Source organism: Cryptomeria japonica, chromosome 7 (assembly GCF_030272615.1).
Source record: "Cryptomeria japonica chromosome 7, Sugi_1.0, whole genome shotgun sequence".
In the NCBI taxonomy this organism is placed as follows: domain Eukaryota; kingdom Viridiplantae; phylum Streptophyta; class Pinopsida; order Cupressales; family Cupressaceae; genus Cryptomeria; species Cryptomeria japonica.
In genome coordinates this window covers 281,898,431-282,042,609 of record NC_081411.1, presented here as the reverse complement: position 1 = coordinate 282,042,609, position 144,179 = coordinate 281,898,431, and positions in this window count along the sequence as shown.

The following is a 144,179-nucleotide window of genomic DNA, read 5'->3' as shown; positions in this document are numbered from 1 at the left end:
TAAAACTATCAGATTCTATTTTCACACTAAACATCATGATAGTTAATGTTGATATGATACTTTTGAAGGAACTAACTTGTAGTAGAACTTGACTATCAACTCACAGTTGAAGGATGATCATATACAACATGTTTAGCCTTACAACTCATAGAGGCAATGATCATGGAGTTGTAGTTGAGGAATGTTAAATGGTTCTTGCCACCTCGTATTGATGTTATTAATGAAGGTTAATTACAATAATGGAACATGTAAATATTTTGGAAACAATAGAATATGCTCATAAATCATGTTGCCATGTTCCTGCATGTTTCCAACTTTAATTGTTCTTCAATGATGCGAGAATTCAAAGATGATTGTGAAACTATCAACTCTATTTATTAGGAACTTATTATTTTTTATGGACGAATAAGTCTTCTCCCTAATATCATGGGGATTTGACATCTATTAGTAATTTGTTTACAGTTTGCAAATAATCCAACTGTTAAGATTTCATGTATAAATATTGGGTACTATTACAGTTGAAGCTAGTTGAGTTTTTACAAGTTACCAATTACTGGTCATTCATTAGATTTTGTTGTTAGTATCTTTCTCAACAAACAAGACCATTACTAGTTTATGTATCTCTTTTGAATTTGCAGTAAACTATGTATGTTGATAATGAATCTCTAATATCGATATCTGAGATTGCAACAACTCAAGTAAGGGTCATTTGAGGTACTATAATTCTCTTAGTAATTTAGATTATTGTTAATGGTAGTTTAGATTGTTGATTAACTGGTAGAATAAATTATTAAGATAATATATTTGAGTTAGGTCAATCTATTTAGCTAATAAAAACAAGTTCTAAGAATAATTTGTGTAATAAGTTGTAGCGTAGTTGATCCTAGTAGAAATAGTCACCCATAGAAACTACCTTGTCATTGAATAGGTGCCCATAGCAATTATTGTACAATCAAATTTACTTTTAGCATAGTTATACTTCTTGTTTAGTTTGTTGCTTTCAATATATTTCTTATACATAGTTGATAGAATACCTTAGGGTCTCCTTAGTTGTACATACAATGCCAACATCATCCAAGAAGATATTTTTCCCTAGTTGATAATTGAATGATCCCATCTGAGTTAATAGGTTACTTGGTAAGGGATCTATTAGTTCATTGAGCCAAATGCATGACTTTTTTGTAGCAATACATTACAATTAGAAGGAGTCAATCATTTTTGGCACCATTTTGGGGGATGGTACTAAGGTTTAGGATCTCAAATTTTAGATTTATTTATATATTGTTTGCTTTCATTAACTTTAGAATTTTTTAATCTTTTAGCATTAAGATTAGTATATTTTTAAAGATAAATTTTCACTAACAGAGTGCAATAAGATAGCCCTTATGCTCAACTTCCATTGCATACAACGATAGAGGAATGCCTTAGGAAGATTCCTTCGATTAACTTAGATTCAAGATTGTTTGTATCATCTTGCACCCTTCTTTACAATTCACAACCATGGATTTCAATAAACATCTCGTGAATTTCATATATGAAAAGTCTTTGATGTAAAAATAATTATTAGAATAAATTATATATAATTAGTAAAAAGTAATTATTAAGAGTTATTATATAAGTTTTAAAATATTTGTATCTATACAATACATAAATAATGTAGGTATTTTTTAAATTACATAATGTTTAAGATTTTTTAAAAGTTGTATATTTAATTGAATAGATATGAATGACATCATAAATGCCATTCAAGGAGGCAACATAATGTTAAATTCAACAATATACCTTTATTGTGATGTACGTAAATATTTATATGTCATTCCATCATTAATTAAGGTGACAAAATTTAAAAAAACAATAATTTATTTTTTGAAATGAATATTCCCAACATGAACCAATAGAGAGAAAGACAAATGACATTTTGTTAGTGTATTGACTTTTGTCTTTAGAATATATTTTTGCAATCTTGATTATTTCTTATTGAGATGGGCTTCCAAAAATATTTTAGTAGTTGTCCTAAGAATTATTAGGAGTGTTCATAAGTGGGTTGTCCCATAAATTTTGTAATAATATGTAAACTTAAAATTTTAACGTCCAAAATTTCAAAAAATAGTAGCCTAATGATTAACACCAATATTAAATCTACAACCATATAGCTAACTCTAAAAGAACACTTGTGTGAATTTAAAAAATTACAAATGAATGGCATTTAACAACAAAAGTTGAGGAAGTTAATGGAAGAAACTTTCAGATCCACTCCAAAAACACCTCTCAAAATCTAAAAGATAACTCTTATTTTCTTGCACGAAATTATAATTTATTCTATTACATACTCTCTTTTTATCCTAAAAACCCCTTCACTAAAATAATTGATAGACTTTTGAAAGTGCTTCTTTACTGCTACATTCATTGTGTATACTGTTTTGTTTCAATACCCTAATAAAAAGAGTTATAAAACACACAATATTTTGTGGAAATGAGTTCATGTCTTACGACGCACCAAAATAAGGCCAACCTTAGACAATACACACTAAGCAACATATTAAGTCTAGAGAGTGTTAGTCAACTCTAAGTGTTTAACACTTTTAAGCTTTAGAAATGTAATCTTAGTGTGACCATATACATTAAGCAACATATTAAGCCTAGAAAATGTCACACAATTTTGAGTTTTTACCACTTTTAAGCCCAAAAGTGTAAGCTTAGTACATGTGGTTTAAGTTGTTTCCCAAAGGGGATCCATTATGATGTAGGGGAAGAGCACTAGTTACCGTTCATGTTCCAATAACTGGTCACTCCTTACACACCCAACCCCCCAATTACTAACTTTAAAAAAATCAAAAAATAAATAACTAAAAGCTCATTAATAAATTACACATGTACCAATAGCCACTCACTTTTTAGTTTTTTGGGACCATAATTGGTCCATTTGTGCACTTTTATTGGTACCCATAGCACACAACTACTAGGGCATATGTGCATAAATATTGGTGATTTTAAGTGCATGGTTATTGGGGCGTTTTTAAGCAGATATCAGGTGATACTTTGAAAAGTGTACTTTTTGACCCTTGCACGCATAAGAGATCCCACAACATGCATCGTTACTACCTAGAAGCCAAAACAGTAGCTATAAGCAATTAAGTTGCATGCAGAGTCAACAAAAAAAAATCATCACAATCTGATGTACCGTTTAGAATCTGTGGTTGCACAAAATTAGCTATAACTACTACTAATAGACTTCCCCTATGAAAAACAAAATTTATTACACGAGTACGAAACTTTTCAATACGACTTCTTTATCTTCCACATAAATGCTCTAACTTTTTTCTTATTCAAACCTTCGTCGTCAGAGCTACAGTTGACAAAAACTGCAAAAATAACTCTCTAATAAATTGCACAGATTCGTGCAAAAAGTGTTAACAGTTCAAACAAACCAACGAACATGTCACTCTTAACTTTGAATATCTGTGTAAGACTTCTTTGATATTAAAAACTTTTGTGAAAGAAAATTCTTATTGAAAAGAAAGCACAAAGAGATTATCCAACTTACGATTCGTTTGGAAGAAGTTTAAAGAGATAATTAGATTTTGAGAGATGAATGTTGTCTAAAGTCTGGCATGCAAAATAAATGGGCGCAGAAAGATGTCTTTGTCGGTTTAAAAAAAAATGAGTGAGATGGAGAAATCATGTGCAGTTTCGTTGATAAAATTATAACTGGTGGGCCGCTGAATGACACTGAATTTGATATTTGTATTGTAAATTCAATAAATTTTAGTGACTATATTTGGGTGCGTGTGCAGGAGTATCATGCAAGAATTAATGGTGATACCAACTACAGTTCATATGCAGATGTCAGTTGATTTTGACCCAGCTTGAATTCACACCTTATTAGATGGAGAAGCTTTTCTCAGTTGATTTTGACCCAGCTTGAATTCACACCTTGTTAGGTTAATTTTGGGCCACATCTAATGACTTGCCTACGAGATACAACGTTCTCAGTTGTTTCTTTGTATATAGAATAAGTGCTTGATTTTTTCTTGCATTACAGACCTTCTACAATTTCTATCACTAGATTTTTTTTCTTGCAAGGTGATTTATTTTATCTAAATTATGTTTTATTCAATCCATTTCTTTTTTTTCTCCCTTTCTTATTGCTACTATAATATTTTTTTTTCCTTTTTTTTTAATGTAGTGCTTCCACCAACAATGCATATTCATTATGATCACTAGTTTTGAGGTTTCATTATTTTTGCTTAGTACATTATTTTAGATATATCCTCAATTATTGGAGGAATAAGATATTCTTATTTTTAATTTTTCTTTGTCAAAATTTATATTTTCCTTTCAATTTTTTTCTTAGAGTTTTCTCTTCATTTTTTCTTGATGCACTCTCTTTAAGTTCTATTTTTTTAGTTGTATTTTATGGATATGATATAAATCATTCATTTGTGCTTTGTGGTAGTGCATTCAATGTTCAGTGTGGCAATAGTGGTTCCAAAAAGGTTTTCAATTCTTTAAAAGAGGAAATTAAATGAAGTGACATGTTTATTGAAGATTGAAAATAAATTGGAAAAATTGATCATAGAATTAAAGTGAAGATACAAAAAGGAACATATAACCAAAAGAAAAAGAATGCCAATCACCGGATTATAGAACTTTAAGCATTTAAATCCTTATTACCGGACCACATAAACTTAATACTGGAATGCATAAACCAAATACCAGAATGACTGATAAAGCATTTAAACATAAACATAAATCACAGAACAGTTACCATCCATCCATAACACATGACACCAAGATTTGTACGTGGAAAACCCAATAAAGGGAAAAACCATAGTGGGAAGCCTACCCACAATCAGATAATACTTCTGCAGTAAGTATGTGATTACAATATGAGGGGCATGCACATGCAGGAAGGCCAATAGCCTAGAGCACATTGCTCATCACAAAAAGGAGCCTCACTGGCTACATAAACACCAGACTACAATCCGAAAAGAAGAGTGAACTACAAGTATGCCATCTCCTATGCCTTAGTACAGTTTCAGTTAAGCTCAATACTGAAGGCCTTAAACCTCTCTTACAAACCCAATTTGATCACCTATGATTGACCAAACCTTCTACATATGATTACAAAGAGATCTACAAAGAGATCTTAAATCATATTTATACCAACTCGGGACCTAAACAATTAGGTCGACCACCTGAAAGATAATACAATAAATTCATAACATAAACCCATAATCCAATGATCAACCAAGTCAACTTAGGACGGAAATAATGTAAACCAATCATTAAATCCTATCGGTAATGCATCAGGAACATCTTCCAACATGTTACAGAAACTGGTCCATAACCTAGATAACACCAAACCTAAAATAGGTCGCCATAAACCAAATCCAACATCACTGATGAACTATAACACAAACAAGATAACCAACAACATCCTAAAAGACATCTAGAAGCCACACTAACACCACTTATCACGTGCATCAAAAGATCTTCAACAAAGCTTTGTTGGTAAAACCCTTGTCGATGACCAAAAGGCTTACTAGAATAAATGATAGCTCTTGAGTGATCAAATCCTGAACCAACTAATCGTGATACACATCCAAATAGCCTAAATGATAGATCCAAACCAATTCCACAAACTAAAGCATACCAGATCCTACCGGATCAATATCGATAATCAACCACTCTACTGGAACCAATCAGAAACCAGTAAACAACCAAAACAACTGGTGTTGCCATCAATGCAACACATAATCAATTCCAAATTGCCAACAATCTCCCCCTTTGGCATTGATCCAGCAATACTAGATGTTAAAAACATCCAAGTGCCAAGAAATTCCAAACAGGTCTCCCCCAATAGAAGACATCCAACAATCTCCCACAAAATGATATAGCAATGAAGTTCTGAACCAAACTCACCCTTTGACTGATATTTTGTTAAGCTTTGTTTTTCACATATATCTCTCCCCCTTTGACATCAATGCCAAAGATCTAGCATAAAACATCAAAGAGAAATTATAAATCCTCTAAATCATACCGCTGACTACTCCCCCTGAGTAGTAGAACCACCACATCAATCCAGAATGAGTAATAACTCTGATAATACATACTAGACTGATGCCAATCAACATCACTGAGGTCTCTATCGAAGGGGCAGAATCCCCCAACCTGTCTCTGAAGTATTCAAATGATTCTTTAGGAAATGGTTTAGTGAAAATGTTTGCAATCTGCTCTTTAGTGTTCACATAAACTAGTATGACTTCATTTGCTTCCACCTTCTCCTTCAAAAAGTTATACTTGATAGATATGTGCTTTGTCTTAGAATGGAATACCAGATTCTTTGATATATCAATAGCAGTAGAGTTATCACAGTGAATAACTATCGGTTCATTACAATCCACCTTTATATCCTTCAACATTTGCTTTATCCATAGAACTTGTGTACAGTTAGTAGCAGAAACAACGTACTCAGCTTCAACAGTAGATAAAGAAGTGCATGACTAGTTCTTGTTGATCCATGATTACAGTAGATAAAGAAGTGCATGACTAGTTCTTGTTGATCCATGAATCAAGTTTCTTTCCAAGATAGAAAGCTCCACCGGATGTTCTCTTCCAGTCATCAACATCTCCAGCCCAATCTGCATCTGTATATGCACATAATGTAAAGTCATCATTTTTAGGATACCATAAACCATATTCAGTAGTTCCTTACAAATTCCTAAAAATCCTTTTCACCGCACTCTCATGATTTTCTCTTGGATCACTCTGATATCTTGATACAATAAAAATCACATTCATTATATCTGGTCTAGTCTGAGTCAAATATAACAAACCACCAATCATAGATTTGTACCTAGTAGGATTTACTGATGTAGATGCATCTTTCTTTGTGAATTTATCACTTGTAACCATAGGAGTACTAACCGATTTACAATTTTCCATACCAAATTTCTTCAACAGGTCTCTAGCATACTTAGTTTGATAGATGAAAATACCTTTATCAGTTTGAATAATCTACAAACCTAAGAAAAATCTCATCTCCCCCATCATAGACATCTCAAATTCAGTCTTCATATTGTTAGAGAATTTTGTACACAACTTATCTTCACCTCCAAAAATGATATCATCAACAAAAACCTCAATAATCAATATGTCATCATCAGTGATCTTATAATATAAATTACTGTCAGCATTACCTTTGGTGAAATCAAGCTTCAAAAGAAATTTATCCAGTCTTGCATACCAAGCTCTAGGGGCTTGTTTCAATCCATCTAAAGATTTCCTTAACCTACAAAACCATGTTGTTATCATCTGAAAGTGAAAATCCATCAGTTTTCTCAATATAAACTTCCTCTTCAAGATATCCATTCAAAAATACACACTTAACATTCATATGATAAACCTTGTAATTCTTATGAGCAGCATAAGCAAGACATAATCTCATAGCTTCAATCCTAGCTACTGGTGCAAATTTTTCATCATAATCAATTCCTTCCTTCTGAGAATATCTTTTACAAACCAATCTAGCTTTATTCCTCACAACTTGTCTATCCTCATTCAATGTATTCCTGAAAACCCATTTAGTTCCAATAACATTCTTATTTATAGGTCGGGGAACTAAAGTCCATGTGTTATTCTTTTCTATCTTATATAATTCTTCTTCCATAGCTTCAATTACTGATGTCGGTTCAACTTGAAAAATAAAACATACCTCATGACCTGCCAACCTTCTTCTTGTCATCACTCCTCTACTTTTGTCTCCAATGATTTGATCTTAAGAATGATTCAACCTTACATACCTAGGAGTCTTCTGATTTTTTGTTCCTCTGTCCTGATCTTCAATTACTATTGAATTTTCTAATACTAGCAGAGTAATTGGTTCAACATTTTATTATGGTATAGGTGCTATCGGTTCAGTTATGATCATTTCCACTACTAGTTCTCTCTCATAAGTTCTGATTTGACTTATGTTCTGCTCATCCACTTTGACATTTGTGCTCTCCATAATTCTCTGCAATCTTTTGTTATAACATCTATATGTTTTTCTTTCATTAGAATAACCAAGAAATATTCCGTCATCACATCTAGGATCAAACTTTCCAATGGAATCATCTGTTTTGTTATAGCATTTACTACCAAAGGTTCTAAAATACTTAACTGCCGGTGTATGACCAAACCATAACTCATAAGGTGTTTTAACGGTATCTCCTTTGATATGAACTTTGTTGAATGTGTATACCATTGTGCTTACAGGTGTGTTTGTGAAAAGTGGACTTGTATCTGTATCTGGAATACACAACACTTCAATTAAGTCATTACATGCATGGTTAGACAGATATAAACATGAATAATAAAACCATAACAAATCGACCAATTGCCTTCTAGTAGATGTGAGTTTAGATTGCTCTTAGATTACTAAGTTATCCAATGACTAGACAACACCTAAATGAAGGATTTTTAAATCTATATGAGCATGAATTATGCTAGATGAATGCAAGATTAATCTAACATGATTTAAGCAATAAATGAGCTAAGTGATTTAAACATGTATGAAATAACTAATGTGTGAATATCTAAATGCACAAATATCAATGAACCTAGAGCAAAAATAACATGATAACAATATATTCTCCAGGATTTCTTTTGAATGAGAGATGAGAGCTTGAATTTATAGATAATTCAAAAAGAAACCAAAGGCTGAGATCAAATGATGATGAGCGGTGAAGATTTTCCAAGAGGAAGCACAATCCAGGTGAATTGATGTGATTGGATTCTTTTCTCGGTTTTAAAGGAAATTGAACTAAAATTAAGATAAAATCAGAAAAAAAAAACTGATTTATTCTCTATTTCATTCAATTTTTATATTCAATTGTTTTAATTGCTTTCTCTGAGATTAGTTATCAATTTTTAATTTATTTTTCAAGATTATCTCCAATTGATTTCTTTTTCTCAATTTTTAATTCTTTCTTGATCAATTAATTCCTTTTTTGAAGATTTGTGCTCATAATTTCCAATTCCTCTTTCTTGATTTGTTTCCTTTTTTGAAGATTTATGGCAAATTGATTTATTTAATTAAATATGCTAGGATGTTTAATAAAATAAATAAGATAATTGTTTAAAAATGATTTACTTGGAATGATCTAATTAATTAAATAAATATTTAATTAATATTGAGTGATTGATTTGCCATGTGACATTGATGATTTAAGAAATTAATTGTGTGCTCAAGATTGATTTAATTGCCTTTGGTTAGGACCTTGGTGACGTTGTCGAGATTAGGGGCTCATGGCTTAGATGACCATTTTTAGGGTATTACATTTGCCCCTCTTTGAATTAATGTGTGAGCAGTGCGTTGGTTCAAAGAATAGTTGATGTCTAGGAGATACCAGTTCTGAACTTGATTGATCACAAACTAGATGAAAAGCGAGTTGTTTAGCTTGATTCAAAGCAACAAAGCTGAATGAAGTCTAATTAAAGCGATACTAATCCCGAACTTGATTGAACTTAGGAATGATAGAAAACAAAAGAAACTGAACTTGAACTTGATTGATCTAGACACAGTGAGTGAAGATAAAAATCGATCTTGAACTTGATTGATCAAGATACGATGAGCGAAGAATAAACTGTTCAGCTTGATTCAAAGCGATGAAACTGAACACCTGCTTCGATTGAGTGTGATCAAAGATACTCTTTAAACCCTTGATTGAGTTTAAATGAATAATTAGCTTGATGAAAAGCAATGAAACTGATTAATGTTAAGAGATTGATTCAGATAAAAGACAAATATCAACTTGATTTGAAGCGATGAAACTGATATGGCCCTTGGGATTGATTTGATTTAGATGATCAAGAAATCTCAACTTGATATAAAGCGATGAAGTTGAGATGCCCCTAGCAATGAGGTCTTATTTGATTTTCTTTAGTTGAAAACGATGTTTTGCTCGACTTTCGATGAAGATTTGAAAAAATTCTCGACATTTGAAGATGTAAGGTCATAAGGTCACGAGTATGCCTCCTCAGGAGCGAAATCGAAAGACAGTGAGGGTACATGATTATAGGCAATTTTGAGCGATGATAAGTTGTTTTGAGCACAAATTGATTCAGAGGAATTTTTGAAAATTTTGCGTTGATTGATAAGAAATTGAGCGCAAAGTTGATTTGTAGAAATTAAATTGAGATTCAGCGTTGATTCATGAGAAATTGAGCACAATGAAAGAAGAGAGAATGAGCCTTTGATGAAAAGCATTAAGTGGTCCATACTTTGTGAAATTGACTAGCAAGATGATCTCAAATTTCGATTTCGATCCTGAAAATGGAGTCAAAATGGGCAAATTAGCTAAGGGTACAATTTTCAAGACCATCAGAGCAAGTTAAAAAATTAGATTTTTGGCTATATATGGGACAAAAGGGTCATTTTCAATTTATTTTAACCCTCCAAAGTTTGAAAATTCAAAAAGCCTTATGTGAGAAAAATGGTGGTCCCTACTCATGAGCATCGATTCCAACATTAGAGATGACATAATTGATCACGACAATATGAGCCACCAGCAAGTGATCTATCTTAAGTCTGTTATTCATTCCAAATTTGAATTTTTATGTTGATCTTTCAAGTTTTTTGGTATGTTGAGTCGGGTTTTCTCATTTTGTCATGTGAGACAGGATCCTGTCTCATATGACAAACTGCTAAATTTTATTTTGTTGTTTCAAACCATTAGATTTGTTGTTCTAGGGCCACCCTTGTGTCATACAACAACCTTCTTGAAAGACCATTTTGTCATCTGGGGTCTAATCTTTTGTCATTTGGGAGTCTTTTGTCATACAAGGCTCAATCCTGACTTGTACGAGTTTCTGATCTTTTGTGTTTTGTCGTTTGGAAAACAATGAGCATTTTTGAAGGTCGAAACTTTAAATTTTGTTTTTGCAATTGACGTAGTTGGATTTGCATGATGTTTTACTCCTCTTGTAGGCTTATTTGGAATGTATTCTGATACTCCATTGTTTGATTTTGCACGTTCGATTGCCTCATGTGCTCTTCAGGTGTGTTTATCCACCTACCATGACTTTAGTTTGGCAGCTATCAGAGGTTGAGAAGGCTCATATTGACTTGTGCGGCTTGACACATTTGTTGAGATTACTCAATATCTGTGTGAATCATGGTATGCTCACAACATTGGTAGAGAGATTCCATTTTGAGAATAATACCTTTCACTTACCAGTTGGGGAGATGACTATCACTCTCGAGGATGTATATAGGATCTTCCATATCCCTTTTGCTGGGGATAAGGTGGATTATGATTCGGGACACCTTCCCGGATTATAGGCAGTGAGGCATGTCTTCAGGGATCCTGATGTCCTGACATGTTCCATTAGTTGGGACATCATAATGAGCAGGTACAGTGATGAGTTTCCTTGGCTTGCATCCTAGCAAGTTTTATGGGCTATTTTCTGATGCCGAATAGAGGTCAGCAGGGATTTCAGTGTGGATGGGGATGGATGTTGGAGAGATTGATGGAGACCCCTCAGAGGCTTGGCTGGGGTTCATGAATATTAGCCCACATATATCGTGAGATTCATGAGATAGTGTACAGGGAGGGAAAGAGCATGGCTGATGGTGTTTTTATCATATAGGTTTGGGCTTGGGAGCACCTGCCAGTTTGTCGGCCTATTGTTGATGATAGCAGAGAGCTTGGGAAGCCGGTTGTATATAGGTATGTCGGTTACATTACACAGCCCCATTTGGGCAAGATAGATTTTTGGTAGCAACAATTGGATGACCTGATAGCCATGGTATGGAGGCCTTACAGGGGCTTAGAGCCATGGGATGACTGGAGGCTAGTACACAGGGAACTTTTTGTTACTTGCCCTCTTATTGGCAGATTGCAGATGATAGTGGAGTGGTTTGTAGTATCACAAGTGATGAGGCAGTATGGTCGGCCTCAGGGGGTATCACAGGAGTTTACAGCATATGCCCAATATGCTGATGAGGAGAGAAAGGGATGGTCACTGAGGTTGTCCTATGCCTTGGCCATGTAGGAGCTGACTGGTCTACACAGACTGAGATGGGATTACTTGGGTGATATTGCAGATGCAGGGGTATTACCCCAGTATAGAGATTTTTTCCAACAGCATCCATTCCCTCATTTGATAGATCCGACTGAGTAGGCTCCTTGCATTAAGGAGGTTGAGGATGATGCCCCCACACAGGGCCAGAGAGAGGGACAGAGAGCTGAGGCTCCGAGGCAGACAGGTGGTGATCCAAATCCTAGTAGTAGAAGGGTTCCAGTTGATGTGGGACAACAGAGGGGTGAGGGTGGATCTCTTGGGGGTATAGGTGTGAGATTGGGCGGAGCTAAGGAGGAGCGAGCAGCTCCAAGATAGGTCCACCAGCGGCGAGAGGAGTAGGGTGGAGCTGGAGGTGGAGATGGGGTGGAGAGCCTATGAGAGAGTAGGGAACGAACGTTGGACAGTCGATGAGGGCACTTTTAGCAGAGCTGCAATCACAGTTGATAGTGGCTCAAACTCAGCTAGCAGAGCGACACCGGCAGCTTGCAAAGGTGAGGGTTGAGTGAGATCATCAGCTGGCTGAGCTGAGAGTAGAGCCCGATCGTCAGGTCATGGCGATGAGAGCAGAGCGAGACACCCTTCAGCAAGAGGTTTTGCATCAAACTAGCAGGACAACCTACTATGTTGTGGCATACAGCATGGCAGTTCCAGTTACACAACAGGTCATCCCTTATTCGTAGTATATGGCACGGTCTAAGGGAGCGCAGGCACCTCGTCAGGATCTTGGTCATCGGGCTCCTCCTCCTCCACCCGGTGATGAGGGAGAGGGTGCCAACTAGATATTTCTTTTTGTAGTAGTGATATTTTTTGTAGACACACCCATTGTTTTGTAGCCATATGACTCTTGCTTCAATGGGAGTTTGTACATGTCATTTGACATCATTTTGTACTCTGACTTTATACGATATATATATGAGATCTGATTTGACTTCATTATACTTGTGTTGATCCGATTTTTGAGATTCTTTCTATATGCTTTATTCTACATGTATGCATTTCTTTCTAGTAAGGATGTATGTAATGCAAATGATTATGAATGTCTATTTCTATTTCTTTTCATATGCAAATAAATGAATGTGAATGAGTAATGAGTAATACAATTTTTTAAATTTTTCTATGCAATAAGATGAATTCAAATGAATGATACTGAATGTATGAATCTATATAAGATGCTCATGTATGCAGCTAACATCTCAAAACACAAGTACTCGATCGGAGAAATGATGAAAAGAGACACCTGATGAATACTAAGAAGGGGGGGTGAATTAGTATGCCAAAAATATTTGCACTTAAACACTTTGCAAGACTAACAGTAAACCGGTAAAACAGTTTAGTAGACAAACCGGTTAGCACACATGTGAACCAAATAGCAAATAATGCATTCACCCACAAAAGCACAAACACCATAACACAAGAGATTTTGATGTGGAAACCCAAATGGGAAAAACCACAGTGACATGGAACTCACAAGTAACTATCTGTAGAATAGGAACCAGACCAGTTAAGATCAGATCGGTTAAGGTCTTACAATGTTCTTTACCAGAACAGATCCTGTTAGGAATCTCAATCTCTGTTAGGAGATAAGTCTGATTAAAGACTACCTTGCTAGAGGATTTTAGATTCACAGATGTGAACCACCTTGTTAGAGGATTTACAAGAGGCTTTTGGGCCTACCCGATTAAGGGCTACAGACTTGTCGAAGACTTTAGCAGGTGCTGCTTCCGATTTCTTTTTAGCCGGTGACCGCTTGGTCACTTTAGGACTAGTTGTAGTAACCGGTGCCGATGTTGAAGGCACTGCTTTTGCCTTCTTCACTGAAGGTTCTTTTCCTTTCTTTGCTAAGGGTTCCTCAACCGATGTTATCCTTTCTAGGTAGGTTTCGGTTCTCCTTGCCTTTGGATCAAGCGGTGAGGCAATAAGGGTAGAGGCATATCCTTCCAACATATCATTCATTACCTCATAGCCCATAGGCTCCACTTCCTCCTGTCTGGGCTCAATAGCCTCCATTATGCATTGATCCACTTTAATGGTGAAACATATATCATTTTCATATTTCTTGACAATATCACCTGATATTCTCATCCTCTAGCTCATTTTGCATCTGAACTCATCAAAGTACTTGTTCAGAACTTCAGGGTAACCGGTTCCAATTGCTTGAAGGCTTTCCTTGATTTTCTTGATTACCGTTTGGTCAACAGACCATTGGACATCACCTACTCCTGGAAAGTAGCCTTGGAAGTAAAAGAACAACCCAACTATTAGTTGTCCAAACTTGAACCTCAATGCATTATCATGTTTGATCAATTTAAGATTCAATAGGAGTTGCCTTTGCATACCGGTGCACAGGTCAAATGATGCATCCTCCTTGATCATCCGGTAAGTGGCATTTACCACTACAGCAGATACAGAGTTAAGTCTGCTAGCAGAGAACGTCTGGTAGCCTATCACCATGTAGGCATACTTGACTAGATCATCCTTGATTGAATTGATGGTCATACCTCATGAGTCGCTCACTGAACCGGTGAGCTTGGACATTTCAGTCTTGTTTACCGTCCTTAGGGTTGGCACTTCCCATGTATAGTAGAAACCGGTGACGACATGAATTGCTTGCGGTGTAATATCATGCATTCTTTCCAGGTACATCTTGTCACCATGAACTCTGCTCAGAATGATCCTAATGTGATCATCTGTGAATTCTTCCAAGAAATAAACAACATTGTGGAGCTTCTTCTTCTCCAAAATACTATACTCCAGTTTGATCTTTTTATCTTTTCCACAAAATAAACCTAGCTACGAGTGAATTTCTAGAGACCCTAGATCTTTGATTTTACAATCCATGTAATCTGAGATTCCCTCTTCTACTATCACAGCAACTGGAACTTGTGATAGGGCATTATATTTAGACTTGCATTGATAAGCTTACTGAATCGACAGATGCACTAGAGCTAGTATGGGATGCAGAAGCCATGATAGAAATTGAAAACTCAAAAAATACCTTTCGAAAATTGTGAATTTAGGGCTTTCAGATTAAGCTCCACCTCACACTTCGTCGGTTGCAGAATCACTGCTTTGCGTTCTTCACTTGACCGTTTGCAATTTGCTTTTGAATCTCCTTCGAGGTTTCTGAAATTTCTCTGAATCACAGCACAAATCACTTTGTCATCGCTCTGCACTTGAAAACCTTCTTTTCTTCGAGAACTGATAGTGAGAAATGATTTGAAAAATCCTTTTAAACATATTGCTCACCTACCGTAATAAATGCTCCACTATTAGGGCTTAAACCCTAATTTTCCTTTTACTATTTCTAGTCTTCTGCCGACTGATAGGTATCATTCACCGGTTAAGGAATTTTATTGGTGTAAACCGGGGGTTTGAAACATTTTGCTATTTGCTCCCCCTAATCTTTTCTGAAGCTTAGTTTGTCAGTTCCGTGATTTCCACACTAGGTGCAGAAACCGGTTCCTCTAGCAACATTGTTGGTTTCTTCTTCCAAGTCCTTTTCATATCTGCTTTAACAATTTCAACATCAATGTTTCCTTCCAGAGTGACCGGTATGTCATCCGATATGTTCTTTATTGATCTACAGAATCTGGCAATGTGACCCGATTTGTTGTAGTGATAGCAGTCCAATCCAGGTGCTCTCCAAGGTCCATTATTCATGTTGTCGTTCTTCCTTCTGCATGTTGCAGCAGTGTGACCATGACCATGACAAATCCAATAGTTTTCTCTCCATCCGGTTGCCAGTTGATAGCCACTGTTTCCTAACTGATGATTATAAGCATTAAACTGGTTGCAATTCCGGTTCACAAAAGGTTCAGGACCAACTCCTTGGGTCCTCTGAGGATATCTTCCAGTGTTATTCATAACAGACCTGCATTCAGATGCTCTATGCCCAAACTTGTTGCATGCATAACAGTTACCATTCAATTTATAGGATCTAGGCTTATCATTTAGAAAATAAGGAAAATTATTGTAAGCCTTACTCCTACACACATTGGCAGTATGTCCTTCTTTAAGACAGTTAAAGAAAACATGTTTAAACTTTTGCTTACCTTTATCCTTTGATACTGGTTGATTCTTTGATATTCCAGCATTTGTACCAGAGGTCTCACCTTCCTCATGACTGGAATAACCAAGTCCATCAGTATTCTTGACAGGTTTGGTAGATTCAAGCTTTTGCTTTAGCTTGATAGGACTCTTGTTGAACGTAGCAAGTATTTCCTTTGACTCAGAGAGTTCTTTGGAAATAGCAGCATTTGTTTCCATCAGGTTTTCATTCTCAAAGATGGCAATGTTCAGTTCTCCTTGCATGTCTTCCTTTTCCACTTTGCTCGCATGGAGTTGAGCAGTTAGGGCACTGATCTCTTGCTTCAGCTTGGAGTTTTCATGATCCTTGTCTTTGACCAGATCTTCAGCTTTTCTTCAGTTCTCAAGCTCTTGACATATTCGAATAGTTAGTCCTTCCAATTCTTTTCTCAGATTGGAATTGGATTCATTCAGCTTTTCTACTTCTTGAATCAGGGCTTCCAAGTCCACATCATCAGAAGAACTATTTTCAGATAGCTCCATCAGCTTTTCTGCATGTTCTCTCCTCTTTGCTTGAGACGCCTTGTATTTGACCATAAGATCATCATAGGCTTGCTCAGACTAAGTGAGCCAATGAGTAAGTTCCCTCAATGTGTATTCCCCCATATCTCTTTCCAAGTGGTTAAACTTATAGAAAGGTAGGCTCTTATACCAATTGATGAATACTAAGAGGGGGGGGTGAATTAGTATGCCAAAAATCTTTGCACTTAAACACTTTGCAAGACTAACAGTAAACCAATAAAACAGTTTAGTAGACAAACCGGTTAGCACACATGCGAACCAAATAGCAAATAATGCATTCACCCACAGAAGCACAAACACTATAACGCAAGAGATTTTGACGTGGAAACCCAAATGGGAAAAACCACGGTGAGATGGAACTCACAAGTAACTATCTATAGAATAGGAACCAGACCGGTTAAGGTCTTACAATGTTCTTTACCAGAATAGATCCTGTTAGAAATCTCAATCTATGTTAGGAGATAAGTCTGATTAAAGACTACCTTGCTAGAGGATTTTAGATTCACGGATGTGAACCACCTTGTTAGAGGATTTACAAGAGGCTTTTGGGCCTACCCGGTTAAGGGCTACGGACTTGTCAAAGATGTGAGTAATCAACAAGTGAGTGATCTAGCAAATAACACAGATTGCTTGGTTAGATCCTTGATAGCTCGTTCCTAATGCATTCCAGCATTACTTCAGTCTTCTATACATTCATACTCTCTCTGAATCCTCAACCACCTTAAACACTAGCAACAACATCAACAACAACAACAACCTAAAACCCTAGACATGATGTCCTTATAAAGGAATCTGATTTCATGTCGGTCCAATAGGATTACAATACAATTTCCTAAGTTCAAGGCATCTAGACGTATCTGGTAACATGACACAAAAAGCATCGTTAAAGTGTTGGCACCGTCAAACAATCGGTGGATGGTAACTCATCACAAAATGTCGGTTGGTAACTCATCACAGAGTATTACCAGTTCATACAAAATATCGGTTCAAGCAAAATGCTGGTTGCCAGTTTGACAAAATGAAGACTGGGAAATATGTGTTCTGCCACTTTGATCCTTCGTGCCACTTGAGACCCTCAAACTGCTTGGGGTCAACATACTGCTTCAAATCGATGATTACTTTCTACAAAACACCAATAGTCTAAGGACTATAATGCATCACACCGGTTGGAACAATTGTCGGTTGAGCATAACTCATAAATAAAAGTAGTTTCAATGCAAGTGTGTGCCCATCAATGACAATCACGACATAATCATCAAAAATGCCAATAACCACTTAGCGAAGAAATGATGATGTTTCCAACTCTCGTGCAGAAGATAACGAGATCATTGTTACCATACCAAAATCACTCTAAATTCACAAGATGCAGAATGAAATGCAAGATGATATGCAAAATGAAATGCAACCTAAACCTAGTCACTAGATTTTAAACAGCTTAATTGTCATCATTGAGCATTTTACAACCACAACAGGCAGATTAGAGTTCCTTGCTTTTCATGTACAATATTAATTATCTTGTCCGCAATGATCCTTTTTCCATTCATATCCTTGGACAGATTTCGTAGGGACCCGAATTGCATCATAAAGAAATTCCCTCAAAACAGACAAAGAAATGATATGGACCTCCCTGTAGCACTCAAATAAGCGGAGTTGAGGTATGTGTGGCGATTTCACCTTAATGTGAAGGCACTTATCACAGACACCCAACTGATTAGATTTTTTCAGATCATTGGCATCATTCCTACAAGCAGAAAACAAAGAAAATATTATGCCCCCAATCCTTGGTCCTCTTAGTCAAGATAGACTTCCTCGAGTTACTCAGAGGGATAATAATCAAAAACCAATATAAAAGACAACACACAAAGAAAATTTCATGCATATCTCAAACAATTTAGTGATTGTTTTTAGTTTTGTTGTTTTGCTTGTGTACTCAGTGATAAAACTCTTCAGTATTCAGGAGACAAGTGACTGACTCGGAGTGGACGACCGGGTATCACTAACATAAAGATGACTTGGTGGATACTGCTTAGGACATGTAATGTGCTCTGTTGATTAACCTAAGACTAGGACATTGATCAGTTTCAAGCCATGAGGGTTCCAACGAACTAGGATGTCACAAAAGTGATGAAAAGATATGTACAAACCAAAGCAAAGATGCAACACTTCAGTACAGGAGATAAGACTAACCTGGACAAAATCCAACAACCATACTAATCTATGTCATTGTTTTGATTTATGTGATCATTGATAGGAATGTTTGGTTTCAAAGAGTAAGTACCCCGTATAAGAACGATCTATCTAGTTTCAAGTGTACCCTTCCTTGTATAAGACATGTTGATGTTTGATAGAGTTTGATAGATTGATTAACAAGACATGCGATAAGTTTGATTGCAGACCTTGAGAGTTTGTCTGTGGTTGATTTGGTTTGAAGGATTGTATATGCTTTCTTGCTTTGATTTTGTCAATTTTTTATTTTTATTTTTAGGTTTTTTCTTTTTAGGATTTTGTTCAGGACATTTTGTGATTTTTAGGAGTTTGTTCAGGACATTTTGTGATTTTTAGGAGTTTGTTCAAGACATTTTATGATTTTTAGGATTTTGTTCAAGACTTATTATGATTTTTATGATTTTTGTTTAGGACTTTTTATGATTTTTATGATTTTGATGTTTGCTCCTAGTGTCTAGCAAGGCAAAGGGGATTTTGAGTACATGAATGGATAAGCGAATGATGGTGGATGCTTTCAAGGACTATCTCACAATGGTAATCCAAGCATAGGGTCCAGATATAGCAATGTAAACCAAGGATTTTAGCGATGTAAAGAAAGGATTTTAGCAATACAAAGCAAGAATATAGCGCAATGAAGCAAGGATATAGCATAACAAAGCCATATGGTTCAAAGAAGTGGCCATGTCAAGAGGTTTGTGGAAAACATGTTTTTGCATTTTGTCCATGGTGTTGATCAAGATCTGGATAGGGGACAAATAGGATAATCAAGATCAAAGGTGGTAATGAAGGATGTAAGCGAGAAATGGATAGGAGATAAAGGGTGTGGATCAAGTGCAATATATAGGACATATAAAACCTATAAAGATCCTTAACCTTGTCAAGATCAAAGGTGGAAAAGGGATATGAATGCAGATAGAGCGAATGAGGGATAATGGAGGATGAATGATAATGGAGGATGTACATGGATGGAACTTGCCCCCAGTGTAAAGTGCAAAAGGATAATGGATTACACATGATGCCTATTCTCCAGGTTTTCATCATGGTACTTGCCTAAGGTGACACATGAAGTGGTTTTCACACAAGGACGGATTTATTTCTCTTTACTTTTTTTTTCTAATTTTTTTTTTTTTTTTTTCACTTTTTCATCATTTTTTCTTTTCTTTTGGAAGATAATGGAGGCATGATAGGGGATGGAAGAAGGACCCTAATGTCTCGTTGCTTTGGATGGTACCCTTAGAATATGAGTTGCAATAGACCATGGCTATGAAGGTATGCTTAAAGATGTTGGCAGGATAATGAAATGAAACTCGGGCAATAATTTATGCAAAGGATTGGATAAGAGGGATGGAAGGGTGAAAAAGAGGTGTTGGATAATGGATGGGATGTTGGGAGAATTGTGTATGGCTAGATCTAAATGCTGGAAAGATCAATATTGGCACACACCTTGAGGGATAGTGGACATATGGAAGAGAAGTGAATCTCAGATTTTGATATTTGGATGGAGGAAAGGTTACAGATTTTGGGGCATAAGAACCTAAAATGGATGAAGGAGGTGATGGAGGAATAGACTCGAAAGGTTTGGATGGAAGAACAACAATTTTGGATGCCAATTTTGATTTTTCTTTAGACTTTTGTGCTTCAAGTAGCCACTTAGGGATCCACATGGTTTTTTATTTTTCATGTTTTGGTAGTTCCTTAGAGTGCATTGCTTGTACAAGTGCTTTAGGAACCCATATAACTTTTGACTTTTCTTCTTTATTTGTGGGCCTTTGTGGCATTTTGTATTCTTCTTTTTCTTTTTGGATCATATTTTTCTTTGTTTTGACATGTCGATTAGATGGGACATGTTGATCCTTGAATATATGTGGATTGATTGGCTTATGACTTTTATGCTTGGCATCCAAATTGCTTGGAGGGAGATGCATGGATAGATAGGAATGATATGGAGGTCTTTTAGATGGATGGAAGGTACTCAAAGATGTGTGCCTTTGTTGATCCTGCATAAGGGATGGAGGAATATAGGGACCTAGAACAGATGGAAGTGATGATGGGGAAAGCGTATATTTGGATTTAATTGGAGAAATGTAGGATTTATGAGAGATACCAACATCTTGAGAAATGTCCTTGAGGCCATGACCTTTAACATTTTCTTTAATATGGAGGGGTTCTTGCTTTTGTAGATCTATCCCTTTGCCTTTATAAATATTTTGACTTGTAGGATACAATGTGCTTTGGAAAGAAGGCGCGAGTCCATTATGAGATGAAGGTGGAATGTAAGGAATGATAGGATCATGAAGGGGATTTGTAGGCATGATGGACTCTTGAAGTGAATATGGAGGATTATGACAAGGAGATGAAGGGATACTTTGATCTTGACATGGAAGAGGACCATTGGATAGAGTAGGAAGGGTGTTTGACTCTTCATTTTGAATAGGACCATTTGAAAAGATGGAAGAGGCATCATGATCTTGCTTAGGAAGTGGATTAGGAATGAGATTTGGAAAGATATTTTTCTCTTGAGATGGAAGGAGTTCATCTTGGATGAAATGGAAAGGTATAAAGGGATCATCATGGGATTCTAGGGATGTAGGATATTTTTCAATCATTAGATGGGATTGATGAGTTTTAGTGTCTTGATCTTGATTTATGATAGGACTTGTTTCTTCATTTTTTAGATTATCCTCTCGACATGAAGCCATTTCTAAGGAAGAGGTAGTGTTTTTGATAGGCATAGGGGATTCTTGGAAGGTCTCCATATTTTGGAATGATGGGGAAGCATTTTGGAAAGGGCCTTCTGGAGTGGGTATGATTGGAATTGGAGTGCATGATGGCATAGGATCTGGGATTTTTAAAACTTTAGAGGAACTTGTAGCATTAACTTGGATTTCCATAGGAGATAGCCCTTGAAGGTAAACATGGGAAGTTTCACTATTTGAAGGAGATGGTATGGATTGTTGCTGGGAAGTTTTAGGAGATGAAGGCATCATGGAAGGGATGGAGGCCACATATGGAGCCTTGCTAGACATAGGTTGATGATTTTGATCATGCTTAGAAATAGTTCCTTCTTTTCCTTTAGGTAATCCATTAGGATCTTCAATTTCAATGACACCATTATCAATGAGATCTTGAATCTTATGTTTTAATTCCATACACATTGAAGTCTTATGTTTGTTATGCCTATGATATGCACAGTAACTACTCAAAACTACACATCCCCATGTGGTCTTTTTAGGCAATATGATAAGATTGTTCGTAAGAAGCTCTTCCAAAGCTAACTCAATAGATTGCCCCAAAGGTGTAAACTGTCTATCTAGGGAATAGATGTCTTTTTGTCTTGGTGAAGGTGTTTTGTGATCTTGTATGAGATTTGGTCTTTCATTGTCAATTATTTCTTGTTTCATCTTATGTAATTGTTTCAGAATTTCTTGAAGTCTAGTGTTCTTAATATCATGAAGTTTTATCTCAAGAGGTATCATCGAATCTTTTCGTTGAGCTTGAATGTCATATATATCTCTCTTGAGATCTTGAATTTGTTGAGCTAAGGCAACCATGGGCTTCTTACTTTTATCAGAATTTTTTTAGAAGAGCTTATGGTTTGGATAGGAATTTACAACCGACAGGACCAAGAGCTAGATGTGTTGAAGAAGTCAAGATCAAATTGGAGCTAGTTGTTCGTTTAACGTAGTGATTGAGTGAAGTAACTAAGATCTGGTTTAGTTTCAGGAATGATCTATCATGTGTAAGACGTTATCTAAGTTGACTTAGGTGTGATAAGATGTTGTTTGCACTAGCTTAAGGATGATCGACAAAATTGTGCAACACAACAGCAGGGGTACACTATCAAGGTTGTTTATGCTCAGGAGGATGATAACTATAGACGTATAAAAATGACCATATTCCTAAATGAATATTTTATGTTCATTTCTCTATTTAATTAAATCCAATTTAATTAAATTACCCACATTCCTCTATTTAACTAAGTAAATTACTCAATTTATTTAAATTAAACTCACTATACCCATTTAATGAATAAATCATTTTATTCAATTAAACCCCCCTTATCCACTTTTAATTAAATTCAAATTTAATTAAAAAGTTATCCTAAATTGAATAAATCTAATTTATTTAATTTCCCCAAATTACAACCAAATTGAATTAAATTACTTTATTTCAATTAAATCCTATTATCCCTCCATCCAGTTGCATTTTCCTACATCTCCCACTTGCCTTCCTAAACTCCTTCCTAATTTCTTCTAGACTCTTCTAATCGCTTCTAATTAGCCTAACCCATCTTCTAAACTTTGTCACATCTCTAAACAAGGGGAAGTCACTTCTCAAAACCTCAAAGTCTTTGATAACCATTAAAGGCTTCAAGTCTTCAACCACTTAATTCCCCAAAGTCTTCATAACCATTAATGGTTAACTCAAACCCTCTTACATGGTTAAAGAATTTCTTTTAACTCAACCTTCATCCAACCCAAGGGTCTCATCAAGCCTTTAATGCTTTGACCATGATTATCTCTTAATCATTTGCACAAGGGTTTATCCTTGGATTAACTCTTAATCCAATGGGTAAGCCTAACTTAAGCTTGACCCTTACCCTCTAGATAACCATAAGGTCTTCTCAGGCATTTAATGCCTCCAACCCCTTCTCTCAACCTAACCCTATGTTGACACTTGTCACCATTTCATTGGTGCAAATTGCAAACATGGATCCCCAACTTTCAAACTCAACCCTTGATTAAACCTTTCAATCCTGGCCATCCATTGCCCTATTTTTGCTGTAAATAGAGCTCTCATTCCTCCATTTTGAGATATCCTCCAAATTTGTAGTATCATACTTATGCTCAAATACATTCAAGCTTTTATATATCATTTTTATGCTCACCATTTTAGCCTCTTTTAAATCAGGAATTAGTCTAAATATGCATGTTTAGAATATTTTCTTTATCATTTAGCTCAATCATAGACTAATATATCATGTTAGGATAGTATTTATACTAATATTGTCATCTTATAATCTAGTTTATTGCATTTTAAGATCATGCATAGCTTAGGATACATTTCATTCTAAAATCTATCAAAAGCATCCCTCGTTCTTGCATTTGCCATCCCTAAACCATTTTTCTCAGTGATCTGAGAGCAAAAACATTGGTTTGAGGGACATTGTGAGATAGAGAACCATGGGACCCACCTTGGGAAGCTGAGTAATACTTCATTACTCCATAGCTTGCACCAAGAAGTCCTGTGTGTGTGTGTGGACAAGTCTTTTAGAATATTTTCACATTTTGAGTTCTATCGACCCGCTTTTCCCGCATACAATAACCAATTTTAGGCTCGCTATAGATTGTTTTAGGTAGGTTTGACTGTTCTGGACTGGAAAAATCAGAGACTCGTATGATAGGATTTCTAAGACAATATGACAGTATAACAGCTTCAGGATAATAACAATTTTGTTTTGTACTAGTTGCTGCCTAGTACCATACAACAAATGGGCATGTCCTGAACGACAAAGGATTCAGTGTAGTTTTGTATCGTACGATACAGGATTTAGCTTTAAACGACATACTATTGGGTCCCGTACGATAGAGGATTGAGCTCGGATGACAAATTAGAAGACTCGTACAACACAAGATATGGTGTAGGATGACAAATGATCAGGATCGTACAACTGTTAACAAGACAGAGACAAAAATTCTGAGTTTTTTAATAGCTGAGTATGACAATTGAGTATGACCAATTCTGAGATGGACTTATTTTTTACCCGGATAGACTAGTTCTGAATAGATTTTCGACTTAGGGTAGGCTAGTTTTGACATGGACAGAGTTTAACATTGAGTTGTTGATTTGTTTTCTCTAGTTTTAGTTTGAGGGATGAAAACATAGAAAACACGCAGTATGAATAGTAACTCCAATCACATCACGCTAACCCTATGGAAGTTGGCTTAGAGAAGAAAATATTTGCTTGCTGACTTAGGTACACACCCAATAGCTAGTCAGAATATGTCCACTGAGTCTCATGCAATGGATTCTCAGTGGCATATTAGCCGACTCCAAACGCTAATGGGGCCACGATATGGCAAGTGTCTTGGGAGAGTTACTATCTCTCTTGCACAAAGATTATCAACCTTTCGGAGGTGAATCGGGTAGCTTCTAATCTTATAGTTCTTAGTCAGGAATTCCATTTGAAATTACCCCTTGAAGTCACGCAAGCATGATTGAGGCCTATAGCCCGACAAGGTACCAAAACAAGTTGTAGTCACATAAACGTGATTGAGACCGTGAGGCCCTACAAAATGCTCGATATGAGAGATCTTAAAGAGAAAACTCAAATAATCCCATCCTCTGAGACTTTAATCACTAGAGGCCTATTTATTATAGTGAGTTGGAATGCTCAAGTCCAATTGTACTCACTTGGGTCGTTCTCACAGCATGAATACTTTTTCCCACTGTGACAAGCCCGCTAAAGGTACACAAATCTTAAAACTTAGAAAAAAGCTTCAAGGGTCTAGATTTCTGATTGTCTGTAAAATACAAGAGCATACTCTCCTACCTCTCAGATTTTTTCTGAAAACACAAAAGACAGATTTGTTCATTAACCAAATAGCAAGTTAGGTGCCTAAAAAAAATGAATTTAAAGAATACACGATGTTTGGTTGACTCTCTTTAGGAAACCTACAAAAACAATGTATCAGTAGTCATGTTGTTTTTATTCTTTGACAGACGTATTTTTGATTGATAAATTCTTTGACAAGCATCATGCAAGAAACTGATTAGGCTGTGAAAATATCAGGCAAACAAAAGATGATTCAGGGTTAGTGTTAGTATCATCAAAATTTAATTCAAGAAAAGCCCTGAAAAGTAATTTGTTTTTCAACAAATCCTAATCTAACTCCTCCAACCTGCAAGAAATTGTTAGAAACCTACAAGAAGAAAAAGTTAGTGAAATATCAAATCTCTTGGTGGGCTTACACAAGCCTAATTTCAAATCTTGGTTACAATTTTTTCACTCCTAATGCTGAAATGCCCTGAAATTTGACTAAGTCTGAAATTTGGAGGATCCTCCAAAAACTAGATTTTGCATTATAAATCCTGGAGGTCTGAAACCCCTCTCAAACATCCTGACAATATATATGGAATATAACTTTAAGTATAAGAAAGAGAGAAGAGAAGAGGAAATATCACTTATACAAATGTTATATTCCATATATATTGACCTTCCACAAGCCTTATTTCAAGAAAAATCCTAAACACAAACTCTCTATTTTTCATACGACAAAATAGTAACTCGTACAAGTATTATCACCTGACCATACGACAATTCTCACCAAACAGAACAAGTAAAAACAGAAAAAAAAATGACAAATTAGTTACTCGTACGACAAAGGATTTCTGCTCATACGACAGAGGATTTCTGCTCGTACGACATAGGATTTCTTCTTGCATGACAGAGGATTTCTACTTGTAAGATAGAGGATTTTAGTTTGTACGACACCTGCAGTTTGTCATTTTAGCTTGTGAGAAATGTCATACGAGATGACGCAGAGGCTATATGGCCAAAAATCCGAAAAGTCGAAAAACCTGAAAAATAACAAAAATAAAAAGTCAGTCTTCTGCCCCACGGTGGGCGCCAAAAATGTGTGTATGAAAAGTGGACCTGTAACTGTATCTGGAATACACAACACTTCAATTAAGTCATTACATGCATGGTTAGACAGATATAAACATGAATAATAAAACCATAACAAATCGACCAATTGCCTTCTAGTAGATGCGAGTTTAGATTGCTCTCAGATTGCTAAGCTATCTAGTGACTAGACAACACCTAAATGAAGGATTTTTAAATCTATATGAGCGTGAATTAAGCTAGATGAATGCAAGATTAATCTAACATGATTTAAGCAATAAATGAGCTAAGTGATTTAAACATGTATGAAATAACTAATATGTGAATATCTAAATGCACAAATATCAATGAACCTAGAGCAAAAATAGCATGATAACTAATGGAGTTGAGAAATACAACACCACAGGAGCCTGAAGATCTTCTGAATGCTGAAAAACCAGTTACAAGGAGAAGCAAAGAAGCAATAATCTGAAGAACACACAAAACACAGGAAAAATATTCTCAAAAGATGAGAGCTCCAATTCCCCAAAAATGTGTTGTGAAAAGATAATACAAAAAAAACAAAATTGACCTCTAATAGGTCAATAAACCCTAAAAAGGGAAAACCCTAGGTTTGCACATAATAATTAATATAATAATTAATTAATATGCACCTAATGTTAGCTTAAGTGTAAAAAGATAATTGGGAACTTAAAGAATTAAACAAATATTGTTTAATTAATCAAGTAAAGACCCAATTACTCTAACACCCCCCCTTAAGCTAGACTTAGGGAGAATCTAAAACCTAGAACAACTACTGAAAGCATGAAAGATGGGTCCTAGGAACAAGGCTTGATCAGGTACCCAAATACAATGAAATCTCTATGAAATAGAGACAAAGGAGAAAACTTAGTGGGAAAAAAAACTCCTCTCCAAAAAGAGATAAAAGAACATGCTAAAAGAAGAAGAAGGAAGGAAGGCTTCATAAAGACCCCCCAAGGACAACTTCCTTCACCCCAAGCATAGAGCGCAACTGAAGATAGCGCGGAAATGCAAAAGGTTTCATGAAAATGTCTCCAACCTACTTGGAAGTGGGAATGTACTCTAGAATGAGAACACCATCCTGAATCAATTAGCGGATGAAATGCATGTGAAGTTCAATGTGCTTCGTCTGTTGATGCTCTGCTGAGTTGCGGGAAATATGAATAGTACTCTGATTGCCACACCAAAGAACAACGCGACTATCAGGAGGAAAACCAAACTCAGTCATCAACTGTCGAAGCCATAAGATCTCTTGACTAGCGAGCACAACAGTGTGTTACTCAGCCTCTATAGATGATAATGCATGAGTAGTTTGCTTCTTGCAAGACCATGTGAGAGGACTAGAGCCAAGACAGAAAACAAAGCCAAAAGTAGACTTCCGATCAGTGACATCACTAGCCCAATCTGAGTCAGTGTAGCCAACAATGTGAGGTTCCCCTGATGTGTAGTGAATGCCATGAGAACTAGTACCCTGAATGTATCACAAAATACATTTGGCAGCTTGCTAATGACTCTCATGAGGATCATGGGAGAATCGAGAGACAAGGCCAACCGCAAAGGAAATATCAAGATGGGTGTGAGTCAGGTACAACAAACTGCCAACCAACTGCCTGTAAAGTGTAGAATCTACGGAAGGAGTGGGGCAAGCGGTGGTCAAAACAACCCCTGACTGAAATGGAGTAGGAGCAGGCTTGTAATCAAGTACGCTGAAGCATGTCAAGATCATACTTCTGCTGGTAGAGGGAGATCCCATCAAAAGACTGAATCACCTGAAGACCAAGGAAATAGTACAAAAGACCGAGATCTGTCATCTCAAACTGGTCCATCAATGGACACTAAATATGCTGAATCATAGAGGATGAGCTACCCATGATGAGGAGATCATCAACATATAGCACAAGAACTAGTATGTCACCCTCAAGAAGCTGAATGTACACTATGTGATCAGAATGATTGTGAGAGAACCCAGTGGAGAGCAAGAAAGAATCCATCTTCTCATACCAAGCTCGAGGGGCCTGTTTGAGACCATACAATGAACGCTAAAGTCTACAAACCAAAGAACTATCCTGCACAAATCCCTGAGGCTGTTCCATGTAGATTTCCTCCTATAAATCCCCATGCAAGAAGGCACTTTTCACATCCATCTGAAAAACAGGCCAACTAAGAGAAGCTGCAAGAGATAGTACAAAGTGAATGGAGTTCATCTTGGCGACAGAGGCAAATGTCTCAGAGTAATCAATACTCTCAACCTATAAAAAAACCCTTCACAACAAGACGTGCTTTTTACTTATCAATGGAACCATCAGCAACATACTTAGTGTGATACAACCAATGGCACCTAACCATCTTTTTGCCCTTAGAAAGAGGATAGAGATCCTAAGTATGATTCCTCATCAAAGAAGAATACTCCTCCTCTATAGCACAATCCCACTTAGGGTGACCTGTCACTTCTGAAAACTTCTGAGGATCATCTGAAATAGCATGACTCAAAAGACTAGAACCCAAAATATGAGAACAGGTGCGACAAGTATCCGAAGGATCACCGGCCATAGGACCTACTACCTCAACAGTAAGGCGAGCCCATTTGGGCATAGGAGGTGGAGCAGGTGGAGGTGGGGATGGTGGATCATCAGCACCATCATCAGAATCATCCTCAAAAAGATCCTGAAGGGGTGCAGTGGTTAGAGAAGGCAGAGGAGTAGACACTGGAGTCGGGGTATCCACTATGGGAAGGCGCTCATCAATCTGAACATCCCGTCGAAACAAGACCTCTCTAGAATCAAGATCAAACAACCTATACGCCTTAACATTCTCACAGTAGCCAACAGAAATGAGTGGTCAGCTCTTCTGCTCCATGGCTTTCCTCTGAGCATCAGGAATAAAAGCCCATGCCTCACTGCCAAATACCCGAAAAAAGGAAACATCAGGCTTGTCATGAGACCAAGCCTCCTCATGAGTCATATGTCGAATAGCCTTGTGAGGCATCCGATTCTGAATATAATTGGCACAATTGACTGCCTTAGCCTCAAAAGAGGAATCCATGGACTTGGACTGAATCATACAATTTGCCATCTCCCATAAAGTTTTGTTCTTGCGTTCAGTGACACCATTCTACTGAGGGGTGTAGGGAACAATAAACTGATGCTGCAAACCATGCTCAGTGCAAAAGTATCTGAAAGCCTGATTCACATACTCCCCCCCATTATCTATACGTATCCATCGAATAGAATAGCCAGACTGCTTCTCAACATATGTCTTGAAGATTTGAAATGAATCAAAGACATCAGACTTGTACTTAAGAAAGTACACCCATGTGCGTCTAGAGAAGTCATCAATAAAAGTGAGTACATACTTGCCCCCTTAAAAAGGAGTGGGAAATGACATGAGATCACTGTGAATCAACTCCAAGGGTGTCAAAGCACAAGAGGCTCTTCCCTTCGCAAAGGGATCTCTGTGATGCTTGCCAAGCACACAACCATGACAAACACCATCAATGCAGGAAATATGTGGGAGCCCAAGAACAAGTGCCTGTGTACTCATCTGCTGAAGATATCTGTAATTGTCATGGCCCAATCGCTCATGCCAAAGCTTACTCATTGAATCTGCATGTGCTATAAGAGATGAACCTGTATCCGAAGAGGTCTCAAATTCATCAAATCTATAGAGACAAGATGCAGAATCCACACTACCAGTAGCCACAACCAAATCAGGACCATGGAGGTCCCGAATAACCACATCATGTGGTGAGAACTCAACTGTCTTACCAGAGCTAGAGTAGAAAATCTGATAAATGGACAGGAGGTTCATCGAGATGTCAGGGACAACCAGAACATCTTGGAGAGTACCCCCATCCAAAGAGATGGAACCTGAACCCAAGACTGAAAACTGAACTGAGTCACCCACTGCAATCTGTGAAATACCACAAGAAGCAAGAGTAGTAACCAACCGCAGAGTGTGTGTCATATGGTGAGAAGCACCAGAATCTAGAATCCATGTGGACCCATAGGTCAAAGCTCAAGCAGTGAAAGCATGACCTTTCCCCATGGAAGGAGAAGATGCCTGAGGTGAGGAGATGTGATGTTGTTGCATGGCTCCCTCTAAAGCCTCTAAACATTTCCAACACCTAGAAACTGGATGTCCTTTCTTGCCACAAAAACCGCAAGTGTCTCCTGATTTCTTCTTAGTCTTAGAGGAAGACTCACAAGACTATGAAGATTTCCCTTGCTTGGGAGGAAATGGAGGTTTAGAATCAGACTTAGGAGGTGGCTTGGAGGAAGACTCACTGCCTGCAAAATTCTTCTTGGGCTTCGGTTTCTGCTTTTGTTTCTCCTTCTCCTTAGAGGACTGCATAAGCAAAAAAAAATTCAAACTGATATCTCATGTACCTGGTGAAAATTCTGAGAAAAAATATCACAAATCTAAATAGAGCATGTTGAGAGCTTTCCAATGCCTATTTGTTTTCAAAAAATGGAGTCTGTTTGCCCATTCTACGGCCCCAGAAGTGTAAAAAAGAAGCCTGACTTTGACTAAAAAAAAGTATAGTCAAATAGTAGATGTGAGAAAAAAATCCAACTCCATGACATTCTACTCAAAACCAGCTTTCTGATGCCTATTCATTCGCCAAAATCTGACTCCGGATGCTCATTCTAGACCCAAAAAATCAACCCCCTCTCAAAAAAGACTAGAGAGAGGAGGAGGTGGCGGGCCGAGCGGAGGTGGTGTGCCTCAGGCAAAGTGGAGCGGCTTCCTGTGGGAGTCTCCAAGCGGTGGGGGTGGCGCGGAGCAGAGTGGTGGCCTGCGGGAGTCTCCGGGTGGCGGCGGCGGTGCTGGCGGCACTGCGAGCTGCGCAGCTTAGCGAAGTGGGAGGCGCTACGGAAGGTGGCGCTGCGGTGGGCAGGGATGAACGGGGAGCTGCTGGCGGGGGTTGGGGAAGCCAGAGGGCCGGTGATAGCCGAGGCCTGTGGGGGCCGGTGGGGTCAGGCTGACAGGGCTGCAGGTGCCGTACGACGGCTTGCAGTACCTTCTGACAACGGCAACCCCCTTGAAAAAACAATTTTTTTTTTCTCTCGCCCCTTTTGATAGGTTTTTTATTTTTCTTTTTGACTTTTGAATGTTTTTTTAAAAAAAAGTCAAGATCCGGCCTGCATGCTATAAAAAGGCAAATATTTTTTTCTTTTTTTCTCGATTTACGTGCCAAAGTCATACGACTTGGTTGAGAGAAAAAAATCACCTAGATGATCAAGAGTCAAAAAAGGATAAATTTTATATGACTATAGGGGTTTTTGGGCCTTTTGAGCATGATGGTGAGGTTCGTTTAGGCCCAAAGTGCTCAGAAAAAAGGCCTAACTCTAAGCACACAAAAAAAATTGTCTCAAACCCCAGATCTACTTCCAATGCAAAATTATCAAAAATAGGAACAGATAGCTATAGAGCTTTGCTCTGATACCATAATGGAGTTGAGAAATACAACACCACAGGAGCCTAAATTTCTTCTGCAAGCTGAAAAACCTGTTACAAGGAGAAGCAAAGAAGTAATAATCTGAAGTAATATTCTCAAAAGATGAGAGCTGCAATTCACCAAAAATGTATTGTGAAAAGATAATACAAAAAAAGAAAAATTGACCTCTAATAGGTCAATAAACCCTAAAAAGGGAAAACACTAGGTTTGCACATAATAATTAATAAAATGATTAATTAATATGCACCTAATGTTAGCTTAAGTGTAAAAAGATAATTAGGAACTTAAAGAATTAAACAAATATTGTTTAATTAATCAAGTAAAAACCCAATTACTCTAACAATAACAATATATTCTCTAGGATTTCTTTTGAATGAGAGATGAGAGCCTGAATTTATAGATAATTCAGAAAGAAACCAAAGGCTGAGATCAAATGATGATGAGCGGTCAATATTTTCCAAGAGGAAGCACAATCCAGGTGAATTGATGTGATTGGATTCTTTTCTTAGTTTTAAAGGAAATTGAACTAAAATTAAGATAAAATCGGGAAAAAAACTGATTTATTCTCTATTTTATTCAATTTTAATATTCAATTGTTTTAATTGCTTTCTCTAAGATTATTTATCAATTTTTAATTTGTTTTTCAAGATTATCTCCAATTGATTTTTTTTCTCAATTTGTAATTCTTTCTTGATCGTCCAGGGGGTTGAGCTTAGTTGGTTAAAGCATTGAGTTCTCAATGTGGAGACCCAAGTTCAACTCCCATGAGGGACACCTTTGTGGAATTCTAAGTTGTGACTCTTGGTCTTCCATTGGCTGTATTTGTCACATTGTGTAAAGTGGATTTCTAAGTTGTGACCCTTGGTCTTCCAATTGTTGTTTCTAGTTTGGAGTTCAAAAGGAGCTAGTATTTGTAATAAGTTTGCTCGAAAGGAGCTGGTATTTGTAATAAGTTTATAACGTGGATGCTCGAATGAGCAAAAGATGAGCTTTATTGTAATGTTGTTCTATGATACTTAATACAAAAATTCTTTCTTGATCAATTAATTCCTTTTTTGATTTATTTCCTTTTTTGAAGATTTGTGCTCATAATTTCCAATTCCTCTTTCTTGATTTGTTTCCTCTTTTGAAGATTTATGGCAAATTGATTTATTTAATTAATTATGCTAAGATATTTAATAAAATAAATAAGATAATTAATTAAAAATGATTTACTTGGAATGATTTAATTAATTAAATAAATATTTAATTAATATTGAGTGATTGATTTGCGATGTGACATTGATGATTTATGAAATTAATTGTGTGCTCAAGATTGATTTAATTGCCTTTGGTTAGGACCTTGGTGACGTTGTCGAGATTAGGGGCTCATGGTTTAGATGACCATTTTTAGGGTATTACAATAGGTTCTCTCTAGTAGATATGAGGCAGATTAGCTTCCATCATCATGGTTATGGCTGCATCCAAGATAGTTATGTTCTTCCTTTCCACAACTCCATTTTACTGAGGTGTCCAAGGTGTAGACAATTGTCTTCTTATCCCATTCTTCTCACAATAACTATTAATTCACCGAGTGTGAATTCTCCACCTTGATCTAACCTTAAGCATTTAATCTTCAATCTTGTCTCTATCTCAACTTTAGCTTTAAATATTTTAAACTTTGCAAATGCTTCAGACTTCTCCCTTAGAAAAGTAACCCACATCATTCTAGAATAATCATCAATGATTAGCATGAAATATTTATCACCCTGAAAAGTTTTGATTCTAGCAGGACCACACAAATCAATATGAATAAGATCAAGAACATCATTAGATTTGTCTTGTTTACTCTTAAAATAAACCCTAACTTGCTTTCCCATTTGACATTCCTTACATACCAGATTATAGGGCTTTGCAATCTTATGTATATCTATAACTACTTTAGTAGAACTGATCTTCACAATGCAATCAAAATTCACATGAAACAACCTCTTATGCCATACTCAACTCTCATCAGTTTGTGCAATCAAACATGTCTTCTCACCGAAGTTCAAATGAAAGATATTACCTTTAGTCCATGTACCGGTTGCAATTTCCAAACCAGATCGTTGAAAATCTTGCATTTTCCATCCATGAACTATAACTGAAATCCCTTATCCACCAATTGTCCTATAGTCAAAATATTATGCCTTAAACCTTCAACATAATAAACATTATCAGTGGTATGCTTACCGTCCAATGATATTGTTCATTTTCCCTTGATCATGCACGCTTTGTCATCTCCAAATCTAACTAGACCACCATCAAATTCTTGTATAGATAAGAACTTCCTTTTATCTCCATTCATATGATGTGAACATCCATTGTCAATTACCCATTCATTCTTGTCTTCAATTTTAGTAGAAAGGGCCTTCTCTTTAGGTACTAGATCATCTTCCTTGATAGCCAAAAATACCCATTCCTTTCCATTGCCAAATCCACTAGCTAAATCTTGTGCCAGTTCATCATCAGATTCAGTCACACCTTCCTCATCTGCATAGTAGCATGATTTGTCTTTATTTTTCCTATACTTATGCTTGTTTTGATAATCATGGTTAGGCCTAAAAGATCTTCTAGCTCTTTCTTATATCTTGAATTCCTTTCAGGACATCTAGATGCAAAATGACCTATCTTATTACATGCAAAGCATTTAAAAGGTGATTTTCCTTCATACTTACTTCCAAGCAGTCCTTTAGGTACTCTTCTAGCAAATAAGGCTTCATGTTGCTCAAACTCTTCATCTTCTTTCTTCATATCCTCTAGTTCCTTCGCATATAAATATTTCCAATCACTCTTGTCAGTAGATGATGTAGATGCATGAAAAGCATGTTCAGATTTAATAGCTCCAAAAGGTCCAAATTCCTCAAGCTCAAAAGAAGATAATTTCCCAACCAAGGTATCGTTATTAACAAAGGTGTTTGCCATAGTTATAATCTCATTAATTACAGTAGCCTTCATCTTATAAGTTGGTGGCAAAGCTCTCACTACTTTAAAAATATTTCATCTTCGCTCAGAGATCCACCACAACATTGAATTCCCAAAACAATCTCATTAACTCTCTCCATAAAAGCAGTAACCTTTCATCTTCTTCCATCTTTTGATTTTCATACCTTACCCAGTAATGATCAAGTTTAGCAATTTTAACAATAGGGTCACCTTCATTCAGAGTATCCAATTCATCCCATATAGCCTTTGCAGTTGATTTGTCAGTTAGTCCCATAATTTGCTCATCAGAAAGTGCACACAAAAGGGCTTCTCTATCTCTACAATCATTCTCCAGCTCTTTATCAAGACCAGCCAGAGGGGGATTTTCAAATGCCGGATTAATTGATGTAACACCATTCTCAGTTATCTCCCAAATCTCCTTTCCAAGACATCTTAGATGAGTCTCCATCTAAATCTTCCATACCATATAATTTGTTCCATCAAGCCTAGAAATCTCTCCCTAAAAAACAATAGCAGATGAACTAGAACTGCTAGATGCCATAGGATCTTCCTCAAGTGGTTAATCTTCTACAAAGAGGGCTAAGCTCTAATACCAATTGTTAGACATCGCAGATAACCAAAGGACAACTAAGTGGGGGGGGGGGGGGGTAAATCAATTGTCACCGGATTATAGAACTTTAAGCATTTAAATCCTTATTATCGGAACACATAAACTTAATACTAGAATGCATAAAACAAATACTAGAATGACTGATAAAGCATTTAAACATAAACACAAATCACAAAATAGGTACCATCCATCCATTACACATGACACCAAGATTTGTATGTGAAAAACTCGTTAAAAGGAAAAACCATGGTGGGAAGCCTACCCACAATCAGATAATACTTCAGTAGTAAGTATGTGATTAAAATATGAGGGGCCTACACATGCAATAAGGCCAACAGCCTAGAGCGCACTACTCATCACAAAAAGGATCCTCACCAACTACATAAATATCAAACTACAATCCGCAAAGAAGAGTAAATTGCAAGTATAGCATCTCCTATGCATGAGTACAATTCCGGTTAAGCTCAATATTGGAGGCCTTAAACCTATCTTACAAATCCAATTTGATCACCTATGATCGACCAAACCTTTTGCATATGATTGCAACATTATTTGCACACTAGATCATCCCATAACCTTGACCTATCAACCCATTATCTACAAAGAGATCTTACATCATATTTATACCAACCCCAGACCTAAACAATTATGTCGGCCACCTCAAAGGTAATACAATAAATTCATAACATAAACCCATAATCCAATGATCAACCAAGTTGTCTTAGGCCAAAAACAACGTAAACCAATCATTAAATTCCAGTGGTAATACACCAAGAACATCCTCCAACACGTTACAAAAATCGGTCCATAACCTAGATAACACCAGACCCAAAATAGGTCACCATAAACCAAATCTAACACCATTGATGAATTGGAACATGAACAAGATAACCAACATCTTGAAAAAAATTTAGAAGCCACACTAGCACCACTTATCATGTGCATCAAAAGATATTCAACAAAGCTCTGCTGGTAAAACCCTTACCGGTGACCAAAAGGCTTACTAGAACAAATGATATCTCCTGAGTCATCAAATCCCGAACCAACTGATTGTGATACACATCTAAATAGCATGAATGACAGATCCAAACCAATTCTGCAAACCAAATCATACCGGATCCTACTGGATCAATATTGATAATCAACCACCCTACTGGAACCACTCGAAAACTGGTAAACAACCAAAACAACCGGTGTTGCCATCAATGACAAAACATCAATGCAACATATAATCAATTCCAAATTGCCAACATATATATATATATATGTCCTAAAATACAAAAGTACTTGTAGAAAATATATAAATCCAACCTAATAGTTGGCCAAATTTGTCAAAGAAAACAAGGAAATTTACAAGAAGACACTAGATAATATAATAGATAAAAAAAATATGGTAAACAGTTTATTTACATGAATCTAATGAAAATAGAAATTAATTTTTTTTTAAAAATTCTAAAATATATATGTAATTGAGTGCTCTCAAAATAATTGAAAGCATATAAACAAGAGGAAAACTATTTGGGATTGGTTGGGTTTTCCTTTAGATCAAACTCCTACTTTGGTATTTGAACCTCCATAGTAACCAAGATAGATAAAATAAAATATTGTGGTCATAGAGAATGCTAAGAGTTGTAAATGTGTAATTATAGTATAAAAAATAGAATGAAAGGTAAAATGGATGTGAGGACCCCAAGGTTCTTATGGGAACTACAAGGGAAAAAAAGCTACAATAACTAAAAATTGAGATAGCCATGTGAGACTCTAAGAGTGCAAGAGAATGACAAATTGGTCTGAGATCCATCAAAAAAATGTTGTTGTGAAGAAGAGAACATAACTGTGATGTCGTCAAAACAATACAAGGTATAACCATGCATTCCTAGGATGGCCATTGACTATCATTCTCAGGTGTTTGTTGATTCCTAATAAATAGAGACTGTATCAAGACATGTATTGAAATTTTTAATTGTTAGTACATTGAGTACTTTGTTCATAATGTTAATGTTGTTTTTATGGCTTGAAATCATATTTATAAAACTAGCTGGTCGACTATATAACCCTAGAGGTCATTTCATTCATAAGTATTTTTTGTATGTTTATGAGTTTCTATAGGCTCAGTGATTTGTCAACTTGGTAAACACAAGTAAAAAAACAAACTTGTTGAAACCATCGCAAATGACTAACCTCGAGATTCTACACAGCCAAAACCAATTTCCCTATAGTTATTTTTTTAAGCAAAAGTGGCAAGCCATTGATAAATATATATTAATAAGATAACTGATTCTACACAGCCAAAACCAATTTCCCTATAGTTGTTGCTTTAGACTATTTGTAATAAATGCTAATCTAGTTAAATTTTGTTTATTCAAGTGGTAGGAAAGGAATGTTACTATGCGTAAAATTTATTTTTAAAATAAGGTGAAACTATTCTCATGATGACATTGACCAATATATTATAGTGGAATTACACCTTTTATGTTTGGTTTTATATTTAATTAATATATAACACAAGTATGCCAATATTTATTAGAAGATTTAAATAGGTTTGGCCACAAAATTCTAATCAATATAAATTTTCTTGCAATTTCATTTCTCAATTTGTGCTCTCCAATGGTACCTTGATTTGCCATCAATGCCAAAGGGGGAGATTGTTGGCATTTAATTGAAGATTGCATTGATGACTTATTGTATTGTCATTGATGTCAATTGTAACTGGTAATGATGATGTTATGCAACCGGTAGTTGATCAAGTGAAGAAACCGGTATTACTTTAGAAGCAATGAGATCAATCGGTAACCCTGCCTATTGATATGCCAAACCCTAACTGATGGAGCTTGGTGAATTGGTTGTATTGATCTATGATCAAACGATGACCAAAGATGATCATGCCACGTATGCATATTGCACGTTATGAGTTTCAAAGTTGTTTTTGGTACGTAAGAGATAACGATTTATCTTGGGGATGAGTGAATACATTGCATGAAGTGGAAACCATGTGATGAGTTATAGGAATCGATGATAGGTGATCAAGGAGTGATCGAGGTTGTCTTGTACAATGTGCAATGATTGATATGTAATCTAATGGTCATACTTGAACCAATTTGTTTGTAATCTCTATGAGATCTTAAGTTTGTGATGTGTTATCGACCTGTTGTTTTGCTTATAAGGTCAATGATTTGTTTTTCTGTAGTGTTGGTAATTTTGGTTAAGTGTCAATGTGATTGATTGTCAAACTCGAAGGAGTATCTGCAGTATGTGTGAAGGAAGATAGGAGCATGAAAAGGATCTAATCAAGCATAGTAGTGCTATTTACCAGATCAACAAACCCTTGTTGTTCTCTAACAATTACAATAGTTAAATCCCTTAACTGGGTAAACTTTAATAGGCTTAGTGCTATCTAAATCCTCTAACCAGGTGATCCATTAGCTTGGATTTCAAATCCTCTATCGAGGTTACTCCTAACAGGGTATTGATTCTAACAGGGCATTATAGTCAATCCCTTAACCAGGAGGTCCCTAACAGGATCTGTTCCTAACAGGACATTTTGTAAAGCTTTAACAGGCTTGGCTCCTAACAGGGCAAACTTTAGAAGAGTTCAGAATAATTGTGGGTATTCATCCCCACCATGGTTTTTCCCATTTGGGTTTCCACGTCAAAAATCATTGTGTCAAGTGGTGAATGGTTTTTGTGGTTATGCTTTGATATGGTTAATTTACTTAACTATTAAATCCACTTAGTTATACTAAGATGACTGACAGTAATCTGAAATATGCTTTTACTTATGCTAGTAAAGTATTTTGATATTTTGGCTAAATGGTTTGGGAGTTTCAGATCTGTTATACTATTATTTTGATATGCTAGTCAATCAGTAAACTATCAGCGCTATTGCAGTTTATTACTTAGTGTTTGAACCAGTTAGTTTAGTGATTGACTTGTGAGATTGTTTTTGAGTTTGGTGAAATTTAAGTCAGTTTTCTATCTACTGATTCACTCCCCCTATCAGTAGTTGTCTGGATCCTTATTGATTCATCATATCATCAATTCATATTAGAGCATTTCAGGTCCTCTAGTGTCTAAGCCTAACAACTTGAGGTAAAGATCTAGAAGAACATGATGAAGAAAGATGTTCCAAAGTTTAATAGGGAAAACTATAGAATATGGAGTGATAGGATGAAAATCTATATCAAGAGTCTACGAAGTCAATACTGGGAACATGTTGTTAAAAAATATACTGCACCTAGTGGGATTTTGTCTAATGATCAAAAGAAAGAGCAACAAGAGAATAATCAAGCATTGGAGGCCATTATCAATTCTTTGTTTGATTCAGAGTATGTTTATGTCCATGGTCTGGAGACTGCTTATGATGTGTGGAAGAAACTTGAGGATATCTATAGAGGTGATGAGCATGTGAAGATTGCCAAAGAAGAGAGTTTGAGAGGAAAATTTGATGACATGCAGATGGCTAAAGGTGAGAATATTCAACAGTATGGTCAGAGGATCAAGGAGATAGTCAATGAGATCAAGAGTGTCGGTGGTAAAGTGGAGGATACCATAGTGGCTAGTAAGGAGTTGATAACCCTTCTATCAGTCTATGTTATCTGAGTTGTAGCCATTAAGGAGCTAAATTCTATTAATAAAATAAAGGTAACTCTTGACTCCATCATTGGTAAACTTATTGTATTTCAATTAAATGGTAATGATGGTAGTGCTCAAAAATCCGAATCTGCATTCAGAGCTCAGTTTCTAACCCACCTATGAGGAAAAGCAGAGATGTTAGTCACAGTTATGAGTCTAGATCCAGCAGAGAAGTTGATGATGAAGACAGTCTGATCAAGATTGAAGCATTGTTGGCTAAGCGGTTACCCAGAGGTACCAGTAAGTATAGAGGTAAATTAGCTTTTAAGTATTTTGCATGTAACTGGATTGGGCATATTTCTGCTAACTGTCCTAATGGTGACAATGAGCATAAGCGTGAGAAGTACAAGAAGTACAAAGGAAAAGGCAAAAGAGATTGCCTCATTGTAGTTGATGGTGGAATCACAGATGAGGAATCTGAGGGAGATGCTAATAAAGACATTGTCTTTGTTGCCATTAAAGAGGAGACATTTGATCAGAAGGCATTAGTTTCTCTCGTGGATAGTTTTGATGATTGGGTCATAGATAGTGGTTGTTCACACCACATGACCGGTGACCAGAGTAAATTTCTTACTTTGAAGGAATTTAATGGAGGAATTGTGAGATTTGGAAATGACTCACCCTGTGTGGTAAAAGGAAAGGGAACCATTTCTCTTAATGGAAAGAGAAGTGTGGATGATGTCTACTGGGTTGAATGATTAAAGAACAATCTTTTGAGTGTAGCTCAACTCAATGACAAAGGTTATCCATTGGAATTTAAGAATGAAATGTGCAAAATATATGGGAGCAAAGGTGAACTGATTGCAACCGTCAAGAAGACAAAAGGTATCTTGTTTCACCTAAATCCTAAAGTCAACAACTGTTTAATTGCTAAAGTAGATGATAGTTGGCTTTTACATCAAAGATTTTGTCATATAAATTTTGATAACATTGTCAAAGTCAGTAAGTCCAAGTTAGTAAGAGGCTTTCCTCAGTTGGACAAACCGGTGAATGCTATGGGTAAGGAATGTTAGTTAGGGAAGATGACATCCTCAACTTTTAAGAGAAAATATTTCTCAGCAAAACATGTGCTAGATTTGGTTCATACGGACCTTTGTGGACCAATAAGGACTAAAAGTATTCAAGGTGATAGATATTTTATGATCTTCACTGATGACTGCTCAAGAATGATGTGGGTCACATTCTTGAAGGACAAAATAGAAGCCTTTAGTAAGTTTAAGGCATTCGGGGCTTGACTAGATTGAGAAGAACAATACATGGACCCTAGTACCCAGACCGATGAACAAAAATGTGATAGGTACTAAATGGGTATTCAAGAATAAACTGAATGAAGATGGAGTAGTAGTCAGAAATAAAGCTAGATTGGTATGCAAAGGTTATGCATAGGAAGAAGGAGAAGACTATGGAGAGACATTTGCACCAGTTGCTAGATTGGAAAGTGTTAGGAATCTACTCGCATTTGCAGCATATAGGGGGTTCAAAGTATATTAGATGGATGTGAAGTCAGTATTTCTAAATGGAATACTGGAAGAAGAGGAAGTCTACATTGAATAGCCTGATGGTTATGCTTTGACTGATGCAAAGGATATGGTGTGTAAACTATACTATATGGTTTGAAGCAAGCACCAAGAGCATGGTATGAAAGACTACATTCACACTTGATGAAGATAGGTTTTCAGAGAACCAGTGAAGACAACAATATATATCTCAAGACTGAAGGAGATAAGATATTGGTTAGTAATGTGTTTGTGGATGATATCATTTTTGGATGCAATGATGACATGAGTGGTGACTTTGCAGATGAGATGAAAAGTAAATTTGAAATGTCTTTGGTTTGAGAGATCAAATTCTTTATAGGTTTGTAAATTCAGCAAATGAAGAGTGGCATATTTATCACACAGTCTAAATATGTGAAAGAAGTATTAAAGACATTTGGAATGGGAGACTGTAAACTAGTTGGGAAACCAATGGTTACATGTTGGAAACTATATTATGTTGTTCACAGTAGATCAGATATTGCTCATGGAGTTGGATTAGTTGTCAAATTTTAGAAGATCCCAAAGGAGACACACATGATAAAAGGATATTCGGATATTTGAAAGGTACTATTGATTATGGATTATGGTATCCATATGCAGGTAACTTTGATTTGAAGGTTTATACAGATGCAGACTGGGCAGGAAATGTTGATGACAGGAAGAGCACAACTGGTGGTGCATTATTTCTTGGAGGAAGACTTGTATCTTGGAGCAACAAGAAGAAGAGTTGTATAACATAGTCCACCGCTGAAGCTGAATATGTTGCAACATCTATGAATTGTACCCAGGCAATCTGGATGAAACACATTCTGGAAGGATTCAAGTTGAAGATCATAGAACCGGTAAATATTTTATGTGATAACACCAATGCAATAAATAATTCAAAGAACTCAGTGTTGCATGCTAGAACCAAGCATATTGAGCTGAAATATCATTTCTTGAGGGAGAAATTGTAGAGTAAAGATGTGTTATTGGAGCATGTATCTACTAAGGAGCAACTAGCGAATATCTTTACTAAACCTCTGCCTAAGACTACTTTTGAGTATCTTAGAGGTCAGCTAGGGGTTGTGCCCCTACATGAGGTCGATTGAGCAGATGTGGAAGACATCAGTCTCAGAGAAAATTGAAGAATCTTGAAGTAGGATTGGTGTAGAGTGGAGCTACTCCATAGGGGGAGAAAAAATTTGTAGATCGTTGTTGCAGAACAGTGAAGTATGACACTACATGTTTTACTTTCACTTTGGCATTGTTGTCAAATGGGGAGAAGAACTATATGATAATGAGGGAGAAGAATTGTATGATTGATAGGGAGAAGAACTGTAGCCAGTTACCAGCTGAAGGCATGGAAGACTCAGTTGAAGGAGAGTACATGGTAAAATGTAAACCAGGATTCCTATACCTATGTATGTGAATTACTCTCAATCATCACAATAAAAGGGTATTGATATTTGTATTGCCATCAATGCCAAAAGGGGATATTATCGACATTTGATTGAAGATTGCATTGATGACCTATTGTGTTGTCATTAATGTCAATTGTAACTAGTAATGATGTTTTTATGAAACCAGTAGTTGAGCAAGTGAAGGAAACCGGTATTACTTTAGAAGCAATGAGATCAACCGGTAACCCTACATGTTGATATGCCAAACCCTAACTGATGGAGCTTGGTAAATCGGTTGTATTGATATATGATCAAGTGGTGATCAGAGATGATCATGCCATGTATGCATGTTGCACATGATGAGTTTCAAAGCTGTTTTTGGTGCATAAGAGATAACGGTTTTATCTTGGGAATGAGCGAATACATTGCATGAAGTGGAAATCGTGTGATGAGTTATAGGAATCGATGAGCGATGATCAAGGAGTGATCGAGGTTGTCTTATATAATGTGTAATGATTGATATGTAATCTAATGGTCATACTTGAACCGATTTGTTTGTAATCTCTATGAGATCTTAGGTTTGTGATGTGTTACTGATCTGTTGTTTTGCTTATAAGGTCGATGAGTTGTTTTGTTGTAGTGTTGGCAATTTTGGTTAAGTGTCAGTTTGATTGATTGTCGAACCAAAAGGAGTATCTATAGTATGTGTGAAGGTAGATAGGAGCATGAAAAGGATCTGATCAAGAAGAGTAGTACTATTTACCAGATCAGCAAACCCATCTTGTTCTCTATTCTCTAACAATTACAATAGTTAAATCCCTTAACTAGGTAAGCTTTAACAGGCTTAGTGCTATCTAAATCCTCTAACTAGGTGATCCATTAGCTTGGATTTAAAATCCTCTATCGAGGTTAATCCTAACAGGGTATTACTTCTAACAGGGCATTATAGTCAATCCCTTAACCGAGTGGTCCCTAGCAGGATCTGTTCCTAACAGGACATTTTGTAAAGCTTTAACAAGCTTGGCTCCTAACAGGGTGAACTTCAAAAAAGTTGAAAATACTTATGGGTATTTATCCCCACCGTGGTTTTTCCCTTTTGGGTTTCCACGTCAAAAATCATTGTGTCAAGTGGTGAATGGTTTTTGTGTTTATTCTTTGATATTGTTAATTTTCTTAACTGTTAAATCCACTTAGTTATACTAAGATAACCAACAATAATATGAAATGTTATTTTACTTATGCTAGTAAAGTATTTTGATGTTTTGGTTAAATGGTTTAGGAGCTTCAGGTCTGTTATAGTGTTATTTTGATATGTCAGTCAACTGGTACAGTTTCAGTGCTATTGCAGTTTATTACTTAGTGTTTGAACCAGTTAGTTCAGTGGTTGACTTGTGAGATTGTTTTTGAGTTTGGTGAAAGTTGAGTCAGATCTTTATCTACTGATTCACCCCCCCCCTCTTAGTAGTTGTCTGTATCCTTATTGATTCATCATATCATCAAGTATGTCCCTTGATTTACTTTTCCAATTTTAACCATAAACATGGTTCATGAGTAAGATTGAATTGTAGACATCTTTCTTGAGTAGAAATATGTGTTAAAATAAATCTTTAATTTCCAAATGTTAGGGTAAAATTTGAAGTGAACTAAAGAATAAAGTTGAATCTAATATACTCTAGAAGTACAATTTTCTGGTCTAGGTTTGAGGTTGTTAAGGTTAACCAAGATTTTACCCCAAAACTTAACTCATGCACTCACCTATTAAAAAACAAAAAAGAAAATTTGAATGAATTACCTTTGACTCATATCATCAACAGGAAATGTGAGAACACATGACCAAGGTAAACCTATTAATCATGTATTGGAGAGGAAAGAGTCATAACCTTAGAGTGTGTGCATAACTCAAGTAAAGTAGGGGTGGGTGGACAATTAATTGTAATAATGATGCTCTTGGATATTATAATTAAAAAAATCTTGACCAAAGTGGCGCAAAGTTTTGTTTGTGCCACTCAACTCATCAAGACAAGATACACAACTTAATTAGTGGGTCATACAAAGTTAGTAGGAGTGTATAATTATGTTGTCGACCAGAGTTGTGTAGGTATCCAAACACCAAGCTCAGATGAAAACTTAGACCTATTCATGTGTCTACTCCCTTGTGAAGGGTGGGGTCACTTTTGAATTTGGGGGACCACTATGTTTGTGGTTGGAGGAGCTCTAATGATGCTCTCCCTCACACAGAATATGTCAAGACTTGGATTATAGAACCAACAAACAAAACATTGTATATTATAAACCCTATCATGTTGTTCATATGTTCTAGTTTACAAGTTAAACTTGAAAAGATGTAAAGTGTTGGATAGATTCATTAACAAGTTCATGTTTTCCTTCTAGTTATTTGTATTTCTTTTAATTTAATCATTCATGATAGATTTATGATTATAAGAAAAAAAATGCAAATTTTAGATAGTTTCTTTTTCAAGAAAGATGAATGCAATTCTTTTACTTTACATGTTAGTAGAAAGTTACTGTTACAAATTACTTGGGGATTATAACTTCAGTTTGTGTCCCCCATTTTTCTTGCTAACTCCATGATTATGGGGTGTTGAATGTTTTTTTGTGGCTCGTCAAATTTATTCATAGTTTTGAGATACCATTTCGTGATAATTTTTCTAATACTTCTATATAAGAAATGCATGAGATAGAGATTTGTAAGGTTCTTTCCGAATTATTACTATGCTTATAAATTATTTTTAGTTAGAGGGATATGTGGATTGTATTTTATTTCATACAAATATTTCTTCATGAACATCTAATGTTCATATAATTTAGGAATTTTTTATTCTTCATTGTTTCATTATATTATTTATTGAACATGTTTAGAAAGATTAAAAAAAATTATTTTCTCATTGTATAATTCACCATGTTACAAATATGGTGTCAACATACTATGTTGTCATTGATGTCAACCCTGAGTATGTTGTGTTCTGATTAATTAAAAAATAGGTTTTTAGGACCCGAAACCTTTACAACATAGATAGAGAAAAAGCACTAAGAAGAACAGTGCTTTAAAGTCCGCATACAAAAAGACTGGCCTAAAGACCAGCAGACAGAAAGAACAGCTTAACAACAAAAAATAACAAAGAAATAGAGAAGGCACTACATAGTAATTTTCTTCAGCAAATCCTCCGCCTTAATCACCAGCTCATCGTAGGTGGCCCCAACAACTTTCAGGTCTTCCAGATCCTTGTTCGGTTTCTTTTCCTTCCTCTTGCCTCTAGTGCGGGTTCTGGGACCTTGAGCTTCCCCTGTTCCTTCAACTTCCAGGTCTATGTCCTAGTTTTCCTTTTCTTCATCCAGTTTGCTGATGAGGGTGTGGGTGTTGTTAGCTGAGATCTTCAAGATACTTAGGCTCTGTTCAGCAATGTTCTTTAGACACTCCTCAATTTTACCAATTTTGGTAATGGTATCCGAGAGGGTTTTATCGCTAGTGTCAGCAAGGCTTTTCCTTTCTAGCAAATCCTTCTCAATCTTCTCAAACCTAGGGTTAAAAGCATCTCTGATGTCTTCAGCTTTGGCAATGGTTTTTTTTAGGTCCTCAATATAGTCGGCCACAGTGTTCCCTACCCTAGTATTAATGGTTTCCAGGATCAAGACTCTGTTGCAGAGTTTTTTGTTTTCATCCTCAGCTTTCTTGTAGCCATTAAAGAGCCACTCCATAGTTTCCATGAAACCATGCAAACCCTTAGGAGGAGGACCAGATGGGGGGGCAGCTTTTCCAAGGGTAACTTGTTCCTCTTTAGGGATGTGGAGGGTGGAAATTGTATCAGCAGCCCTAAGAGTCTCTTCCATGGTCTCCTTTTCCAGACTTCGATCAGCTTCCAGGGCCTTAGCTTGCTTGTCGGCTATCGAGTCCTTACCAGTCTCCTCTTTCTTCTTGTGCTTTTTCCTAGTCTAGGTATGGTCTTTTGTTTTCTTCTTCGACAACCCTTTAGGGTTCTCCTTTTCAAAGTCATTCGAGTACTCCTCTTTCGAAGAGATACTGATTAGGGGTTTTCTTTTTGGCTTTTTTCCCTTAGAGGAAGAGGGTCTTGTTTTACTGTATTTCCTCTTCTTCCCACTTTCATACCCCGAGACATCAGTGCTATCCTCTGTGTGAGTTGAAGAGTCACTATCGGATTCCTCCTCCTCAGAAAAGGTAGAATCAAACATCTCTTCCTTAGAGTCCACGGAGGGCTGCATCCAAGCTATTTGGTTGGCTTTTAAATGGTCATAAATTAGGACCATTAGGCCTTGGTGCATAGCAGAATCACCCAGAGGATTCTCCTTATAGGCCTTGAGGGATGCATTCATCGAGAAAAGTAGGAAATAAGGGAAATTAACCTTATCATTGTGCCTAAAGTGGTTTAACAGAACAAAGTGATAACCATAAACTTTCGTAAACCTACCATCTAGAGTGATATAATGCATTAAAACAAAGAGGATTTCCCTCTAGGGTTTGGCAAAAGTCCTGGGTGGGTAGTAGGTTTTGCTCAACTTTACCAGACATTTTTTCTCTTTCTCTATTTCTGGGTACCTTTCAATAGCTTCCCTGCTAACCTTCCTATCTTTGTAGAAGTTGCAACCTTCCCTTGCAAGGCCCTTAGCTTGAGAAATTAAGTCTTCATCTATTTCAACCATTTGATCACCCATTTTTAACATGCCCTTCTTCCAGTTCTTGCAGAAAATACTAGTAACCATACCATCTCGACCATGGAGTCTCTCCATGAAGTTCGAGAGACCACCCTGCTGCAGTATACCCCAAACCTCTTCCTTCTATTTCCATTCTTTACAACTACTTGGTTCATATCTCCTCCTATTTCCACCCATGTTGTCGCTGCCCACGGTCAAATTTTGAAGCTTGCAAAGCAAATAAACCAGAGAGCTTTTTGGAACTATAATAGTTACCCAGAAAGCATGAGAGTTAATGGCATTGATGTTAGAATGAGTGATATTCTCATTATTATAGTAACTCGAAGTACTCACATTAGTACTTTTCATAATTATCCTGTCCATCAAGAATCTTTGGAGTGCTTCTATATCTCTCATTACTAATGATTTGTTTGATGTCTTCGGGGAGTCCACATTCACCCATCCACGTGGTAATTTCGTCACTTTTAACCACCGCATTGGCAACCTAGTCAACAAAGCCGTTGGACTCCTAGTAGATGTGAGATATATGGCAATTTTTAAAGGTGCTAATAAGATCAATAGCAGAGGTGATTATGTTGTTAATCGACCATGAAGGTTTTGAAGTCCCCTTAAGACACTTTATAATATTATTTGAATCCCCTTCAATTCATAGATAGGGGCAATTCCACTTTTTAGCTAGGAGAATGCCTTGAAGAGTTGCCATTGCTTCAACTTTATGGTTGGTTTGGGTTCCAATAGGGATAGCAACCATTTCCTTGCAAATTCTTTTGTCATCTCTCAGTATAGCTCCACAACCTGAAGGACCAAGGTTACCTTTGGCAGCACCATCAAAATTAACTTTGAACCAACCTTGAGGAGGGGTTTACCATTTAGCTTCAAGCCTTTTATTGTGGTTGTTAGGACCATCAGTAATCTTCATATTCCATACCCTCAAGATGTTTGATTCCAGTGAGTTGTTCGAGTAACAAGGACCCTCAATGATCCTTATATTTTCCTGAATCGACCATTGAATTTTCTGGAACACAATATCCTGATTAAGGGAGACATCCCTGAAGATTCGGTTATTTCTTTCTTTCCATAGTCCCCACAAGATGTAAGGAAGAGAGAGCTGCCACAAAAATCTCAAAAAAGAGTTAGTCCATTTAATATTCCAGGAGGAGAACAGGTCACTGATGTTATTCGAAAACACCCAGGCCATACTAAAACTCTTGAGAAAACTTTCCCAAACAGAGGTTGAGAAGGAACAGTGGAGAAAAAGGTGGTCCACAGACTCTTCCTCTTGAAGGCACAACACCCATCTATTAGGGAGGGCAAAGCCTTTGCCTTTGAGGTTGTCAAGGGTCAAAATCTTATTTTGGAGGTTGGTCCAGAAGAAAAGATTGATTTTGGGGGTGAGACCCTTAATCCAGACATTAGACCAGTAAGGGTTGATTGAGAGGGGGGGAAAGGACACAATACATAGAGGAAATAGATAAAGTACCTTTAGGATCATGTTTCCAAATTAGGGAGTCTTCTTCTTTATTCAGCCATACCGCAGACAGGTGGATCTTGAGCTTAGAAAGGCTAGGGTGGATGCTTTCAATGTTCTGCCATTCATTACCAACCCAGTACTCAGCAACTACGGAGCCAAAAGTTCTAATACAAGAGGGAGCATAGGGGGCCCATTCATTGATATCATTCAAGGGTTTATTAAAAAGCCAAGGATCCTCCTAGAATTTAACTTTCCTACCATTTCCTAGTTTCCAGATCACTCCTTTGGCTATATCTTCTTTACATTTAGAGGCATGATTCCATATGTGGGATCCATTAATACTAGGGTCTGAATGGATAAAAGAGGAGAGAGAGGAGGATAGAAGAGAGTACTTACTTCGCCAAATTTTACACCATTCAAAGTCTGAATGAAACATTCTCCAGACTTGTTTGGACAAGAGTGCTTCATTTAGGGTACAAATCCTTCTGAGGCCCAGCCCACCTTTGCTTTTCAGCCTATAGACCTGGTCCTAAGCCACCAAAGACATTCTTTGCTTATACTCAACCTCAGACCATAGGAATCCTCTTTGAATTTTCTCGATTGCATCAGCATACTTAACTAGAATTCTGAAAAGACTTAGAGCATAAATTGAAATGCTTTGAAGAGTATCCTTAAGGAGTTGGAGCTTTCCAACTTGACTTAAGAGGGCTCCTTTCCAACCTGCAAGTTTTTTATGAAATTTATCCACAAGAGAACTCCAGAAGGGATCAAGAGGTGCAATGCCCATGGGGAGACCAAGGTAGGTAGCAGGAAGATCAGCAATCCTACACTCTAGGATTCTGCTGATCCTCTGTTGTCTTCTCTCAGGAGTATTAATGAAAAAGACTTCACTTTTAGCCCAATTGATAAGTTGACTAGAAGTAGAGGAAAATTTACATAGGATGCTCTTCAAGACTTTAGCTTCTGAAATACTTGATTCCCCCATAATAATAGTATCATCAACAAACTGCTGGTGGGAACAGATAAGGTCAGCAGAAGATGGTTGGAGGCCCTTAAAGGAGCCTTGCAACACCATTTTTTCCATAGTCCTTCCAAAGCATTCTGCCATAATGATGAAGAGGATGGGGGAGATAGGATCCCCTTGCCTTAAACCTCTAGAAGCTTGGAAAAAAGTTGAGGGAGAACCATTGACAAGAGCAACGAAAGTAGCAGAGGTGGTAAGCTGAGAGAGGAGGTCGACAACTCTGGAGGAAAAACCAAAAGAAGTGAGGACTTTCTGAAGTAAAGACCAGTCAACCTTGTCATAGGCTTTGGAGAGATCAAGCTTTAGGATGAAACCCTATTTCTTTGCTCTAACAAGAGAATGAATGTTCTCATGGACCATAATAATGGAGTCAAGAATTTGTCTTCTAGGAACAAAACCATTTTGCTGGTGTTTAATTAACGCAGGAAGGACAAACAAGATTCTAGAGGTAAGAACCTTAGAAATTATGTTGTAAAAAGAATTGCAGAGGCTAATAGGTCTAAATTTGTCCAAAGAATCAGCACCTTGAGTTTTGGGTATGAGAGCAATAAAAGTGCCATTGATTTCTTTCAAGAGTTTTCTAGCCCCAAAAAATTCCTTAACTCCATTGGATACATCTTTTCCAACAATCTCCCAAAATTCTTGGAAAAAGAACATTGGGAAGCCATCTGGGCCAGACACTTTGTTACCATCAAAGGAGAAAACAACATTTTTTATTTCCAAGTTAGATCGAATGGAAGAGAGAAAGGCATTCTTTTGATCATCAATGAGACAAGGAATGTTCTGAAGAAAGGAGGATTGGGCTTTAGTATCCAGGCTGTGATCCCTCTTGAGGAGGTCCGAGAAATACCTTTTAGCTTCACTCCTTATTTCATCCTCCTTGACCAACTCCCTGTTATCCATCACTAGCTTGTTAACCCTATTAACTGCTTTATGCTTAATCGTCAACATATGGAAGAATCTTGTGTTCCTATCTCCTTCCTTAAGCCAAATGTATCTCGATCTCTACTTCCAGAACGTTTCCTCTTTGGCAATGATATCATGGTATTTTTTGAGAGTCTCATTTTCATCAGCAATAGACACAGTACTAAAACCATCCTTCTGGATTTGATCCTGTATTTTTTTTAAGGTCTTCCTGAACTTTTCTCTTAGCCTCAAAAATATTCCCAAAGCTGGTTTCGTTCCAGAATCTTATGTTGTCCTTCACACTTTTGAGCTTTTTGACAACTTTAAACATAGCCGTTCCCTCAACTTGAATGCTCCACCATTTCTTAAAATTTCTTTTGATTTTGGGGTGGAGGGTCCACATTTTTTCAAATCTGAAGGGAAAGCTTCTCCTTCTATTGATTGAGTTAGCAATGAAGGTGTATGTTGTGTTGCCATTGATGCTTGCACTTGTATGTTGATGGTGTGTTGGACATAATGCCTCATTTACTAAGGTGGTATTGTGTATATTTGTTGTTAGTAAAAGTGAGTAATCATGATATCATATTAAGATGAAAATAAGAAGTATTACTTAAGATGAGGTTTAGAAGTATGATGTTGATGGTCATGGTCATGAGCATGTTGTAAACTAGTGATCTATCTCTCTTGTTTTCTCCTGAGTAAGGAATTGGTGTTACAAATATGTTTTGATCTTTGTATATTGTTGAAAGAATGAGAATGAAAATGTTGTGTTGTTGATTGTTTGGGAGAACGCTTTGCATCTCTCTGTAGTTGAAGATATGGACTTGTGGTTTCGAAATTAGCTTGTATGTGTTAAAAACAATGTATCTTTTTCTTTTCAGGACACTGGCATTGCCACAAATGATTTTGGTAATCGTAGCATGCAGATAGTTTGGTTGAATGTTAGACCAGTATGAGAAATGCTTTGCATTTCTGAATTTATGTGTTTACTCTTGTAGTTGGGTGGATGTGCTTGTGTTGTCTATACAATGTCTCAGTTAAAGTTTCAAGTGTTGATGTGTACCACAAGTATGATCATGAATGTTATGTGATTTTTGGCAAACTAGGAATGAAGTGTGTTGCATCTGCTTCCTTGCACTAGCTCAATTGAATGAGGTAGTATGAAAGAATGGTACAAAAGTAATGTTGAAAGACATATGATGTTGTCCTATGCTCCACATTGGTTTTCATGATTATTCCAAAACTATATGGTAACCGAATTGGATGTGTTGGAAGGATAAGTGGTTGTTTGGCCAACCTAGGATTGTTGCACTAATGCATTGTGGTTTGTGCCAACATGGAGAGTTGTGCTAAGGTGATTTGGGTCCATCTTATCTCCTTCCTCAGTCTGCATTCACTTCCCTTCCACCACAGAAGTGTTTGGGTCCAACCTCCTTAAGGGATGCATGTTTCATGCCTTCATATTTCATCCCAACCAACTTGGAGTATGTGTGTCTCTACTATGATGTTTTTGCATATGTTGTCCTATGCTCCACATTGGTGTTCGTGATTGTTCCAAAACTATATGGTAACCAAATTGGATGTGTTGGAAGGATAAGTGGTTGTTTGGCCAACCTAGGATTGTTGCACTGATGCATTGTGGTTTGTACCAACATGGAGAGTTGTGCTAAGGTGATTTGGGTCCATCCTATCTCCTTCCTCAGTTTGCATTCACTTCCCTTCCACCACAAAAGTGTTTGGGTCCAACCTCCTTAAGGGATGCATGTTTCATGCCTTCATATTTCATCCCAACCAACTTGGAGTATGTGTGTCGCTACTATGATGTTTTTGCAAGAATGGGGATATTTTATAAGATTGAATTAGGTCCTATTTATCCTTTGTATTGGACCACATTTTATTTCCTTTCTTTGTTGATGTTGTTGGGGTCGACCTCTTGGATAGTACATGTTTCATTATACTTGGTCAACCTAGAGAAGGTTTTTGGTGCTTGGCGGAGGATGAAAATGAAAGATCAAATCATTTGCAAGTATCTGAGTGTGTCGCAATTGTGGGAGTTGTACATCATGCATATAAATTCTTTGTGCATATTGAAAGTAGTGAGTTGAAGGTATATATATTTGAATAAGTTGAGAAGTTTGCTAGAGGCAGTGAGATGAAGGCAGCTAATGGTGCAAAAATGTTGCAGAGGATACTCATCAATCATTCATGATATTACATGTTTGTTGCCTCTTTTGTAAGTGTGTGATATTTAGGGAGTAGTGAACTTCCTCTGGTTGCAGCCACAAAACTATATTTTAAGGGGGTTGTAGCTTCCTTGGGTTGTAGCCCTAAAACAAAGTTGTAAATTTATTTTATCTTGTGAGGTTGGATTTGGTCAGTAGCTCCAAGTAGATTTTCTCACTATGGTTTTTCCCCTATTGGTTTTCCACGTCTAGTGTTCTCTTGTACACACATGTTGATTTTTTATCTTTCATTGGTGTTGATTAGTTTAAGTGTGTGAATTAAAATTTAGTTCATAATTCTTTAAGTTTTAAAGGGATAATGATTCATCCCTCCCTCTAAGTATCTAGTGTGTTCAACACATCCTATATTTAAAACTAAGTCACCTACAAAGGGAAAAAATATGTATCATCATCAAGCATAGTGGCATAGGAAGTTAACTTAATTAGAAATTTTTGGAGAGAAGACATCTATGGTAAACATCTAGAAATGATAGCACATAAGGGAAGGTAGGTAGGTAACAATTGTACATATAGTAAGAAAAGAAAGACAAAACTCTAAAAAATATGAATTAATGAAGTACAAGTGAGAGTGGATTGAAGACATAATTAAGGGTGTAGTCAAATCTACAATGAAAGATGCAAGAAACTAGAAAACATATATGAAAAAAATGAGATATAAAGAGGGTCAAAAGCATTTAGACAAAAAATACTAAACATGTTTGAATGTCAAGTTCACTACTTTATGTGATGAAATAATATATTCCCAAATAAATATCCATGGTAAATAAAAGAAATAAATGATCCTAGATAAAGATCTAAGTAAAAAATGTGTACCTAACCAGATCTAAAAATAGATGTGATAATAATCCTTTAGTAATTGAACATGGTACTTTCATATTGATAGTTTAAGAACAATAAGTTTAACCATAATATGTACCTACTACTTGGAATTCTATGTCAAACCTAAAATGAATAAACTAGGAAATTGTGACCTATTTGTTTTTTTATGGTGTTCTAATGTGGATCACTTTAATTTGAGAATTGTGATCTCCACACTCATATATTTTCACTTCAACTTGTGAAAATCACATTTGACTATGGATTCAATATTGATGTACACAAATCCTATAGACCTATAAAAGAAAACCAATCGATGCCCATACTTACGATGAAAAGGACTAATAGTGTTGATAAACATTATTTAAATATTTTTATCCAAGGATATTTACCTTAGGAAATCTTTATTAACCAATATGATAATTTTAAAACGAATTGGAAGAAAAAAATCATAAATACAAATGATGTTAATGTAGCTATGATATTGGTAGGTGATTTAAAGACAATGCAAATAAAATACAACGTAAAATTTTGGAATGATCTTCAAGAGTTACTTGGATTTTCCATGTGTTGACATACGAAGATAATATAAAAATTCGGATAAAGAATATGGGATAATCCCTTGTAATAGATAGATGTGGTGGGGCTCTTCTACTCATGAAAAAAATTAAATGATCCCTACATAAGAAAATAACCAAATGGAGGTGTTCTTTTGTACTTGTCCTAATTACACAATTTAAAATTGTGTTGGAGGGTATGAATAGCAAATAATTGTAAAAGAGCATCAACTTAGGCCCATTATGAAATTTAAATTTTGAATGCATGAAAAAATCCACAACTATGAAATTATCTCACAATTGAACCACACCTATACAATTAAAATAAAGAGACTTGTGTGTGATCAATTTGAAGTTTGAAAATGTTCTATGAAGGGATTGAATTATTTTTCTAATGTTCAATGTTATTCTAAAGTAGACAGGGATGCCCAATCTATTAAGTTCATGTGAGGGTAATATTCTTAGAACGCCCATAAAAAATGGGTAAAATGTAGAATAGATGTGCCTTAGAAATTATTATAGAAAAATAATTTGAGGATTCTTGCGTGCATCATCTCTATGTATGTCCTTAATATAAAAGTCAAATAGCCTTTAAATAATGTTGCATTCATATATAACAATTACTAAACTTATATAAGAAAATATTACTTAAAATATATTGGTTTAAACACATATGATAAGATAGTTTTATTATCTTTCTATAGATGTTTAGTATAATATGAAGATTTTAATCATAGAAAGAATTTTTATGAATTTGAAGGAAATATGAGATTTTTAAGAAACTTATAGAAAATAGAAGAAATTGAACTAATAAACATATTCATTCACAAAATTTTAAACATAATCTTTATTGATGCAGTCAAGGTAAGGAGATCCAATGAAGGACATCCCCGCCTTGCAGCCTATAACACAAAACACCATGCAAGATACCAGCAACCGGTAACACAACACAAGATATAACCGGTAAATAGATAAAGAGAAACCTAACCGGTAGAAATAACACATGATATAACCGGTAAACAGATAAATCAATCGTTACAACCATTTAATGAATTATATATGCCTTCAGTGGCTACACCTGTTGGACCACAACCTGGGATTACAAAACAATCCATACAACACAAATCTAAGATCCACAGATCTTCTGCTCGACAACTAGGTCTCCGGTAATAGTCTACACTGGTCCGAACCTCAGTCCTTCTGGACTTTAGTCCCCCCAGACCAGAATCTCTCCAGAAACTACATCTTCGCTTGATCTCTTCTTCCTTCGACCTTTGTCCTTAAAATAAATCTCTAAAATTTCCCTTTATACCATTCGCAAGCGATAACAACTCGATCAAGTCGGCCAAAGACCAACCAGTTCATGATGAAACATGTAAATGATAACATGTCATCCTGAATCACTAAGAACATCTTCAAATGCATAAAACTTCACGTGGTCCTCCAGAAACATCGGACAAGGCCCAAAACAAAATCACTTAATTATCAGCAAGTTACGGAAATGTCAGTCAACCGGTAAACTATCACTGCTGTTGCAGTTTATTACTCAGTGTTTGAACCAGTTGGTTCAGTGATTGACTTGTGATATTGTTTTTGAGTTTGGTGAAAGTTAAGTCAGTTTTCTATCTACTGATTCACCCCCCCTATCAGTAGTTGTCTGGATCCTTATTGATTCATCATATCATCAATTGGTATCAGAGCATTTCAGGTCCTCTAGTGTCTAAGCCTAACAACTTGAGGTAAAGATCTAGAAGAACATGATGAAGAAATATGTTCCAAAGTTTAATAGGGAAAACTACAGAATATGGAGTGATAGGATGAAAATCTATATCAAGAGTTTACGAAGTCAATATTGGGAACATGTTATTACAAAATATACTACACCTAGTGGGATTTTGTCTAATGATCAAAAGAAAGAGCAACAAGAGAATAATCAAGCATTGGAGGCCATTATCAGTTCTTTGTTCGAAATTGGATAATCTGATTACTCAGAGAGTTGAATTATCTAAGGCAACAATTCAAGGAGAGTGATCACCGAAGCAACAAATGCACTATCTCACCAGTATGATCTAGCAGATAGAGGTAACTCTAAATGACAACAACAAGTTTATGCAGAGTTTGAATTTGGTTTTGGCAGACATCTTTCAAATTATAACCAACTGGTTACAAACTTTGAGGTAGAATTTTTGTACTCTTTTGATTATTTATGACATCCTTTGTCATTGATGTCAAAGGGGGAGAAGTGGAGAGAAAAATGCATGCACAGAAGAGATCACTTGCTCAGGGGGAGCACATCTTTTTGGATTTCAGTTTTGGGATAACAGTTTTGAATTTTTCTCATGAGTGTTGCCATCAATGCCAAAGGGGGAGATTGTTGGCATTTTACACTCTTATGAGAATAGTTGATGTTCTCATTGATGGCAACCAACTGGAAACCAACCGGCAATAGATTTCTACATGCCCGACATCACATACATTATACACTAGCAGGTGCTTACACCGGCATTCAGATTACATCGACAACAAAGCATACCGACACTCTAGCCGACATGGGATAAAGTTTTGTTTATATGAATTGTTTTAAAAATGTAATTATCTTTTGTAAGCCAACATGGTATATTGTAAAAGACTCATATATGTATGAGATCTTATAGGTCATTTTGATATATGAGAGTGATGTGAGATGTAGGAGACATATATGATATGTATGGTAGAAAATAATTGTTTAGTGACAGCGAAGGTTTTCTGATAAGGTATCTATCTCAGCTTAAACTGCTACTAAACCTGGCATTAGAGATGTTGTTTTAAGTAGTACATTGTATTGGATTTAATTATCCATTTTGTAGTCAGTGAGACTCTTATTTGGGCAGTGAGCTCTAGGTTGTTGGCCTCCCTCCATGTGCAAGCCCCTTATTGTAAGTAGTACTTATTCATTGACTAGTGAGTAAATATTGTGGGTCATAAATCCCACCGAGGTTTTTCCCACATCGGGTTTCCTCGTTAAATATCTTGTGTTATGGTGTGTTTCTATGTTGTCTCTATTATTTCTGGTTACTGCATTAATTCTTATTTACCAGTCTATTGTTTTGGGTTGCAAAGTTATCAATAAGTTTAAATATTCTGCTAACTGGTTAGACACTGATTCACCTCCCCCTCTCAGTGTCTTTGGGACTGTCATTGAATCTAACAATCCCTACATATGAAAATAACCAAATGGAGGTGTGTGCTTTTGTACTTGTCCTAAGCACACAATTTAAAATTGTGTTGGAGGGTATGAATAAAAAATAATTGTAAAAGAGCATCAACTTAGGCCCATTATGAAATTTAAATTTTGAATGCATGAAAAAATCCAAAACTATGAAATTATCTCACAATAGAACCATACCTATACAACTAAAATAAAGATACTTGTGTGTGATCAATTTGAAGTTTGAAAATGTTCTATGAAGGGATTGAATTATTTTTCTAATGTTCAATGTTATTCTAAAGTAGATGGGGATGCCCAATCTATTAAATTCATGTGAGGGTAATATTCTTAGAACGCCCATACAAAATGGGTAAAAATGTAGAATAGATATGCCTTAGAAATTATTATAAAAAAATAATTTGAGGATTCTTGCATGCAACATCTCTATATATGTCTAAGAGATGATGCATTATTAATATAAATGTCAAATAGCCTTTAAATAATGTTGCATTCATATATAACAATTACTAAAGTTATATAAGAAAATATTACTTAAAATATATTGGTTTAAACACATATAATATGATAACTTTATTATCTTTATATAGATGTTTAGTATGATATGGAAATTTTAATCATAGAAAGAATTTTTATGAATTTGAAGGAAATGTGAGATTTTTAAGAAACTTATTGAAAATAGAAGAAATTGAACTAATAAACATATTCATTCACAAACTTCTAAACATAATATTTACTGATGTAGTCAAGGTAAGGAGATCCAATGAAGTACATCCCCGCCTTGCAGCCTATAACACAAAACACCATGCAAGATACCGGCAACTGGTAACACAACACAAAATATAACCGGTAAACAGATAAAGAGCAACCTAATCGATAGAAATAACACATGATATAATCGGTAAACAGATAAATCAATCATTACAACCATTTAATGAATTACATATGCCTTCAATGGCTACACCTGCTGGACTGCAACCTGGGATTACAAAACAATCCATACAACACAAATCTAAGATCTGCAGATCTTCTGCTCAACAAATAGGTCTCTGGTAATAGTTTGCACTATTCTGCATTGATCTAGACCTCAGTCCTTTCGGACTTCAATCCCCCCAAACCAGAATCTCTTCAAAAACTACATATTCGCTTGATCTCTTCTTCCTCCAAACTTTGTCCTTAAAATGAATATCTAAACTTTTCCTTTATACCATCCGCAAGCGATAGCAACTCGATCAAGTCGGCCAAAGCCCAACTAGTTCATGATGAAACATGTCAATGATAACATGTCAGCCCAAATCACCAAGAACATCTTCAAATGCATAAAAATTCACATGGTCCTCCGGAAACATCGGACAAGGCCCAAAACAACATCGCTCAATGATCCGCAAGTTAGGGAAACCAACCGCAACCCAAAATTCTCCTTTGCCACACACTGCAAGACCAACCAATAAGAACATACCAATACTAGGCCAATACCGAAATCGATGTCTCACCGAGCTCAAATCCAAATGTCAGTTTGAACTACTCTGGTGCTCCTACATCAGACTCTCGAGGTTAATTGAAAAGTGAGTCCCATCACTTGATCCGATTCGGTGATCTATCAGTAGGTACTTGCAACTATCTCAGGGGTTCGGCAATTTGACTACAGGTTCTGGTTGCCTATCCTCGATGATCTACTGGTCCACCCTGCAGCCTTCCTCAATTCGGTGATCTGTTCAAGTCTCCACCCACTAATTGTCTCAAGTTCAAGCTCTAGGTTCGACGATCTACTTGCAAGCCTTGCACTGCCTCACATTTGGCGATCTGAACAAGTCTACAAGCTGCCTCAACTTCCTTTCCAACCAACCGGTACATAACCAGGTCTTCTTCGATCAACAGCTTCACAACCAACTCTGCTACCACTTGACGTAGTCAAGGTAAGGAGATCCAATGAAGGACATCCCCGCCTTGCAACCTATAACACAAAACACCATGCAAGATACCAACAATTGGTAACACAACACAAGATATATAACCGGTGAACAAATAAAAAGTAACCTAACCGATAGAAGTAACACATGATATAACTGGTAAATAGATAAATCAATCGTTACAACCATTTAATGAATTACATATGCCTTCAGTGGATACACCTGCTGGACCGTAGCCCAGGATTACAAAACAATTCATACAACACAAATCTAAGATCCATAGATCTTTTGCTCGATAAATAGGTCTCTGGTAACAATCTACATTGTTCTGCATTGATCCGGACTTCAGTTCCCCCGGACCAGAATCTCTCTAGAAACTACATCTTTGCTCAATCTCTTCTTCCTTCGACCTTTTTCCTTAAAACGAATCTCTAAACTTTCCCTTTATACCATCCGCAAGCGATAGCAACTCGATCAAGTCGTCCAAAGACCAATCAGTTCATGATGAAACGTGTAAATGATAACATGTCAACCCAAATCACCAAGAACATCTTCAAATTCATAAAACTTCACATGGTCCTCCGGAAACATCGGACAAGGCCCAAAACAACATCGCTCAAGTCGGCCAAAGACCAACTGGTTTATGATGAAACATGTAAACGATAATATGTTGGCCCGAATCACCAAGAACATCTTCAAATGCATAAAACTTCACATGGTCCTCCGGAAACATCGGACAAGGCCCAAAACAACATCGCTCAAGTCGGCCAAAGACCAACTGGTTCATGATGAAACATGTAAATGATAATATGTCGGCCTGAATCACCAAGAACATCTTCAAATGCATAAAACTTCACATGGTCCTCCGGAAACATCGGACAAGGCCCAAAACAACATCACTCAATGATCCGCAAGTTATGGAAACCCGCAACCCAAAAATCTCCTTCGCCACACACTACAAGACCAACCAGTAAGAACATACCAATATCGGGCCAATACTGGGATCGATGTCTCACCAGGATCAAATCCAAATGCCAGTTTTAATTACTCTGGTGCTCCTGCATCATTTACAAAAGAATCACTTTTGTTGATTGTTAAAAATTCTTTTTAAAAAAATCAAAATTACTAAATATCTAAATATTATTTTCTCAAAAAAAATTAAATAAATTACTATTACATAAATGAAAGTTATTTACTCCATACATCAATGTACATGACAAATTTAATATTTTATATTACAAATAATTTGTTTATTTAAAAGAAAGTAAATACTATCCTTATGAAGGTAGATTACTATAGGGGGATAGTGCATCAACTTGCAATTCTAGTTGCTAGCCCTACTATTCTAAGGGGCTAGACCCACCCTCTTAAAATAGTAGGGGCTTGACTAGGGCTAGCCCCCTAAATAGTTCTAGAATTGACGCTAAAATAGTTCTAGAATTCATAGATTTGTAGGGGAATAAGGAATTTTAATTTCTTATTCTAGTAGACTGATTAATTAGTGGGGGGTTATTTTGCCCACCAACCCAAAAATGACCCTATCTCATGCAAGGTGGATTATTGTAGTTTATTCTAGCGAGTTGCTCGCCCTAATTGTATGGTCTGCTCAAATTGATGCCCCTACAAGGATATGATCCTATTATTTGTAAAGGGGATGGGTGGGGGGTGATGGTTAATTCACATATAGGTGATCCATGAATCAATCATGTGAAATTTTAAGTAGACCTTCACTAATTCCATGAGGGTTTTTTGAATACATGTTTGATCTTCAATCACTGATTTTACTGTGATTCATCACCTTAAGGACAATATTTAATTGAAATTCTCTTTTCTGTTAAAGCTCTTTAATATGGAAGGCAAGAGTTAAATTACATTTATAAGCTGAGAGCAATTTAAATTTGTATTCAATTTAAATATTTTTTATGTATATTTAATATTAAAAAATGTCTTTTTTTATGGTAGAGTGGTATATGGTTAAAAATAAAGTAATAGCTATATTATCTCTTTTTTACATTATGATGATGTATAACGATTTAGGATCTAAAATATTGATGAGAAAAGGATTATAGTATATAATTTCAAAACATTAATGAGAAGTTATTACATCTTAATCCATACAACTATTTTATGGATTCATTATATGAGGGTTTTTTGCATCATTATTTTGGATCTCTCAAGATTTTAAATATTTTTTAATCAATCATTGCATTGCATGATTTATCATCAATAAAAAATATGACAACATAATTAAATCAAATATAAAAAAGGAAAATATAAAATATGATAACATATATAAATCTAAAGATATTTACCTTCTTATAATCTTAATTTTAAAAATGACAAAAAAGTCAAGTTCAATAAATGTGTCAGGTCAATATAAACAAGAGATAATGCATGTGGTTCCTATCATTTATTAGTTTGTGTATTTGGTGGAGACAAAGATAGTGAAATAGTAATTGTTTTTGTCGAGTACAACAATAGAGTTGTTAAAATACATTCAATTCTGAACTTAAATAACTCCAAATCAAACTCGTAACAAGATGATTTATAGATCAACATCATACTTCACTACACTCTATATGATCCAATCAATAGTTTGATAGTTGAAAATATAATTGAAATAAAAATATAATAAAATTTAAATAATATTTCAATGTATAAATTGATTGGCTAAATAACATCTAGAAATAAATAAATAAAATTACATGCAATAGGGGAAGAGCACCATTCATGTTCCAATAACCTCCACTCCTTGCGTACCCAACCCCCCAATTACTAACTTTTCAAAAATCAAAAGAAAAAAGAAAAAAACTAAAAACCCATTAATAAAACTCACATGTACCAATAGCCACATTTTTAAAGCATTTTTCGACCATAATTGACCCATTTGTGCACCTTCACTTGTATTCATAGCATGCGATGACATTTGTGCATTTCATTGGTATTCATAGCAAGCGAGGAAATTTGTGCATAAGTATTGACAATTTTAAGTACACAATGTTTAGGGCATTTTTAAGTAGGTATTGGGTGACACTTCGAAATGTGTACTTTTTGACCCATCTACTACCAAGAAGCCAAAGCAATAGCTATAAGCATGTTAGAAGTCAAGTGGAGACAACAACAAAATGGGTACTTTTTGTTCCTTCTGCTACTAGAAGCCAAAATATGGAAACAACAAAAAAAAATCGTCAAAACCTGATGTACCATTTAGAAAATGTGAGTGTGAAAAGTTAGCAAAGTTAGCTATAATAACTATTAGTACACTTCTCGTACCACTCTTTAACCCATACTAACCTATAAAATATAGAACCCAAGTTCCCACTTAATTTCAAAACATGATGTTTATCCAGAAGGACCATAAGGAACAGACAGGTGTCCATGTTGGTTATGTAGTGATTTGTCTTGTTGAGTGATGGAATGGGTCCTCTCCTAGCTAGTACAATGTGAAAAAGCTTGTACTACCTGATAGAAGCCCCAAGTTCTGATTCTAAACATAGCCTGTATATTTTGTCCTTTCTTCCTACTGTGAAGATAATGCACGGTCTGATTACATCAAACATCTTAACCAATGAACTAGATTTTCTGTAAATTCTCTCTTGAAAATTTATCATGTTCATTAAGTAGTTCATTAAAAATAATAATATTTAAAACAAAAACATAATGATTAGCTTAATAGCGTTATGGCAGTCTGGTCAGATTCCATTTCCTCCCACTTTAATTGTAATGCACAATCTACTTAGTTACATCAATCAAATATCTAATCTACTTATAATTTCTTTTGGGCGTCTTCATCAAACATATGGACTAATGAAATTCTATATGATTTGGTATTAGATATTATTATTAGATATAAAGTTTTGATGGCTATAGTATTGATACGATAATTAAACTTTATGAATGGATAATTAAATGTGATTTTAGATATTGGTATGGATAATTGATACATTTTGGTAAAGATATTCTTTTATAATTTACTTTTATAAACTATTGGTACAAAGTGCAATCTAATTCATCTATCATTTAATCATAACATAATGTAAAATCTATTTAAATTTTTATTTTTGTCATGAGAATTTGATTATAGGTTATGTTAGTGGTGAGTGGATTATATTTTAGATTGGGAAGGGAATAATTTAAAGAGTCACAATCTATTGGATGTTTAAACCCTTTTTGTAATGATATTGATGTTTAATTCTCATTTTTTATGTTAAGAAGTGTAATTTACAATAGTTGTAAGTGAATGAATGTAATGAAACTAGTGTTTTGGCAAAAATGTCTTGTAGTCTACAAACCAAAATTTAATTAGATACAAGATGAAAAACCAACAAAAAATCAAACGTATCCAACAAATATGAGTTTTGATTTCAAAGAGTATTGGAGTTGTTTAAGTGTAGAGACGCAATAACTAGTGAAAGTTGTAATGATTTGAAGTATTGCAAATTATTATTTACCATTTTCTTTTATAAATATATTGGAGAACAAATTAGCAAGCCAATGTTTTGCTATGCAATGGTGCATGAACACTATAGTTGTCTACATTATCATCGCATAATGGGTCAATGACCAATTTATAGTGAACTATGGTCGTTATAGTGCCCACTCCATTACACATTTGCTTAATGATTTTTTGAATTATTTTTAATTTTTTATATCTGTAGAATTTTTTGAAGAAAATCTTTTGTGGAGAATATGTGACAAGGTTATATAGGTCGTATCCAATCAAATCCTTTAAAACGCCAAATTTCACAATAGCCACTTGAATCAAATTCAAACACTAACAATTTTCTTCATTTTGAGTGTAACTAATATATATTGGTTCAATTTGCATGCACTAATGCTATGAACATCGCCAAAAAATCATTAGAAGTGTAAAAATGATGACAACAAAATATAATTGACTATTTTCATACAATGGCATACTACTCTCACTAAAGATTATTGGTATAATGACAACATAAAGATCTGTCATAAATACATGGCTTCGTATGATTAGACAAAACATCAACGTGGACAATTTTGATTGAACTAATTATTATAAATGATAAAATTCCTAGAAATACTGTAATACTATATTGTTCATGCATGAAATTAAGGGAGGTCCACCTGAAACAAAAGATACAACTATGCTATTAATCATCACCATATCCAAGTAAAATTTCTCTATCTAATATATTAAATCTAATATATTATAATTATGAGTAATAATAATTTTCACACAATTTCAATGTCTCTAAAATATACCACTTGTACAACTAGATTTACAATTTGACAATGAAGAGATACAAAGAACTCCTATCATATGATATATAAATGGGGCACTTTCTGACATAAGAAGAAAAGGAAGGGTGATTTGTAGGTAAGATGTTCACATATTAAAGTTTAGTTATATAAAATATAATAGAAATTCTTATTAAAATTTTAAAATTGTTGTTTTTTTTTATAGATACAATGAACTTTAGTCATTGGATATGAAGAGATCAAAATTATTTAATACTTAGACATAAGAGATAAAAATACGAGCCTACAATAAATAAAGATTAAGTAAATAAAATGTTTGGCATGTGGAATGGATGACTATTCTAAATGATGTTGAGAATCTTGGTGATTATAAAAACTTGAACATTCAAGCTATTGTTGATGTTATGTTTTCTAGATTAGATTATGTGAGAACTTTTTGTAATCATGTTTTGAAACACTCTTTGTGATTCATCATCACGATAGAAGATAGCTAGGATAGACTCTTAACTCTCTTCTATCTTGATGATGGATCATGGAATGTGATCTGAAATGTTGATACAAAAAAATCTCACATAGTCTAATCCATAAGAACAACATTAGCAATGAAAGTATGAATGTGGAAATTTAATATCATTAATATTCAAGCTATTACAAAACATGATAGAACATGAGTGGAGGATCATCTACAAGCTACAATTAAGGTAAGTGAATAAGAATGGGGAGCCAAAGGGGTCGAAAGTGGTATTTTTTCTTAAAATTAGTAAAATTTAAGCAAGTAATTTGAGATGCGACAAAAACAATAATTGTAGTGATCTCAATATAGTTGTTAAATTATTTAAGCTTTTGAAAAAATGATTAATATTAAGAGCATCAACCATTAAGCATGTACAAAAGTGGTATTACATTATCATTAAAAATATAATATAGTGTCTAGTGAATGTCCCCTCTTTTCCTATTTTGTTTAGTATTTTTAAAACCATACAATGGACAAGTAACGAAATGTAATAAACCCAATTGGTTCTAACAATTCAAAACACCATTTAAAATGAGGTACTTAACATTTACAAAATTAAATCACGCAACTTCCATATTCAAAATAGAATACAATAATACAGTATAAACTTTGTAAGATATTTCATAAGTATTGAAAATAAATTTCATTGATTAAATATTCTCATAATTTATATAAAAGAATAATCACTCTTCTTCAATATAAAATCCATGTTTACATCTTAATAAATCATCTTCATAATACATAAATTTAGGTACATGTATCATCTCATTCAAACAAAAAAATGCATTACTATTGTAATTTAATAAGTGGGTAAACTCACAATAATGGTTCCCACTTTTGCCCACGAATAAAATTTGTGGAGTGGGAAAAAAAAATATTTGGGAGGTTCGAACGAATTGGGGGTGTTCGAGCGAACCACCCCTATGGGTTCGATCGAACCCCCCATCGGATCCGGGTTCGATCGAACCCCCCATTGGATCCGGGTTCGATCGAACTCAAGATGGATTTTGGGGTTCGTTCAAACCCTTTAAAAAAATATATTTAAATCTCTATAAAAGTTGAAAATGATAGTTTCAATTTGGGAGTTTACTATGGAGAGGGGGTTAGAGCGAACCCGACATCAACATGACATCATTGTGCCCTGTCAGTAGCAGCTAGCACTTCTCATCTTTCAGCTTTCAACCTACATTATTTCACGTACACAAAATAACCTTTTTATTTTGTTTAATAATGTTTTTTGTTTGTTTTTTTATTTTTTATATAATTTATTTAAAAATTAGTAAATAATTTGTTTGTTAATTTGTTTTTCTAATTAAATAATTTTATATTTATTATTTTTTCAGCATTTTAGGAAAACGTTAACAAAACTTAGAAAACATATCTATACTACAATTTTAAAACTTAGAAAAACGTCTGAAATTTTTTAGAAAAACATTAGCAAAATTAAAACTTAGAAAAATGTTGTCCAAGGGGTTGAGCTTAACTGGTTAAAACACTGGGTTCTCACTGTGGAGACCCAAGTTCAATTCCCAATAGGGACATCTGAAGTGGAATTCTAAGTTGTGACTCTTGGCCTTCCATAGGATGGGGAAGGTCTTGGGGTCAATCTAATCAAACATAATAATAATAATAATTCAAAAATATGTAATGGGGATGGAACCCTCTACTGTGTCCCCACTAGTTCATAGCTCTAGTCAAAAGCTATTCAGGCTTCGGCCAATTACCGATCAAAAAAAAAAAAAAATTAGAAAAATGTTAGAAAACTTAATTTAACGTCAATTTGTTTTTTTAATTAAATATCTGTATTTGTATTATTTTTTTCAACTTAAAAAAAAAACGTTATGAAAAACTTAGAAAACTAAGGTAGTAAATTAAAACTTAGAAAAACGTTAAGAAAAACATTAACAAAATTAAAAATTAGAAAAATGTTAGAAAACTAAACATAATAAATTAAAATGTTAGAAAAATTAAATAATAAATTAAAACTTATAAAAATAATATAAAACTTAGATAATAAATTTAAACAAATTAGAAAAAATAGAACCTCTATGACCCCTTTTCACATCCTATTACACACACAACATGACCCCTTAAGACCACATATGCCCCTGAAGACACTATATGACCCCTTAAGACCATAGAGGATCACATAGTGTCCTACGAGGTCATATGTGGTCCAAAGGGGTCACGCATGTGTTAGAACACATGTGTGACCCCTTAGGACCACATATGACCCCTTATAACATCCTAGTGTGTACAACATACCCCTTAGCATCACATAGTATCATAAGGGGTCATGCATGTGTTCTAACACATGTGTGACCCCTTACGATCACATATGACCCCTTATAACATCCTACTGTGTACAACATACCCCTCAGGATCACATAGTGTCTTAAGGGATCATATGTGGTCCTAAGGGGTCACACGTGTGTTCTAACACATGTGTGACCCCTTATGACCATATATGACCCCTTATGACCACATATGACCCCCTATGACCACATATGACCCCTTATGACCACATATGACCCCTTATAACATCCTAGTGTGTACAACATACCTCTTAGTCCATCACAAAGTGTCTCAAGGGGTCATATGTGGTCCTAAGGGGTCACATGTGTGTTCTAACACATGTGTGACCCCTTAGGACCAGATATGACCCCTTATAACATCCTATTGTGTACAACATACCCCTTAGGATCACATAGTGTCATAAGGGGTCATATGTGGTCCTAAGGGGTCACACATGTGTTCTAACACATACGTGACCCCTTATGACCACATATGACCCCTTATAACATCCTATTGTGTACAACATACCCCTTAGTCCATCACAAAGTTTCCCAAGGGGTCATATGTGGTCCTAAGGGGTCACATGTGTTAGAACACATGCATGACTCCTTAGGACCGCATATGACCCCTTATAACATCCTATTGTGTACAACATACCCCTTAGGATCACATAGTATCCTAAGGGGTCATATGTGGTCCTAAGGGGTCACACATGTGTTCTAACACATGTGTGGCCCCTTACAACCATATATGACCCCTTATAACATCCTAGTGTGTACAACATACCCCTTAGTCCATCATAAAGTGTCCCTAGGGGTCATATGTGGTCCTAAGGGGTCACACATGTGTGACCCCTTATAACACCCTATTGTGTACAACATGCCCCTTACTCCATCACAAAGTGTCCCAAGGGATCATATGTGGTCCTAAGTGGTCACACATGTGTTCTAACACATGGGTGACCCCTTAGGACCACATATGACCTCTTACAACATCTTAGTGTGTACAACGTACCCCTTAGTCCATCACAAAGTGTCCCAAGGGGTCATATGTGGTCCTAAGGGGTCATGCATATGTTCTAACACATGTGTGGCCCCTTAAGACCACATATGACTCCTTATAACCTCCTAGTGTGCACAACATACCCCTTAGTCCATCAAAAAGTGTCCCAAGGGGTCATATGTGGTCCTAAGGGGTCACACATGTGTTCTAACACATGCATGACCCCTTAGAACCACATATGACCCCTTATAACATCTTAGTGTATACAACATAACCCTTAGGATCATATAGTATCATAAGGGGTCATATGTGGTCCTAAGGGGTCACACATGTGTGACCCCTTAGGACCACATATGACCCCTTATAACATCCTAGTGTGTACAACATACCCCTTAGTCCATCATGAAGTGTCTCATGGGGTCATATGTGGTCCTAAGGGGTCATGCATGTGTTCTAACACATGCGTGACCCCTTAGGACTACATATGACCCCTTATAGCATCCTACTATGTACAACATACCCCTTAGTCCATTACAAAGTGTCCCAAGGGGTCATATGTGGTCGTAAGGGGTCACATGTGTTCTAACATGTGTGTGACCCCTTAGGACCACATGTGTGTGACCCCTTAGGACCACATATGACCCCTTATAACATCCTAGTGTGTACAACTTACCCCTTAGTCCATCATAAAGTGTCCCAAGGGGTCATAGGTGGTCTTAAGGGGTCATGCATGTGTTCTAACACATGTGTAACCCCTTAGGACCATATATGACCCCTTATAACATCCTAGTGTGTACAACATACCCCTTAGGATCACATAGTGTCCTAAGGGGTCATATGTGGTCCTAAGGGGTCACATGACCCCTTACGACCACATATGACCCCTTATAACATCTTAATGTTTAGAATGTACCCCTTAGGAACCAATTTGACCACATACTGATCATATAGTGTCCTAAGGGGTCACACATGTGTGTTAGTGATAACTCAATGATGAACCACTAGTACCAAACCGGTACTAAGAGGGGGGGGGTGAATCAGTACAAACACAAATACAGTCCAAAACCGGTTTGATAGTAAATAATCCAAATGATTGGCAAACAGGGATACTGGTTAAAACTGAGTGCAACCGATAACATCCAGAACAACTCTGTAGCATCGTAAATTGTACGCACTTGCTAGGGTGGTACAATTTCACACCTAGTTTAGCACCCGCCTTAGTGCATTTTACATTTTGCATTGCATTTCCCCTTGAGCACTTAATTAATTAAATTAATTAGGTCTAGGGTTCTATTTTACCATCTCCCATATCATAAAGTTGGCCCCTTTCATTAAAGTGTGCCCTTTTCATTTTATTCCTCCTATACATCATTTAATCAAAAACCCTAGTTAGGTCCTCTTTTGAACTTGGGGGCTTGATTTCGGGGGTCAAAACATCTTGAAATCACCTGTAACTTCGGGATTCTCTCTAAAATCATCATATCCGATGGCCCTGAAAATTTGGTGAAAAGTTGTCGGGACCATGGCGCCCGGAGTGCAACATGGTCCCGGACATTTTTCTCGAAATTTTAGGAGCGCGATCCAATCATAAAATAAAGCTTAACCCCAAGAAATTGGTGGGAGATTCAATCTCTAGGTCGGCCAAAAGTTGAAATTAAGACCTAGGGTTTCATATATAAGAGCTCTCTTTCTTCATTTGAAGGGATCCGATTTTTGTTTTGGAGGAACTTCATAGGCAGCGAAAGAGAAGATCTTTGAAGACTTCAACAACATTCAATATCCTTCTATCAATAATTTATCAATTTCATTCATCCATTTAGGGCTTGGAAGACATTGAAGAGCAATAGGAGATTACCGACTGAAGATTGGCTTGTACTCCTCCCTTAAGGGTTGGGTATGATTTCATGTTGTTTTCATGTCTTTGCATAAGCTTCAATATATCCTTTATTCATGCTTTAGATCACTTTGCATCTTGATTTAGAGCATTTACATTATCATTTACAAGCAATTAGGGTTTACTTTCTAGGTTGCTCTAGTTTGCTTTCTTGCATTTAAGGACCTTGCACACACACTAGGTCTGCACACACAACACATTTTACAATACAACTTGGCTATTCCTGGAGGTGGAAATCACCGAAGCGGGGGTTTGACTAAGGCAAAACCCTATATAGCCGCCCACCACACCTTTTCAGATATAAGTGCAGGTTTCGGAATCCGGACGACGCCGCAAGTTACAGATCCGGAAGAAGCAGACGGAGACCGAACTTCACACCAAATCTCAGAGCAAAAGACCAGGACAAGGGCATGGGGCGCCCTGGTCCTGCTAGGACAGGGGCACTGGGCACCCTGGTCCCTAGGACAGGGGCGCTAGGCGCCCTGGTCCTCCTGACAGACAGCATTTTCAGCATTTTTGACAGCTTTTCCAGAGTGCAAAAACAGCAGTTTCCGGAGCAGTTTCAGGGGTAGAATCAGGACAGTGGCGCCCGCGCCCCCGTCCCGAAAATTTTCAGTCAGATTTTAACTCTGGGTATGCATTTGCATTCTTGTCTTGTCCTTGTGTTTACAGCTTTCCATCATTTAAGTTCAATTTTGTAATCTTGTTATTAGTTCATACTTGCACTTTGGGGTTAGGGATTGAACTTGCATCATTTCATCTTTCAATTACAACAAAGGAATAGAAATCCTAATAGGTAGCCTGTGGCTCTCTCTTCCACAAGAAGAAGTAGCCAATTGTGTGATACCTCTAGGCTCTTTCGTATTCCACAAGTGTGTAGTTGAAAGTGAGATTAGGGCATGTTTGCTTAGTGTCACTTTTTCTCCCACACAAACTCAAACAATCATAAACCGGTCACTCACTAAGCTTTCCTCTTAGCTCAATACTATAGTACCATTACACTCTCATGCATGAATAGGTAAACTATCATCAGATCTTCATAACAGTTAGTTCAATATGTTTTATAGACAGGCATAAAAAACAGAACCATCATATGCTCATCAGGTAATAACAAAGCATCACAAGATAAAAGCATTACACATGACACACATATTTTTCACGTGGAAACCCAACTAGGAAAAACCACGGTGGGGATGAATACCCACAAGTTGCCTTTTGAACTCTTTTGAAGTCCGCTCTGTTAGGAGCCTTGTCCGATTAAAGACATTACAATAGGTTCTGCTAGGAACCGATCTTGTTAGGGATCACCTGGTTAAGGGATGGCTATAATACCCGGTTAAGGGTTAAACCCAGTTAGGGTTACCTTGTTAGAGGATTTCAAGAACTCAATAGCTAAAGGATCTCCAAAGCTCTATAGCTTCTTAGAACTCATTAACTTCGAGTTACCCTGTTAAGGGATTTGAATCAAGCCGGTTAAAGCTACCCTGTTAGGGGATTTGTATCAAGCCCAGTTAAGGTTACCCTGTTAAAGGATTTCACAACTGTTGAAGTGGTTAAAGATCAATAGGAATTACAATGATCTGGTAATAGCACTCAATGCTAATGCAAATCCATTTTGGCTCCTCTTCTCCTTCTGCACATTCACTTTGCAGGTATCTCTTCTCTCCTTTGGTCTGGCAAGAATCATGTATCACTTCCCTTAGATACACACTCACAACTTTTTCCAACAACCTTAGAAAGAAACACAACATCGACCTTATAGGAAATAGACAGGTCGATAGCAAAAACCCTAAACCCTAAACCTGTTAGGTTAAGCAATTCAAGCGTTTGAATCTTGACCGTTGAATCATACTGCATTAAATGCAACAATCTTGAATCGATCTCAAGACATTCTCCATTGTCCATTATCCACAGATTTCATGGCGGCTGATAACCCTTCACGCGTTATCATCGTTTGACAAACTTCGCACATTCCCGAGGTAGATAGGAATAGTCTTCTTCATGCAAGATCCTTCATACGCACAGAGCTTACATGGCAACATGATCTATTCTCCACTATACTGCTAACTCATCACACAAAGATCACCGATTGAGTCACACAGGCTTGAGGTACTCCAACTGGAAATCCTGAAGTGTAAACTACCTACCAACTGGTAGTCACATAATGCTTCCATGTGCTGGTTCCCATAACTACATGCCGGTTCATCTTGAACAAATATGCCGCTTCATCTTGAACAAATATGCTGCTTCACTTTGGCATATATATCAGTTCATACATATGTCGGTTCTCTCTTCTCACCTATCACATGTGCTGGTTCACATCATGTCACATATTGACATAATGACAACATAGAATATCATTATGTCTTCATGTCGGTTCACATAATGCCAACAATCTCCCCCTTTGGCATTGATGGCAATATACAAAGATATCTCTCCGCATCACATCTTATCCCCCATTTGTTGCAGATATCTTTTCCACTTCACTCCTTCTCCCCCTTTGACAACAATGCCAAAGTGGAGGCACAAGCATCTCTGTTCCATTATGTTGCTCCCCCTGAGGAGTAGCATCCTTCAACACATCAATCAATAGAAAATTTGACTATGTAATACCTAACTGATGTGGAACAAATACTTTTAATTCACCTCCTGAAGGGGCAGTACCCCCAATTCACCTCTTAAATGCACAAATGTAGTCTTTGGGAGAGGCTTGGTGAATATGTCTACTAACTGCTCCTTACTGGAAACATGTTCCAGTGCAATCTCTTTATTCTGAACCTTTTCCCTCAAGAAATGATACTTAAGCTCAAAATGCTTGGTTCTAGAATGTAAAAATGGATTCTTTGAAATATTGATAGCACTTGTGTTATCACAGAATATACTTACCAGTTCAGATACAGGGATTCTGAAACCTTCCAATACATGCTTCATCCAAATTGTCTGAGTGCAGTTCATGAAAGTTGCAACATACTCCGCTTCTGCTATAGACTGAGAGATACAACTTTGCTTTTTACTCATCCATCAGACCAGTCTACCACCGAGAAAGAATGCACCACCAGTTGTGCTTTTCTGGTCATCCACATTACCTGCCCAATCAACATCTGTGAACACTTTCAAATTGAAATCATTGTTGTATGGGTACCATAATCCATAGTCAATTGTTCCCTTCAGATATCTAAGAATCCACTTGACTACAATCAAGTGGGATTCTCTTGGACTTTTCTGGAACCTTACAGTAATGCCAACTGCATGTGCAATATCCGGTCTACTATGCACTACATAATGCAACTTACCAATCATTGATCGGTATTCCTTCTCATCAACCAGTGCAGAATCATCCTCTTTTGTCAATTTGAAACTGGTCACCATCAGTGTACCAACCGGTTTGCTATCTTCCATGCCAAAGGTCTTCAACACCTCTTTGACATATTTGGACTGAGTGATAAAGATTCCATCTTTCATCTACTGGATCTACAGTCCAATGAAGAACTTAATCTCCCCTATGATTGACATTTCAAACTCTTTCTTCATCTCATCAGCAAACTCATGACTCATCTTGTCATCTCCACCAAAGATAATGTCATCAACAAAAACCTCACAGATCAGGATCTGATCTCCTTCAGACTTCAAGTAGATATTGCTATCTTCACTTGTTCTCTCAAATCCAATCTTCACAAGATGGGAATGTAGGTGCTCATACCATGCCCTAGGTGCTTGCTTTAGACCATATAAGGCTTTATGTAGCCTACATACCATGTCACTGTCTTAAGATAAGGAAAACCCATCTGGTTGCTCAATATACACCTCCTCTTCAAGTACACCATTTAGGAATGCAGATTTTACATCCATTTGATATACTTTGAACCCTTTAAAAGCTGCATATGCAAGAAGCATACGAACTCCTTCCAATCTGGCTACAGGAGCAAAGGTTTCTCCATAGTCTTCTCCTTCTTCTTGAGCATATCCTTTGCACACCAATCTGGCTTTATTCCTAATCATTGTGCCATCCTCATTCAGCTTGTTTCTGAACACCCATTTGGTGCCAATGACATTTTTATGCTCCGGTCTGGGTACCAAGGACCATGTACCATTTTTCTCTATTTGATCAAGTTCCTCTTCCATTGCCTTGATCTAGTCTTCATCTTTATGAGCCTCTTTGAATGATTTAGGCTCAAATTCAGAGATCATACATGAGTTTTCTCTGATCTTTCTTCTTGTAAGGATTCCTGCATCCTTATCTCCTATGATCTGCTTAGGATCATGATTCAACTTGACATACCGAGGAATGGTCTTGACTAGTTCTTCTTGCTTTTCCTCTTCATCCTTATCTTCATCAGTATCAGCATTCACCAGTTCAGGAACACTGTTACTGGTACATGGTTGACTAACAACCGATTCCTAGAAGGTTGCCACCAGTTCATTTACAACTTGCTCACTGCTAGTTTCCTCAGTTTTCTCAGAGGATTCATCAACTCTTACATTGATACTTTCCATAATTCTCTGAGTCCTATTGTTGTAACACTTGAAAGCTTTACTCTTGGTGGAATATCCTAGGAATATTCTCTCATCACATTTAGCTTCAAATTTGCCCTGATGCTCACTCCTCTTGATGTAACATTTGCTACCAAATACCCTAAAGTAGCTAACCACATGTGTCTTACTGGTCCAATACTCATAAGGAGTTTTGTCCTTACATTTCTTGATGAGTACCCGGTTCATAGTGTAGACTGCAGTGCTCACCGCTTCTCTCCAAAAGGTGTGAGCTACCTTTCCTTGAATCAACATGGTTCTAGCTGCTTCAACCACAGTCCGGTTATTCCTCTCTGCTAGGCCATTCTATTGTGGAGTCCAAGGGGCAGACAGCTGCTTCTTGATGCCAAATTCTTCACAGTACTTGTTGAATTCACTAGAAGTGAATTCCCCTCCTTGATCAGTTCTGAGACACTTGATCCTTTTACCTCTTTCCTTCTCCACTAATGCTCTGAAAGCTTTTGTAAGCTTTGAATTTCACAAAAGCTTCAGACTTTTCTTTCAAGAATGTGACCCACATCATTCTTGAGCAGTCATCAGTGAGAATCATGAAGTACCTATCACCCTGCACACTTCTAGTTTTCATAGGACCACACAAATCAGTATGCACAAGATCAAGCAAGTTGTCAGTAGTGAAAGATTTACCTTTAAAGGTTGAGGAAGACATTTTCCCAATTGACACTCTCTACACAAGGTATTATCTGGTTTGCTTAGCACCGACAACCCTCTAACTGCCTTAATCTTACTAGCCTTCACAATGTTATCAAAGTTTACATGACAGAGTCTCCTATGCCATATCCAACTATCATCAAGCTTAGCCATAAGACATGTACTTATATTTGCATTCAGATGAAATAGGTTACCTTTAGTCTGCATGTCGGTGGCCACCAATTTACCATCTTTTCCTTTGATTCTGCAAACTCCATTCTTGAATTCCAGAGTGAGGCCATTGTCATTCAGCTGGGCAACACTCAGAAGGTTGTGTCTGAGACCATCAACCTAGTACACATTGTCAGCACTACTCTTTCCATTCAGAGAGATGGACCCTTTGCCTTCAACCATGCATGGTGTATCATTGCCAAAGCGAACTACACCACCATCATACTCCTCCAAGGATAGAAACTTGCTCTGGTCACCAGTCATATGGTGAGAACAGCCACTGTTAATGATCCACTCATTGGAATTATCAAACCAGGAGACAAGAGCCTTCTTGTGTGCCACATCTTCCTTTACAGCAACAAACACAATGTCTTCATTCTCTTCATCTTCTGATTCCTCATTTGTGACACCTTCATCAACTACCACAAAATAGTTTCTCTGGTTTCCTCCTTTGAATTTCTTGAACCTTTCTAGTTTGTCCTTGTTATTGCCATTAGGACAGTTTATAGCAATATGTCCTATCCGGTTACAAGAAAATCATTTCAAAGGTAGCTTACCTTTGTATTTACCTGTTCCTTTAGGACGCTTCCTGGCAAGGAGAGCTTCAAATGCCATCAGAATCTCCTCATCATTCATTTCTCTGCTCTGACTAGGTTCCCCACTAGTGCTAGCCTCTTTTCCTTTTCTGGATGGTATAGCAGAGGCTTTAAATGCTGATTCGGTCTTTTGAACACTGCCATCAAAACTATTTAGCTCATAGGCTATTAACTTGGCTATGATGGAGTCCAAGGATACTTTAGACTTGTCTATTGATCTTAGCTCCTGAATAGTAGCAACCCTTATTGCATAGACCGACAACAGGGATCTCAAGACTTTACTTACCACAGTGGAATCTTCTATTTTACCACCCGCACTCTTGATTTCTCCAACAACTGTTTTGATTCTTATTCCATACTGCTAAATGGTCTCACCTTCAACCATCCGCATATCTTCAAACTTCCCTCTTAGGCTTTCTTCCTTAGCCTATTTTACATGTTCATCACCACCATAGATATTTTCAAGAGCATCCCATACCTCTATGGGATTTGCCTTGTCCTGAACATCAATAAACACAATGTCAGATAGACTACTAATGAGGGCTTCCATGACTCGCCCATTTTCTTATATCTCTCTCTTTTGGTCATCAGTGAGAGTACTGGTAGGGACAACAAATACATTCTCAACATAACTCCAGTGTTGAACACCCATGCTTCTGATGAATATCTTCATCCTATCTTTCCATATACCGAAATTTTCCCTGTTAAACTCTAGACCTTCCCTCTTCATCATTTGACTGGGATCTTTACCTCAAGCGGTTAAGCTTACAACACAAAGGACCTAGAGTGCTCTGATACCAATTGATAACTCAATGATGAACCACTAGTACCAAACCGTAACTGAGAGGGGAAGGGGGGTGAATCATTACAAACACAAATACAATCCAAAATCAGTTTGATAGCAAATACTCCGAATGACTAGCAAACAGGGATACTGGTTAAAACCGAGTGCAACCGGTAACATCCAAAATAGCTCAAACAATCATAAACTGGTCACTCACTAAGATTTCCTCTTAACTCAATACTATAGTACCATTACACTCTCATGCATGAATAGGTAAACTATCATCAGATCTTCATAACAGTTAGTTCAATATGTTTTATAGACAGGCATAAAACACAGAACCATCATATGCTCAATAGGTAATAACAAAGCATCACAAGATAAAAGCATTACACATGACACACATATTTTTCACGTGGAAACCCAACTGGGAAAAACCATGGTGGGGATGAATACCCACAAGTTGCCTTTTGAACTCTTTTGAAGTCCGTTCTATTAGGAGCCTTGTCCGGTTAAAGACATTACAATAGGTTCTACTAGGAACCGATCCTATTAGGGATCACCCGGTTAAGGGATGGCTATAATACCCGGTTAAGGGTTAAACCCAGTTAGGGTTACCTTGTTAGAGGATTTCAAGAACTTAATAGCTAAAGGATCTCCAGAGCTCTATAGCTTCTTAGAACTCGTTAACTTCGAGTTACCCTGTTAAGGGATTTGAATCAAGCCGGTTAAAGCTACCCTGTTAGGGGATTTGTATCAAGCCCAGTTGAGGCTACCCTATTAAGGGATTTCACAACTGTTGAAGTGGTTAAAGATCAACAGGAATTACAATGATCTGGTAACAACACTCAATGCTAATGCAGATCCATTTTGGCTCCTCTTCTCCTTCTGCACATTCACTTTGCAGGTATCTCTTCTCTCCTCTGGTCTGGCAAGAATCACGTATCACTTCCCTTGGATACACACTCACAACTTTTTCCACCAACCTTAGAAAGAAACACAACATCGACCTTATAGGAAACAGACAGGTCGGTAGCAAAATCCCTAAACCCTAAACCTGTTAGGTTAAGAAATTCAAGCGGTTCAATCCTGACCGTTGAATCACATTGCATTAAATGCAACAATCTTGAATCAATCTCAAGACATTCTCCATCATCCATTATCCACTGATTTCATGGCAGCTGATAACCCATCACGCGTTATCACCGTTTGACAAACTTCGCACATTCCCGAGGTAGATAGGAATAGTCTTTTTCATGCAAGATCCTTCACGTGCATAGAGCTTACATGGCAACATGATCTGTTCTTTGTTATATTGCTAACTCATCACATAAAGATCACCGATTGAGTCACACAGGCTTGAGGTACTCCAACTGGAAATTCTGAAGTGGAAACTACCTACCAACCGGTAGTCACATAATGCTTCCATGTGTCGGTTCCCATAACTACATGTTGGTTCATCTTGAACAAATATGTCGCTTCACTTTGGCATATATACCAGTTCATACATATGCCAGTTCTCTCTTCTCACCTATCACTCATCTATCACATGTGCCGGTTGACGTCATGTTACATATTGACATCAATGACAACATACAATATCATTATGTCTTCATGCCGGTTCACATAATGCCAATAGTTAGATCATGTGTGACCCCTTAGGACCACTTATGAGGTCCCTTATAATAACTTAATATTTACAATGTACCCCTTAGGACCCAATTTGACCACATACTAATCATATAGTGTCCTAAGGGGTCATATGTGGTCCTAAGGGGTCATGCATGTGTTCTAACACATGCGTGACCCCTTAGGACCACTTATGACCCCTTATAACATCCTAATGTTTATAATGTACCCCTTAGGACCCAATTCGACCACATACTTATCACATTGTGATTTAGTCTTTTTCTCTCAAGTCCCTTAATTTTCTCAACATGTATTTGAATTAGTATATATGTACATGATTTAGTCTTTCGTGCTCTCTTCCCTTAATTTTCTTAGCATGTGTTTTAATTTTTAAATTATTTTTTAATTTAGTACACATATATCTTTAATGATCTCTCTCTCTCTCTCTCTCTCTCTCTCTCTCTTTGAAATTAATGATATCTCTCTCTATCATGAAAATTATCTCACTCTCTCTCTCTCGTTAATCTTTTAATAATTTAAAATGTATGTATGTGATATATAGATAAATTTATATATTTTTAATGATCTCCCTCGCTCTCCTTAAAATAATTTATTAAATTTGAATTATGCAACAACTTCATGTATATATGAATTGTGTTAGAACTTCATGTGTACATTTTAACTTAATGAGCTCAAGATTAATGATCTCTCTCTCTCTCTCTCTCTCTCTCTCTCTCTCTAATTTAACTAATTTTAATTTAATGATTTAAATTGAATGCACTTCATGTGTGTGTGCTTACGTAAATTCAAATTATGATCTATCTGAATATATGGAGGATCAGTATCCCCATGTACCTATGCCTGATCAAGATCTTCATGTAGAGGCTCCTAGTTAGGATCCACCTCCACAGACTTCTGATCGGGACCCTCTCCCTGATATCGGTACCATTTTTCATCATAGTGACCATGAGATGAGGAAATGAAGAGGTATTTCAGATGACCCACGAGCAGATGGCATGTACAAGAGTACATGCAAATCCATTTTTAGGAGTTTACAGTCTTTGAGGGATCGTTTAGTTAGCCACATCTCATTTTCGTCATAGGTTACAGATTCTATCTATAGGCATTTGAGGGTTGAGGTGAGGGATTCTCATTCCTTCACTGACATGTTGAGGGTAGTCTTGAATGAAACTATTAAGGAGAGATGTTTTCCACAGTATCAGAAGAAGAACAAGGTGAGAAGATATTAGGTGACATGATACATTGATCCACAAGTTGCAGGGATGATTTACCCATGCTTATTAGCTGCCCATGGTCGTTATCCTAATAACGACTAGATACCATTATACTTTGCACAACAAGTCTATGATGAGGTTCACTGTTAGTTGAAACCCAACTACCTTGGCCTTCCCAAATATTATGGATCAAGGAGGGGCAAGATTGTTGATAGAGATGCTTATCATAGGCATGATAGAGCTCTGCCTAGACACACAGAGCTTGTTGGTGAGATATTTTTTAGTGATAGTCCCATCCCTTGCCCCCATAATGAATCATGTTGTGATTGCTTCTCAAAGAGAAGCAATTGATAGGATTGGAGATATTACATCAGCATCAACCACCATATCATTAGATAGGCTGGGTAGATATATGTTGAGCCGACCACGTTCCAAATCATCCACAGATGCATCTTCCAGTCACGAAGTGGCTTCAGATTTAGATCTATATGTTACTATTGGCATCCCCTCACCAGATGATGTAGTGGCTATAGAAGGAGGTGCTAGACATGTACAAATGTCACAATATTTACCTGAGGACCTTCTACATTCATACCATTTCATTTCATCTCGACTTGGGATACCATTGGCTACTGTTAGAGATGAGATTATCCAACAACATGAAGAATTAGGCCAACATCAATGACCAAGTGGCTATACTAATATACCTTGTTGTCAATTTGGTATTCAGTGAAATGAATTCCATGTTGAACAATTTTAACTTTCTTGAAATATGTCCCTTGCACTACAACTGAGCTTGCATACATGTATAAGAAACGAGAAATTAAAAATTTGTGTAAGTTGTGTATAAAAATTAAAATGTGCACATGTGCATGTTTAAAATAAATAAATAAATTTAAACGTTCAAATAAGTTCAAACCTATGGGAAAGGACATTCCATCGCTCATTTTAGATTTTTTTAACTTCTTTCTCTCTTTTGTGCAACACAATAAATAATAACTAACACCTTATATATTTCCATCTTTTTCTATGACTACAAAAATATCTCCTGCAATTCGAAACAATTTATAACTTTAAAATGCACTTCATTAAAAACTTATAATCTATTTACATGTACATGCACAAAACATTTTTTAAAGGAAATATATATATATACCTTTTTTAATCAATCCTGAAATATGGTCATAATCAGCAGAAATCAAAGGAATGTCTTCAAAGATTTTGTCCTCATTTTCCTCGTATGTGTCAAAAACATCTAGTGGCACCAATTTTCATTCACTAACATATCCAAGCTCTTGGTTCTTGCAATCAACATAGTTTTCCAAAAAGAAATCAAAACAAAAAAATGAATAATCCCTAGTGTACAATGTCCATGGGTGATTATTTGTACTCATGACACAATGCAAAGATCTTGTCCTCTCCACGCTCTTGCATCCATGCATTGATCTTCTATCCACATCTACAAAATTTACATGAGTACACGAACATACATATCAAGTTGTTTTTTAACATTTGAACCAGGAATATTTTAAAAAATTAAAAAAATGTTTTAAAACATTAAAATAGATCACGTACCAGTTATCTCCCAAAACACTCTATATGGAATGGGCCTGTATGTTCTCGATGATGAACAGGGATAATTAGGTTGCACTAAGTGTTTATTACACCATTCAAAAACATCATTTGCATCATCTATACGATCTCCTGTATAATTTATTTAATGCTTTCTTAGATCACGTTTCATATAGCTCTTGCACCATAATGTTCACCCTTTCCATGACCACTCTAAAAAAAACTCCAAACATGTGGTATTTTGTCATTTTGATGATATCTACATAGTGCATAAAATAGCCTCTAATATTTGGATTGCACGTCGCACATCCATCAAACCAAATAAATTTTTTAACTATTGTTATGCCTCTCTCTTTGAAATATTCAAAAAACTTCTTAAAGCAATGTTGTACAAAAAGTGTGTCATGCTCCTTATCATCACTGATATAGAAGTGGTACTCTTTCTTAATGACATGATTTTCAAATGTACTATCAACACCATCCAAATCAATTTGTGCATGTCGATAAAACACATGCACCATAATAGTGATTTGCTTTGAAAAATAATACTCTGATTGAGTCTCTTTTTGATGTGCAAAAGAGTAATTTTCTGTGAAGTCCACTATGGAGAGAATAGTTCTAGATGGGAAAGTATCTCTTAACGTTTGAAATTGTTGTTCTTGCCACTTGGCAAAAAAACCATGGCATATGTATGGTTTTATCAACTTATGAAAATTTTCCATAAATGTTCCAATAGACTCTTCTTCTACATAATCTAACCTTATAGATTCCTTTCCAAATTTTGTTTCAAATTTTTTGTACTTGTAACTCTTGCAATTTACCATCTTCTTCATGTCAGTATCTTCATCTCTCAAAGCCAATTTAGCCAACTCTCCACATGTTCCACAAATTCCTTTTATGCAATTTATTTGATCGGTTGCATTATCATCTGATTTATCACATAAGATGGATGCTATGAATTGACTTGTTCGTTTAGGAGGAGCTTTTTCATAACCATCACTATCTTCTCTAATATTTCAAAACACCTAATAGTACAAATCAAATTCGATGTGATAATGACAACAAGAAGTTTCAAAGACTTTGTTTACCTTCACATAATATGGCCTTAACCTTTCAAACATGGTTTGTCCAATCTTTATATGAGGATTTGTTTCAGTAAACAACACATACAATTCATGTTTTGTTGTGTCTAACCAATGCTTTACATGGATATCATAACTATCAGGGCCAATCCTTTGCTTGATAAAATCTCTATTGTTTGATGAAGGACAAGTATTATCATTCCAAAAACTTGTCACCAAGTTCTTAACAACATCTTCAATTCTATCAAAATGAGGAGCTCTACACATAATTTCCCAATTCCCTTATGAGGTAGTATCATCCAAACTCCTCATTTTCACATATTTTGATATTATCCTTCTACTAAAACCAAACTCAGATGACATTGAAGAGATTTGTCTTTTCTAAGGCAATCTTTCATTTACTAAACATGTCAACACCACTCTTCTTGAAATGGTCTTATCTATTATTCGAGATTTTTTACCAATGTTCACCAAACCTTTCTTAACATTATCAACAATATATTTTTGTAGCTAATAATTTTTCCTCTTTTGACTTGTTGTATCTATACCCAACAATTTCAGTGGATCTATTAAGTCTTTATGAGTAAGTACAATTGATAACAATTGAGCTTTCTCTAGTGTAGTATCAAGATTATTGAAATGTGACATTATTTCTTTTGCACTTTTATTCATTGACCTCCTTTTAGCATGTCTAGGTTCTTCACTGAGACATTTCAACTCATTCACATCCATTTCAAGTAAATGATCTTTTTTTTATAAGAAATATTTCTCTTCACCTGTTTAGCTAGATCCACAATATGCTCATCCATACCAGTAGGAGGTAAGGAGCCCGAACCCTCTCCTTTGACCTCCATTGGTTCAACTTGGGAAAGATCCTCCCTATTTTCTTCAACTATAATGTGTTCTTCAACATGTTCATTTTCCTCAACTCCCGCTTGAGAACTTCCTTCTTCTTGATCCCATTCTGCACATAATTTATGATGATATAGAACATTTTTAATGCAATGAAATTCCAAGTATAATTTGAAACCAAATTTCCAAGTCATAATAAGACCTAAATATTATGTCATAATAGGTGGACTATTATGTCATATTTAAGACCTATTATTGCATAATAGGTCCTAATATTTGCATTGCATAGGTCTTAAGGGGACTCTTGAGTATAATATGAAATTTTTTTGCATACGTGGTCATATTAAGTCATAATAGAACCTATTATGACATAATAGGTTCTATTATGTCAAACTTAAGACCTATAATCACATAATAAGTCCTAATATCACATAATAGCTCCTAATATCACATAATATAGGTCTTAAGGGGAGTCAAGTATAATGTGAAACTTTTTTGCATACGTGGTCATATTAAGTCATAATAAGACCTATTATGTCATATTTAAGACCTATTATCGCATAATAGGTCCTAATATCACACAATAGGTCCTAATATATTACATAATATAGGTCTTATTATGACATAATAGGTCTTATCATCACTTAATATGACCACGTATGCAAAAACATTTCACATTATATACTTGACTCCCCTTAAGACCTATATTATGTGATATTAGGAGCTATTATGTGATATTAGGACCTATTACATGATATTAGGGCCTATTATACAATTATAGGTCTTAATTATGACATACTAGAACCTATTATGACTTAATATGACCACACATGCAAAAGAATTTCACATTATACTTGAGTCCCCTTGAGACCTATATTATGCAGATATTAGGACCTATTACATGTGATCTTAGGACCTAAATTATGCAATATTGGGTCATTAATATCACATACATAATAGGCCCCAATATCACATAATATAGGTCTTAAGGGGACTCAAGTATATAATGTGAATTTTTTTTTGCATTCGTGGTCATATTTAAGGCAAGTATTATCACATATAATAGGTCCTAATATCACATAATAGGTCCTAGTATCACATAATATAGGTCTTAAGGGGACTCAAGTATAATATGAAATATTTTTGCAAACACTTGAAAAATAAGTAGACACAATGTTTGTTTGTTTGAAAATGTTTGATTGTTTTGATCATGCAAGCACAAATCCTTGTTACAAGTGTGGTTGTCGTTGCACCAAAAGATCAACCTCTTAGTACCTAATACAATCACTAGACTTGTAGAATCCACAAGAGGTAGTTAAGACATGTCACAAATCCGAGCGCTGCACTGCACAACACAAGGAGACCAAGGGCACATACCTTGCAAAAAGTCCCCCCCTAGCACAAGCGAGGGGTTTGAACCTGTGACCAAGCTCTGATACCACTTGTATGTTCTCCTATGCAGGTAAACCTCCCTCTTTGCAGACAACTCTCCCGGTGGTCCAGTTGTGATTTCAATTAAGTAGAAATTGGATAGACATTGAAATACCTCACAACCCCAAACCGATGAGCACTTCCAAAGACACAATCATACTAGTACAACCATAGACACATTCTCTCCCTTTGTGTCCAACAAGTCTAATACAAATAAAAAAACATGATTGTGAACTCCCCCTGAGTCATAGGTCATCTTTGCCTGTTAGGTTCTAAACCGGTTTTCCAAACTGCACCTTAAACCGATTGAGCTATGAATGTGTGATCAACTGATGATCTTTCAGCTCCATTATATCCACCACAACTTATGACATGATCTTGAATGAACACAATGCCATACCACATCACTATCATGCCACATATCAAACCAGTTACCCATAAAGATGCAAGCATATATGATCAACTATCAGGCTAACTTATGTCATTTAGGTCTTTTCCAATACTACCTAAGACATAATCACTTCATCACACCACACCACCAGAGTTATTGCAATGATCTCATACCTTATTGACTTGCATAACCTGTAATACTGGTTAGTATACATACGGGTAACCTACTGCACAAACCAGTTTCTTATATCGGTCCATCAACACTACCAGAGCATCTTTCTCTAACTCATGTCTTCTTGTGTCAATTGCTTCCGATCCCAATTATAAATTATCTATCCATTGACACATGCAATAGTGATCCACCTCTCATCTGTAGGTGTGTAGCCAAGGCAACCACTACACACACTTTCCATCTCATTTCCTTCCTTTATACTGGTAGCAGGTTCTCCTTCAACTTGTCCTCTTCCACTGAGGGGGTGAATGATATGATCAATGTGCTACTCCCCCTAAGGTCCTACATCTCCTTTAAGTCTTAATAGATATCACCTATGCATTGAATGCGCACTGTTAGTCCATGGTCCTACCCTCTTCCTTCTTCCTCCATACATGCTTGATCTCATTACTCTTCCCATTTGCAGTCATGGGAGTAGGTATTACCTTCTTCTTTTGATTGGTCCTTTCTCTACCAGATTCGGCAACATGACTCAAAGCATTACTATAGAAATAGACTATGTTCATACCAGGCAGTTGTCTCGAGGACCTTCCATCAAACCTGTTGGACCATCTTCTTCTAGTCATGCTATTATAACCAACTATCAAAACCAATGGACGTCTTGATCTTGTAGGAATAGTTCTCCTTTTGTTCCATGCAGATCTTTGATGCTCATTTGTTCTATAGCCATTTTTATATTGAGCATAATTGTTATACTGGCTGCCACATGACTGCAAGGTCTTCTTTCTACAATCATGACTTCTATGGCCAAAACCATTACATCTTTGACAGGTAGGATTGTTATATCTAGGAAAAATACTTTGTCTATTTCTAGACTTCTTTTTTCATTCATATGCCCTATGGCCATTATCTTTGTATGCAAAGAAGTAACCAAAGAAAGGGGGCACATAACTTACAAATTTATTCTGCCATGCATGAGGAGATCTTATCGGTTTAGTATCTTCATTTCTGCTTCTCTGAGGACGGATCCTGGATTGTCCACTTTGTGTTGTTCTTCCATCTAATCCCTTCTCTTCCCACACTTTCTTTTTTCTATGGGAAACAATATTTGTTTGTCTTTTATCGATAGGAGGTCTTCTATGTTGTCTTCTTCTCAAGTTCTTGCTTCTGGTGAAGCTGCCTTCTCCCATCTTCCCTTTTCCTTTGGGATCTACATTGTTTCTCCTTCTTGCAGCACCAGTCTTCATCCTTAGCTTCATGTCTTCACCGGTTGTAGTTAGATCAACCTTATTCCTAGGAGTATTCTAGACAGCGAAGGTCTGTCCCTTGTTATCTCCATTAGAGGAGACAAACAAAATGTCTTTGTGGGGCACATTCCTGTTGGTGGAGCATTCATCGACACCACAACCTAAGCCTCTAGTGTCCTTGGAATGCTTTTGCTTCTTCAACAGTTTGTCCAAGCCATCATTGTTGCCATCAAACTGGATTCTTACCTTGAGCTTAGCCTGACTCTTCTCAAGGTCACTTCAGAGATTCTCCATATCTCCTTCTAGCTGTTGATATTCTTTGTCCTTGGCCTCTACCTCTGATGCTAGATCTTTACACCTACATTCCTTGGTGTCTCCTTGTTGAGTCTTCAACTCTAAGACACATTTCTCAAATCCTTCAAGGCATTTGATTAACCGGTTTTGTTCCACAACCGTAGCATTCTTGAACAACTTGTATTCATTCCTCACTCTACTAAGTTCTTCGAGTGCACTTACAAGTTCTCCTTCAAGACCAACTTCTTCTTCATCTTCACTATCACTCTCAAACACATCTTGCCAGTAGGATTGATCTGCATAATCACATTCAGATGTGTGCCTCTCATTTTCTGATTCTTGAGCCATGAACAGATGGGTTTATTCTTCATCATTGTTGTTGCTGCTAACAGATCTATCTTCATTTGCAGACCTATGTGATACATTTTCCTTCTTGCTTCCACAAACTGGTTCCGCAGTGCTAGGCTCATTTCCATAGAGCTTCTTTAATCTATCCCATAAGCTCTTTGTCAATTTGTATCTCTCCACCTATGAAGGAACATCATCTGAGAGCCCACAAAGTATAGACTTCATTGCTACATCATTGCACTGGTATCTTCTTTCTGCTTCTGAATCGATGGGAGGCGTGACTTGACTAGGGCAGCCATTTACAACCGACATCCACACATCAAACCCTAAAGATGATAGGTAGACTTACATCTTACAACTCCAAATAGAATAATTTGAACCATCAAAAACTAGAGTATGGGTTGACACTAAACAAACCATTGTGTTCAAATACCAGAATCTACCCAAGTTGGAGAAAGCTTATCAACTGGGAACCTAGGCTCTGATACCAATTGATACAAGTGTGGTTGTCGTTGCACCAAAAGATCAACCTCTTAATGCTTGATACAACCACTAGACTTATAAAGTCCATAGGAGGCGGTTAAGACATGTCACAAACCCGAGCGTTGCACTGCACAACACAAGGAGACCAAGGGCACACACCTTGCAACAATCATAGGGCTACTCGGGACAATAGTTGTTGAATCTCACTTGGGGGGGTTACCACGAGCTACACAATTCAGAGCGGATACTTAGGTGCTTGACCCCACTGGCTCCCCTCCACAACACTCACTTATCCGGGGTAGCCAAGCACCAGTCCCCATGAAAACTCCCTGTGGTGAACTTTGTATCTCTACTAAGAACCGTATGTGTATGAGCCGCTCCAGAGGTCCGACCTCTTGCCCCAACAACTAGATGGTTTTGGGCTTCTAACACAAAAAAAAGGCACTAGTAAGGGCATCCATTTAGGTGGGCATAGATCCGGTGAGTTAACTTCGCTATTCCATTCAAGCACCTATTACTTGCTACTTTCGTTACAATCACTTTATTTATAGTGGTTTGGAAGAGCTTGGATTTAGCTTGTTACCACTTTGGGTCATTCCCTCTCACTGATCCTTAAGGGCTACTTGGGAGGCAGACCTGTTTCTAAGGATAAAACAAAAAGAGCCTATTGCTCAAGACACAAAAGACAAGTTTGTTGATTTTAGAGCACCAATTGAAGTGATTGCTAAAATAAAAAGACACTTGGTTTCAAAATCTAAATTAAATTATATATTTATGGACTATCTAAATTAAATTATAAATTATAAATATAAATGGTAAAGAGAGGGGTCCTAAAGATCTAAATTTTAAATTAAAACCATCTATTATAAATGGACTTAAGGGGGTAGAGAAAATGTCAATTACACAACAAGCAAGTTAATGGAATTTGAAATGCAAATACACATATTATTTCAAATTAAAAAAAAATTATTTTTAATTAAAACAAGATTATTTTTAATCCTACCATTTCCAATTTATTTAACAAAAATAACATCATTTAGAATTAATTAAGATAGAATTATTATATAGTTAAATTAATTAAATTAAATTAAATTAATATTATTTAAAATAATTTTCATAAAAAATATAACATAAAAAATATTTAACTAATACTATCAAATAAACACAATTTTTGGTACGTAATACATATCAAATTAAATAAAAATACATACTTGCATCATAATATCTTTGCCTTCTTTGTTCTTGATATCACTATTTCATTTCGGGTGAATAATTCCTTGAAGTCTTATTTTGCCTTCTCTTCTTGTTCCCCATGCTTTTAAAATAACCTTCAAATATCTTCAGATTGTTGCCCTAAAAATAACTTTCAAATGTCTTCTTCATTCAAAAATATGAATTATTTTGATCATTTGTGTGCAAAAAAATGAAAAAAAATATGTATATTTATATGACATAGTAAATTGTTAAGAAAGTGGAAATTTGGGTCGGCTGGGGTTCGAATGAATGTTACAAAAGGTCAAGTTCATTCGAACCAAGTTGTTATGTGCATGTTTGTGCCATTATTTTGCCCAATGGTTCAGACGAAGGGGGGTTCAAACAAACCCCCCTATGGTTCGAGCAAACCCCTCTTCGTTCAAACCCTTGTTCGTACGAACTACCCATTTTTGACATCTCTACCCAAATTCTTCAGAATTTTAAGAAATTTTGGCCTTCAAACCTTTGGTTCAAGGTTCAAATGAAACAATCTTGATAACCCAAAAATATAAGATGGCAGTGCTCAGAGCAATTTTTCTAACGAGAATAATTTTATTACATTGTGAATTTATTATGATCTTGTTTTTTTTAATTTTATGAAATATTGGTTTTCACTGAACATGAACTTCTCTATTCAACGCATTGGAAAAAATATGAAACTAATTCAAAAAAATTCAAAAAAATATCTATGCCCTACGTATTGATGTCTTCTTTCTAACAAAAAAAAAAAGAATTTCGATATATATATATATAGAACAAGTTATGTGTTCAAATGTACACCTATGTCTAAAATATAATTAGTCCGATTAATAAAATGAAAAATATTCAATATATCACTATCAAACCAACTGCAAGCCCTAGATATTGATGTTACAAAATAAAATTTGAAAGAACTGAGTTTTTATCATTTATAGAAAAAAAGTTATGTGTTTCGGAAGGCACATCACTCTTAAAAAATGCAGTTTGCTGTAAAATACTACTTTTAGAGAGAGATGGAATTTTTTTTTAAAAAATCTTCAAAAAATTATTGAAAAAAAAATATATAGAATCTATAGACAAAATGCTACAAATCACTAATTTACATAATCTTCAAATTCTTAATTGTTTAAAAGTTATAGTTGTTGGAAGTTGAAGATTATTTTAAAAATGTTCATCTTAGTGTCAAAAGTGGCAAAAAAGTGGGAACCATTATTGTGATTTCACCCAAGTGGAATCATATTTTTTGTCTTTGATAATCTAGGTCTTCAATGATCTACTGCAAGAAGGAGAGTCTCGCCTAAGTGCTTTTCCTCCAACCAAGACGAATGATGCCAGACACACCTTCCTACTGGAAATGGGCCTACCCTTCATGAGGGTAGAAGATGTAGGGAAACTCTAAGGTCATCAAGCCATCTAAGAACTAGTGATGTGTTCTAATACAAATAATCTATCATACAATCTAGATTTGTATCTTTAGACATGGTGAACCTACAATACAAGTAATTATTTTGCATTACTTTGACTAAATATCTAATAATGTAAATATATGTAAATTTATTTGCTCATTATGCTCACACAGTTCTTTCTCAAATTAGATATTGACAAAAGATTCCATATAAAAAACTTATAAACATAATAAAAGGAATTACCTTATCTTCTGAATTCATGGTCTTTTACAAAGAATTTATAGAGCAAAAATTAAGATACTAAGGTTCAACACTTCTTTCAATTTACTAGTAGCTAAAACTTTATTCATCTCAATATTTGTCTATGTTGTCATACTTGACAGACTAATATGTGTGACATCATAAATTGCACCTCATGCAATTCCACCTCGCATAAGCGCCTTTTCTTTGAGCCGATTGAAGTCATTCTTTGTCTCCTTGTCCTTTTGTCCAAATGGATTTCCTTGTTAGCTTGGAATTTAACCTTTTTCTGATCATGTTGATCATTCAACTCATGGACACTAGTGATTCACGGAGATGTTTGCTCGCCACACTCGCATCTCGTGAATATGTCAGTCTATAGGTGACCATTTGAACACCTGCGCCTAGAAGAGTTCATAATGCCTCTATCTATGGCCACCGACATCGTAATTCTTCCTGGGGGTCTATATCTCATTCATTTGAGATGATTTTGGGATGATCATTTGGATAAATTCTCAAGCTCTTGGCATATTCTCTACATCTCTCACAGGTTTTTCTAGCGTTTTCCATCTACCATTGTCATAACTTCAAGGAGTTTGGGTGTTTGATCTCATCCCTTCAAGTATCAACTTCTTGGATTTTGAAGGGAAGTTATCTCCCTCTCCTTATTTACTTTTCTTAATATTGTGAAACGCTATGAAAATGGAGGTTAGTTTAAACCAATAGGAATTCATGTTAGTAACAAACTTTCAACCATAAGCAAAATATGAAGACATATCCATCCAAAGCATTATCAAAGAAGATTAACACAAGGGATTAGTTAATAAATAAATAAAAAAACATGTATACTACTCCCTCATGATGCTCCCATGCCTTTGCTCTTCCTTGTCCTCCTCCTCTCCAAGATCCTACTGCTATGTGAAGTATTCCCTCGTCTTGAGCACTAGCACAAATAGATGTAAAATGGAGGATGGGAGATGGTTGATTATGTCAAGTGTGGATGAAGATGCAAATGAAGTGTTAATGTAAACTAGCAACTCCAACTAGTGGAAGAGCTAAAACATCATACAAATCATTGAAAATCTAAGCAAAATAACAATGTATGGATAACTCTTTTGAGTCTTCAACAATGAAGGAATGAGCTCTATTTATAGGAAAAATGGGAAAATGAAGGGTTGAGATTGTATTCTTTGAGGAAGGGTTAGGATTTCTTGAGGAAGTGTTGATCCTTAATCCATGTGCTCTCTTTTAAGCCAATCACATGTTGACAAGTGTCAACAAGGGAAGGCTTGAGAGGAGAGGGGGAGGAAGCATTAAAGGCTTAAGAGGACTCTAAAAGGAAACCATTAAATGCTTAAGGACTTTGAAGGAAGTCATTAAAGGCTTAAGAGGAATCTAAAAGAAAACCATTAAAGGCTTAAAGACTTTGAAGGAAGCCATTAAAGGCTTAAGAAGACTCTAGAAGGAAATCATTAAAGGCTTGAAGACTTTAAAGGAAGCCATTAAAGGCTTGAAGACTCTAGAAGGAAACCATTAAAGTCTTGAAGACTTTAAAGGAAGCCATTAAAGGCTTAAGAAGACTGTAGAAGGAAATCATTAAAGGCTTGAAGATTTTAAAGGAAGTCATTAAAGGCTTTAAGACTCTAGAAGGAGACCAGTAAAGGCTTGAAGACTTTACAGGAAGCCATTGAAGACTTAAGAAGAGTCCAGAAGGAAACCATTCGAGGCTTGAAGACTTTAAAGGAAACCATTAAAGGCCTGATTTGATGGGTTTTAGGTTAACCTTTGGTTTAGGAATGTGCAAACCATTAAAGGGTGACTAGGCTAATGATAGGGGGTTTAGATATGATTAGGAGGAGGGTTAACTTGGAACTTGCATTTTCTAGAAAGTGCAAGTGGGTGGGGGATTTAGGAGTTTAAATAAATATTTATTTATTTAAATGTGAGAAATGGGATTTAAATAAATGTTAAATTATTAAATTTGAGAGGGGGGTTAATTAAACAAATATGCTTTATTTAATTAATTAATTGTCAGAATATGGTTAAATGAATTAAATCAAATAAATTGAATAATTTATTTAATTAATAGAAGAACATAGAGGATGAATTAATAAAATATTAATTTAATTAATAGTTGAAAAATGGTTAAATAATCAAATAAATATTAAATATTCATTTAATTAAGTGGATAGATTTGGGTGTCTACATATTGTACTCATTATCTTTTATTTAGCATATTCATTGTCATGTTTATCTACTTCTATCTCTATGATTTTCCATTCATTCGTGACTATTATCTTGGTTGTTTGTGGAGGTGGAAACAACGAAACGAGGGTTTGACTGAGGCAAACCTCTTAACATAGTCCCAACATTTTCCCTTTTTTTTTGCATGCAAGTTTGTGCTCGAGAGAAGGAAATTATCTTGTTGGAGGCTTCTATATCTTTATGTTATTTTTTGTTAGTCTATCAATATATTTTATCAATTTGTATGTGCATTTATTCATGCCTTAGGACCTATTTGGCTCAAATCTAAATCAATCAAGCAATCTTTCATGCAACAAATGAATATAGCCAAAGTTGCTTGACTCTCTTTGAGTAAGAGTTAGTCAAGTCTATCCCACCTTGTGGCTTGTATTCCAATGTTTAATGAAAGAGATTTTGGTTTTAGTTGAATTGATAGCTAGACTTGTCCATCTACCTTTCATCATAAATATTTTGGTGAGTCTGACATTTGTTGCATTTTCTTTGATTTCAAAGGAAAAAAATATATTTTAAATGCATTTTTATGTCTTTCATTATGTGTGTTTAGATTACAATATTAATTTGAATGCTTTATTTCGTTAGTGTAGTGTCGTAAATTGTACACCCTTGCTAGGGTAGTACAATTTCACACTTAGGTTAGCACCTGCCTTAGTGTGTCTTGCATCTTGTATTTCTCATTTCTCTTTAAGCATTTAATTAATTAATTTAATTAAATATAAATTCATGTTTCATCACTTCATACATCATAAAATTGGGCCCTTTACCCTAAGTGTGCCCCTTTTTATTCCTCATATGAATCATTTAATCATAAACCCTAATAACCCCTATTTTGATCTTTTAGGCCCGACTTTGTATAACAAAACATCTTGAAATTAGCTGTAACTTTGGGATTCGATCTAATATTATCATATCTAATGATCCTGAAAATTTGGTGAAAAGTTAGTCAGACCGTGGTAGGAATGCACATGGTCCTCGACTTTTTTCCCCAAATTTTAGGAGCACAATCCTATGATATAATAATGCTTAACCCCAAAAGATCGGCAGTAAATTCAAATCCTAGGTCGGCCTAAACATGAAATTAAGATCTAGGGTTTCATACTTAAGAGCTCTCTTTCTTCATTTGAAGGGGTCCTTCTTCTAAGAATCTAAGGGCATGTTTTTGGAGCATAAGAGCCTTCTTTGCATTGAAAGAGTAGATCTTTGAAGTCTTCAACAACATTCAACATTCATCCACCAAAAATTTATCAAGCATAATTTTATCAATTGGGGGTGTTTGAAGATGTAGAAGAACAATAGGAGATCATTGACTGATGATTAGCTTGTACCTCTCCCTTGGGGTTGGGTATGGTTTTGTGTGGGGGAAAAAGTGACACTAAGCAAACATGCCCTAATATCACTTTCAATCACACACTTGTGGAATACGAAAGAGCCTAGAGGTATCACACAATTGGCTACTTCTTTTTGTGGAAGAGAGAGCCACGAGCTACCTATTAGGATTTCTATTCCTTTGTTGCAAATGACAGATAAAATGATGCAAGTTCAACTACTAGCCCTAGAGTGCAAGTATGAACTAATGACAAGATTACAGAATTGGGATTAAACGATGGAAAGATGTAAACACAAGGACAAGATAAGAATGCAGATGTGTACCCGGAGTTAAAATCTGAGTGAAAATGTTCGGGACGGGGGCGCGGGCGCCACTGTCCTGATTCTACTCCTGAAACTGCTCCTGAAACTGTTGTTTTGCAACCTGAAAAGCTGTCGGAAATGCTGAAACTTGCTGTCTGACAGAAGGACCAGGGCACCCAGCGCCCCTGTCCCAGGGACTAGGGCACCCAACACCCCTGTCCTGGTAGGACCAGGGCGCCCCACACCCTGTCCTAGCTTTCTGGGCTGGAATTTGGTGTGAAGTTCAGTCTCCGTCTGCTTCCGTCGGATCTGCAACTTGCGGCGTCGTCCGAATCTCGAAACCTGCACTTATATCTGAAAAGGTATGGTGGGCGGCTATATAGGATTTTGCCTTAGTCAAACCCCCACTTTGGTGATTTCCACCTCCACGAATAGCCAAGTTGTATTGTAAAAGTAGTGTGTGTGCAAGATCCTAAAATGCAAGTAAGCAAACTAGAGCAACCTAGAAAGTAAACCCTAATTGCTTGCAAATGATAATGTAAATGCTCTAAATCAAGATGCAAAGTGATATAAAGCATGAATACAAATGATATGAGGCTTATGCAAAGACATGAAAACAACATGAAATCATACCCAACCCCAAGGGAGGGGTACAAGCCAATCTTCAGTCGGTGATCCCTTATTGCTCTTCAATGTCTTCAAAGCCCTAAATGGATAAACGAAATTGATGAATGCTTGATGGATGGATGTTGAATGTTGTTGAAGTCTTCAAAGATCTGCTCTTTTGCTGCATAGAAGGCCCTTTGAAACCAAAAATCTGGATGCCTTCAAATGAAGAAAGAGAGCTCTTATATATGAAACCCTAGGTCTTAATTTCAACTTTTGGCCGACCTAGAGATTGAATCTCCCACCAATTTCTTGGGGTTAAGCTTTATTTTATGATTGGATCGCGCTCCTAAAATTTCAAGAAAAATGTCCAGGACCGTGTGCACTCCGGGTGCCATGGTCCCGACAACTTTTCACCAAATTTTCAAGGCCGTCGGATATGATGATTTTAGAGAGAATCTCGAAGTTACAGGTGATTTCGAGATGTTTTGACCCCCGAAATCAAGCCCCCAAGTTCAAAATAGGACCTAATTAGGGTTTTTGATTAAATGATGTATTAGAGGAATAAAATGAAAGGGGCACATTTTAATGAAAAGGGCCCAACTTTATGATGTGGATGATGATGAAATAGGACCCTAGACCTAATTAATTTAATTAATTAAGTGCTAAAGGGGAAATGCAATGCAAAATGCAAAATGCGCCAAGGCGGGTGCTAAACTAGGTGTGAAATTGTACCACCCTAGCAAGTGCATACAATTTACGACGCTACATTTAGCCCCCACTTTAGCAGTCATATGAACACTACGTGCATATGCAAGCTAAAGTACAGAAAAGTAAACATTATTTGAAAAAGGATATATCCATAAGTCGTCGGACGAAGCCCCCAGTGGTATCTGCAGTACACAGTTAGGAACCGCACCCTACAAAACACACGTTAGATCACAAAATCACCTAATGCTTACTAAGGAAGGTGATGAAAAATCGAGGGTAGCTATATGCCCCCCCTTGTTTCGGCTTGCTAATTTTAGTGAGTTGAAACAGGGTATCATGTTTACCACTTCGAATTGTTAAGAATATTGATGACAAATGCTCACAAGAAGATTTGATATGAGATCAAAAACTATTGGAGAATCATTTGGTAAGAAAGAGGACTAAATCTCAATTCCAACACAACAAAGAGTGTGAGGATTTGAGAGTTCTCTAACACAAGATGAAGGATGTAAATGGAAGCAAAATGCAAAGAGAAGAAAAGAAAGGGAAAAAAGCATGAATACACACATTGGTGATCCACGAGAAGAATAATGAGAGAGAAAACATGGACTTCTCGCCCCTAGATCTTGTCTAGGTGATCCATGGGAAAAAGGATGTGGAAAACTAGCCCCTAGAGTCTGTCTAGGTGATCCATATAAGGGAGGAGAGTGAGAAAGCCTAGCCTTATGCCGCTAGTTCCACTCAACCTCATGCATGTGTGTGTAAGTGAGGTTAGAAGCACCTCATAGGAGTCTATGCCCGAGTATGCTACAACCTGTATATGTATAGTACAAAAGCGTGACATCTCGCTCTAAGAGTCTGTGCTCTGGTTCCAAGAATAATCACCTTGCTTAAAAGAAAAATGGAGACATCTCGCTCTAAGAGTCTGTGCTCTAGTTCCAAGAATGACCCATTTCTCAAAAAGTGTAATGTTTATGTCATAAGCAAAGTAGAACAAGGATACCTACCTTCATCACAAAAGAAGATACCCCAAAAATGCAACAATGTCGTAGATCCAAGCAAGAGAGTTTTGCACTCTTTAAGCAAGGATAAGTTAATTGAAAAGGGATATCTTGTAGTATGTGTAAAGGAGATCCTTAGAGGAGAAGAGATCTTTGTACAAAAGACACCTATCCTCAAGAGGAATTGTCTTAGACAAATATAACATCTTCTAGAATAATACAAAGAAGAGAATAAGAATGCAATACTTCCTTCTTTTGTGAGGTGAAAGTGATTCTTAATGAAGGATGACGCTTTTTTTTAACCCAATTGGGAGAGTGAATTCATTATGGATGTATTTTACCAAGTGCAAAAGAGGTTGTAGTCAAGGACTTACACCCCTTGTAAGAGAGAATCCTTGAACAAACAACAACAAATGCATACAAGGAATAGCATCAAGTAATAAAGTTCACACCATCCACGAAATAGGAAAAAGTGGATCCTTAGATAAAAATAAGGAAAGATCATTGCCTCCCAAGGATAAGGATAATGAGAAGGACTTACACAATCTTCTAGGGAGAGATTTAGACATAAGAAAAATGTACTACATACTCACATGAGTTCATGCAAGCAAGACATTAGTGTATGTAGAATTCTCCTCACAAGAAGTGGGTAGGATAAGAAAGAGAATACACATCTTCTCCCATATCTAGGAAAAGAGGATTCTAAAGAAAAGGTGATCAATATTTCCACACTATTACCCCATAGGAACAAGAGATAACATAGAAAAATTAGGCTATTATGTTGCTTCAAAAATATGATTGCACTTGAAATTGTACCATCATGAATGACAATGAGCCCCCAGTAAATGAGCTACCAATGTCACATAATGATGAGCAACATAATAGCCATTAATGTTATTTAAAGACATGATAGATTGAATGAGGTATTTGAATATGACATGCTAAATGCTCAACTATAAGTGAGATCAAAAACATGTATAAAATGATAAAAATTGAAGAAGAAAAGTTACAAGAAATCTTAGAAGAGGGATGAGTGTAATTTATTAGAGCCTTATCCCTGGAGGAAAGGACTTTATAATGAATAGGAGATAAAGATTCATAAGTGGATTTAGAAATTTGAGGGGAGTCATAAAGAGATTTGTTCATCGCCAAGATTTCCTTATGAGGGGAATGAGGGTTGATAGAAGTAGAAGATGATTTAGTTGAAGTGAGATCATCACCACTACTAAATATAGCATTTACACTGAGAGATGGTCTTTTAGATGCTTTGGTGGGCTTAGAAAGATTATATCCAAGTCCAAATGAATATTCATGCATGTTATGTTCTAAAGGAACTTTAATTCCTTGTTCATTTGTGCCACAACCATTTCCACTATAGCACTCTTAGCCAAAATGTGAAAACCACGACCATAACGATTAGCCATTTTAGAAATAGAAGGTGGTTTTTCATAGGACAAAGAATCAAATTCTTCAAAATTAGAGGTGTGAGGAGAAGAAGTTTGAGAAGCGGCCACAAAATTATTGCTCATAGGTTCAAGTAAGACTGATTGATCTCTAGTTTCTTCCTTCTTTTTAACTTTAAGCTCTCTAGGAGGAACCCTATACTCACCTACAAAGGTGGGATTGAAATCAAGAGATCCCCAATCGTCTTCTACGAGAACCTTCTCAGGATCAAAAGCCTTTTCATGTGTAGATTCAAGTTGAGAAGAATCTTCTTCAGGAACTTTAGACTCTTCCAAAGAATTTTGATTATCAGAGGGTGATGATTCATCCATAGGTATCTTGTTTAATGAGTCATCACTAGAAGAGGAAGGCTTAGAAGAACTCCCTTTGGAAGTAGATGTTTGCAAACAAGCTTGAAAATTAGTGTCACCTATCAAGGTATATGTCTTATTGTTATAAATAAATTTAACTTGTCTATGCAATGTAGAGGGGACAGCTTGCATACTGTGAATCCAAGGTCTCCCTAATAACAAGTTGTATGTTAGATTTCCCGACATAACATGGATAGGAGTAGGCAAAGTAACAGGTCCCACTGTGACGGGTAAGGTGATAATATCTAATGAAGACTTAGCCACATTATCAAAGCCTCGAATGGGATGAGAGTCAGGCTCAATAAGGGATGTATCCACATTCATCTTATGCAATAGATTAATGCTACACACATTAAGGCCATAACCATTATCTACCAATGTTCGTCTTATAGCAGTGTCATTTATGATAACCACAATCATCAAGGGATCATATTGATGTTGAATTTCACCAGTAGGCAACTCATCTTGAGTAAACACAATTTGAGCTTTAGAATTCATCACAGAGTTAACCAAAGACACTATATTACTAGATGTATTAGGTGGAGGAACATTCAAATCTTTCAAGGCATCTTGTAACATTCCATGATGAGCGGAAGAAGTTTGGATCAAATCCCAAAGGGATATCTTAGCAGGGGTAGCTTTAAGTTGTTCAATAAGATCATATTCCTTACCAAGAACTTGTGAAATATGAGGAGCTTGAGGAAGAATAGGTTGGGAAGGAGGAAGTGAAGTTGGGATAACTGGAGGAGGATTAGGTTGCCTATTGTTTCTTGTGTTATAGGTATGAGCAACCGCGTTATAACTCTCTCTAGTCAGTTGCTTAGCATACTCATAAGGGCTCTTAGTAGAATAACCTCCTTGCACAGTAATAATAGGTTTCTTAGGAGTGCAAAAAGAATCATTAGCATAACCACCTTGAACCACTAAGATAGGCTTATTTAAAGGTTGAGAATTTTGAGAAGGACAAGCACCTTGGATAGTGAAGAGAGGTTTGTTAGGTGTTTCATTCACATGTATCAAATTGATTGAGGATGGTTTAGAGGAATGAACAAAAGTGTTGGAAGAATTATTGATAGTCTTCTCTTGCACTAAAATCTCATCATGGATTAAATCAATTTTAGGAGAGAGACAAGGGGTAGGCATTGATGTTCTAGTAGGCAGAGTAATACTAGGAAGGGTCATATCATCCTCTATCATCAAAGGATCTACAGGGGGAATAAACTCTCTAGGAGAAGGATCAACATTACTCTCTAAAGTCTCACTTTTGAGATGGAGATCTTTGAAAGAGATTTTAACCATCTTGTTTTGAACTAGGGTATCCTTATGAGTAGAACCAAGTTGAGGAGAGGGAGAATAATAAAGATTCAAGGAAGGTGAGAAACTATCAAGGGAGTTTTCAATCTTGATTTCATCCCCTTTGGCTAGAGTTCTCTCATGGGGTAGAGAATAATCTACACCTTCTTCTAATGGTTCATCCCAAATAGTGAAGTTGTTGAAAGGAATGTTTGAAGTATTGTCAATTTCGGGAGAGGAGATAACATTGTTTATTAATTCCTCATTCTTAGGAGGGAGAGCATCAATAGATGTGTTAAACTCATCCTCTTTCCTCAAAATATGTTCACTATGATCTTTAGGGGAGAGAGAATTAAGGAAATTGCTTATTATTTCATCTTCTTTCTCTAAGGGATGCTTATGGGTAAGACAAACTTTAGGAGAAGGGTAAGCATTTATCATTAATTCATCATCTCTAGTGGGAATTTTGTTGGAAAAGGAAATGCCATCACTAGGAAATGTAGGGATAATGTCATCTTCTTGCACAAAAGGATCCTCATGAAGGGAGTGTTTTTTAGGAGGAACATGAACATATTTCTCCAAAGATTCATGCTTAGGAAGGAGATATTTGAAAGAAGTGTTCATAACCTCTTGTTGCACTAACATGCCCCCATTGGAAGGACCAACTTTAGGAGAAAATAAGTCAATGTCCATCAATACCTTTTCACTTAGAGAGGCATCATGTAGGGAAGATGAAGTAACATTAAGAAAGGTGTTTATGATATCATTCTCTTCCTCTAGGATAGCTAAATAGGAAGGGCACATTTTAGGAGAATTGTCAAGATCACTCTTAAAGTCTTCATCCTTAGAGCATGGGAGAGTCTCAAAGGGATTGGTAGCAACTCTTTTAGGCACTAAAATGTTGTTATAGATGGGGGGAGGTTCTTTAGGAGAAGGAAAAATTGAAACAAGGGAAGCTAACCCATTATCACATCTATGAAATGAATGCATCATGACAACAATTTTCCTTTTTCAAATGATAACACATAGAAGGAAATGTTTAATTTTAACCAATGCAAGCACTTAGAATGTAGATTTAGAAAATAAAATTTATGATTCAAATGAGTTCCTAAATCAGATTTTAAATTATTGATCCCAATTAAGCTATCCACAAGTTCAACTTTGAGTTGAAAAAATTAGGGTTTTAGCAAAAATTTCCTCTTGAATTTTTTTTTTTGAATCTTGCAAGAAATTAAAACTTGTAAATACAAATTTGAATTTGAAATAGCATAAATACTCAAATTTGAAAACATAAATCAGAATTAGAGAAGATTGGAATTCACGTTGGGTTCACCAAAATGTGTGGGGGAAAAAGTGACACTAAGCAAACATGCCCTAATCTCACTTTCAATAACACACTTGTGGAATACGAAAGAGCCTAGAGGTATCACACAATTGGCTACTTCTTTTTGTGGAAGAGAGAGCCACGGGCTACCTATTAGGATTTCTATTCCTTTGTTGCAAATGACAGATAAAAGGATGCAAGTTCAACTACTAGCCCTAGAGTGCAAGTATGAACTAATTGTTAGAGTAAAGGTTTTAATTTAATCATGTTGATTAAATTACCTTTATTCCTCTCTTAAGATTTCACTTTAGTTTGCATTTGTGACATTTAATAATTATATTAATTATTAAATGTCTACCTATTAGGGTTTCTTTTAGGGTTGCACAATATCCTTTTATAAGGATTCATCATTGTAATTTATCTCTCTCTTGGATGAATACATTTTTCAGCTTTCAGAGCACCCTTGCTTGTTTGTCTCCATCTCTTCTTTCTGTGACAGGTTATTTGCATGCAGGTGATCTTCGGGGTCTGTGAAGTTGGCTTTCTCAACTTCTACATGGTATCAGAGCTCCAGACCTGCTGCTTCCTGTTCGTCTTCTGAAGAATTTGGAGCTACGAGGATTAGATCTGACTTTCAGGTTTTGGTTGCATCAGATCTGTGTTTGTCTTCTATTTTTTATTTTGGAATAGGGGGTATTTTTTTTCGGTGCACTTTGAGCCCAAACGGACCTCACCGTTGAGCTTGTAGCGCCCAAAAACCCCTATTTCCATATAAAATTCGTCCGATTTGGACACAGTTGCTCCAGAAGGCAAAAAATTTTATGCCCCAAGGCCGTACGGCCCCAGGGCACGCAGACCGATGCTAAATCAAAAAAAAATATATTAAAAAAGCGGTTTTTTGTTTTGAGGAAGGCACAGCCAGTTTAAAACGCAGCGCCGGCCAGCGGCCACTGCCTGCCTGCCGCCGCCGGCGGTCACCACCGGCCGCGGCCAGGCAGCTCCCGCCGCGCCGCAGGGGACGCCTGCAGCCGCCGCGCCGCCCGTGCTCCGCTGCCCGTGCTCCCAACCCGCGCGCAGCCCGCCCTCCGCCGCCCAGCGGAGCAAGAGCGATGACCAAATCCTGTGTGTGTGTCATATGGTGAGAGGCACCAGAATCTAGAATCCAAGTGGACGCTGAGGACAATGCTCGTGCAGAAAGAGCATGACCTTTCCCTGTGGGCTGTGAAGGAGGCTGTGGTGCACTGATATTATGCTGCTGCATGGCTTCCTCCAAAGCCTCTAAACGTTTCCAACACCTGGAAACGGGATGTCCTTCCTTGCCACAAAAACTGCAAGGATCACCTGATTTCTTCTTAGTCTTGGAGGAAGACTCACCAGACTTTGAAGATTTGCCCTGTTTAGAATTGAATTGTGGTTTTGAATCAGACTTAGGTGGTGGCTTGGAGGGATTCTCACTAGCCTCTGAATCTTTCTTAGGCTTCGGTTTCTGCTTCTGTTTTCCTTTGGAGGACTGGGCTACCAATGCTTGGTTCTGTGAACCTGAAAGTGAATCCAACTGCTTAAGCTTAGCTTGCTCACGAGTCAGACGATCACAAAAGACCTCAAAAGAAGGCATGACATGTCGAGCACCCAAGGCATCCATGGTGGAATAGAAGGTCGAAGAGAAGATCTGAAATGGACCCCGAAGCTTAGAGAGAATCAGGAAAATGCACTCTGTATCAGTCTTAGTCTTACCACAACCTTGCAAGATAGATCTTTGTTGTTTGAACTTCATCAGAAAGTCCTCAATAGAAGGAAATGAATCAGGTACCAAGGAAGTTAACTCTGCCTCAAGCTGCAAAGCTCTGAACTCGTTGACAGTACCAAAAAGTCCCTCAAACTTGGTCCAAATGGCTCGAGGAGTGAGACAACCCTCAAGATGAAACTGAAGACTGTCAGAAATGTGTAAAGCCATCAATCCCATAGCCTGATCCATATTGTTCCTGTGCTGCATAATCTCAAAAGGACATGTCAACTGAGGCTGAACCTCATCCAAACAGGACCATAACCCTTTTGACTGGAGAAGAGTCATCATGCGACCCTTCCAAGTGTGGTAATTATGCGGTGTGAGAGATTCAATAGGTCTGTCTGCCATCCTGTGAACTGTGCCTCAACTGCTCTGAAATTTTAATTATTATTAAGTGGTCTTTCAGAACTAGACAGAAGATGCAGAAGGGGGTTTGATTTTTTTTTGTATTGGTGTTTGTAAATTCTAGTTTTCTGATGTAAATAACAGAAAGCAAGAGAAAACACCCCCCCACAATGCAAAAAACTAATCCCCAGTACAAACTGAAAGCCAGAAAATGATAGAAAGCAATAACGGGTTGAGACAAAATTTGGAGCACCTGAAGATTTTTCTGATGAAATAGACTGTAGATCTGACCAGATCTATCATGTATTTTTCCAGAATCTGCACTAGGTACATTTTATTCAGTACTTTGTGTTTTCACACATCTGTCACTTACTTGGACGTTTCAGACTTGGAAATGATTTGTTTGCATGGGATGGCTTTATTTGATCTGCTTTATCATTATTAAAGTCATTTAGTCTTAGATTTGTTAATTTGAAGAGTTATCATGGGTTTTTCTACTCACCCTTCAGTTGTATTTCTAGAACGGGGTAATTATGAGTCATGGGCAACGGGCATACTTACACACTGTAGGTGGCTTAATATTTTGCCTTATTTGTATGATCTCATACCTGAACCAGCAACTTTAGAGAGAACACTAGCTTGGGATATCATTAGAAATCACATAGTAGGAATTATTTTGTCTAGTGTTGATTCTGACACTGTGTGGGCTATATCGGGCATTGATTGTCCTCACTCACTTTGGACACGTCTTTGGGAGATCTATGGAGACCCCAGTCTTTCTCCATTCCCAAAGGATCCTGCTTCAAATTGTCTTGTACCCATTGGTTGGAGAGATAACACACCTTTTGATCATGATACTTTAAAGGAACTTCAATATTTAGACACCCTTACATATTCCGATGAATCAGAGGATTGTCTCACAGTTCCTACTCTTCAGACTGAGATTATACATGTATCAACATCATCTCTTTTTGTTCCTGATCAGTTTGATATTGCCTCTTCTTTGGCTCCTATTGATTCAGCTAAGCAGGACATCACACATCTTTCAGACATGGCTACTTGGGATTCTTATCTTGCAGGCATTTCATCTTTGTTTGTAGAGTCCTATATTGCAGACTTGGAGGATTACTTTGAGGATTTTCAGCTCCTCTTTGTTGACAGCCATATTCCAGCTGTTAGCCCACCATCATCTGTGCATTCAGAGGTTGCAGTTTTTGAGTCTTCAGTTCAGTTTGGATTTGACATCTTTTGTTTCAATTCAGACAGAGGGATTCTTTAGCATCCTATTATGGCACACATCTTGAGACAGATTGATTCTTCTCTCTTCACAGGGTTTCTTCATCTTCGTCCTTTGGATCCATTTCTTCCCAAGGGGAGGAATATTATATGCCACTTCAGGATCTCTTTTTGGATTCTACCTCAGGCATCCATATGTGCGACAGGAGTTTCTTCATTGTGGGGGGGGCTTCTAGTCTCTTTCTTTTTCTCCTATGGAGACCATTGTATATGTACTTATATGATAGAAGTTGTCTATGGGGGGTATCATGTTATCCACCTCCTATCCTTATGTTATTAGTGCATTTATTTCTTTCATCTCTTTTTGGAGTAGAGTTTTTCCCATGAGGTTTTCTCTATTTCTCCACTTTACAGAGATTTGGTTGTAATTGGGTACCTGATCAGGCCTTGTTGCCGGGACCCAAGTTTACTTTCTTGCATTGTAGTTACCTTTGCTTTCTTGCACATGTTTGTAACTGCACTTTTGCTCATCTTAAGGGGGGGTGTTAGAGTAAAGGTTTTAATTTAATCATGTTGATTAAATTACCTTTATTCCTCTCTTAAGATTTCACTTTAGTTTGCATTTGTGACATTTAATAATTATATTAATTATTAAATGTCTACCTATTAGGGTTTCTTTTAGGGTTGCACAATATCCTTTTATAAGGATTCATCATTGTAATTTATCTCTCTCTTGGATGAATACATTTTTCAGCTTTCAGAGCACCCTTGCTTGTTTGTCTCCATCTCTTCTTTCTGTGACAGGTTATTTGCATGCAGGTGATCTTCGGGGTCTGTGAAGTTGGCTTTCTCAACTTCTACACTAATGACAAGATTATAGAATTGGGATTAAATGATGGAAAGATGTAAACACAAGGACAAGATAAGAATGCAGATGTGTACCCAGAGTTAAAATCTGAGTGAAAATGTTCGGGACGGGGGCGCGGGCGCCACTGTCCTGATTCTACTCCTGAAACTGCTCCTGAAACTACTATTTTGCAACCTGAAAAGCTGTCGGAAATGCTAAAACTTGTTGTCTGATAGAAGGACCAGGGCACCCAGCGCCCCTGTCCCAGGGACTAGGGCACCCAGCGCCCCTGTCCTGGCAAGACCAGGGCGCCCCACGCCCCTGTCCTAGCTTTTTGGGCTGGAATTTGGTGTGAAGTTCAGTCTTTGTCTGCTTCCGTCGGATCTGCAACTTGCGGCGTCGTTCGAATCTCAAAAGCTGCACTTATATCTGAAAAGGTATGGTGGGCGGCTATATAGGGTTTTGCCTTAGTCAAACCCCCACTTTGGTGATTTCCACCTCCATGAATAGCCAAGTTGTATTGTAAAAGTAGTGTGTGTGCAAGATCCTAAAATGCAAGTAAGCAAACTAGAGCAACCTAGAAAGTAAACCCTAATTACTTGCAAATGATAATGTAAATGCTCTAAATCAAGATGCAAAGTGATCTAAAGCATGAATACAAATGATATAATGAGGCTTATGCAAAGACATGAAAACAACATGAAATCATACCCAACCCCAAGGGAGGGGTACAAGCCAATCTTCAGTCGGTGATCCCTTATTGCTCTTCAATGTCTTCAAAGCCCTAAATGGATGAATGAAATTGATGAATGCTTGATGGATGGATGTTGAATGTTGTTGAAGTCTTCAAAGATCTGCTATTTCGCTACATAGAAGGCCCTTTGAAACCAAAAATCTGGATGCCTTCAAATGAAGAAAGAGAGCTCTTATATATGAAACCCTAGGTCTTAATTTCAACTTTTGGCCGACCTAGAGATTGAATCTCCTGCCAATTTCTTGGGGTTAAGCTTTATTTTATGATTGGATCGCGCTCCTAAAATTTTGGGAAAAATGTCCAGGACCGTGTGCACTCCGGGCGCCATGGTCCCGACAACTTTTCACCAAATTTTCAGGGCCGTCGGATATGATGATTTTAGAGAGAATCTCAAAGTTACAGGTGATTTCGAGATGTTTTGACCCCCGAAATCAAGCCCCCAAGTTCAAAATAGGACCTAATTAGGGTTTTTGATTAAATGATGTATTAGAGGAATAAAATGAAAGGGGCACATTTTAATGAAAAGGGCCCAACTTTATGATATGGATGATGATGAAATAGGACCCTAGACCTAATTAATTTATTTAATTAAGTGCTAAAGGGGAAATGCAATGCAAAATGCAAAATGCGCCAAGGCGGGTGCTAAACTAGGTGTGAAATTGTACCACCCTAGCAAGTGCGTACAATTCACGACGCTACAGGTTTCATGTTGTTTTCATGTCTTTGCATAAGCTTCATTTTGATTCATATTCATGCTTTGTATCACTTTGCATTGTGGATTTAGAGCATTTACTTTGTCATTTATAAGCAATTAGGTTTACTCTTTAGGGTTGCTCTAGATTGTTTGCTTTCATTTTAGGATCTTGCATGTACACAAGGTTCTTGCACACACATTTTTTAGTACATTATCGGTTATTTGTGGAAGTGGAAATCACCAACACATGGGTTTGACTAAGGCAAAACCCCATATAGCCACCCCAAACCCTATTTTGCAGATTCAGACACAGGTTCGGATCCGAGCGTCACTGGAAGTTTTAGGACCGGAAGAGCACATCAAGACAGTTTTTGGTTGCAGATCTCAGCAAAATCCCTAAGGATAGGGGCGTGGTGCCCTGGTCCTACCCAGGATAGTGGCGTGGCGCCATGGTCCTGCCCTCTGTCAGCAAGATTTGGTAGAACAGGGTCTTGCAAGCTTCAGAACCCATCCTGTCAGTTGCAGCTCCAGAATTGCAAAATTAGGATAGTGGTGTGGCACCCTAGTCTCGAACATTTCTTCACAGATTTCAGACACAGGTGCACCTCTTATTTTTCCTTGTGATCTGTACTTTTCAGTAGTATATCAGTTGTCCTTTGATCTACATTCTTAGATTAGGGTTTGCTTGCTTACTTGCATTCTAGGTTAGATTGCATTTTCACATCATTCCTCTCTCTCATTTACAACAAAGGAATAGAAAACCTAAGAGGTGATCCTTGGATCTCTCTTCCACACAAGAAGTAGCTCGAAGTGTGTCACCTCCCTAGTCTCTTTCGTATTCTGTGAGTGTGTATGAGAGTGGGATTAGGGTTTTTATGCTTAGTTTCACTTTTTCCCCTACACAGTTAGATTGCATCATTTAATTGCATTAGTTAGAGAAAAAAATTATTTTCTTAGATTAGACCAAAACAAAAATAAAAATAATTCCTTATCTTGGAGAAATAAAGTTATCCAGCCATGTTGGATCTCTTTTTACAATATTTTCATGCCTTTGATGAGCCATATAGTAGTGATGACTTTGATATGTTAGATGAAGTCCTTGATGACTTCATCTTTATTGAGTTATCCTCTACATCTCCTAATCCAACCCTTTGCCAAGATTGTTCATGAACCTGAGAAGCGTAAGTTTGTTATGCATCTTCATCTCGATGTCCTTCAACCTTAGAACAAACCATAGATTGTTGTTAAAGGTGGCAAGAATCTAACTAGACCTCCTAACTCCATCTTACACTTCACAAAAAAAGTCACCCAAAGAGATAAGATGAATTGGATCAACAACATAGTTTTCATTTAGTTACTCACACATAAAATAGAAGAAACAATAAGTAATCCACTCTTGTGTAGTCCGTTCCTTCTTCTCTTCCAGATTCTCAACCCGTGCTTCCTCTAGTACCTCATCTTACCCAACATCTTAGAAAGGAGCATGGTATTTTTGAACAAATTTGTGGTACTCTAGCCAAGATATCCCTTTGGGATTTGATTCAAACTTCACCTACATACTACAAGATGCTCCAAGAAGATTTGCATAAGATAGTAGTTCCACCTTATGTGAGACTTAATGATGCAGCAACCTTGTTAGAATGTATGCATGTGACCAAGTCATATATTGTGTTTTCCCAACATGAGTTACCTTCTTTGGAAGTTCCAAACCAATATGATCATTTTATGATTATTGTGCTTACCTATGGTAATGCAATAAGATTTACTCTAGTTGATAATAGACCAAGTCTTAATGTGTGTAGGATAAAGTTGTTGCATCAAATCAAAGTGGATACCTCTCTTATTCAAGCCCCCTAAAAAGCTACAAAAATAATTATAAGATGTACTCTAGTTGATCATGGATTGGGTCTTAATGTGTCTAGCATAAACTTGTTGCATCAAATCAAAGTGGATATCATTAGAGGATTTATTTATGCATCTTTATTTATTGTTTGATAGGATTTCCCTTGCAAGATTTCAAGTCCCCCTAAAAAGTTACAAAAATAGTCTCACATTGGAAAAAATATTACTTAGTTAATAAATTGTTTCTTTGTAGGAAAACTTTGTTTTCAATACAAAAAAACACTTGTAATTGACATATACTCATATTTCTATCAACAAACTCACTACAACACTTAATAGCATAATTAATAAAATATAATTTTATCACAAAATAAAATCAACTATTTATTATCCATAATATACATGATATTTGTATTGTCCATAATAGTGTTTGAAATTATTTCTACATAGAAATATTATTAAAAAGAGAAAGAATATAAAATAAATTGCACACATCACAACTTAAAAGGATGGGGAGAAGGAAAGGAGAACAATAGAAAAGGAGTCTCTCCACGCAACAAAACTAGCTCAAAGTAATTTCCACCACTTGAAAAGAAATTACAAATATCAAATTAGATTTTAAAAAAATAATATAACATTATTAATAATCTAATAAAGGATCTAATGTCAATGTAAAAAATATGAAATATATAAATTCTCGGTGGATTTTTAAATTTGATTTGTAACAAATGATTGAATGTTTTTAAATAAAAAATATTAAAATTATTATATTTGTGCACATAAATATTTTTAATTAAGTATAGTAGATATAATATTTTCAATGAAATAATTATGTATTTAAATAAATAAAATTGTAAATAGTTATACAATTTAGTAAATAAAATTACAACTAACAATTTTGAAGTAATTATATAATTTAAAATTTAGTAATCAAATAAAATAGTAAGTAAAAATTTAGATATTTTAATTATGTATTAAGGAAAGAATACTAGTAGTTGTTGTAGAATTATTTTGGTTGTCTTCATATGCTGCCTGTTTATAGCTATTGTTCTACGTTCTGGGTAGTAACGATGTATGTTGTGGGATTCGTTATGCATGCAAGTGTCAAAAAGTACAAATTTCAAAGTGTCATTTGATACCTACTTAAAGATGTCCCAATAACTGTGCACTTAAAATTACCTTTACTTATGCACAAATGCTCAAGTAGTCGTGCACAAATGCCCCATGGTAATCATGCACAAATGGATCAATTATGATCCAAAAATGCTAAAATGTGGGTGACTATTAGTACATGTGAAATTCATTAATTGGATTTTAGCTTTCACTTTTTAATTTCTTTAAAATTAGTAATTGGAGGGTTGGGTGTACAAGGAGTGAACAATTATTGGAACGATAACAACTATTGGTGTTCTTCCCCTAGTACATGTTATAAATAGAATATATGTACTTTATGTATATGCTTAAAATCATCATTGCTTTTAATAGGAAATAAAGAAAATCACAAATTCCTTAACTACTCAAGCAATTCAAACTTAAACTAATGAAATAGATGCATAATAGAATCAAATTAAACAATATAAAAATCCCTATTGTGCACCATGGCTTCCATTGTTCTTCTCTTCTCTGTGGTATGATGACTCTCAGATATCGTGTTGGCAACCTACAAAACACAAAGATTTGAAGTTTGTGATTGTTGAAAATGGAGATTGAATGTTGAATTTATAGATTTTTGGGTGAGATTGATTGAGAGGTGGAACAGATTGATCAAGAGGTGGAACTCAGGTAAGCTCACATGTTGATTGATAGTTGAACTATTGATTTGGACGTGGAACTCAATTGATTGAATAGATAAATGAGTTAACTGATTGAGACAAAAGCTAATTGAAAGAATGAAAAAGAATTTTTGGAGGAGAATTAAAGCATGATGCAATTAATCAATTAAAATAGATTGAATAGTTAATTGAGATGACTGGTTGAATGCTTTTTGGAAAAAGAGCAAAGTGGAAGATAGAAATAGAGATTGAAAAGATAATTGATTTAATTAATTAATTAATTTAGCACATGCTTGCACTTTGACTTGGATTTTCAATTTAATCTTTGCATGAGATTTAATTCAAATATTGAATTTATTTTAAATTCAATTTGTTATTTGAATATATTCAGAACTTGACTTTGATTTTTGAAATCATGCACATGTATTTGAAATTGGAAGAAATTAGAAAAAATATGAATTTGAATGAAATTAGAAGAATTAAATGAAATTAGAAGAATTAATGAAATTAAACGAAATTAGAATTTAGAAGAATTAATTAGCTAACTAAATAATTTAAAGAAATTATTTAATTATTTAGAAATTGAATTTAATTAAATAATAAAGATTATATAAATTAAAGGAATTAAATCATAATTAATTAAATAAATAATATTTACTTAATATTTAGAAAAAGGTTGAATGATTAATTGAATAGAGATAGAAATTGTTAGTAAGATAATGAAGACATATGAATTTAGAAGAATAACATTAATTAAATTAATTAAAGAATTATTTAGTCAATTAGACGAATAATTAGTACATGATCAATGAGACATTTTTAGGTGTCTACAATTTATAAATAAAATAATAATTATATATAAATATAGAACATTACTACAGTTTAAAAAAATCAAAATCCATCATCGAAAAAAATGGCGAGCGCAGGTGGCGAATTCAACAGAGGTAGCGGCAACAATAGGCTTCTAACCGGTGAGCAGATTGTAGTGGTTATGATCAATGACAAGGGAGGCCAGGTGAAGATCATATCATGGAGCGATGAAGCTAAAGAAGCCTTTCCAATTGAAGCAATAGGGAACCATACTACCAACAAGCAACCAGCTTTTAAATCATTAGCATGGAATGATCAAACCCCAGGTCGGTCGTGGAAGGTGGATGCACCTAATCCTGTGTGGAGAGGAAGGAGGGATCTTAGAACACAGAAGAAATCTGATGCTAGTCACCCCTACACAAATAGTAATCTCAGGCCAATAAATTTGCAAGCATGGAAGAAGAACAATTTTTCTTGGAGCAATGATGGTTGGTTTCGATCTATGAAGCTTCATGCTTCTGATTTGGCACACAATTGGAACTCAATCTTAAAACCTAATCCCTCTATATTAGAGATAGGAATATTTAACATCCCTAATGGTCATAAGCAAGATTTCAACCTTCTTCTAGGTTATGGCCCTAATAAGTTTCGGAATGGGAGGTTTAGGCAAGACAGAGCCTCACAAGTCGATCGGGCAGAGGTCTGGCGCTCTAGTGCCCCAGCCAAAAATCAATGATTTAATCTGGATCGAGTTGGGAAGAATGAACCCAAGCGAAGATACCAATCAATGTTTTATCCAGACATCCACAAACCGGTAAGGAAAATCTTGAGACCCATTGTTATTTTGGATGATAACAAGATCAATTTGGCTAGGTCAAATCTTCAAGATTTCTATTTTTTTACTAAATGGGGTGGAGGCAAATGGTTAAGGGGTAATTTTGATAAATGGTGTAGATCGCAATGGGGGGAGAATATTAACATTAATGTCCTTCTGAATGGTTATTATCTGATTGAGTTTATGAAAAATGAGGACATGTTTAAAGCTAAAAATAAAGGTCCTTATACTTTGGATGGGATTGGGGTGCACATCATTGACTGGAAACCAAATTTTAATCCTTGGTTCCATTCCTTACTGGAAAACACATTCTAGTTAAGGTTATACAATTGCCCATTGGACTATTGGCACATTGAGATTATTAAAGATATCTGCAAAGAGCTTGGCACCTTTGTATCTGTGGATGATATTTTGGAGGATAGGGTTTGGGGTTGCTTTATCAGGATTTGCATTAACACCGGCAAAATTTCCAGTATCCCAGAGGAAGTAGAAATTATTGGTGTCGATAAGGTTTGGATTCAAAAGATTGACAGAGAAGATCAGTTTCATCTTTGCCCCAAATGCTTCTCAAGGGAGCACATAGGTCTTGATTGTGAAGTTTTGGCCTCCATCCTTAAAAGTTATGCTTGTGTGCAAACTAAGTCGACTAACATGAAGTTATATAAGGAAAATACACAAAATCGGAAACAAATGATATAAAACAATCCTCGGTTGTCAGTATGAAGGTGGAGGAAAATAATAAACCTATTGTTAATTCTCCTCTTGTTGTGACTAGTCATCAACATATCCTTACTAACAATAGTGAGAGTACTTAAGCTCTTCTAAATCTCTTGGATGATGCTAAATCCCTTCAAAAGGATATTGAAACAGAGCTTGTAGCTTCTCTTTCCTCAGTACTCAATAAGGCCGGTGATTTTAGTGTGATGAAGGATAAGATTATTTCCCCTTTGCCAGCTGATCCAATCACCTCTGATGATTTGGGAAAGAAAGGCCCCACCACTGACTTGGAAGAAGGATAAATTGATTCCTCTACCTCGGAATGGGAAGAAGACCTTGAACCGGTTGCCAGCCTGATCTTGGATAATACAACAAAAGGTTTTGGTAAGTTTGAATCACATATTATTGCACCAAAATTCAATCCAAAGGGCAAAAGGGGGTGCAAATCAAGGAAAACAATGCTGAAAATTGCATGTGCAGCTAGTGGGTAATCCAAACTTAATTTAGGGAAGGGGAACCCCCTTCCCCAGGAACCATGAGACTACTATCTTGGAATGTCAGGGGCCTCAATGCCCCTAACAAATGGCATTTAATTAATCACCAGACTGATGAGACTAAGGGAGATATTTGGATATTGTAGGAGACTAAATGGAGTTAGTCTGAGATTATACTAAAAATGAAAGCATGGAAACAATGGAAAGGTCTATTGAGGCAATCTGAGGGGGCCTCAGGTGGCATGGGAATAATCTAGAACCCTCTGAATGTTCATGTCACTCTCCTTGGTGAAGATAAATATTGGTAGCATTGTTTTGTCACTAGTCTATGCAAAAATGAGAGCTTCAACCTATTTAATGTCTATGGACCTTCTACTGCCATTGACAAATGTGAAATTTGGGCACTACTGTCAGACAGATTCCAAAGTATTCCTTTGGGAACCTGTGTGTTTGCTGGCGACTTTAATGCTATCTTGGCAGGTAATGAAAAGAAGGGTGGTATACAGAGGATTGGGTTGGCTCAGAAAGTTTTCTAGGATTTTGTTGATAAGAATCAATTATTGGATATTGTCCCAAAGAATGGGACCTTTACATGGACAAATAGGCGTACCAATTTCACTGAAATTGTAGAACGTCTAGATTGGTTTTTGGTTATTGGTGATTGGCTAGCACAAAATATTATTCTTGAATCATCTATTCTACCCCTTGTAGGGTCAAATCATTTCCCTATTTGCCTAAATGTGTCTTTAGGATGATCTGAGGGTGGCAGTCCTTTTCGGTTTGAATTAATGTAGCTCAGAGTGTCAGACCTACATGACTTGATAGTAGCATGGTGGAATGAGCTGGCTCTTAGAAACAACTCAAGGATTTTCAAGCCCAATAAGAAGCTCGAGTATATTAAGATCAAAATCAAAAAGTGGAATTTGAGTTAGTTCCAAAACATCCATAAGGAGAAACTTAGGATTATGGCAGAGCTGGAGGTTTTAACCAATTTTGTTATAAATTTAGGCATGAATGATGAAGTTTTCAGAAGGGAGAACTCTCTCAAGTCTGAACTACATGAAATTCTTCAGCATGAGGAAATTCATTGGAGGCAGAAATCTAGGGAACTTTGGCTCAAGGATGGGGATAGAAATACCAAGTTTTTCCGCAAATCGTCTATTGCCAATTGTAGCAGGATCAAAATTTCAGAGGTTGTGAGACCGGATGGTAGTATTGCCAGAGTTTATGAGGATATTGCCCAGGAAGAAGTAAGACATTTTGAATCTTTGATGAATCGTAATTACTAGAGTGTCCAAGAAGCAAGAAACAGAATTCTAGACTCAATCCCCTCTATAATCACTGAAAGACACAATAATGAGCTCTTTAAACCTATTGACTTAGAAGAAGTTAGGAAATTTACCTTCTAGTTGAATCCTGATAAGGCTCCAGGCCCTAATGGTTTTCCTGCAGCCTTCTTTCAGCATTTTTGGGACGTTATTGCCTAGGATTTTCACCTAGTGGTAGAAGAATCCAGAAAAAAATGACTATGTTGGGAGCCATCAATCACACCTTTCTATCTTTAATACTGAAAAAGAAGAACCCTCAGCAAATGGGTGATTTCAAACCAATTTCTTTATGAAATTCAGTATACAAAATAGTAACAAAGATCATTGCTAACAAACTGAAACCTCTTCTAAAATATATTATTTCAGATGAGCAGAGTGGCTTTGCCCTTGGTCGCTCTATTTTTGAAGGCATCATTACTACTCACGAGACCCTCCACACTACAAGGAAAACTAAAGCTTCTTGTATGATATCAAATTTGGATATCACAAAACCCTATGATATGGTGGACATGGAATTTCTTGTAGAAGTATTGAGGAAATTTGGCTTTTGCAATGAATGGATCACTTGGGTCAGGAATTGTATATCAACCCCCAAATTCTCAGTTTTGATTAACAGTTCATCTCATGGTTTCTTCCCTTCAACAAGAGGTATTTGTCAAGGTGTTCCTATGTCACCATTTTTATTTATAATTATGGATGAAGCCTTAGGTCGACTGATTAAATCTCTTCACCATGATGGTCATTGGCTGGGAGTCAATGTTGCTATAGGAGTTGAACACTCAACCCACTTGCAATTTGCTGATGATACTATTCTTTTTGGAGCCTCTAGTAGAAGGGAGGCAAGGACCATAAATACATGCTTGGAAGACTATTGCAAGGCATTAGGTCAAAAAATCAACTGGAACAAGTCAGAAGTTTTCTTTATCAATACATTGCCAAATATGCAAGGTGTCCTTTCAAGGATCCTCAATTTAAAAGTGGCATACTTTCCAGGTAAATTCCTTGGGACTCCTCTTTTCAGTAGTTGTAATAAGATTTTCTATTGGTCACATCTTATTGAGAAATGCAAAGCTAGGCTTGAAAATTAGAAAGGGAAGCGGTTGTCTTCTATTGGTAAACTTACTATGATAAAATCAATCCTCTCTACCATACCGGTTTTCTCCATGGCTTGCATGAAGTTACTGGTTGCTTTAGAAGAAGATTTAATTATTTTAATGAGAAATTTCCTTTGGAATGGATCGGATGACAAAGGGAATTTTCCCTTGATTGCTTGGAAAAAATTAAGTCAACCAAAAAGTGCAAGGGGTACTAGTATTCAACAGATTTCTATTATGAATCTGGCTATGGGAGCTAAATTGGTGTGGGAAATTTGTAGAGGTAATCAGAATTGGGAAAGAATCCTAAAACACAAATATTTGGACTCACTTGAGCCCAAAAGGATTCTCGCAGTTATCAACCCTCCCAGGGGCTCATCCATTTGGAATTTTATTCTGGAGTGAAGAGAAATCATAAGCGATCAGGTCACTTGGGATGTCAGAAATGGGAGGAATGCATCATTCTGGTTGGATTCTTGGAGTGGCAAAGAAGCCTTGTGTCATAACCCGGCCCTCCAATCTATAATGAGAGAAACATGTCAGCTTTGGGGTCACCAGTTCTGTGACTATGGTCATTCAATTAAGGAGAATGGTATTGATAAATGGGTGTGGAATTCTCTGGACCCTGATAGGATGGGGTTTGGGATAGACTAGCCTAGTCTATGCTCTTGGATCCTTCCCTTGGATCACCTGGTGTTCTCTTCACACCCTAGGGTCTCTAGGACTTCCTTTTCTTGAGGAATCCCCTGACCTTGCCCAATCCACCCACCAATGAGTGCTTCTAAGGTCTCACCTACTCATGAGACTCAAAACCCCTTACTATGGCTAATAAGGGCTAGGCTTGCTCCACACCTTCCAAGGCCTTAGCAAGGTTAAGTCAAGTCAATTCCTTGGTTTTTCCACCCATTCATGTGCCCCCAAGAGGTTTCAAGATTCCAACCCCTTACTGATTTCACTATTTTGTGTTTTTTCCTTCAAATAGGGCTACAAGGATTAGGACCAATTAGGCCTCCTACTCGGTCCTTTAGGGCTCCCTCTCACAAATGATGCACAAAATACCCAAACTCCAAAAATGGACTACCATTCATTTAGAAAGGGCTCAAGGATTTCTCTAGTTTTGGGCCCCCAAGTGGTCGTACAGTGCCTTGGGCGAATTTTAGGGTTTTTAAGGGTTTTGTGAGGGTTTTTAGGGTCTGCCTGGGTCACAGTGAATGTTTTATGTTTTAGCCACCTTGTCTGGATTGGTGGAGGCTCCTCCTTCACACCAATTATTCTTCACTCACTCCTCTACACCTCCTCAAAAGGGTGCACTCTCCTCTGACGAACCTTGCTTTCCAAGACCTCTGCAACTTGACCTTTCCTAGTCGGGCACTGTTCAGTCTTGCCTAGCAGTGGGTCTTTATTTGGCCTCCCTACATTTTCAAAGGCCCTTCTTGAATTTAACTATGGTACAAGGTCTAAACTCTCATTCCCCATGGTTTCATGGTGATTCCACAATGGGGAATGGAGTTATGCATCCATTTACACAAACCAGTCCAAAACTAGACAGTGGGAAGGCAATTTACAAACTATTTACAAACACACTCAACCTGCAAATAAAAACCTAATCTAATTGCACACAATTAAAATATTTACACCATTAAAGACATTCCACACTATTATGCATGAAAATCAATCCATTAACTTGCTCGGTTGCTTCATTCAAATTGACTGGTAACCAACAAAACAGTCACAGTCAAGCTTTTCTTACTTGGGCCATACAATGTCTAACATCCAACCCTTAACTTAGGGTTTGGAAATAATTATACTACCCTCTCCTTAGTTTTTGTGCCCATATTAGGGTTGTCCATGCCAAACTAAGGATTTTGGCTTCAAGGTGAAAAAGTTGCTTGACAACTTTTAAAAGTTGTCATGCAACTTTTAAAAGTTGTCATGCAACTTTTGTAACTTTTGAGCAACTTTCCCAATGTTGATTTTTATGACTCCTAGACCCACATTGGGCCAACCTAAGGACACCACCATGCTATGAAGGACCCCTAAACACCTCAAAAGCACACATACCCTCTATTTCCAAGAAATCCTCAATCTTGACTTAAGACCCTAAGAACTCAACTAGGACCTTAACTATGACCAATGAGCACATGGCTCTTTATTTTATATACAATGGCTTCAAAAGAAGCATAACAACAACAGAACAAAGAAGGAGGAAGAATTTGGAAGGGTTCTTGTGCACCATACTCCCCCTCTACACATGACTAAGAAAAAGAAGAAGAAATGAGAGTCGGGTCTATTCTAAGTGTCTTGAACCTGTTGTCTTCAACCCAAGTAGCTTCAGAGTCAGGCTGACCTACCCACTTCACCAAGTGTTCAATGTAGACCTGGTTTCTAGTGGACTTCTTTACTCTAGATTCCAAGATCTCCTTTGCTATAGGCTTCTTCACCTATGGTAAGACATTCACATCTAGGTCTTGCAGTACCTTGGCTTGGTTCTCAGTCTGCCCTTCTATCTCACCCTTGTACATGATCAGGTCAGCTACATTAAAGACTGGTGATATAGCCAAATTTGAAGGCAGGTCAACCTTGTAAGCATTCTCACCATATTTTGATAGGATTATACAAGGTCCCACCCTCTTCATTTGTAGTTTGGTAGGCTTACCACTTTGCATCTTAGCTTTTCTCAAATGGACCATCACATAGTCACCCACCTTGAACTGAACTTCTCTCCTTTTCTCATCCATTTTTGCTTTCAGTTTTTGAGTGGATTCAAGGATGGCTTTCTTGACTTGCTCTTGAACTTCCTTGATGGTTTGAGTGAATTCCTCTGCTTGCCCACTCTTCATCTCCAAAGTACCAAGGTCTCTCAACTCACATACTCCCCTTGGATGTCTGCCATACACAACCTCAAAGGGACTTCTACCAGTGGTCCTATTCACACTGTCATTATATGCATACTCTACTTGAGGAATGATTAGGTCCCATGTCTGTCCATATTCCCTAGTTAAACACCTCAACAAGTTGCCTAACACCCCGTTGATAACTTCAGTTTGACCATCTGTTTGTGGATGGTAAGCTGAGCTAAATGACAAGTTAGTTCCTAGTCTCCTTCGTAATGTTTGCCAAAAATGGCCCATGAACTTGTTGTCCCTGTCTGAAACAATGCTTAAAGGGAGTCCATGAATCCTAACAATCTCCTTAAAGAAGAGATGTGCAACATAGCTTGCATCATGTGTAGTTTTACATGGAATGAAATGGCTCATCTTGGAAAATCTATCTACTACCACATAGATGTTGTCCATACCTGTCTTTGTCTTGGGAAGTCCTACTACAAAGTTCATGTTTATGCATTCCCAAGGTCTATTTAGGACTAGAAATGGTTGATAGAGACCAGCATTGCTTGATCCTCCCTTTGCTCTTTGGCATACACCACATTGCTCCACATACCTCTTCACATCTCTTAGCAACTTTGGCCAATAGTAGTACCTCTGTACTAAATCCAAGGTTTTGTTGACTCCAAAGTGTCCACTCAAACTACCATTGTGTTTCTCTTGGATGAGGTTTTCCCTCATTGATCCTCTTGGTACACACAATTGATTACCCTTGAACAAGAGACCATTTTGGAGAGTGTAATCTGCATACTCACCATGGAAATGGTTCTCAAACTCCTTGCAAACCTTGTAAGCTGATGAGAAGTCTTCATCTCCTTCATAGAGGTCCTTGAAACCTTCTATTTCTATGCTCTGCAACTGTAGTTCTTGAACTGTCAACAACTTCCTGCTTAAGGCATCTGCCACATTTTTAAATTGCCCCTTCTTATGCTTGATGGTGAAGGTGAAGGATTGGAGATATTCCATCCATTTCAGATGTCTATTGCTAAGCTTCTCTTGAGTGTTAATGTAACTCAATGTCTAGTTGTCTGTGAACACCACAAATTCCTTTGGAAGTAGGTAATGCCTCCATTTCTTTAGGGACTGCACTAATGCATACAACTCTACGTCATAGGCTGAGTACTTCTTTGCTTCATTAAGCTTCTCACTGAAAAATGCCATAGGTCTTCCCTCTTGACTCAATACACCCCCTACTGCAATTCCACTTGCATCACATTCCAAAGTGAATAGTTTATCAAAAGTAGGTAGGAGAAGGATAGGTTTTGTGGCTACTTCCTGCTTCAATAATTGAAATGCTTTGTCAACCTACTCAATCCATTTAAACTTAGTTTTAAGGCCTCCTTTTATGGTGTCAAGGACTGGTGCACATATGCCACTAAAGTTCCTCACAAACTTTCTATAGAATTGGGCTAAACCATGGAAACTCCTAACTTCAGTCCTTGTTCTAGGTGTAGGCCAATTCAAGATTGCCTCCACTTTTCTTAGATCCATCTTCAAGGTTCCTTTAGACACCACAAATCCTAAGTAGACCAGCTCTTGCTTCAAGAAGTCGCACTTCTCTAGGTTGATGGATAATTTCTCCTCATGCAACCTCTCTAAGACTAACCTCAAATGCTCAAGGTGCTCCTCTTTGGTTCTGCTATAGATGAGAATGTCATCTAAGTACACCACCACAAATCTGCCTGTGAAATCCTTCAACACCTCATTCATCAACCTCATGAAGGTCTTGGGGGCATTGGTGAGTCCAAATGGCATCACAAGCCATTCATACAATCCCTCTGTGGTCTTGAAAGCAGTCTTCCACTCATCACCCTCCTTGATTCTAATCTGGTGATAACCACTTTTAAGGTCCAATTTGGTGAAATACATAGCACCTCCTAAACAGTCCATTAAATCCTCTATCCTAGGAATAGGAAACCTATACCTTATGGTGATCCTATTGATTGCCCTTGAGTCAGTGCAAAGTCTCCACTTGCCTCCCTTCTTTGATGCTAGCACTACCGGGACTGCACATGGGCTGATGCTCTTCTTAATTAGTCCTTGTTCCAATAACTCCTGCACTTGCCTTGCTACTTCCTTATTCTGATCAAGTGTGAGCTTATATGTAGCTTTGTTAGGTAGGGATGCTCCAGGAACAAAGTCTATTTTATGACTTATAGACCTTCTTTGTGGGAGTGTTGCAGGTGTTCCATCACTCACTATATCCTTATACTCTTGCAACATTTGCTTCATCTCCTTGGGTACTTCTGCCTGCAACTTGTCTTCTTCCTCCTTTGGTTTCACAAAGATGGCACACTTCACTATCTCCTCCTCATGTAGCAAGTTTAAGAACTCTTTGTCGGTAGCCAATAAGACACTAGGTGTTCTTGAAGTTCCCTCTTCATTCTCTGTCAAAGACTAAATCTTAAAGGTCCTGATGTCCTTCTTGAATGAAATGGAGTTCTCCTCTCCATCATAGATCACCTTCCTATCAAATTGCCAAGGTCTACCTAGTAATAGGTGACAGGCATCCATAGGTAACACATCACAAAGGATCTTATCCTTGTATCCCCCAATAGAAAACTCTATCCAGGTCTGTTCATTGACCAGCACACTCTGCTCATGGTTCAACAATGTCACCTTGTATGGGTTAGTGTGGGGTATCTTTGTAAGTTTCAACTTCCTAACTGCCTCTCTGATATTATGTTATTAGTCGAGCCTGAATCAACAATCACCTTGCAAACTTTACCAAGGATCTTGCATCTCATCCTAAACAATGCTCTCCTATGCTTAGGTTCATTCTTGACTGGCTATCTTATCAAGACCCTATTGAACATCAAATTTTCTCCAGTCTCTAATTCAATATGGTCCACTTCAGGTGTCTTGCTGCTTGAAGAGTCTTCATGTGCATAAGCAACCCTCTTTCCACTGTTTGATGATGTAGGCTTGTCAGGGCATCTATATGTCGGGTGTCCCAATTGACCACAATTGTAACACTTCATAAATGCAAAGTAGGATTTACCTCTACAGGTACCTCTAACCCTATTTGCACCACCTTGTGCACCTCTTCCTCTAGAATGGCCCCCTCTGAGACTAGTTTCACTGCCATGTTCAGTCAACTTGGCTTCTCCTTGATTCTTCTGCTCATTTGCCTTGCTTTGATAACCACTTCGGTGATTCATTTGTTCTCTACCTCTGCCTCTACCCTTGTTATTGGAGTCTCCTTTCCTTTTGTTCCTCTCTTCCACCTTGACAGCAAGCTGATGACATTTTTGAATAGTAGTAGGAGTCCATAGACTTATCTCCTCTTGAATGTTCCACTTTAGGCCGCTTAGATACCTAGCCACCTTAATAGATTCATCTTCTTGGACTTTAGATCTAAGACAAAGTTTTTGAAATTCTTCAGTGTAGGAGGTCACATCAAGGTCTTTTTTCTTCAAACCCTGTCTCTTCTTATGAAGTTGAACCTCATAATCCTCTGGTAAGTAGTTCTCTTTGATCATACTCACCATGGCCTTCCAATTGGCAATAGGTAGCTTCCCCATGCTAACTCTTTCTTCTTGCAGGTACTTCCACCATGTCAAAGTTGCTCCCCTAAATCTTGATTTGGCAACCTTAACCTTTTGAGCCTCTATTACTCCTTCACACTCAAAGTGGTTTTCCATGCCCTCAATCCATTCCATAACAGTGTCAATGTCCATCCTTCCACTTAAATGTGGTAATCCTTCAAAAGCTTTGGTGTTCAAAGCCTTAATATCCTTCACAAAAGGTTCTTCATTGAACAAGGGATCTGGTTCAGGTATAATGTCATCTATGTCTATAGCTTTCTTGCCTTTATCCTTGGTGTCTTCACCCCAAGGTCTATGTGTCCTCTGATCCACCACTTCCTACAGTTTATCCCTTATCTCACTCATAGCTTCTTCAAGGAGTCTATTTTTCTCCTTTTGCTCTTCCACCTCCCTAGCTAGCTCTGCATTAGTGACCATCCTGCTCTCCCCTATTGATTCACCAGTATATAGAGACATAGACAGTCCAACAAATCTTTAACTCGCTCTGATACCAATCTGATGGGATGGGGTTTGGGATAGACTAGCCTAGTCTATGCTCTTGGATCCTTCCCTTGGATCACCTAGTGTTCTCTTCACACCCTAGGGTCTCTAGGACTTCCTTTTCTTGAGGAATCCCTTGACCTTGCCCAATCCACCCACCAATGAGTTGCAATGCTGCTCCTAAGGTCTCACCTACTCATGAGACTCAAAACCCCTTACTATGGCTAATAAGGGCTAGGCTTGTTCCACACCTTCTAAGGCCTTAACAAGGTTAGGTCAGGTCAATTCCTTGGTTTTTCCACCCATTCATGTTCCCCCAAGAGGTTTCAAGATTCCAACCCCTTACTGATTTCACTATTTTGTGTTTTTTCCTTCAAATACGGCTACAAGGATTAGGACCAATTAGGCCTCCTACCTGGTCCTTTAGGGCTCCCTCTCACAAACGATGCACAAACTACCAAAACTCCCAAAATGGACTACCATTCATTTGGCAAGGGCTCAAGGATTTTTCTAGTTTTGGGCCCCCAAGTGGCCGTACAGTGCCTTGGGCGAATTTTGGGGTTTTAAAGGGTTTTGTGAGGGTTTTTAGGGTCTGCCTGGGTCACAGTGAATGTTTTATGTTTTAGACACCTTTTCTAGATTGGTGGAGGCTCCTCCTTCACACCAATGATTCTTCTCTCACTCCTCTACACCTCCTCAAAAGGGTGCACTCTCCTCTGACCAACCTTGCTTTCCAAGACCTCTACAACTTGACCTTTCCTAGTCGGGCACTATTCAGTCTCGCCTAGGAGTGGGTCTTTATTTGGCCTCCCTACATTTTCAAAGGCCCTGCTTGCATTGAACTATGGTACAAGGTCTGCACTCTCATTCCCCATGGTTTCATGGTGGTTCCACAATGGGGAATGGAGTTATGCATCCATTTACACAAACCAGTCCAGAACTGGACAATGGGAAGGCAATTTACAAACTATTTACAAACACACTCAACCTGCAAATAAAAACCTAATCTAATTGCACACAATGAAAATATTTACACAATGGAAGACATTGCACACCATTTTTCATGCAAATCACTCCATTAACTTGCTCGGTTGTTTCATTCAAATTGATTGGTAACCAACAAAACAGTCACAGTCAAGCTTTTCTTACTTGGGTTGTACAATGTCTAACATCCAACCCTTAACTTAGGGTTTGGAAATACTTATACTACCCTCTCCTCAGTCTATGTGCCCATATTAGGGTTGTCCATGCCAAACTAAGGATTTTGGCTTCTAGGTGAAAAAGTTGCTTGACAACTTTTAAAAGTTGTCATGCAACTTTTGCAACTTTTGAGCAACTTTCCCAATGTTGATTTTCATGACTCCTAGACCCACATTGGGCCAACCTAAGGACACCACCATGCTATGAAGGACCCCTAAACACCTCAAAAGCACACATACCCTCTATTTCCAAGAAATCCTCAATCTTGACTTAAGACCCTAAGAACTCAACTAGGACCTTAACTATGACCAATGAGCACATGGCTCTTTATTTTATATGCAATGGCTTCAAAAGAAGCATAACAACAACAGAACAAAGAAGGAGGAAGAGTTTGGAAGGGTGATCCTGCACAAGACCCCTTGGCCTTAACCCAAAATCAAAAAGATCTTTTTGCCGGTATTCTGAAGGATCGAATCATTCATCCATCCCCAAATGAGGACATCATTAGATGGTGTGGCTCCGCTGATGGTAAGTTTAAGGTTTGTTTTGGCTATAAATTGAAAGAAGTTGCTATTGACAAGAAGGATTGGTCAGTTAGTTTGTTCTGCCACAAACATATTCTTCCTAAAGAAGGTTCCTTTGCTTGGATGGATTTTTAGAAGAAAATGTTAACCAGTGAAAGACTCCTTGAACTGGGTATTAATGGACCTAGTAGATGTGTATTATGTTAGAATCAAGAGGAAACAATTGACCACCTTTTGCTTCACTGCAAATTCTCCAACAACTGTTGGTGGCATTTTATGGGGAAGCTAAATTTGGTATGCCCTTTTCCAAAAGGTTTGGATAATTGGTTTTTACTATGGCCTAAATCAAAATACAAGGCGTTATTTGGGGACTTATTTGTTATCCTACCCTCATTGATGATTTGGAAAATTTGGAAAGAAAGGAACCAAAGAATTTTCCAGGATAAAGAAATGGGCCAATTAGCCCTCTATGGGAAAATAGAGAATCACCTGGTTGAGCTCCTGAATGAATCAACCAAGTCCAAATCACTGAAATAGAATCTATATACCGATTGGGATTGGAAGCTAAAGCTAGCATTCCCAAATTTGATCATCCCCTCGCTTTTCAAAAATGGCAATCCTGAAATACCGACTAATCCAAGGCTAGATGTTAAATGGGTAGTCCTAGAACTAGGGTGGTATAAGATTAACTTTGATGGTGCCTCTGGAGGGAATCCAGGGCGGAGTGGTATTGGTTGTATTATTAGAGATTCTGACCTCATCTATATTAAGGAATTTTCCATAGATATTGGTTTGGCCACTAACAATGAGGCTGAATTCTGAGCGGCATTAAGAGGTTTGCAGTTAGGGTCTGAGTTGGGGATAAAAAGAATCCATTTGGAGGGTGATTCATTAAATATTGTCAATGTTGTTTGTAGGAACCATACCTCTAGTTGGTGTCTCAACCTATGGATTTAAACTATAGTGGGCTTGCTTGAGACCTTTGAAGGTTTTCAGATTAGCCATATCTATAGAGAAGGCAATATGAAAGCAGACAGACTATCTAAGATGGCAATTGCAGATGGAGGCCTTGATCCAGGTATTCGTCTTGGGCATAGATAAATTTGTTTACAACGATCTTTAGGGTTAAATGTTGCATCCTTTGGCCGATGAATGAACTGCTTGGTCCCCTAATGTCTTGGTCCCTACCAGTCGGTCATTTATAATGGGAGTTGAACTCTTTTAGATTATGGGTCTCTCTTGATTGTGGTATTTGGGCTTCTACTGGTAAGAGTATCCATCCCGGCTACTAAACCTCTTCTGGTTGGTGATTTTGTCACTCACATAGGTCTATTGTACCTATCCCCAACCGGTACTTACTACATTCTGGTATAGGATCTTGTCGAGGTTACTACAGTCCTGTTGCAGATGCTGCCAAAATGATAATCTAGCAAATCTCTAATAAGCAGCAACAATCATTTCTTTCCTTAGATACCCTGTTTGGATTGAGGTACATCTTTATTTTGATTATGGTGGTTTATAAGGCTTAAGTGATGTAACCAATCCTTTTCTAAGCATTAAATGTTTGTTTCCCCGATGTATTGGCCCCTACTGGTGGTAGCACTTACCGAAAGACATATTCTTACCGAGTCTCTTGCTTAGACTCCTACTAGTATTCTTTATGGTTTCAGTAATTTGATCACCGAGGCCACTAACTCCAACTTTGGTTGAATTGTTGTCAAAAGATAATCTAATTTTCATCATTACTATTAGATATCATAAAGTCGGACGATGACTGACATCAAAGAGGTAATTAATAGCGATTAAAGGTGGCATGCTTGAGATGTGCTTTGTTTGTGCGAAATAATTTGGCTCGATTAGCTAAGTCCTCGAGCTCCTCAACCTTTATGAGATTGCTGAGATAAATAAAGAATGACCTACGCATTTTTAACATATCAAGCTCTCCCTCTTTCTTGCTCTGTTGTCCTTACAATGGAAACACCGATTTTGCTGGAAGAACCTGTTGTCAGATGGCATTCCTAGGTAAAATCTCTGATAAGCATCTGCAATCGGTTCTTTCCTCAAGCCCCCCTTTGATTCTGCACCGTGTTAAAATAATTTTGGGGGAGGAATTCCTTAATGCATACCACAGATACATAGCCAATGCAGACATCTCGGCCTTCTTCCTAGCTATGTTTCTCTATATGAGGATTAGCAAACAAAGGGCAAAGCTTATCACCCAAATGGTGTTCGAGCACCAGCGCTTTCTTGGGGAAATTGACGCAATGTTGGACAATGTTGACGGCAATCTCAGATTGCCCTTCCCCCAAAATTATTATATGAGCTTGGGAAATGGTGTGGAGGTGCAAAAAAAGGTGATTGTAAACTCTCTTGACTTCAATGCCCTAGAGGCCTCCTGGCTTGTTATTAACAGGAATATTGAGTTCCTTTGCAAGATTGCCGATAAACTGGCAGGCTTCATGGCTACCAAGAGGAGCACCTTTATCCAGGAGGAAGGTCTTTCGGGTAGAGAAGACATTGGCATTATGGCCAACAGTGACATAGTTGAAGGCAACTCTTGGGGTCTTGGCCGTGGTGAAGAATGGATTCCAGATGATGTCTGCCACCCCTGGGAAAAAGCAGAATCCCTGGCTCATGCTACTTGTGGGAGTGATTGCCTGGTTATTCTGAATGCAACCGCTGCTCCTGTCCCCGGTGACAAGGACCCAGACTCAAACGATGAAGAATCCTGAACGCATCGTCCTCCTTGGCCCTATGCTACGACCCTTGTTGGTTTTCCACATCTCATTTTCTTGCACTGTTTACATAATTGTAGGTTTTTGGTTTCAACCGGCTTTTGTTCTCCTCCGTTTGTTTTTTCTATGTTTTTAGGATCTTTGCCAGCCTAGCTGGCCTTTTTACTATTGGAGCAATGGTGGGGGGTTTTCTTCCTGGCTCTTTCCCCGCACGACTCTTTCTGAACCAAGTATGTATTTCTCAATTTTGATTAATACAAGGGTGCTCCCCCTTTACAGCTATTAATCTATTAAAAAAATCAAAATAAAAAAATTATAAAAAATATATAATCAAAATAATATATCAAACTTTTAAAACATTTATTTTATTAATTAATAAAATAATAATTAGATAAGCAATTTAATAACAAAAAATAATTAAAAAAATATTTCACAATTACATCATATACATCTACCCATCTCAACATAATTATAATTATAAAAATATTAACAATTGTAATAATTAAAAATGTCAAATTTAAATACTTTTTTGAATCAAATGATAATAATTAATATTTAATAATACAACTGTCCCAAGTTATACCTTTTCTTTAAATACCCAACTAAAAACAAACATAGTGGCCCTCTTTTTAAAGGAATGAACCCACATCATAAATATTGGCGGTTAAATGTCAATAAATTGACATAAAGATTTAAAAGTTGTTCGCCACATAAACAATTATCAAGAACTTTTTAGGTATCTTTGAACTCTTATTAGAGGGTCGCATCCATTTTTCTCAACATACCTAGAAATGAAACTTTGTCCAAGTTCAACGAACTAATTAAAGAAGGTTAAAGAAAAGGTGTGGACCCATATAGAGCCATACCACACAAATTCTATGGCATATTAGAGAATTTAGAAATGTCACCATCTTCCCCTACTCAGATACCTGGACCTAAGAAAGTAATGGTTGTGGTTATTTGAGTTGCACAGAGGAAAGCATCTTATGCTTGTATACTAAAGAAATGGACATATAAAATCAAGAGGATAAGGAATGGAATGGAATTATCATAATAATTTTCGAGTCGATTATGTATTATTCTGAGTACTATTATGTATATATTTTTGTACTATTATTCTATGAATGTCTATTATTACTTTTGATTTTGGATATCTGCAAAATATTTAGTTTTGAGTGGCTTATCAAAATATTCAAACAACAAAGGAATCAAGTATGTGATTTGTAAGTTTAGGGTTAGTGTTAGGGATCAACTGTGATAATGATTTGATTAGGGTTTAGAGTTATGGTTAGACTTCAATTAAACTTAGGAATCAATCAGATTCAACTATGATTAGGGTTCAATTACAGTTAGAGCTCAATAAAGGTTGCAATTAGAATTTAATTACAATTACTATTAAAATAGGGTTATGTTTAGGCTTCAATCTGGATTATTTTGGTAATTGAAAAAGTTTTGTCTAAAGAATTGAAATCATCTAAGTAATACTTGTTTTGTTTCCAAAATTTAATTTATCTTAATTAAACGATTTTAACTTTTTTTATACCAATTTCTTAGTGTATAAAGAAATTGTTAAATAATGCACTTCATCTCATTACATTTCAAATTAACTCATTATGTTTCAAATTAACTTTATTTGTTGTAATCTTTATCTAAACCTACTTTAATTTATAATTGATGTTTTGCTTTATAATATAAGATTTGTTGTTCAATCTCTATCAAAAAATTAAATTTAATATTTTAACATCATTTCAATATTAAAAGGAACTATTTTCTTAGCTAAATGGTCAATTGCATGATTTATTAAAATATCTAATCAAATAGTTAGTTTTTCTTACTATATTATTTTTAATATTTTAAAATTATCTAATATTTATATTTGTGTGCAAAATAAATTGGTTCCATGTTATTTCATATTGAAGATGTATATAACTTAACAAAACGCATTCTACTGCTGGTTGGTCTACTGGTTTTTCATGTTTAGTTCTTTGTTCGTTCTTTTTTGTCTTGTCTCTAGTATGTATTCTTCCATCTGTTTATGTGGGGCTTTTTTGGTCACTTTTGTGTTTTGGCTTAATGCCTTGTTAAGTCAAAACTCTCTCATGTTAAAGGGTTTCAAGATCCCTTCGGAACTTGTTTTTGTTGTAATAAAAAACAAAAAGCATTCTACATATCAAATTTGTGTCTTGGTGATTTTTTACAATATATTTAAAATAATCTATATATATATTAGATAAATACCTATTTAAAAATGATGATGTTATTTTTTATATATCTATTTTTTAATTTATTATATGAATATATAAACATTTTTAAATATTTATTGTTAAATAATACACTTTATCTCATTACATTTCAAATTAACTTATTATGTTCCAAATTAACTTTATTTGCTATAATTTTTATCTAAGCCTACTTTGATTTCTAATTGTTTTCAATTTATAATATAAGGTTTGTTGTTCAATCTCTATCAAAAATTAAATTTAATACTTCGACATCATTTTTATATTAAAAAGAACTATTTTCTTAGCTAAATGGTCAGTTATATGTTCTATTAAAATATTTAATCAAATAGTTAGTTTTTTTTATTATATTATTTTTAATAATTAAATAAAAAAATATTTTAAATTATTGAATATTTATATTTGCATGCGAAACAAATTTGTTCCATGATAAAGTTGTGCATTTGATATTAGAGGTGTGTATTAAAATATTAAATTGCACAGCCTAACATAAAAGCATTTTATCTATCAAATTTGTGTCTATCTTGATGATATCTTTTTAAAAAAATTCTTTAGAATAACCTTTTTATAAAATGTTGAGAATAATTTTTATATATTAGATATATACCTATTTAAAATTGATGATATTATTTCTTAAATATTTATTATTATATGCATATGAAAATTATTTTGATCACTCAATATTTTCAAATATATATAATTAAGATATCTAAGGTAAACATATATGAGTATGATGTTTATACTTATTTAATAATATATTATGTATTATAAAAAAATTACAACACATTATTATATTGTAAATTGATGTAGCAACATCATTAGGGTATTCTCTAGGAAATCTAGAAACATAAGAATGTAAGGTAAACAATGTGTTTGAGAAATAGTTGACAATTTATGATATATATATATATATATATATATATATATATATATATATATATATATATATATATATATATATATATATATATATATATATATATATATATATATATATATATCTGTGTGTGTGTGTGTGTGTGTGTGTGTGTGTCTGTGTGTGTGTGTATTTTAAATTGCAATGAACAACGGGATTTGAGAAGCATGCACACGTATACACTCATTTGATATGTTGTTCTATTGCCACTATGTTGCATCCGTAGTGGTTATGTCTAATGGTCCTAGAGAATTTGACTATGTTAGTCATGTTTAGTAGGTATGTGCCTTCCAGGTGATGTTCCTATGTATCATTTGTCTTGTGTTTGTTCTTCCGTCTGGTACATGTTTTAGGGCCACATCAGCTTGGGGCTCGCTTTCATAAAGGCTAAACTTTTCATATCATTTAATGAAGGAAATAGAAATTCCCTACTCAACACTCATAGAGAAAACCCCAAGAACAATGCATCCATACATCGCTAAAGATAGTAGGGCCATCTAGTTGTTTAAGTGCTCCAAACATTAGCTTTCATGGAAGGTGTTATTTTCCTAAAATAAAATAGTCAAGAGAACAAGATAACACTTAGATGAATTTTAAAGATAAGATTGAATAAAATTAACCTATTCATAAATAGGACGAAGAGAAATATGAGGAACAGTTCAAGATATTTTTTAATTTAAAGGAAACAAAAGAAGAAGAGTTTCAAATTCCACTCTTATTGAGATTGACAAGAGTAAGAAAACGAATTAAAAGGTAAATTCTATTTGATTTTCATTTCATATTTTCTTGCTTTCTACTAAAGATTAACCTAGACTTATGAAGGGATCTCTTTGTTCCAATGAGCATATATATTGGAAAGAGACCATGAAAGAGGAAATGGCAGTCTTGCACAAATGTTAGACTTGATATTTTGTTTGTTGTCTACTTAAAGGAAGAAATCTCATTAGTTTAAGTGGGAAGTCAAGAAAAAATATTTTGTAGATGCCAAGTCATATATTTAAAGGAAGAAATCACATTAGTTCAAAGTATATACTCAAGAAGAAATATATTGTAAAACATAATTTAGATAAGTACAAAGAAAGCCTAGTGGCTATAGGGTCTTCTCAAGTTAAGGGAATGAACTCTAGTGAAATCTTATATTTTTATAGATAAACTAGAATTTATTAGACTCCTAAGTTTTGTATTGTTCTTCTATTGAATTTAGAAGTAGAGAAGATGTATGTAAAAAGGTATATTTCTACATGGGAATCTATAAGAAGAAAATTATGTATATATTAATCCAGTATTTTTTGTAAAGGAAAGGTGAAACGTATTTCACAAGTTTAAAAGGTCCATATTTGGTCTAATTAAATCTCTTGGATTTTGTACCACAAGTTTTTCTCTTATGTATTGAATCTTGTGTGTGTTCATAGAAGAATTGATAATTGTGTCTACTATAAGCAAGTTGATCACTTTGTTATCATTTTTTGGTATGTTGACAATATGTTAGTCATTGGGAACAATAAAGACATGATAAAATAACAAAAAATCCTAAAATTTGATACTATTTATGATAAAATTATAGGAGCTCTAAAACTCATATGATGCATGGAGATTAAAAGTGATCATGTTGGTAAGAAAGTCTAGATAAACTAAATAAAATATAATAAAACTATCCTATAGATAAGAAAGCCTAGTTAAACCAAAGAAAATATGATAAAATTGTCTTATAGAGAGGAAATTCTAGTCGAACCAAAGAAAATATGCTAAAAGATATCTTATAAATAGGGAAGTTGAGTTAAACCAAATTAAATATGTTAAAATTGTCTTATAGATAGGAAAGTTCATTAAACAAAGAAAATACAATAAAGTATCATATAAAGGTTTCAAATGCATGATATTAAACCAATGGACATTCCTTTTAAAATTGGGATAAAATTATCCATTGAACAATGTCCTAAAATATATGAATACATTGAGAACGTGTGTGAAGTATAATATACTAGTGTTGCAAGAATCTTATGTATGCAATGGTCTACACAAAATCAAATATTTCTTGAATAATTAGAGTTTTAAGTGTTCTTTATGTCCAAACTAGGTAGTGAACATAAATTTTTTTAAAGAAATTATTTATGTATTTATAATGAATTGCAAATTACTCAATTTTCTATATAATCCACATGATTCATGTAGGGTATTGAACACACAAGGTTTTATAGATCCACATCAAATAGTTGATTTGGATAGTAAAATGTCTATGAAGTGGCTACATGTTTTCTCTATATTTGGGGGAGTCATTATTTGAATGAGTAAGAAGCAAAAATCTGTTTCACTTTGTACTATTGAGGTAGAATGCATGGCTACTATGTATTCTTATAAAGAAGTAGCTTGGTTATAGAGGTTGTGTTTAAACAATGGTTTTAGTAAATGGATTAATTGTGATATTTAGAGTTTAATAAGCCTAGCCAAGGATCCTAATTTGTTAGGAACAAGAAGGGCAACTGGAATTGGGGGGGGGGGGGTGAATCAATTGTCAATGAATTTCAACCCAATTATAACTTAATCAAACTTGATACTTAATACTGGTAAACCAAACTTATTGCCAGTTAACAGATTAGCAGTTAATATCAATACTGGTGAAACTTAATGTATGAAACAGAAAGAGAAACAACATCCACAACACATAACACAAAGATTTTAACGTGGGAACCCTGTAAGGGGAAAAACCATGCTGGGAAACGTTACCCACAATTAGATGATACTACTGCAAATAGTATGTGTATACAAATGGGGTCTGCACATGCAGAAAGGCCAACCACCTAGAGCACAGTGCTCAAATGGGAGTCGCAATGACTACAGTAGGATGGTTAAATCCTAGAATAATGTAGTGCTCAAAATATCATCTCCAATGTTGGATTCAGTACCGGTTAAGCTCTGATAAACACCTTCAAACCTTCCTTGAACCTTCTCTGCTCATATGATCTTCAATATTCACACATACCATGTTCCAATACCATACCATAACCATATCATATCTATCATCTCACAAATGAGATCTTACATATATACAAAACCTAAGACCAAATGTGTAGGTCGGCTTACTAAGAATATTACAATAAAATCAATTACAAATAAGTATTGATGTGATGCATCATGTCGGCTCAATACATTTACAACAATATTCAATCAATAAATCATCTCCATAATGTGTCGTGTTGATCTAGAATAGATAACGTATATCGGTCCATAACCTAGACCAATATGTTGGTAACAACAAATATGTCAACCCAATTAGACAAATAACCAAAACACCAAAACCAAGTATCCAAACCATGTCTTTGGAATAATAAAGTGATCTCTAGATGATAACAAGTCATCATTAGTGTCGGTGAACCATATAACCTATCAGTGAGCATATACCGATCACTATGCATAAGTCACTAATCTTGCCAGTGAACACAATGTGTCGGTTCAATAGTAAACCAATATAACCATAATGCTAAATCAACAATGTAGATCCCCAGAAGGATAAGTGTTGACATCAATGACAACACTAATGCAACACATACATAATACCAACACAATTTTTATTCTCTCTTGAAACATGTCAATGTTTATTATTTTTTTATTTTTCTTGGTGGGGGGGAGATATGGTGGTTGATGGTAAGGTTTTGATTTAGAAGCTTGATACTTTGGAAAATATTTCAAATTATCACTAAGCTAGTGAGTACAAATAAGTTTACTTATTGCATATTGGTCATTATCATATGTTCCCTTTGATCCTTGTTCTCTTTTATAATGTATACAACAAGTGGGATATTTTCAAGATCAAGTGTTGCATCACCTTGCAAAGGCCTAGAAAAAATATAATTTTTTAATATTGCATGTGTTTTATTGTTGGTCCCTCTTTCAATGGGATGCGACACATAAGGGAATCTTGAGATTTCATGTATAGAATAATTTGAGAATTATAAAATATGTAACTACATGTTCCTTGACTAGAATATTAGTGTGAATTTGTATTAAAATCCTCTAAAAATATTATTCTAATTTAAATATTTTAGATAATTAAATTTAGGGTTTAATTTTTTTTACCCTAATCTTGCAAACCCAAATTTATCATGATTCACCCATAATAACAACCTTATTCTTACAAATGAGTTCAAACCCATAGAAAATTTATGTGTTTTTATCCCAAACTTTTCCTTCATGATTTATGTAAAATATTGGCTACTAAGGTTACAAATCAAGATCACAAACTATAAAAAACTACAAAGTATCTATTACATTAGTAGGTTTGTTTAATGTATTACAATGAAACCAACAAATATAAATAAATCCTAGCTAATTGTTATTACAAATATCTAAATGTAGTGTTGTAAATTGTATTTGTATACAATTTCATCCTCAACTTGATCTCACCTTGGCGTTCTATCTTTCGACGCTCAATATTTGCTTTGATTCTATTCACACCTCTTAGAAAACTATATTTCCACTTCCCCTTTTGCCTCTTATTTAATGTTGAGTCTTGATTCTCCAGACCAAGGTGCCAAACCACCTTGCTCCTCTCAATCAAGACCCAAATTTGGTCACATCAAGTGGGTAGGAATTTAGGTCCTATGTGAGCCTGTTCTAGAAATTCAAATAATTTTCAAATGATTAAGTATAAAAGGAGGCCTACCCCTCCCATTTGAAACCTAACAAAGTTGGATCTCTGTCTTAATTGCATTCTAATGAGTTCAATTCAATTGAGAAAGTAATTGATAATTCATCAAGCATTGAAAGAGAGTTTCAATCAATTTCAAGCATTCAAGATTGCCTCCATGATCAAAATTTCATGAAGACATTCCACATGACATCCTAAACCCTTGTGTGAGGATTCAAACAAGCTTCATAAAGGTATCAACTTTAATTACAAGCATTCAATTTTAGATATAACCTTTCTCTCAAAAGGAAAGAATATCATTGTAATTCAATTATATTTCCTTTATAATTATCATTTCAATTTCAAGGTTAGTTCCTAAATCGAGGCTTGACCCAAGCCAAACCCATATCCATGTCCCTTTTCCTCTCTCTTTATCTATGTAGGAAATTTATTCAAGAGTTGTGATCAAAGATTCAGACATAATTGACCATGACGTTCACAGGTTTAGATTTTGAAGGAGTGAAAAGTAGAGGACCGGTGCGACCTATCACCCGGATCCCAAAAATGTTGCCCGGTCTTTCAACAATGGATCCAATCTGTCTTCCAAATTTAGAAAAGTTCCCACTTTCCTATCCATGAGTTCCAGGACCAGGGAAACCTATTGTAGACGTATAAAAATGACCATATTCCTAAATGAATATTTTATGTTCATTCCTCTATTTTTAGTTAAATCTAATTCAACTAAATCACTTACATTCCTCTATTTAATTAAGTAAATTATTCAATTTATTTAGTTAAATTCACTTAAAGCCCTTTATGTCATTTAATTGAATAAATCATTTTATTTAATTAAAACCCTTCTTCTTACCTTTTAATTAAATTTACATTTAATTAATAGTCTATCCCAAATTGAATAAATCTAATTTATTCAATTTCCCAAATTGCAACCAAATTAAAATAAAGCAATTTATTTTAATTAAATCTATTTTCCCTCATCCACTTGCAAAATCCTACATCTCCCACTTGCACCCTAAACCCTGTTCCTAATTCTTCTAGAATCCATCTAACCCTAATCAATTAGCCCAAACCCATTCATTATCCCCTTTCCCTAAATTTGAGGAGGTCACTTCTCAAATTTGGAGTAAAGTATTCAAAAAGAATTAAATCCTTTATCCATTCAACAAGCTAACTTGTTGAATACCCCCAAATTTGGAAGGACTCTTACAAATTTGTCCCCAAACTCTTCAAACCATTAATGGTTAACTAACTCTTAGTGGTATGGTTAGAGACTTTTTGACTAACTTAACCTCCATCTAACCCAAGGGTCTCATCAAGCATTTATTTCTTTGACCATGGTTATTCCTTTAACCTTTGCAAAAGAGTTTACCCCTTGTGTAAAAGCTTTATCCAATGGATAAACCTAACCTAACCTTAACCCTTACCTCCTAAGGTAACCATGAGGTCTTCTCAAACATTTAATGCTTCTTACATATCCTCTCAACCAGTCTTATGTTGACAAGTGTCACCATTTCATTGGTGAGAATTGTAAACATGGATTGATAACTTTCAATCCTGACCCTTGATTAACTCTTTCAATCCTAACTGTCCATTGCCCTATTTTCACTATAAATAGAGCTCTTATTCCTCCATTTTAAAGATCCATGCAAGCTTTTAGTATCTCATTTATGCTCAATTTTATTAACACATCTAGCTTCTCTTTGTAATAGGAATTAATCTAATAAGCATTTTAGACTATTTCCTTTATCATTAGCTTAACTCATAAACTAGTATATCATGCTAGGATAGTATTGCTACTAATCTTGTCATCTTATAATCTAGTTTATTGAGTTTATAGAATCATGCATGGATAGGATGCATTTTCATAACTAAATCAATCATAAGCATCCCTCATTCTTGTATTTGTCATCCCTAAGCCACTTTCCTCAGTGATCTGAGAGCAAAGGCATTGGCTTGAGAGACCTTGTGAGATAGAGAACCATGGAACCAACCTTGAGAAGTTGAGTCATTCTTCATGACTCCATAACTTGCACCAAGAAGTCTCGTGGGTGTGTGAACAAGCCTCTTTGAGACCACATTTTCACATTTTGAGTTCCATCGCCCCGCTTTTCCCGCACACACCTATCACCCTGGTCTCGATAATAGGTTTTGATCCTATTCTCAAATATTTGTCTGTGGCTCTGTTTGACATCTATAAAAATAAATTATTTCTATTTCACTTCAATTGTTTATTGCTTTACCCTAAACTTCACAATTCAAATCAAATTTCAACTCAAAATGGGGAGACAACAAACAAGTAAATTTAATTAGCATTTTAGCCCTTTTCTTAATTGAATTGTGGCTAGATCTATTGAATTTACCCCTCTCTTTTAATGTTTTGGTTAATTAGGTAAGATTAATGATTTTATTATCTTAATTGGTAAAACCCTAATTTTACCACCATTACATTTTGATGAACTTGACTTCTTTCATGCTTATTTTTGGTCTATTATCTCATAACTAATTTGTATGCACTTAAACATTCAAATTTTCACCCATATACCATATATGTAATTGAATTACATAAGTTTAGAGGTTAATTTCATAAAAATCCCAATTTATTATTCTAAAATTGACTTGTGGTTTGCATAATTTTTCAATTATATTTTCAAATATGATTGCTATGACATGTTATGTTCATATTTAGATGCATCCAATATTCAATATCATAATTCACATTATTTAATTCATTGGTTAATCAATCATTTTACAAAAAAATGAATTGCTTAATCATAGTTTACATTTCTAATCAATATTTCCCTCTTTGTGTATGAGTTTTGTTACCCTTAGTCCTACATACAATATTCCAGTGAGAAGAAGTTATAGACTTAGGGCTTCCCAAGGTTTAAACACTAAGGATATGGAGCCCCGGTTGACTACCCTTTCCCTATGAATGTCAGTGCTTCCTATAATTCTACAAATGATATACCTAATATCACGTATCCCCATTCACCTCATACTTCTCATGAATTATTATAACTTACCTTGTGAGATAATGATTATGACACTTTCACCCTAACCTCTCATGATACATGTATGGATCTTCCTTTATGTGTTGAATTTATACCTAGTGATCATATATTTTATATATCTCATGATATATTTCCTTTATAATTTATGGATTATTTTGCATGTAGCACCCTTGCCTCATCTTGTCTTTAGGACCCTAGTGATTTAGGTACACGTGTTTCACCTCCACATAAGGTTGTGTAATGGTAAAAAGATTAGGATTTCCACAATTAGATATATGAAAACCATTAATATTTAGGCTTAGGGACCATTACATTAAAGAGGGGTAAACCTAATAGATCTAGCCACAAATCTGCAAGGATAGGGATGAGAATTCTATTGGTGTAGTGCCCCTCCCTTATTCATCTTATCTTTGTGTACATCAAAGAAATATATTGATCTAGATTAGTCTACTTTATGATGATTTGATGGTATCATGTTATGTACTAACCCTATTTCATGATTGTATTGGATATGATGTGTTACCACTTACTAAGATTGCCATTAGTTTTATGTTCAAAGTTATTCTATATACTCTAGTCGGTTAACTCTACGGAAATATTCAGTCGGTATGCACAACGCAGTCGGTAATAGAAGAAAATAGTCACCGAGCCCAGTATGCACCGAGCTGTCTATTGAGTATCTTTTCATGTTTACCGAGCAGCAAAGATGACACATCAAGTTGATATACACCAAGTGAAATGTGTTACCAGATTCATTGAACCTGGACATACATATGAAAACGTGTTACAAGATCGAGGAACATCTAACCATTATCGCATTGGAAATTGCACTTAAAGATTGTGTATAATTTTGAGGTCATCTAACCAATGAAATAATTTGCATGGTTATTCACTCGAGAAAATATGTTTGTAAAATCGAAGCAATGAATGGATCACCGACATAAGAGATCTATTTATACAGCATGAGTTAAGGATTAAACAAGAGAGTGCATGAGTGAATAAAGCAAGATATGCATGATACATGAGAAAGCACTAAGTGTATGAAGACTGTTATAGAGACATAGAGGTCACCGAGAAGGTTTTCAGAGAACAGTCAAAGAACAGAGTAAATAGAAGGGTTTATGGGTTACCGAGGTATGCTATAAGCAAGGTAACTTATTCTGAGCACATAGAATCTGCTATAACATTTCAGATGTAAAGTTGCTGATATTTGTAATGATTTTATTGTAATATTTTGAAGTTGTAAGAGAAACCTCTAACAGGATAAAAGACTCTAATCAAGTCTATAAATTGTAAAGCCTCTAACCAGGTGCAACATTTAGTTTAAGTGTTGTAAAATCCTTTAGCAAAGTAGATCTAACAAATCTTGATACTCCTAACAGGGTAAGCTATCAGAAATAGCTAAACATGTAGCTCTAACCGAGAACCTTTATTATTGCAGTAGTGAAGTTGTGGGTGCCATCCCCACTGTAGTTTTTCTCTCTAATCAAGAGTTTCTAAGTAACCAAAATATAAGTGTTATGGAGTGAATTATGTATTATTGTTATCTATTTGTTTTAGATTTATGTTATGTTACTGCACTTTTCAGTTTATGCATAGCAGTAAAGATATTGTTGAAGAAAAGATTTGAAGTACTGATTCACCCCTCTCCTCTCAATACATTAGCTTTCCATATTGGACCTAACAATTGGTATTAGAGCAAGACTCTTGGAAAAGGATTTAACTGCCTAAAGAGAAAGATCTTATCAATGGAAGGCTATAAACAATCTCGGAGGATTGTGTATCTACAAGAAGAATTGGATCATGCTAATCAAGTGATTGCAAACATGCAAAGACAAATACAAAAATCTCTGAAAGTAAGAAGAAGATTATCTAGATGATTTGTAGGACTCTCAAGAGTTAGTGGAACAAATTGAGACATCATCTGAGAACAGTATATCTGAAGAAACTGAAGAAATGATTGGGGTATTGAAAGAAAAGAACAAAGCACTAGCTGATCAACTAAAAGCAATGAAAAAAGAACATGAAAATTTCAGCACACAGATGACTAAAAATCTTGATGCATTAAGGACAGCTGAGGATAAAGTAAGAGATCTAGAAAGAGAGAGACAACAACTTAAAGTCTTAGTATCTGATAAGAATGATGAAATCACATGGTTGACTAGAATTCAACAAAATTTGTCAGATCAACTAGGTTATGCACATCATGAAGCAAATATGAAAGATAATGAGAATCAAGCATTGAAACTTGAAGTATCAAGGTTGACTGATGAACTTGAAACAGAGAAGAAATCCAAAGAATCACTGAAGAAGAGTTATGAAGCATTGAAGATGTTGGATGAGCAACTGAATACAAGACGACCCAACAAAGATATAGGACTCAGTTACAAAGGAAAAGACTCTACCGAGAAGGGAATCCATACTACTGAGAGAGGAGAATCATCAAAGCAAGCAGGAATCAAGAATAACATCAAAAGAAAGAAGTCTATTTGCAACTATTGTGGAAATCAAGGTCACACTGCCAACATGTGCCAAATCAAAAAAGGTAAGCAACCGAATGTCACTAAGTCCAATGGTTATTGTTACAATTGCAATAAATATGGTCACACATCTAATCAATGTAGGACAAAGTCTATTAACAATAGATATGGACATAGTACCGAGAAGTGTTGGTTTAAGCAAAAGAACTATATGTGGTATGCACACCAAGCAAACACTGGAAGCTACCGAACTCACAGAGATCTTAACTGACAATATGTTGCAGTACCATGGGATTACAATACAAGGATATGGTGTGAATGTTGTGGAAGATATGGACACATAAGTGCCAACTACTTTATAAGGTTTGGGATGAACAACCGAAGATCATGGAGAAATCTTGGTATGGCATGTTCTCATTGTCACAAAGTTGGACACTTGGCTGGAGATTGCAGCGATCAACCTAGAGAAGACACTGAAGAAATAAAAGATAAATTAAAGATGATTTGGAAAAAGAAGGAAATTATGTCAAATGAAGAAAGCACCTTACCTACCGAGTTAGGTGCACCTGTTCCAAATTAATCGGTAAAGGCATGAAGGGACTGCATTCTCTCAAGGTTAAATCTTAATAGTTCCTATTCTAGTATGTACTTAATTCAAAATCTGCATAGCTAAGATGTATGTTTGAAATTCTATCAAAGTCTTTTGGAGCATTATATAGGAAACCTGTCAAGTCGGTGAATACAGGAAGTCTGTCAAGTCGATAAATGAAGGAAGTTTGGTTACTCGGTTAAAGAAAAAAAAAGAAAAGAAAGTTAAGTGGAACCGAGTGCATTTAATGTTTTGACCTAACCTGCACGGAGCCCGATAAGGTATATTGAATACTTAAAGCATTTACGTGGTCATTTTCAACTCACCAAGTCTTCGAGAAAGCAGAGAAGAGTGATTCAAAGGCGATCAAACCTCCTACAAAGTAAATTCAAGGTATTTACATCAATCTCAATGCATTGCTAAGCTGATTTATCGATCATATCTAGTTGCCATTATCTACTAAGTATAAAGAGTCAGTCACTTGAAAATCCTGAAACCCTAAGGATCCTTTGTTAGCTTTTATCTAAAATCGACAATGGCGCCTAAGATCAAAGATCCCATGGTTGTCGAGAATGTAGAGAAGCCCTCACTAAAATACTCTTTGACTCCCAAAGTTGCTTCTGAACCAGATGATAAAACTGCTTTTTCACTCATCCCGGATAGAGTGTTATTAGGCGAGGATGTGAGCTTCTTCACCAAATGTTGTGTTGAAGAACTCGGTCATGTTGAAATCAAAGATACCTATGATGAGTTGTGTACCGATGGTAAATTGAATAGCAAGCATGAGCACATTAAGATCAAGGGAACCTATCCCCGTGTGTTCAAACCCCAGTGGGTCAAGTTTGTTCTGAGCAGAGTTCATGATGATTTCATGTGGCTAGAAGAGAAACCATTTAAGATTACCAAGGAAATCTTTCATCGGATTACTGGCTATCCCATCTATGATCATGCCCGAGCTCAAAAGATGATATCACAGAAGGAATTGATCAGTTTAACCGAAGTGGAATCAAATTGCAGAGGATTGAAACTGTATAATGTCATGGATGAAGAACTAAAATTTTCCATAAGAGTTATAGGTTATTGTTTCTTCCAATCAGCAAGGGAAAATAGTGTACCCTGTGTAGCAGTAGACCTAGCATACAAAATTGTGAAAAAGGGAATGAAAATTGACCTATGTGAGGTATTGCTGAAGAACCTATTTGAGAATCTGAACACAATTAGGAAGCCGAAGAAGAACAACTCGGCAAATACACTAAAGTTTGGATCATTACTTGTATGCATGTTTTTCTATTTTGAAAAATTCTTTCCTTTAGTTGGTAAAGTTGTTTGGGAACTACACCGACCAATCACCCATCAGATTAATGACTTCATCAAGAAGTTAGGTGATAATTTCAATGATATTATGGATGATTACTTCAGTAAATTTCAAGAGAAAATGCATAATAGGTACCGAATTCCACCCAAGCTAGTGGAGAAATACAAAGATGACATCTACTTTGAAGTAGACACTGATTACTATTATGTGAATGTTGTGGAACCAAGAATACAATCTTTGCCACCTATGGGTTATGAGATTGACTTTGACATCACACAATAGCAAATTATTGTATTTTTTGCACTACCTAGACATGCTACTGACCTAAGGTATGGAACATATGAAGAAGTGAAGGAAAAAGTAAAAATGAGCATTGTAGTACCCAAAGCTACAAGGAAGGCAAAAAAAATGATAAAGGCATTGACAGAGAAATTTGGAGAAGACTCTTCCTCCACACCTGACAAAGGCACTCTAGTAGTTACTGAAGAGGAATCTGAAGCCCAAGAGGCAGCTATAACACTGAGCACTGAATTGCCCAAGGGAAAAGTGTTGAAAAGAAGGAAACTGGACACATCAAAGGCCTCACCGACCCCTCCTACTAAGCGACCCAACACAAGAGCATCAGCAGCTTCACCGAGTAAGAAAACAAAGAATGTTATTGTTCCAAAGGTAACCAATACTTACAAGAAATCTACTCGGAGACTCATTTTGACAAAAGAGTCTAGTGATACCAAATCTGAGGATGCAAGCAAATTTCAGATTGTGAAGAGCAAGAAGGAAAATGTACATAGTGTTGAAAACTTTTGTGCTAATCTGAAGGAATATGGTGGATTTGGATCCTTTAGATTTGTTAAATATGAATCTAGAAATAATGATGAGAAGAGACAAATTGAAGAACCTATCATCTATACACTTCTAAAATTCTGAGGGGTCCAATTGGAAGTATCTAATTCTCTTCCAAAATAATTGTATAAGCATATTGACAACAAGTGGAAATATGCCATGGACACATAAATGCAAATGAGAGAAAGAAGTCTGGTACATCTCTTTCCAAACATGTCGGTAGCTGAAATCAAAGAACATCTGACAAACTACCACAAACATTTCCAAGTCAAACA